This window comes from Rhipicephalus sanguineus, chromosome 10 (assembly GCF_013339695.2).
Source record: "Rhipicephalus sanguineus isolate Rsan-2018 chromosome 10, BIME_Rsan_1.4, whole genome shotgun sequence".
Taxonomy (NCBI): domain Eukaryota; kingdom Metazoa; phylum Arthropoda; class Arachnida; order Ixodida; family Ixodidae; genus Rhipicephalus; species Rhipicephalus sanguineus.
In genome coordinates this window covers 76772393-76916571 of record NC_051185.1, presented here as the reverse complement: position 1 = coordinate 76916571, position 144179 = coordinate 76772393, and the positions used below count along the sequence as shown (strand labels likewise).

Genomic DNA, 144179 nt, shown 5'->3' with positions numbered 1-144179 from the left:
CGTCGGCCATGACTATATATATATATATATATATATATACATATATATATATATATATATATATATATATATATATATATTGAAGAGAAAACAGACAACGCCCGTTCCTGGGCAGCTGTTCTGCGCTGCGCAGCGCTTATCGTCATTTCAATATATATATATATATATATATATTGAAATATAAATATATATATGTGTGTGTGTGTGTGTGTGTGTGTGTGTGTGTGTGTGTGTGTGTGTGTGTGTGTGTGTGTGTGTGTGTGTACCTTTGAGATATACTTGGTTTGTTTAATGTAGGTAACAATGACTGCACCTTTTACAGCGAAAGCTGTTATGAGATCATTTCAGCGGCCGTTTTTGGTGCCGTAGTTGTCCGCCGCCGCCGGTGTCCGTACCTAGTATCACTCGACATAAGATAAAAAAACGAAATAAGAAAAAAAATCCATGATGGAACGAAGTTCGAACCTGGGCCCTCTACGTGGGATCACAGTATTGAACCTCTGAACCGTGCCGGTGCATGAAGCTGCTTTGCAATAAGGTCCTATACAGGCTTCATGTCGGGAAGGAACCACATTGACATATGCAATGTTGCGTGGTAGAAGAGTAAAATAAGCACCAAGCGTCGCACAACGCGAATTCTGTAACCAGGCATTACACAATGCGAATTGCGCAACGCGTAGGTTGTTGAATGATTCCAACCCATTACAAAGGGCTCCGCCATAATTCTTCATTGTCATCAGGCACAGCATCAACAAAGTGCGCATACTGCTTTACATGCGTTTAGCAGGTACATGCGTTTAGCAGGCTCTCCACAGAATGAAGAAAAATGGCATAGTGCCTGCTTCCCTACTTCTCAAAAATTACAATAATTTATACCGGAGTGGGTTCCTTGCAAGTGCACTTGTATTAGTTGCCAAGGAAGCCCATAAGACCCCATGATCCATTTCCTCGGGGTCTCAGTAAAGTTCTTCGCCCCCCCTCTCTCCCACGTCAACGTATGTTACACAGCAAGGCGTAAGAGGGAAATAGCGACCGGGCGTCACCCAATGCAAATTACATAACTGGTGGGCCGTTTAAAGCTTCCACCCCATTACAAAGGGCTGAGCCATAATTCTTCATCGTCATCAGTCGTCGCATCAACAAAGTGAACATAATACCTTACAGACGTGTAGCTGGTACCTAGCTTCTCCACAGAATGACGAATCATGGCTTAGTAGGTGCTTCCCAACTTCACAAAAATTGTGATTTATGGCGTAGTGGGTACTTCGCTAGTGTACTTGTATTAGTAGCCCCAAGAGAGCTTACAACGTGGTCTAGAAACGCCGCTCTTTCAGCTTTCGCTGTGACTGTGCTGCGGTTTGAGCGCAGGCCTGGCGTTTTTTTTTATTTTTCGCAATAAGTACAACACTTTCTTGCACATGGTAGTAGCACGCAATGTTGCCACAATGTTCAAGCAACTTTCCCAGTGTGGCGGCAACATTGTGTCAATATTTCGTATTACCTGTGCAAAGTTGGCATATATCCTAATTTGCGTTGTTTGCTTCCACTTGAAATAGTGTTTATGGCGCGTTATTATTATTACTTTGATATCACTATTACTGTTGACTTGTTAACCACCCGGTCTCTTTAAAAATAAAGAATTTGTCGTATTAGAACCGCACTGCATTGTTTTGTACTCATCGTAATCCAGTTTGCAAGAACACTCAGGGGCCCTCCGGTACATCCAAGTAACGACGCCAATGCAAGCGGTGCAACCCCAAATTTTCTTTGAAAGAAAATGCGGGCGATTAAAACGTTAAGCTACCCCGCAATGTTTTTTTTTCGCATTGGTACGTTGTTAGCTCTTTATGATCGGTCGAAATTTCTTGCTCATGCAGACGACACCTGCTCGTAACGAGATGCAACAAATTACACGAAAACGATCCAACGTGTAGTGAGCACTTAAACATGACTACGTAAAAAACCATAAGAGAATAAGCTATTTCCAATACGGCATACTGTTGACCATTGGTTCTTCGGCGTTCTTGAAAAAGTTTCCTTATGCCATAAAATCTTCTACTTGTTGCGCGACGTCAAAGACCTCTGAAATATAGCGGCGTTAAAATGACGTATATACGCTAAACAGCTCATTACTATGCTGATTATTGCCGAAACTTTTTCGAATAGCCGGGCAGTGTATAATCCTGAGCGTAATACAAGAAAGCTGACCGCCGATCACCTTGGCAGCGGTTACTTATAGCTGCTGGCGAGATAGATTCATATTAGCATAATAACTATTTTCGATTGTAGTACAACGGTGTTGAGCTGTTTGTGCGTGCATACAACTCTGCGAACGCATCCTTGCTAAGAGAGAGGGAGAGAGAGAAATAAACGGCACTGCACGTGTGCGCTTCGTTGCCGTCCGAGTTCACGTTGTACAAGTAAATTCAAGATGAATCAAGGCTAACTTGCCGGGCTGTCAATTCAATCTCCTTAGTCCGGAAAACCGTGGTCCCTGACCATCTCCCTGGTTCGATAGATCATGTTGCGGGCCATGCTTGAAAACTGGGCTTCCCAATGTGCATGAGTACACTGCCTTAGTCGGTCGTCCCCTTGTGGCAAGCCGTCGCTATTGCTGCAAGCTACGATATGATGTAAGTAACGCAACAGACAGGTTATACGGACACTTAAGTGGAAACACTTTTTAGCTTTTCCGGTTCGGCCCCTCTAAAACACTCATTGCTCACAGCAGCTTGGATGCTATTTCTTTTCGATAAAAAAAATTAACTGAGCGGAACAGGAAGAGGTTTCATCGGCTTATCAAATGTTTACTGGTTTCCACCCGCATTTGCGTCGCCGATGACTCAATTTTCAGCTCATCCACCAAAAAATAAAGGTATAGAGCTCGGGCTCAGCGGTAGCCTTTTCTGTAATGACGCAACGCAAGGCGGGAAAGCGTCGCATAAGCAGCCTGCACCGCAGACAGCTTCACAGTGCGGAATCATGAGACATGGAGGACAACCTTCACTGCAGCAGCGTATGACAAATTTCATTATATATTTATGTTACTGGTGTGTTGAAGAAAGACTTCGCCTGAGTTGTTAGTTTCCCAGTGTGCAGCCGACTGTGACTACTGTCGTAAGTAGGGTGGCTCCGCCCCCTTAAATTTTCTCAGTAGGGGAGCTTGCGCTCCCTTGCCCCCCGGTAGTTACTCCTATGGACGTAGGAAGTGTGCGTGATACAGAGTTTGTGTTTTGCTTTACCTAAGGATCAATCTTCGAGCACGATTCCTTTTGAAGCACCGGTCAGGAAGAGCCGCCACGTATGAGCAGGTTGTTTCGAACCAGATGGAAAAAAATCAATGTTTTCTAAAGGTAGGGACCAACGCGCATGCAGTTCTACTAATTTTCAATAAAGTAATGTAGCGTGTTGTGCACAAAGGTCTACTTGCTTTATTAAAATTAAAAGTTATTAAATCTATCCTTCTCGTGAGGGCTGAAATTTTACTGCTCAGAAGCCCCGGTAACTTTGACGCTAGCAAGTTTAAATGCGTTGGAATTTCTGCGCTTAAAACGTGGCCCAACTGGAGGGAGCGCTTGACCAACGTGCGCGTGTCCCCTCTAGTCTGGTCATAGGCTACACAACGAGAATATTTATCCACCATTAGCGCAATGAGAATTAATATAAATAAATTAAGGTTTCTTTTTGCTGTACGTACTACCGTACCGTTTACATTACATTATTACAATTCCGTGTTTTTTGAAGCCACAAATCCGATCTCTATGCAAGGCACCACACAATGTGCACGTCGGCTAGGTTTCCTATTGGTGGCTACTTTGCGCCAAATTGGCTACATTATCATGTTGTCTGTCGGCAAAAAATTGAAGTTGGTTGCATGGCTACTTTTTGGAGACTTTTAAACTGATATTATGGCGCATTAAGCATCCGTTTTGTCTCATCATTTGCAGATAAAATGCACTGGTTCAGCCTTTTCCGTGGTGTCGGCCGATTCGCGCACGTGTCCTCCCGCCACCGACAGGCTGGTGTGCATCGAGGCACCCCGACGCGACGCGCGTCTAGCCTGCACATTCGGAGTAAGCAAATTTGTGTGGATGTTAGCAAACACGCGGTCACCATGCTGCTCACGTTGTCCGCCGTCTATGCTAGCTGATGCTACTCGCACGTTCCTAATTCTTATGTGCAGCTTGCGTTATGTGAACTTGACAGACACCTATACGCAACAAAATGGAGCTAGTCTGTTCGTACCTGGACTGTTATTATTACATTCTACAAATAAAATTCGATCAGCGCCTTCAAAGAAAAGCGCCTCGAAAGTTCAATTTTCCTACAGACAATGGTGGGCTGAAATCTTCCATAGTTACTCTGTATCTGGCAAGAACTCCATCTTGTAAATAAACTATACGCAGGCGCATTAGTTATATAGCAGACGAATTTATTATAGTTTGAAGGCAAAGGCGAAGCAAGTGGGGAAAACTAGTGCTCTTATTTTTATAGTTTTGCTTCTTCAAAATGGTATTATTTATTGTTCAATAGTTGACAGTTGGCGCTTGTCTATTGTGTTTCCCTCTGTTCCTGATGTTTTCTGGCGCGGCGTATTCATTATGTTCAATAGTAAGCGTTCTACCCAAAATATTGTTTCTGTTTAGTTTGGCTGCAAGTTTGGCGATAAAATTAAATGGCATGGCTACTTTGGCTACTTTTAGCTTTAGTTCTGGCTCCTTTTCAAAAACGCCCAACGGCAACCCTGGCGTCGGTGGCCGCGAAAAACACCTGAGGTGAGAGGGATGGACCGAGCTTGATTGCTGTTGCGCGTGACTGCGGAACACAAATCTCCGGAGGGATTGAGTGGGTTCGGCAGCAAAGAGAAAATAAACGCGGTACTGTTCTCGTTTCCGCGACTTCTTTCGTTTTCATTTTTATTATTTTTTTTTGCCGTCAGTCGTGACGTGTTAGCGCGTCTTTCAACTCATTTCAAAGGCAGTTCACAGTGTTTTGTACGAGTGAAATTCGTTATGCGAATGTTTCAGTGTCATTATTTTGGGTAGAAGCACACTGACATCTTAAATTCAAAATCTTAAAATATAACTCGGTGCTCATTTAGTAACGTGGCATCATGTTTTTCATAAAATGATGTATATACACAGTTTAGACTGCTCGTTCCAGGGTAGAGTTTGTCCCTTCTGTTGTTGAAACGAGATTGCTTTGCCGGGAAATCCTCGAGCTATCAGTTCCAGCTGCACGTAATCTGCGATATCGTTGGTTGTATCATGGACAACTAACCGGCTTCACGTAGTAGGGAACAGCGTGCTGGAAATCGTTTCATTGGCAAAGCACAACAGGGTTTTCTTCTGTAGTAGATTAGCCATATCTATCTAGCTATCTCCCTATCTAGCCACCTATATCTGTGAGCGCCCATGGTCGTTTCTTTAACACGGAATGTTCCAAAACAAGGCATACGTTGGTATGACTGTATGAAGAACGCAAGTGAGAAGTCATGACATTAGCAACATGACATGGCTCATGTACGAGATGAACGCCTCTCCCCAAATCACGTGTCGCACATATCCGCATACCACGGCCGGTGTACATGGGTATGCGTCACACGTGGCTGGAGAAGAGAGGCTTCCATGAAGTACAACGGGTGGCCAGTCGCGGGCGGTAGTCAGCGGCGGAGAAAACTGAAATGAAAAGGCACTGTCTGGCGCCAAGCCGAATGGGCAGTATGCCTGGGAAGCACGCTGCAACAGAGTAGGTTCGTGAAGCGAAAACCGGACAGCGTGCCAAGAGCCTGGAATGATGTGATGTTCACAGGAAATCTGCTCCCGAATGTAGAGCTCAACTTAATGTATCATTTTTTTTTATGAACTACCACGTGTGCTGCTGGCTTTCGGTTTCTAGTGTGAAGATATGTGCAACATACTGCCGAACATTTTTTATTGAACGATTGCGTTTAATGATAGCTTCAGGTGGCCTTCTCGTAAACTACGTAGCAATATCAAAATATTGTTGTTTTAGTCACTTGTAGAAATCACTACCCACTACCGAATGCATGGGTGCGTTGTGTCCCTTGATAAAAGAAGGAGTTTAGGCGGAAAAGCCGTCACCAGTTGCTTGTCCGTAGACGGTCGAGGACAAGGTTACACCAGTTGCTGTCAAAATACTCCCTAAGTGGAGGTTTTAGTTTTGTTCTTGCAATAACGCACACAGATACGTTCGCTGAAGAAAGAAATAGTACGCCCACAAATCACTCTGGGGCACTGGTCTATTTCGCGCCTGCGGCCTTCGAGCACAGTGAAATGCTCGGATGAGCTGTGTGTCTATGCGAAAGCTCGTATTCTCTCTTGCGAAGAGTCGTGATCACCTTGTCTTTGCATTCATCGTGCACTTGTGAAGTGCACGAATGATTATAGTATTGCACCTCAGCTCATTCTTTTTGCTTCACTCTGATAGTCTGATAGCTGCTGTACACTGTTTGCAGATTCGATAGTACATTCGATAGAACAAGACGCAATCTGGTGTGAACTTCTTTTGCCTAGCCTGTTCGAGCTCATAAGGCGCACTTGGATGAAGTGGCGCACAATACCTGGAGAGTCGCCAGAGCAGAAGTGCGCATCGCAAGAGGCACTCGAGCAGGTGATCACATCATGCGGAACGCAAGAAGTCGTAAATGCATCGTGCGATCGCCTACTGCGTCAGCTGTCAATCGACAATAAGACAAGACCATGTTATATCGAATGGCCTACTTTTTATGACGCCGCATCCGTTGCGTGGGTGCTGTTTCAGTTGGAAGACCGTAGTCGATGCAGCGACGCTTGTTTTGTCGACACCGTGGCTTCTCTCTGTCTGTACCGTGTTTGCGAGATAAAAGCTATTTGTATCGTCACATTTACCGAAGACAGCCAAGTCGAAGATCTCAGAATTGATAACTAACTACGCAGACTTGCGTGCACAACTTAAGAGTTCGTGTTCAACCGCCGCGATGATCTATAGTGGCTATGGTGCTCGACTGCTAACCCGAAAGAAGCGGGATCGACCCACGGCCGTGGCGGCTGCATTTCGATGGAGGCGGAATGCATAAGGCCCGTGTACTTAGATTTAGGTGCACGTTAAACAACATCAGATAGTAAAAATTTCCTGAGCTGAGAACTACAGCGTCCCCCTAAATAATATCGTGGTTTTAGGACGTAAAACCGCAACAGTCATTGTTAGTGTTCGTGTTCAATCCGACCACCGACAAGTGTATCTTGGAGCGGGGCGAGTTTTGTTGCGCCGGTGAAGAACTACCACAACGTGTCAGCAGGTCGTTTAGGACTAAATGTAGAAAAAAATCAATATTAAAACGAAAGTGTTTTATGGCGGGTTCTACAGAGATTTTCATGAAGCATTTCCGTCAGGGGAAATACGTCAGTAAAATGAACGTCATCAAATGGTGAAGAAAACAAACTAAGAAAAATTCCCGTCGACAGGAGTCGAACCCATGACCACTCGGTCAGCTACGATGGCTGGCGGGCGTTTAGCCCACTCAGCTACCGCGAAACACATAACGGAGGCTATACGTTAGCGCGCCTTTTATCTTTCACACTTTCCTCTCGCAGTGCTCTTGCATGGATGGATGGATGGATGCTATGAGCGTCCCATTTATAACGGAGTGGTGGTATGTGTGCCACCAGGCTCGAAAAAAAACAAAAAAAAAACGCGCCGTTGCTGCGACCGGCGCGTTTCCAATGGAAGTGTAATTTCGTTTAGCACACCGCGAGGTGGTGGCTTAAACCAACCCTCGCTCACAGCATCCATCCGTATCAAAAAATAGCTATGCGATGCTCGCCTGACTGTCGCACCACGTTGCCCGCTCACTCTGTGAGAATTAACTGCCAGGCCAGAGGGAAAACACAACGCGCGTAGCGTATCTCTTCCCATTTCACGACGCTTTGAAGTGCGTATCGAGTATCAGTCTTAGCATATGTGATTGTTGATGCCAATTTCTTGACAACTTCAGCTACCGCAGTCATTAAATCATGATCATGGGTGTTAGTTGTAGCTACGGGATGTGCCACTAGGCGTCACTGTGAGTGCGTCCACATCAGGCGGTGCTACATCTGCCAAACAACAATAGACATTATACAAGGTCTGATATACCAATACACTAAAGCGATCAACTACTTTTGTGACGACACGTTTCACTTTCGTGCTATACCGATTCCTAGACAGAGGGATCAACTATCTCTTTTTTTTAATATGCGTAAGCACAGGTAGCCGCAGTTCCATTATTGGCATTAAACGAACATAATATGTTATGTCAACATGTTTGTTCTTGTCCATAAAATCAGTGGTTCTCAGCAATGGCTGTTTTGGGGACCCCTTTTGGGCCGGTGGAAGTGGTGAGGGACCCCTCCCAGTCAGAGAAAAGGATGGGGAGGGGGTGGGGGTCACATCAAGCGTGAACCGGTGCCTTGTGTTTCTCTGTGGTCAAAATGAAGTGCCACGCCGTCTCGATCTCAACAGCTTGTCAGTAAGTTTTGTGGTGTGAAGCCACATTCAGGCAACTTCTGCCTCTTTGCTCTTCACATATGGAAACCTAGAAAATGTATGCTCGCGTGCATATGTCGTACAAAACTGCAACAAACCTTACGAAGAAGGGAAACATAAGTCAGCTCTGCCGCAATAGAACAACGATATGCGGCGAAGCATATCAAAAAATCAGATTGGGCCGCTGTCACGGGGCATAGTGTGCCTCCAAAAATGCGTTTTAGGGGCGAAGCACGTTAGGGCCGAGTCTTGTACTCCCGTCGTCTAACATAGTTCTGGTTTACACGGAGTCCGCTAGGGGCGCTGCGCAAGCAGTGCTCGCATCCGGCGCGTGCTCTGGTTTGAATAGAGACCGCTAGGGGCGCTGAGGTGCTCAAGGGCTATATAAGCGCGCGTTTTCAGCGCGCTCTCTCTTTCTCTGTTCAGCCATGGATGAAAACGGTCGCTTTAGACATGGATGAAAACGCGAGGGCAGCGGCTCAACTGCAAGCGAAGCCGAGGGCTCGCAAAGCTGCTGCAGCACGGCGACGCAGACAACAAGCGGACCCCGAGGTAAAGTCGCGGGAAGGAGAAGCAAAACGGCAACGCAGACAACAGGTTTGGGAAGCGGATCCAGAGCTGAGGGCTCGCAAAGCTGCAGCAAATGAAGAGGACACAAAGTCCACACCTCAACGCCATATACGCCTTATGACATCAATAAAACATTTTATATACTATACACACGTGTTTTTCATGCAATTGCTTGCTCCAGTTGGCAATGTACGGGGGATTCACGGTTAGCCGATTGATCCCCTGTGCTTCGCCCACTCATCACCATTCACTTCCTGGATATACATAAATTTTTTATTGCGATAGAAATTATATGGACAGTCTCGGCTGGTTTTTGTCGTCGCCGCCGTCATGCACCGTATATGTATAAGTATGTATATATTGTAAAGGCAGAGACAGAGACAGCACCCTTGCTGCAGTCCGGCTGTTCTCTTCTGCACATCGTTCTTCTCTTCATTCTTCCTTTTTGCTTCCAAGCCGTAGTGCCACTTTTTACTACACTCGGCCACGCTGCAACGGGTCTACTCCAGCAAGAAAAAAGCACATAAGCCAATGTCACGTTTGTCGACGGACTTCGTCCGTCGACAAACGTTTGTATTCCGTCCACGTTGTTATTCTTTCCATCCTATCAGTGTGAGTTGCCAGTTTTCTGTATCTGATTGGGGTGAAATACTCTACCACTGGAAGAACATGCCACAACATTGTGGTCAATCGCAGTGGGGATCACTGAAGAATTATTCGCCCAAGAATGAGCACCTTTGTTTTCATTGCCGAGGTGCTAGAGAAAACGTTGTGTGGTGGTGTCAATTGACACCACCTGGGCCGAAAGGGTTGAGCATTCCAGGGCTTTTTGACAGCGAATCTGTTCTTTGTGGACCCTTCACTGGCGCCTGTGGTGTAATGCAGCTCACATGGCCTTGCGCTGTGTCTAGAGTGAGGATCGGAAGGAAAGGGGGAGGGCTGCGCCGTGCTGAGAGTGGCATGGCGGAAAGGCGGTGCCTTGTCGAGAGGGGCGATATTGAAGCTTGGTGGAAAGGGGGAACGAATGGGAGGCGCGAATAAAAGGTACGGCGTTGATGCTCTGTGAAAAGGTCGTCAGAACCACCCTGTAAAGTATTGTCACGTGGTCGTGGCGGTGAAGGAGGAATCAGCTGGGGTAGTGAAACGAAACCCTGTACTGTGCAAACTTGTGCCCAGTAAATGAAAAGTGCATGTATAAAAATACACGCTGCACATTGATAGCGGCCATTAACAGTCATCGGCCGTCGGTAATCTCATCAGCCATAAGTCGCGTCGGCATTTATACAAGTGGCATCGAATATTCCGGCTTTGTCATTGACGACAACGTTACTTGCAGGATAAGGTCTACTGTCCGCGTTGCGCGTTCGAGCTTATTAGAACAAAACAAAATATTTGGGAATATGCAACATTACCGCGCGGCGCGCGCTAGTCAGCGGTTACACGTGTAACGGGTTGGTTACATAAAGATGAAAAAAAAAAGCGCGCGTGGCAATATATGCTTTTTAGGTGAGGACACTCCTGAGACGCGATCCACAGATAAAGTAACACCACGCGCCCGTTGGTCCGTAGTCGGCAGCGTATATCTTTGGGCGGGACTACGCAACATGAAGACAAAAATTGTAGGTGTGCACTGGCGTTTCGCTGGAGATCCTAATTTCTTAGTCAGTGAACGCGGCAACGACACGCTAGCGACTAATGCTGGAAACGGGTACCGCGTTTGCACGATGATATAACGCACAAACACTTTGAAAAGACTTGGAAAAAATAGACAGCCAATAGCCTGAGAAGAGGATAGGGGAGGGAAGGGGGGGGGGGAGCAGCCCCAAGTTCGATGTTTTGACGGCTTTCGCGGAGTAGTTCACTACGCAGTGTCGTAAATAACCCCCATTTGGATAACCCTTTGAAGAGACAAACGCCATCGGTAAAGAACTTAAAGGCTTTAATGCGGTAGAAAACTCATGCTTGACCTGCTGGTCAAACGGGCAAAGAAGAATCTCTCGAGGCTTGGAGCCGCGCGTGAATATGGCAACTTCTTCTTCTTCGGAAGTTGCAACAACCTGCCCCGCGCAAAGCAAAGTTCATGAAAGCCGGTGAACTTCCAAAGGGTAGAGCAACTTGGTAGGTCGTTGCAGATGCGTTCCGACTGCAAGTCTGATAGTACATGACCTTATTTTTTCATCGCGACCAGCGTGGACTTCGGTCACTCTGGCTAGCTTCCACAGTTGGCGTGGTTGTAAGCTGTCTTCAAGAAGTACGACGTCTCCAATGTTTACTTCCGCAGTTGGCTTGTGCTGACGGGATGTTCGTAATTCTTGAAGGTATTCTCTTGCCCATCGTTGCCAAAATCTTCTAGATTGCTCTGTCTGTGCTTCCATAATTGGTTCAGTTGCTATGTTGACACTGGGCGCAGCTCGGACGACTTCGGGCTTGGAATCGAAACCAGGCGTTTTCCTGTGATGAAGTGCGCCGGTGTGAGGGGTTCCGGATCTCGAACGTCACTGTAAACGTACGTGATTGGCCTAGAGTTCAGCACGGCCTCAACTTCCGTTAGAGTCGTGACAAGATCTTCTTTCGTGAGGCTATGTTGTCCGACGGTTTTCTTCAAGGCTAGCTTGACGGATCTGACTATACGTTCATAGAATCCTCCCCACCAAGGTGCTCGCTCGACAATAAACTTCCATTCAATCTTGCTGTTTGCAAAGGTATTCGCGACTTCTTCCGACCGTATGCTTTTCCAGAGGTTGAGCAGTTCTTTCTTGCTTCGCTTGAACGTGAGAGCGTTGTCGGAGTATAAGGTCGCAGGAAATCCTCTTCGGGACACGAAGCGGCGAAAGGCGTGCAGAAAGCTGGAAGCAGACATGTCTTCAACCAGTTCGAGATGAATAGCTCTGACGACCGCGCAGGTGAAGAGTGCTATGTACATCTTCTTGAACGATCGTGTGACCTTGACTAATAACGGTCCTGCGAAGTCAATCCCCACAACTTGAAATGGTTGGGCTGCATTTACTCTGTCGGGAGGTAAAGGAGGGGTTTGTTCCTGAAATGGTTTTGCCTGTTGACGACGACACACTACGCATTCATTGATGACATCCTTGACAAGCTGTCGTGCTTGCAGAATCCAAAACTGTTCCCGTAAGTGGACGAGCGCGTCTCGTACACCAGCGTGCAGGAGTTTGCGATGGTGCTGAGAAACTATGAGTTTCGAGTAACGATGTTTTTTCGGAAGGATGACCGGGTGTCGCTCGGAATAAGGTTTTTGACTGTAGTGAAGACGGCCTGTCATGCGTAAAATTCCGGTGTCGTCTAGGAAAGTCCCGGTATTGCGCAGAGGTGACGTCAAGGAGGGCTGCTCACCTCTTCGAATTGCCATTATCCCTTCCGAAAAGGCTTCTGCTTGGACTTGACGCGTCCAGTACATCTCAGCGTTCGCTATTTCGTGGGATGTGAGAAATCCTGTTGCACTGTTGTCATGCTTCCGTTTGTTGACGAATCGCAAGACCCAGGCAGTTGTCCGGTGTAAACGAGTGATGGAACTGTAATTAGTGACAGGAATAATCGGTTGCGCTAACTGTGATGTCGTAGCCAGTGTAGTCAGTGCTTCGTGCACTTCTATGTGGCATGGTTGTCTGTCCTCTTTGGTCGATAGGTCCGAAATTATTCCAACTTGCTGTGGCCAGTATTCGGTGCCTTTAAGTAACCACGAAGGTCCATGCCACCACAATTCTGACGATGCGAGCTGCTCAGCATTTGATCCTCTGGTGATCATATCTGCAGGCTTTTCCTTCCCTGGGCAATGGTTCCACCACTTTATGTTTGTAGCAGCTTGAATCTCATCCACTCGATGTCGTACGAATTGTTTCCAACGATGGCTGTCACCTCTTATCCAGTGAAGCGCTATCATAGAGTCTGTCCACAGGTACACGCTGTTGAAGGAGTTAGGGATAGACCGATTGACGTGCTCGTACAGTCTTGATGCGATTAAGCAAGCAAGAAGCTCTAATCTGGCCAGGGTTAATTCTTTGATTGGGGCTATGCGAGCCTTACAAAGGATGATTGTGGAATAAGACCCTTCTTGATAATCGAAGGTGCACAGGTAGGCGACTGCGCCGTAAGCGGATGGGCTTGCATCAGCAAACACGTGAAGCGTGCTGTTCTTAACCTGTGGTGCCAAATCGTGCAGATAGAAGCGAGGCAGCTCGATTCCGTAGAGAATAGGGAGCTCATCACACCACCCTTTCCATTCATTCAGGAGTGAAGGCGGAAGAGCAGCGTCCCACTCGACGTTGAGCTTCCAGATGCGCTGAAAGCATATCTTGGCTCTGATAGTGAACGGGGTTAGATATTCTAGTGGGTCGTACAGTCTTGCGGTTGCTTGCAGTATAAAGCGCTTGGTGTCAATTCTGGATTTCACAAAGTCGAGGACAGGTCCAGGGGAAAACGATAGGTTGTCGGTATCGGGATGCCAAACGAACCCAAGAACCTTGAAAACACGTAGTGGTTCGCTGACGGGAAGCTCTTCACAACCTTGCTTCAACTGCACGTGCTTGAGAACAGCTAGTTCGTTTGATGCCCATTTATGAAGTTTCATTGCAGCGGCAGCAAATATTTTCGTTGTTTCTGCGCAGAGCTTGATAGCTTCATCGACGTTGTCGGCTCCAGTGATTATATCATCAACATAGATGCAATCTTGCAGCTTTGCGACGGTAGCAGGGTACTCAGTGGACATCTTGTCTAAATGATGCCGAATAGCTGCCGCAAGAAGAAACGGACTTGAAGTCGTGCCGAAAGCTACCCGTGTCATCCGGAAAGTGATCACCCTTGAGAGCGACTCGTTAGGTACGACAAGTTTCTCATACCAAAGGTATCGCAATGCATCTCTGTCGTCTTCTTTGATCAAAATTTGCAGAAATGCCTTTTCAATGTCGGCTACGAGAGCGATGCGGTGGCGACGAAAGCTTAACAGTAGGCTAACTAGATCGGCGTTCAGGTTGGGCCCACTGTGGAGACTGTCGTTGAGCGAAATATGCTCCTTTGCATGTGAAGAAGCATCGAAGACGACACGTGTCTTCGTTGACCTGTCTTCTTTGATCACGGCGTGGTGAGGTATATAATATATTGGGCCTTTTGCGATTGCCGTGTCGTCGACCACTTCGGCCATATTATCATTGGCGTACTTGGAGATGGCCGCGTGGTACGCTGCCAATAACTCAGAGTTTCGAAGAAGCCTCCTTGTCATCTGACTTAGCCGCCTTTGTGCTGCGGCCTTGTTGTCATCGCGTAGAATATCCGTCTTCCACGGAAGTCTTACTCCATAGCGACCATTCACTTGGTTGACGGTCTCCTTAAAATATGTCAGAACAGGATCGTCCTCATTCTGTGGTGATTCCATTTCCACTGAGTCAACATTCCAAAACCTTTCGATTGCGTCGTGTATAGGGCCAGCTTGTACGTTCAGAACCATGGCTTCCGTGCACAGCTCTGTCAAGTTGGTTGTCGCTGGTCCGTGAACTGTCCAGCCAAAAACTGTTTCCACTGCCCTTAAACCTTGATTTAAGGACTGTGTTTGGCCTGTCACAAGTTCCCAGTAGTGGTCGGCTCCGATTAGAAGCTCTATTGACGTCTCGTTAACGTGACTGGCTGGCAAGTCGAAACCAGCAATTATAAGGCCGTGGTTTGACATTTCTTTCAGTTCGCCGCCTTGAAGTACTGGAACCGGTTGATTGCAAATCTTCTCAATGACAAGTGCATCTATGCTGTATCTTGAGACTTCATTTGTTCCCTGGAGGTGCAGCGTAACCTTTCGGAAGCTTCGCTTCTTGTTATGGCCGCCGAAGGATCCCACTGACAAATTTTCGTAGCCTGTCGTTTTGCACTTGAGTCGTTTCGCAAGTCGGCTTGTCACGAACGTTCTCTGACTTCCACCGTCAAAAAGAATGCGCGCGACAGCACTTGTCCGACCGGAGGACACATGTACGATCGCTGTTTGAAGGTAAATCAGTCGTTGTCCCGTGACCGCTGGCATCTGAAGGGGCGTGGCCGCACTCTCAGAATTGGAACTCACGATGCTTGGCTCGCACATGGTTGTCGCGTGTCGTCGATGGCATTTAAGGCAGCTGACCTTTCTGTGGCAATCCTTCGCCAGATGAGATTTCATTGTACATCTGAAGCAGCGCCCATTTTGCTGAAGCTTGGTCTTCTTGTCTGTGATGGTAAGCGCGGCTTTGCACTGTTCGGTAGCATGTTCTTCGCTGTTACAGAAGAAACAGACAGTTCGTGTGTGGTACTCTGAAGTCTGCGCTATTTGTTTCGACATGCTCGATTTGAATGGCTTCTGGTATGACCTGCTTGCTTCAGTTTGTTTAGCTCGCTTGTTTCGGTCCGTTTCAACGCTCCAGGACTCGCAGCGTTCTCGTGCTTCCACTTCTCTGTTGATGAAGTCAAGCAGTGATCGTAGGCTTCTATGCGATGCGGAAGACGTCTGCTCACCTACTGCATCGTTTCCGCTAGACGACGGGTGTTCGTAGGTTTGTTCGCCACGCCGGTAGTACTCTAAGACCAGCTCTCCTGGTAGACTTCGGAGGATGATCGGTTGTAGAACGGTTGAGAACGACTCCTCTGTAATCTTCAATGCCCGGAGACCACGAATATTAGCCTCGATGTCGTCATACAAGCGACGCAATCCGCGTACATCTGCTGTTGACCGAACGGGTTGTGAGTCGATGAGCTGCTCGACGTGGTCTTTGACAATGATGTCTTCCTTAGCGAATCGAGCAATGAGGATGGCCCGTGCATCTTGATAACACCTCGAACTTGCAGGCAGTCCGGCAATAGCAGCAGCTGCGGGGCCTGTCAGCGATGATCGCAAATAGGCAAACTTGTCTACATCCGTCAAAGCCGGGTTCTCGTGGACTACGGTTTGAAACTGCTCCCAAAATAGAGGCCATTTGCGAGGCGTTCCGTTAAACTTCAAAAGTTCTAGGCGAGGAAGCCTTATGCTGTGACTAGAAGTCGGTGTATCCGCCGCGGTAGAGTTTAGGTTTGGCGGTGCAGGTTCTGCCGATGGCTGCAACTGCAGAATCCGGTACTTCAGTTTGGACGAGTAAGTAACAGCTTTGTCTATGTACTCGGCAGCACGAAGGAATTCTTGTTCACTGCCAGTGCCCGTTAAATACGGCTCTATCTCCCGATCAACAGATTTCAGCTCGCCGGTGATACCTTCCAACCGGTCTGCGAGTACCTGAAGATCATGCAAGCTTGCTCCGTCATTTGAAACAGCCGCCTCGATTTCATTTACTAGCTTCGTTAAAAGGGTGCGATGAGCTTTGCGCATGCCTTTAAGCGAGTCCATGACGGTGGTCGGTTGAGTCGTGGCAGTCTGGACGATTGGCAGGTCGTGATAGATGCTTGTCTGCCCTCGGTTACTGTGGATGCCGTCGTTGGATGGCTCCCGGCGGCTTTCGGCACCACTTTGAAGAGACAAACGCCTTCGGTAAAGAACTTAAAGGCTTTAATGCGGTAGAAAACTCATGCTTGACCTGCTGGTCAAACGGGCAAAGCAGAATCTCTCGAGGCTTGGAGCCGCGCGTGAATATGACAACTTCTTCTTCTTCGGAAGTTGCAACACCCTTTACATGCTGAGACACAGAACAGCTTACCACCCAACAACAGCAATCTAACAAGCTATAGAAGTTCAATGAAGAGGATTGAATGCCTCAGAGGGGCTTGCCCACGTTTCCATCAGTGGACCTATCTTTATCGGGGCGCCTTGCAACCTTCATGTTTTAGTATTCAGGCAGGTTAGTTGTTGACGTCGTGTCGCTTTGCGTCGGTGTCAGTACTTGTGTGAAAAAAAATCACAGCATATCCACGGGGTGAATGATGATGAGTCGGGCGAAGCTCCGGAGCGAATCATCGGTAAACCGTGAAACTGTTCCGTGAAATTCGCCCAGTACATCATATAAAGAGTGTGAAACACCTCGGTGAGGTTATTATCGAACCAAAGTCGATCACAAACGTCGCAACTGTGGCCAAACGAATGAACGAGAAATTGCCGCTGGAACCGCGCGTCGGCTCCTTGAATGTGAGACCGCTACCGCCGCTTCCCGCGCACGAGCACCATCAAGGTCTGCCAGGCGCTGCACTCGCTTCGCTGCCGCTTCTCGGGCTCGCACAGCGGGATCCTGGCGATGAGCACGAGCCACCGCGGCCCTCCGCGCCCGCCGCTCCGCTTCGTCCATGCCCCACCAACGATCCGACACGTACGGCGACGATGCAGGAGACTGAGTGAGTCACTCGTTCCCCGCGCACCCAGGCACAGCCCGCCCAGCAGCCGATCGGAGAGTAGCGGCGCTTCCACCGCCATCAAGTGGCGATTCACACAAGCGCACTATTGCACACACTTCTATTGGACCAACACAGATTGTGTACAGCGCCATCTAGAATATCATCAGTCAACTGCAGTTTGTATGTACTTCTATGAGACAGCGCCACCTATTATACGGTTGGGGAGATACTGCCGGTTACGCCTGACATGAGACAAGGTTAGACTGAGAGGATGTACGCCCCTAAAACGAGAAAACAGACAAGAGATGAATGTGGCCCTTTCCCGCCTATCAGGATCATAGTAGGGAGCTCACGAATTGTGGGGATTAAGAAAGACAATTAGTCCGCAGGGCTGCTGCAGTCACCCGTAATACGAGTGACTGTTGACGTGCTCTGCGTTAAAGCAGCAGTAATAAAAGAATCACAGCATATCCAGGTGGTGAATGATGAGTGGGGCGAAGCGAACTCGCGCTGCAGCACGGCGATCGCATTGGCGCGAGCGTGGTCCTTCTTGATGGAAGATATTGTGACTAGATTGTTTGAGAACCACAATCTGTTGCACACACCGAAACTATGGCCGAAACTGTTATCAAGGAAGTCCCGCTGGAAGTGCGCGTCGGCGCCTTCGGGCAGAGCCCGCCTGATGCGTTTTGCAGCCACTTCACGTACTCGCACAGCCTCGGGCTCTGCCTGCCGGTACGCGCGCTTTCTCGCCGCTTCACGGTCCTTCACATTTTGAAGATCTGATTCGCGCTGCAGCCGTGCAGCTTCGGCCTCGCGGGCTCGAACGATGGGGTCTTCGCGCCGCAGCCGTGCAGCTTGTCGAGCAGCTTCGGCCTCGCGGGCTTGAACGGCGGGGTCTTCGCGCCGCAGCCGTGCAGCTTGTCGAGCAGCTTCGGCCTCGCGGGCTTGAACGGCGGGGTCTTCGCGCCGCAGCCGTGCAGCTTGTCGAGCAGCTTCGGCCTCGCGGGCTTGAACGGCGGGGTCTTCGCGCCGCAGCCGTGCAGCTTGTCGAGCAGCTTCGGCCTCGCGGGCTCGAACGATGGGGTCTTCGCGCCGCAGCCGTGCAGCTTGTCGAGCAGCTTCGGCCTCGCGGGCTTGAACGGCGGGGTCTTCGCGCCGCAGCCGTGCAGCTTGTCGAGCAGCTTCGGCCTCGCGGGCTTGAACGGCGGGGTCTTCGCGCCGCAGCCGTGCAGCTTGTCGAGCAGCTTCGGCCTCGCGGGCTTGAACGGCGGGGTCTTTGCGCCGCAGCCGCGCAGCTTGTCGAGCAGCTTCGGCCTCGCGGGCTTGAGCGGCGGGGTCTTCTCGCCGCAGCCCTGCAGCTTGTCGAGCAGCTTCGGCCCCGCGGGCTCGAACGGCGGGGTCTTCTCGCCGCAGCCGTGCAGCTTCGGCTACGCGGGCACAAACGGCGGAATCTGCTTCGAGGCGTCGACGTGCAGCTTCGGCCTCGCGGGCTCTCACCTCAGGACTCTGTCTGCGAGCGCGCACTGCCGCACCCTTCCGTGTCCTCCGTTCCGCAGCCTTGTCTTCCATCTGGCGACTCCGAGCTAAAGAGAAAGCGTGCCAAGAGTGTCACTCGTCAACATTGTCTTCTTCTTCTACTGCATACCAGAACGCGCGCAGTAAAGAAGAAGGAATGCCACACAGGCGAACACGCACGAGAGTCTCACTGTCATGAGTAAAAGGGCACGGGGCGCGCGCCGGACAGCGCAAGGCGTCGATGGTGTGCGGGGAATGGAAAAGTACCCGATGGTGTGCACCCCCCGCCACGTCGACGCAAGCCATTGGCCGGCGAAAGGCGCGTGCCACGCGACCCGAACTGAGGTGCGAAACCCCAGAGGAACAAGCAGGCATTGTTCGGTGGAGTCGTCGAGGAGCAAGGTGGTGCAGGCCAGCGTCGCGTCCGCGACGGGAACAGCAGGGCTGAGTTCTGGAGGCAGCGTTGTGCATGCCCCGGGAGGGTGGCTGTCGACCTCGGGGTCTACCGAGCGAGGCGTCCCGGGCTTGCGGCAGCCTCATCACGCAGTTCTCGAGGCACCTGCGGCACTACCACAGCTCGGCAAGATGACGGCGACCCACCGACAATCACTGGAGAGCCACGTCGACAGTTAGAGCCCGTGGTACTGAGGAGAGGCCGACAGTTAGGCCTAACTGGGAGAGACCGGTGTTCTCCGAAAGGAAGGAAACATCGGCGAGGAGAACGATCAGCGAGGCGTCTGATCGACGGCGACGGCCCGGAGACGTCGACAGGAGCTGCGACGACGGGGCCGAACGTCGACTTTGGACCATCAACCGAGTCAGCGGACACCGCGAACCGTAAGAACGCTCCATTGGTATCGTGAGTGACTGAGATGCCACAGTGGCCAGACTCTCGAGTTGATAGGAGATAGGCATGGCTTGAAAGTTTTGCGTTTGTCTGTTAGTGATTGCGCAATAGCGTCGCATTTCCTAATGGTACTTTTTGTTGTAAATTTTGAGTGTTCATTTTTGTTTGCCGTGGTGTGTTAGATAAAGTTTTGTTTGCAGTGCCACCACGGTCTCTCCCGAGTCTCTCTTCTCTCTCTCTCCCAACTCCATTCCAACATTGCAAGCGCTCCCGAGATACGTGACACTCACTCGTCAACGTCGTCTTCTTCTTCTACTGCATACCAGAACGCGCGCTTCTCACGAGCTAGAGGTGGCTACTACAACGCTACAAACGGAGGATGGACAGACCCACGGCATAAGGAGCTTCGCCTCTAAAGCTCCTAATGCATATACAAACCGAAGTGGATTAATAAGGAGAAAACGGTGGTTGTGATTAGTGTGCAACCAATACGAGCCCATGTCTAGAACCAAGTGTCTTATGCAATGCGTTAATGCACTGCGCTAATCTTATGCACTGCGCTAAACCACCTACATTACCCAAGGCCTCCCCACGCGTCCGTGACAACACGCATGCGATAAGGCCCCAAGATTGGCTCCATATGAGGCGTGAGTTGTCGCAAATTAAAATTAATTTAATTTCGCTCGCTCGTACTTGGCGTAGAAACTAAACTGAAATGCCACGTCTACAGTTATGCATGCAGTTAGGCGGGGAAAGTTGTCACAGTTTGTAGCCTTGTTAATGAAAACCAACAAATAATGAATCCAAGGAAGGTATATGGGACCCTAATTGCACTGTTTTTAGTGTAAAGCAGTAATTCGGATATTGACGACGAGAAAGTGAAGTGGACGAAACGGCAACTTGCCGCCGGCAGGGACCGAACCTTCAACCTTCGGTAACGCGCCCGATGCTCTACCAACTGAGCTACGGCGGCGGTCATCCCGCCGTCCACTTTATAAGGCATTTATGTGCATGCCAACCTGGGAGTGTTTGTCAGCGCCACTTGTAAACATGACGGCGATGTGGAAAACTTGTCATCAGGGTTTTCGTTGTAATAATGTGTTGGTTTTCATGACGTTGTTGGTTTTACTTAAAGTTGCATCAAAGAAAGAAACTAGCCCTCGAAATTTCCTTCTTTCATTCATTTGTAGCCTCGCGCCACATTGCGTATTCTTGAAATAAAAATGTTATCTGTATGAATTTAGCTTATGCTGTTTGCAATAATTGTGTTGGCTGCGATTTCAAGCAAATGAACCGCATTTAGAAGTACAAGGTGAAGAAAGTACTGAACATTTATTTCAGACCTAACTGAAAGAAAATTGAAAACACGTACACTGCCGTATTTCGGCAGCATGCTTTGTAATCGCGTTTGCTGTTGGAGAGGATTATGACACTGACGGAAGATCAAGCACGGATATTCTCCCTGTAGCACATGGCCTTTATGCTTGTCAAGTTCTCCGTGCTCCTTGTGGTCCAGCAGGGCCAGTTGAAGTGCCTTATGGAATTCCTTAGCTTCCAAGCGACCACCTTTTTGTGGACTTTCAAGTCCAGCCGCCTCCCGACGAGGGATGTACGCAGGGAAGTGTGGTAAAATGCCTGGTATGGTGCCATGCTTTACGCTTTTCGGCTTAAGGGTCACATGGATAACACCCCCCGAATTTCTCACAAACCTGAAAAGAAAATCACCCCAGTGTTTTATAGTGAGAGAAAATACACTGGAACAGCAAATTTATTAATGCACTGAGTTCGCTAATATCCAGAAAAAAAAAACACAGGGACCAAATAAACCTGAAAGAGTAAAATCAAGAATAATACGACAAACTGCAGCCGGCCAGCATTTTGGCTGGCGGAAGTGGGAGAAAATGGTCGAGCAAATATTTTCGCAAAAAAAAAAACGGAGTCATGCTTACAAACAATGCATTTTCAGGTAACATTGTGCGTGTGAGCACTCCGTTGACTATAATTATGCACCTACTGTTTTGCGATTTACGCCAGAACTAGGCTAGATAAGTGAAAGGGCTGTTAGGCTTCAGGCTATTCATGCAAAACAGTGCGCTTGCGTGTGGCTGAAAGATTGCGCGAAACATAAGTTAAAGCATCTTTCAAAATACTGCGCAGCCATACACTCATAAACAATAGTATGAAGTCGTCATTGCATTTTGAAATTTTATTTAATGACCCTATAAGTAGCTTCTTTACTGTTGCGAAAAAATTGCAAAGGTTTCGGGGGGGATTCTCATCACCAGCCCCGAAAATCGCCTTTCCCTCTCCGTGCAGCGTCCCTCGCCAAGATGGCATTCGGAGGCAAACATCCTGGTCGTTGCGGAGCCTGCTTCGCTTTCAGGAAACGCCGTAGTTCGAGACGACCGATAGACTAAACATCGAAGAGACGTCCAAAAACACCTCAGGAGCGACATATTTAAACAGAGCAAAATACGTATCGATGTGTTTTGCTGGCACGAAGTTCTCTTTTGAGACGGCTTTCGTCTATGCGGCCCTCTGAGCCGGATCTGAGGAAAACCTGAACACACGGCATGCACTAACTCTAGCGCCTTCGAGTGTGCAGGTAGGCGCTCAGCAGCATTTAGGCGTGTTGAACCGATCTTGCCGGCAAATTGCTAACTACTCAACCAGGGTTACACGATGGGGCCAAAGCACTTGATAGCAGTTCAGGCGCTTGCTCAGATCATACGTGCGCATCCAAAGCAACGCACATCTAACGCGAACTGATCCGCTTTTCTTCTACCACGTTCCGCACAACCACGCGGCGTCTCATCCCGCGTCGTCGCGCCTCAGGTGTCACTTCGACGACGTAGTTGGTAGGGAGAGAAGGGCACGCGCAGGCCTTTTTTTTTTCTAAATGGTGTAGGCTAATCTCTCACGCTTCCTGAAGGCGTAGTTCCTATTTACTTGTACCGGTGAAGCTAGCGCGATTTTCTCTCTCCATCAAGAATTACTCATCTCTCTGTACCGGCGCAACTGCAGCAACGCGCTGACGAACGCAACAAAGAAGAGGAGTGGCGCAGTGCGCATACAACGTGAGAGACACATTCTGTTGAAAGCCGCAACGCGAAGTAAGTGCGGGAAGTACAAGCGTGTTCTACTGGACGCCCACTGGAAAGAATAGTGCTCTACTCGGCTTTTCGTACTTTCATGCAGACCTAGCATTTAGGTGTTGCGACCGCGCTTCTATGTTTCTCGCAATTACATCAAACACAACAGCATGTGATGATGAAAGGACCAGTGATTAGTAGCAAATACTTGCGTATTACTTAAACTGATACCAGAGGAAATTTGTTCGGGGCAAGTATCTTAACCCTCTTTGCTTACTGCCGAGCACAATAAGACTTCCGATTTCAATCACAGAAGAGCATTCACGGATTTTCGCGCTGGTGTCATCATTCATTTCCAGATAACGCGGACCATGTCATATTTATGCTAAGCTCAGCATTCCTTTTCCTTCATTACGGCAGCGTTTAGTTGAGCTTTCGTTCCTCAGAGTGTCGCTGTTGCTGCTTCAATTTCCTCTTCCCCACTATCTGCCGCAAAAAAATGCGCGACGTTAGCGAGTCTTCCGTGTTGTTAGGAAGGGAGTTCATAAGCTTCTAGATGTCATCATTAGGATAAAAACAATATTTGGGATCTCATATTTTAATCGGTAATATATAGTTTAGTGCTTGTTTCACAAGTCTCTTAGTGTGGTTTTCTAAAATAGTGTTTACAAAAGGTCAAGACTTGTAGTTGGGAAATAAAGGATGCAGAAACTTGTTCCACCACTACTGGTAAAACGAATGAGGTTTACCTTAGAATACTCTTAAACTTGGCTCCATGTAAACCTTTCTGATGGTCTTTTTGGCTGTCGACCCTGCCACTTTAAAGGGCCCCTCACCAGGTTTGACAATTTTGCGCTAACGAGCACAATGCATACACTGGGCGTTCACGATCACATCTGCCAAAACTTGCAACCCTACGCGCCGTGGAAATGGGTCAAATTTCAAGGTGAACGCTGCTTGCCCTTCCTCTAACGGGCGCGCGCTTTAGAGAATGAGGGACGACGTACATGAGAAAGTGGCCCTACGTAGATGGTAGTGCTGTGACGTCGCTCCTCTACGTAGACGACTGTGCTCTGACGTCGACAACAGTAGCACGTGACACTGCAATAATTATTTGACACGACATGTGTAGACGCCCAGGCTGTGGTAAGGCAGGGATCTTGCGACGCTTCTTACGTACAAGTAGAATACACTTTTAAAGACGTTAGTCTTTCTTGGGGAACTTAAACGCAGAAATTTTGGTCTGGCTGTCTTTCTGTTTGTCTGTCAGTCACCCGATTCAGCCACCCGGCCAAACTTTATCCACTTGCTTACCGCCAAGCCATCTTGAACTGGTACGGATGTTCAAACTTGTGAACTCTGTCGATCAAAAAGTAAATATTACGCATATCTTAGGCGCCACATCAATACGTAAGTATTAGGTGGTGTGTTCCAGTAGCAGAACAAAAAATCGTAGCCCGTGTGAAATGAAACCGCCATTAGCGACGGTTGCGAACAGTACTCAATCGGAGCGCTTCTGTTCGCTGCAATCGCACCATCCGAAACAACCTTCCAGATGTCAGCAAAAATTATTATTAAATCGTTAACCTTCCCGTGTAAACATAAGCCGCTTTGCTTCCCAAGCTCACACTCAAGTGGTTGTTCGGCTTGCCGCAGTCCACACGTGCAATACATTGTACGCTGAAACTTTTACCATTTTACAGCGAAAGCTGTTATGAGATCACAGCAGTGCCGCAATTGTCCGCCGCCGCCACCACCGCCGGTGTCCATAAACGCTGTCGCTCAGTTCATGAGTTGGTTACGATAGAAAATTTATGCGTCAAGATTCGAAACGCCATCACAAGGCTAAAACGGATTTAATATTTCCTGTTCAAATTGTTCTCTCACAGTTTAGAGCTTGTATTACAAAGTTCTTCACAACGTTTCCTAAATTGCTGTATACATGAAGCTGAGCCCGCTAGTTTAAAAACAAATGGTAGGGAAACCTGTATCACTAATGTTGGTGAAACGAAAGATCTTTCCCTGGGATTTGCCGTAGAATTGGCTCCAATAGCAATGACCGATCCAGTGGCGCTGTCTAATGCTGCTCGCATTCATATCCGGGACAGTTTAGCGCTTTCGGTAACATAGGCACCGTGCAGACGAGTTTTCCCGCATGACTGCAGTGCCAGAACGCACAGCCTAGCGGATAAAAAAAGCAACTTTGAGACGGGGTAGGTCAAAATGTAACGCGATGTGCGCGCCTCTCTCCCTGCATTAATGGACGAACTGTGGCCGGGCTATACGGGGGACGCGTTCGCGCGTCTGTTTTCCCCGTGCCCCCAACATCCAATGTCAGCGAACTTGGGACGTGCCAGTGCGAGCAACGCAGCTCCCTCTGGTCAGTGGACTGTGCCTACAGCGAACCTATTATATTCTACAGCGTCAATATTTTTTAATAACTTTCTAAGTCACGACCATGGTGTGAGATACATAGCCTTTAGGTGGGGACACTCGCGAGAAGTTATCGACCAGATAAAGTAATCACGACGTGCGTCCGTCGGACCGTCGACGGCAGCGGATATCTGCCGGCGAGAAGACTCAACTTGAAGACAGAAAGAAGGAGTTGCTATAGCAACCGGCTCTTCGCGGGAGTCTGAGTTTAATGACAGATGGGCGTTCTTCTGCCAAGGAACGCAAAAAATTTGGAGGACGCTTGACCTTTGCCTTCAAGAGTAGAAGGCGACAGCGTAATCGGACCCTAATCGCATCGCCTTCTCAATCGCTAACGTGAATCCGCTTATCGGTGGACACCGGAAACCGTGCCGCAAGGAAAGTAACCTGCGTGCGCCAGTAAATTGGCCGTTTCAAGCTGTCCTAGAAAGCCTACTGCAAGTTCAGTTGCGAAGTGCCCAGTACGACATAATTCTTCGTTTTGCGATTTGGCGAGGTACCCACGACTGGTCCGTAAGGAGACATGCGCACCTGCGCAGCTGCACACGCTGTCTATGCTGTTATTGATATTCATAATTCATTATCCAGTGTGCTTTGTAATTGATGGGCCTTGAAACGAAGCGCATGTTGCGCAATTCGCATGTGTTGATGCCTGCTTTGATTCTACGCTTCTGCCGCGCAATGTTACACGTGTTAATGACACTTGTCCCACTACATAAACTTCATACAGTGTTTTTTTTTTGAAGCAATTATGAGCTCGGGGGAGACTCTGTGGTCGAACACCTGTTTTCCAAGTAGAAGTCCTGGGATCGATTCCCAATTTAGGCAAATGTTTTTTTTATTATTTCTTGATTTGGATCTATCTCGCATTTGCGCTCACGGGCAACGCTGATTTTTCGCTCACGACCAACAAAGCTGAGACCGACGCCGACGGCGGAATTTATGCGAAAAGGGCTCTTCAATGTCATCGCCTTAAAAAGCTCCCGAAGCGGAGATGATTACGTGAAAGGGAGGACGTTCTGGCGGTTCTTTCGAGGGTTAATAACATGTGGTTTATCGGAATGAACATATTTGTGAAGTATGCAGGGCAAAGCAACGTTGCGATACATGTCTAGTGGCTGTAAGGAAATGTCAAGCTTGATTTGACTTATACTGCAGATGGGATCATAATTCCGAGTCAAATACTGGGCAGCTCTATTCTGCAGGTGTTCAAGTACGTATATTAAATATTTTGGTATGGTGACAATACAGCGGACGCAAATTCTAATTGCGGGCGTGAAAACGTTACGTGTGCTAACTTGAGCACGTCAGCAGTTGTATTTCGTGAGTTGCGCTTCAGAAAGCCAGGCGTTATGGATGCAGTAGCTAAGGAAATTTGGGATTATGCGAAGACCAAGGCAGGCTAGCGTTGAGGTCCACGTGAAAGCTTTTCTAGGTAGTGGCAGTGGCAACATAGTGTAAGTTAACCTCTATGTGAATGTGGAATTAGTGCGCTTGCATGAGAACGGCACAGTTTTATTTTTGGAAGGGTTAAATAAAGTGTTACATATTTTGCACAATTCAGTTATAGTTTGAAGGTCATTCTGCAGGTTGGAGTGATCGTTAATGGAATAAATTTCTCGGTAAACAGCGCAATCGTCGGTAAATAAACGGTTAAAGAAAATTTTAGGCGACCATAGTGCCGACATAAGTGTCTTCAATGGCGCTAACCCGTAGTGCTTGCTACGCAGAAGAGTGTGAGGATGACGCGAAGCGAGCGCCGCCACACGGAGGAGACTATCGCTCCACCACTCGAGTGCCGCGCGATGGGTACGTTACGCATGACCCGGCACTGATGTCACAATGGAGTCGTCACGTGGCGTAGCGGAAACACCGAGTGCATGTGCGAGGCAAGGCGCACATTACAGGAGTGACGTCACACCTTCCCTCGGCCTTTACTAAGGTCTACACTATGAGTCAACTTTGCGTCAAACTCTTGGAGACGTGTCAACACTCCCAAACGCCATCCTCCTAAACTTATTGGGAGTCCGCATATGGACCTTGTACAGTCTAGTTCGACTCTTTAGTAACTATTGTTCGTCCGTTATGTAGCATTATGCATAAGTACAGTAAAACCTCGGTGATACGATCACGGCTCGTACGAATTTCGGGGTGATACGAATTTTTCTGTTGTCCCGGCCAGGGCCCATTAGCCTGCACTGTATTGGAGTACGGTTGTTGCGAACCGATTTTCACCCGGTGACGTTTGATACGAACGTACGCTAGCGCACAGGTACGAACAGGGGCTGCCCGCGCTGTCGCGAAAGGCGCGGCAGTCGCGGCTGGTGCGGGCATGCGCGCTGCGCGACCGTCAACGGTGCGTCGTTGCCTCAGAGATTGTGCGCGCGAACCTTGGAGGCCTTTATGCGCCTTCGCGTTTAGATTACAGGTTGCGTTGACGTCGCGTTTGTTTTCTTTTTTTTCCCCACAGCGTTGACGCGTGCTGCCGTGCTCGAGGCAGCAGCGTCTTTGTACTGTGTTAACGTCGATGCAAGCCATCTCCTCGCAATCAGGCGTTCTATGAAACAAGACTGAAACTTGGGTTGTGGTTTCATCATGAAGTCCCATGAAAGGTGGACGAAGACCCCAAGAGACGGAGCGGACGGTCTTGGCGAAGCAGCTAGGCCTCGCAGCGTACGCGCACACATGCCAACTCTCCTATTTGCACGGGAGACTCCCGGATTTTGAGCAAACCTCCCGATTGTGCGGGCACGGCTGTAAATCTTCCGAAAAGCACCCCCAACACCAACGCGATAAGAAGGTAACAGGAACAAAGGACAGCGATTCTAAAATTTTCTGGCCTTCATTTATCGCGTACAAAGCGCTTCTTAAGGTCACTTTCGCCGCAATACTTTAGTGTTATGCAGAAAAGCATAGTAAGGGGCTACTAGCGGTCACGGGTCCCAACACATCTGGTTCATTGATTACACACGCGCGCACGCACTGTATATTTACGAGTACAAGTACGATCGTTGACGTCTAAAAACTTTACTGGCAATCATTCAGAGCTGTTCATGACGTCGGTGCGGCCCTGGGAAACACTAAATCAAAACGTGTGCCAACTTTCTTTTGTCGCATACAATTTTTCCATGTTTTCTGGTGATACGAATTTCGGATGATACGAATATTTTTGGTAACCCCGCGAGATTCGTATCACCGGGGTTTTACTGTAATACGTTCCCACCAAACATCAATTTCGTATCTTCACTCTGGCCGAAACAATCCGTTCGTTTCTGTTGTTTCCGTGCGTCCTATCACCATTCTATTATATCAACTATCTGGGGGGTTATTTGGTCCTTTTCTGTAAAAAGCTTATCAATACCGTAGGATAAATATATTACACCGAGGAGAAAAAATTACACCATTTCCCACTCAAGCGAACCGTGAGGGGATGCGAAGCAGCATTGGGGGCGCACACCAAGTTTCCGTTAGTGTGTGAGGTTTGTAAATAGTGTTTGTGTTATCATTACGTTGTGTTTGTGCATTGCTTGCCGTTAGCGCCGAGTGAACGAGTGGCGCCGACGTTGACGTTACAGCCCATCTGAAAGGGAGCGATCATGAAAGGGGTTAATAAAAACGTTTGGTAAAGCATATGTTGCGTGCTTCGCGGCGTTCGGTAAGCATGAACGAACCATCCCGCATAGCGCGCACGCGCAGAAGTACTTGCGTGCACTCTATGCGAAACTTGGCGTTCTTAGGTATACGCAACCCTTCAAAGCCCCATTGACACTGAAACGGATATTTTTCCCGGCATCTCCTTAACTACATCTCACAAAACGGAATCACTGAAAGCGGTTCTCGAATATCTTCGACGACGCGCCTTGCGCCAGCTTGCATAAGCGTACCGTTTAGGCCTGCCAGTATATTGCGAAGCTTCACGTTCGTTTACAAAATGCTCATGGTACGATTGAATGGATATTTTCCTTGTGTTATTTAATTCAACTTTTTTTTTACCAACGTTAGCGAATCATTCGGAAGGCCAACCTCAATACAAAAGAGCAGTAAGTGTATCTGAGGCTTACTCACATAGCACGAATGCAAAGCACTGCAGTGCACTTCCTTTCAGGTCTGTTCCTGCGATAGGCACATGTACGCCTCCTCCTGACGTGAATATTTATAACACCTCGATTTTGTCACTTATATTCTGTATGTAACATTTGCTTTTAGATGCGAAGCAGCTTTCGATTGGGGCTGTGTCCGGCGGTGGCGTCCGAGCTACACTGCGCATGCGCCTACTCTTTCCCACTCTCCTCCTTTACGCAGGTGTTCTGTCGCCTTCTCTTCTTTCCTCCCCCGCGCTGCAGCCGCGGCGCAGCCTCTCCTCCCACGTGATGCAGCCGCGCCGCAGCCAAATACAGCCTGTAACCCACTCTCTCCTCTCCCTCGACCATTTCGCGTGTATATAAGCGCGTGCGCTCGGTCGGCTACCGTCATTCTCGCTTCGCTCTCGTTCAGATGAGTTGTAACGTCAACGTCGGCGGCAGCACTCCAACCTCTGCCGAGATCGAGATCGTCGCGGGGCAGCAGCGCAGGGATCGCGATGCCGAACGCAAACGGCTGCGCAGTCAAGGTGATCCCGAACTCCAGGCCAGGTAAGCGCAAGAGAAGCGGCAACGTCGAGCTGCAAGCCCCGAGGTCCGCAACGGCCACATGCAAGCCAAGCGTCAGCGTCGGAGAGCACTGACGGAAAGCAACGCAAAAACACAATGTAATGATAACACAAACACTGAATACAAACCTCACACACTAACGGAAACGCCTAGTGAACGTAACGGAAACTTGGTGTGCGCCCCTAATGCTGCTTCGCATCCCCTCATGGTTCCCTCGAGCGGGAGATGGTGTAATTTTTTATTGTTTCCCGCGTGACCGTCGTTGTTGCCGAGAGCAACAGAAGAGTTGCTCTAGGAAACACTTCTGATAGGGGAAGGGCACCAACTTTTTAGATGTGAAGCATCTTATAGCGGAGTTCAATCCGGTGGTGGTGGTGGTGTTGGTGGTGGTGGTGTGCGGCGTGACCACACTTACTGCGCATGCGCAAACCTTCACTTCCCCTCTCCGCTCCCCCTCCCCCTCCCCATCTACACTTCTCTTTCCCCCTTCCCTTTCCCCCTTCCATTTCCCTTTCCCATACCCCTCTCCTTTCACCCTCTCCACTTCCCCTCTCCACTCCTCCTCTACCCACCCCTCCCTCTTTCCTCCTCTTTCCCTCCTCTTTCGCCCTCTCCCGTCCCCTGCCCCTTTCCCCTCCCCCTCTCCACATCACATCTCCCTTTCCCCTCCCCCTCTCCCTCCCCTCTCCACTTCCCCTCTTCTGTTTCCCCCTCACCACTCCACCTCTAAAACGCGGGCTCTACATGCCGAAACACTCCTTCGCATCGCCTCATGGTCCCCTTTAGCGGGAGATGGTGTGATTTTTTACCCCCTCATGCCTTTATTAAGATCTCAGTTCTTTGATTTCAATGAGTGCAATGTTTCATCTTCAATTTATTACCGTATCATCTTTCTCTATAGATGCATGCGGGTCCACTCTCGCGCACCATTTTTGCCAATAACTTCCAACCGTAGCAACTCTGGCGTCTCATTGGAAGGCAACTCATAATCTTTTGTACAAGCGAAAGATACACTTGCGAAAATTTGAGCCATCATCAGTAGGCTTCAATTAGATATTGACGTCTGATAATAAAATTCCTATATTAAAGTTCAGTGCTTGGGTATTGATCTCGAGCCATGGCATCGTAAAATGATCTATATGAGAAGGTTAGAGTACTATGTTAACGCCAAGTGAAAGAGAAAATTTGTGCAGCTGGTACTACTGAAACGGAGGAGCTTAATCTGGAAATGCGGGTTTACTGGCTCCGTTTGGAACGATCGATACACATTGTCGCTCCTTTGAACGCAAACATATTTGGGACAGCCTTGACCTCTTTTATAGTAGAGTGTGTAATGCTCTGAATGGTTCCCAATTTGTCTAAAGATGCCAAAATTGTAAACCTATTTTTTGTGACAACGCCTCATTGCATGTTTTGATTTATGTCCATATAACTGAAGTCTCTTTTCTTATTATCGTAAACGTATGTCTACGAAGCATATATTGCATTTAATTGTTATTGTTGTAATAATATTTTTTGCTAAACACAAAATCTGAATCCTGTTCTTATATATTAGTTAGTAGTGTGAATCGTTCGCGAGTTTTAAATGCGAAGCATTTCTTAGCGAACTTCTGCGACATTGAGCGTATCTATCTATCTATCTATCTATCTATCTATCTATCTATCTATCTATCTATCTATCTATCTATCTATCTATCTATCTATCTATCTATCTATCTATCTAGCCGCCTACGACTTTGTGCTCTCCTGGCCGTTGCGTTACTCGGATGTATACCAAAATTGGTGGGTCATAACATGGCCTTATCACGACCATAAATGACAGGTGATATCATGAAAATCATGACACGCATACCATGAACAGCATGATTTACATTCCACGGCCTTTGGGCTCTTGCGGCCGTTCCGCTAATTTCATATATACCAAAATTGGTACGGCATGACAAGAGTTCATGACGAACATATTGACAGGTCCTAACATGCAAATCATGACGCGCATGTCATGTGCAGCATGATTTACATGACATGGTCTCGGGGCGCTCGCGGCCGTTTAAATGAAGGGATACATACGAAAACTGGTATGACGAGACATTTATGTATGACGAACATAACTGACACGTGGTAACATGAAAATCATGATATACATGTCATGTATGACATGATTTACATGCCACGCTCATGGCACACTCGCGGCCGTTTCGCTACATTGATATACACCAAAAGTGGTATTGTGCGATGTGACTTTATGAAGAACATGAATAACAGGTGGTAGCACGAAAACCATGACATCCATGACATGTATGTCATGATTTAGATGCCACGCTCATGGTGCATTCCCGTCCGTTTCGCTTGCGTGATATACACCAAAATTGGTGTTACGCGACACGACTGTATGACGAACGTAAGTGAGACGTGGTAACATCAAAATCATGACATGCAAGTCATGTACGACCTGATTTACATGCCACGCTCATGATGCGCTAGCGGCAGTTTCAGTAGATTGATATACACCAAAATTGGTATTGCGCGATGTGACTGTATGAAGAATATTAATGACAGTTGGTAAGATAAAAACCATGACATGCATGTCATGTATGTCATGCTTTACATGCCACGCTCATGGTGCATTCACGTCCGTTTCGCTTGCGTGATATACACCAAAATTGGTGTTACGCGACACGACTGTATGACGAACGTAAGTGAGACGTGGTAACATCAAAATCATGACATGCAAGTCATGTACGACCTGATTTACATGCCACGCTCATGATGCGCTAGCGGCAGTTTCAGTAGATTGATATACACCAAAATTGGTATTGCGCGATGTGACTGTATGAAGAATATTAATGACAGTTGGTAAGATAAAAACCATGACATGCATGTCATGTATGTCATGCTTTACATGCCACGCTCATGGTGCATTCGCGTCCGTTTCACTTGCGTGATATACACCAAAATTGGTGTTACGCGACACGACTGTATGACGAAAGTAAGTGAGACGTGGTACATGAAAATCGTGACATGCAAGTCATGTACAACCTGGTTTACATGCCACGCTCATGATGCGCTAGCGGCAGTTTCAGTAGATTGATATACACCAAAATTGGTATTGCGCGATGTGACTGTATGAACAACATGAATGACAGTTGGTAAGATGAAAACCATGACATGCATGTCATGTATGTCATGATTTATTTGCCACGCTCATGATGCATTCGCGGCCGCTTCGCTAGCTCGATGTACACCAAAATTGCTATTGCGCGAAGCAACTGTACGACGACGGTAAATGAGACGTGGTAACATGAAAATCATGACATGCATGACATGCACGACACGATTTACATGTCATGCTCATGACGCACTCGTGCCGTTTCGCTTGCTTGACACACCAACATTGGTATTGCGCGACGCGACTGCATGACGAACGTAAATGAGAGGTGGTAACATGGAAATCATGACATGCAGGTTATGTATGTCATGATTTACATGCCGCGCTCATTGTGCATTCCCGGCCGTTTCGCTAGCTTGGTATACACCAAAATTGGTATTGCGCGACGCCACTGTATGACCGACGTAAATGAAAGGTGGTAACATGATAATCATGACATGCATGAAATGTATGACATGATTTACATGCCATGCTCATGGCGCACTCGTGGCCGTTTCGCTAGATTGATATGCACCAAAATTGGTATTGCGCGATGTGACTGTATGAAGAACATGAATAACAGGAGGTAACATGAAAACTATGACATTCATGCCATGTATGTCATAACTTACATGCCACGCTCATGGTGCATTAGCGGCGGTTTCGATAGCTTGATATACACCAAAACTGGTATTGCGCGATGTGACTGTATGATGAACATTAGTGACAGGTGGTAACATGAAAAACCATAATATTCATGTCATGTATGGCATGATTTACATGCTCTACTCTGGGTGCACTCGCGGCCATTTCGCTGCTTTGATATACACCAAAATTGGTATTGCGCGATGTGACTGTATGACGAACATAAATGAGAGGTTTTAACATGTGAATCATGTTATGCATGTCATGTACGGTATGATTTACATGCCACTGTCATGGTGCACTTCCGGTCGTTTTGTTAACGTGATATATACCAAAATTGGTATGTCATGACACGAGTGCGTGATGAACATAAACGACAGGTCATGCATTTATATACCAGAATATGCGTTTCATTGGCATGGTGTACACTAGATTGTGCGTGCACGCGTGCATGGCAAACATGCGATATATGGTGGACTAGATGCCATGGCATGAATGATTTCATTTGGCTCAAAGACAAACAAGGCGATGTATGCAGCTCTTTGCTGGCTGCTTCGCATTACATCGATTCCCACAGTGCGTGGGATCTGCCGAATTTTTTTATGACCAAATTTGAGAGAATCGCTTAAAAATGCTCGGGCTTTTTGACAGCGAACCTGTTCATAGTCGACCCTTCGCTGGCGCGTGTGGTCAACGCTGCTCACATAGCCTTCCCTCTGTCTACGGCGAGGCTTTGAATAAAAGGGGGAGGGCTGCGCCGTGCTGAGAGAGGCCTGGTGGACGTGGGTGTAGGTAGTAATTTAAGAGAGGGGGCGACATTCAAGCTAGGTGGAAAGGGGGGACCAATACGAGGCGCGCCAAAAGGGGCGAGGTTGTTGCTCGGTGGAAAGCTCGTCAGAACCACGCTGTAAGGTATTGTCACGTGGTCGTGACGGCGAAGGAGGAATCAGCTGGGCTGAAAAAACGAAACCGTGTATTCCTCCAACTTGTGCGCAGGAAATAAAAAGTGAAAGATACACGCTGTACACTGATAGCGGCCGTTCACAGCAGTCGTCCGTCGGTAATCTCATCAGCGGTGAGGCGCGTCGGCATTTGTACAAGTGGCATCGCAGATTCCGGCCTTGTCATTGATGACCACGTTAGTTCTAGAATAAACTCTACTGTGCGCGTTGCGTGTTCGCGCTTATCTTATCAAACCAAAATTATCGGGAATGTGCGACATTTCTGCGCGGCGCGCGTAAGTGAGCGGTTGTACATGTGACGGGTTGGTCGCATGAAAATAGAACAAGAAGCGCGCGTGGTAATATATGCTCTACTGGTGGGGACACTCCTGAGGCGGGATCCACAGATGAAGTAACAACCCCACGCGCCCGTCGGTCCGTAGACGGCAGCGTTTATCTATGGTCGGGACGACGCAACATGAAGACAAAAAGGTGTCGGCGTAGCAACCGGCCTTTCGCGGGAGATCTTAATAATAGGCAGTTTGAGAATTGGGGATCCAAGACGCTGGGCCCCCAAGCTGCGTTGGGTAGGCCGCTCTTGCGCTCGGAGGATCAGCAGAGTTTGAGAACTCGGCCAAACGCAGGCTGCGTTGGGCGAAACACACAGAGCGCCACAAGTGGCAAAATTAAAATTAAGCGAGACGCGGGCCACACCAACGTTTTTAGAACCAGCGCAGTTTCGCACCTCCGCACGCGAGGCGGCACATGCGGCTGACGCGTGAACTTACGGCGCTGCTGTTCCATTTTGCATCACATGTTGTATTCCGCGGGATCGGATACGGCAGCGCACCGTTGCTCTGAATCCTCTGAATGGGGCGCTGCGGATGCTAGTCACGGAGGCGACGCACATGCCGCAGCGATCTAAGACGCGCGAGGAGTAGCCGCTTGCGACGCGTTGCACCTTTCTCCGGGCTGGCTTTCTCCGTACTCCGTACCTGATTTGCAAACGCATGAGGCATGATGCAAGATGGAACTGCAGCTGCGGTAGTTCTTGTGTTCTTGCGTCGGCCGCAGCGTCCACTTCGGAGAGCTAGCGACTATGGGGAGCTGCGAAAGTGACCTTGTTCTAGAAACGCTGGACCACACTGTGCCGTGACCCGCGAGCGTCTGCGTCTTCTCGCTGGCGACCGAAGACACCTTGGAAACCCATGCTACTTTTCGATTATTGGGCCTTGGGTCAACGCGAGCACGAGAGCCCAAGAGTGTCTTGGGTTCTGCGGATGCGCCCTGGCGGCACGCAAATTTCATGGGTCCCCAATTCTCAAACTCTAATTTATTAATCATCGAACGCGGCAACGACACGCTAGCGACTAATGCTGGAAGCACGTGCCGCGTTTGCGCAATGATATAACACACAAACGCTTTGAAAGGACTTGGAAAAGAGATTCAGCAGCTCCCACGTACCGTGGGAATCGATGTTATGCGAAGCATGCGCGGCATGGTGACTGTAGCGTAATCTTTCACATTGAGCGAAACGTTACGGAATGACGCTAGAGAAATGTCGAGTGGTATACGCACACTCATATGTTGAAGTGCTGCATATGTATTATATATCCAGTTGTTTACATTTGCGTAACGATGCCAACAGCAACATGGGTGTTACCGACACCAGACGCGGTAAGCTGATATGTAGTGCTTATATATTCTTCAGTACTGGATAGCGCGAATCCGAACAAGACAAAGAAGGAACACAGATGCGCAGGACAGGCGTTACTCGCAACTAAGCTTCATTGAGGAAAGTTTCCCAAGATATATGCACAGCCGAGTGGTACGCGCAGGTGCACTGCACGTACGTTACAGTCAAGTTGCAGTTGTTACAGTTGTTATGCTTATACTTATCCGTTGTGACGGAGAACACACGCACGCATGCAGAATGAACACACGCACGCACGCACGCACGAACCCGTGTGCATGTGTGGAAGGGGTTCTTGACAGTTCTTGAACAAGGTCATCACGACCGTGATAAGTGAGCCCCAGCAGCTGGACCAGACTTGTTTCGGATCCGTTCATGATCGTGGCTACGAGGGGTCTAAGTGCAGTGAAGAAAGAGGTATAGTACAGCTGGTGGAAATCCTGGATGCCTCTTTCGATGAAATTATCTATGATGCCTCCTGTCCTGGACGTGGAAGCGAGGTCTTTTGATGCCCTGTCCACATCCAAGTCATCTCTCACGCAGTATAATGACTGAACGTTGCTGGATCTTGATAAAGCAATGTTGAAGTCACCGGAAGTCACCGGTTTTGCGTAATCCACGTGGTCCACGTTGCGGACCCCGTGGACGAGTGGATGGTAGTTGAGAGTGGATGGTAGTGGATGGCTGTTCTGTCTTCGGCTTGCTCACTTTCCTTGTGCCCGCCGCGGTGGTGTAGCGGTTACGGTGTTCAGCTGCTTCCCGAAAGGTTGCGGGTTCGATCCCGGCCGCGGCGGTCGAATTTCTATGGAGGCAAAATGCTAGATGCCCGTGTACTGTGCGCTCTGGGTACACGTTAAAGGTACCAGATGGTCAAAATTTCCAAAGCCCTTCGCTACGGCGTCTCTCATAATCATATCGTGGTTTTGAGACATAAAAACCCAACAATTATTATTATCACTTTCAGTTGCGTGTCAATGTGTGCGTATTCGCGGTTACTGTGTTGGTTGAGACTCTGTATCACCTGTGACACATACCCGCAAAACATGAACTCTGGTATGCGGGTATGTGCCACACGTGACTGAGAGAAAGGGTTTCATGACGTACGCGACTGGTATTTTGCGTTATTTATGTCATGACCAGTGGATCGTGTTCGTCATACACTGATCCCCTGCTATGCCAATTTTCGTATACTACAAGTTATGGAGGCGACCTGGAGAGCGCCCAGACGTAGATAGATAGATAGATAGATAGATAGATAGATAGATAGATAGATAGATAGAAACGGCCAAAGTGCCTTAGGTTCGCTAAGAAATGCTGCGCATTTAAAAACACAATCGCCATTTGTGCATTTATGTGATGAATCTACAATATAGCACCCGTTCTGTCACACGGCTGCCTCACGGTTCAATTCGGTGCTTATAATCTTCTCCAGGCTGATGCGGCACTGCGCGGTATAAGAACGGTGCGTACCGACTTGTGAAATGACGTGGCTTTCTTTGCAACTTGGAAACGCAATCACCGGCAGCACGTGCTCCGCAGAAAACGTGCCCGAGGCAGCGCGTAGTCACTTCCGCAGAGGAGCCGACGACCTTCGAGTTTTCAGCGGCCTACCAACGGCCCACCTGGCGTCGCGCGCGCAAACTTTAGGTTGCCTCATCTACTAGCGTTCATTATGCTTTTCTTTTCACATTATCTTTATTCACGCATCAACTAGCGTCCACTCTCCCGTACCATCTCTCGCGAAAAGCGTCCAACGTTAGCAAGCCTTCCCTCTCAATAGGATGGCGGTTCATAGGCCTTCCATCAGGTAAGCATACATTCTAAGGATGATCTTTATGTTAAAACAGACTATATCTCTTATATTCAAATTCCTCATATACAGTTCAGTGCTTCTTTTACTGAGGCTCTCTCGTGGATTTCTTAAGCTGCGTACATGTGACGTTTAGGCTGCTAGTTTTAAAACATTTTGTCGCGAAACTTGAACCCTTGAGGTTAGTGAACCTATAGAGCACTAACTCTCCATAGGCGTACTACTGGCTCCAATTGCAGTACCCCTACCGGACACATCAGGGCTTCTCGCTCCTATGAGCTGGATATAGGTACTGGGACGGCATACTGCTGTCCCATACTAGACTACAAATAGTGCTGTAGATGGTTCACGTTTCACTGTAAACACAAAAAACGCTCCCTATTCGGGACGGCTTACCGATCTCCTATATTAGTGGACATTACACCCATATTGTCAGCGATCTTCTGAGCGCTTTCCGAGTCACGGGACACTTCATCTCTCTCACGGTAAAGTTCCTAGCGTTCTAAATCGTCCTCTCTTTTTCTCTAATCAGAAACGATGTGTGACTTAAGGCCCAACCGCATGCACGCGATTTTCGAGCGACGGCGACGAGCGACAGCGACAAACGGGCTCCGCCGCGCTGTCGCGTCGCGACGGGAGCACCGACATGTTCGCGAGAAAGTGTCACGGTTGCTCGATTGAAAACTATTCCGTGCACACAGGTAAATTGCGAAAAAGAATTACAAAGTAGATGAATGACAACATGTCAAATTTATTATTCTCTTGTGTGAGATAAGGAAGCCATAAAAGCGTTTCGTGACTGTTTTTTTCTTTTCGCAATCTTATGTTTAACCGCGACCGTAGTATCTGCTGTGATCTCGAGGGGGCGCCCGGAAACGTACGCTGCTAGAGTCGCTAGAAAAATTTCAGAGTATCGCATCTGTTTTCCGCGCGCCGCCGCCGACGCGATTGGCTTACTCGCATCACGTGACCTCTCGCCGCCATAGCCCTTCCAAGCGCTTTGGGTGCAGGCGCGTTGAATGCAGAGCGAAGCCGGATATTTAGCAGTACCACGGTCCCTAGAAGTATTTCGTCGCTTTTTTAAACGTGTCATGCAGATGCCAGAGAGTAGCTCACCAGTAAGCGAACGTTGCTGGTGAGCTACTCCGGGAATTTCGTATATTTTTGCATTCCGTCTGGGAAACATTAACGTCAAAGAGCGTCGTTGTACGTGGCTGCATATTCGGCCGCGGAATGAATTCGCCCCCTTCGAAGAACACTCCTTTCTGCAGTGAACTACACAAACTGCTGGAAAAGCTCTGATGCAACAGGATACTTGACCTTTTGGGTTCGCTATGTTCAGCGATATTGGAAACTACATACTACATACCTTTCTATTTGCTCGGCTGTTTATATCTCGATCTGTTGAACAGATTGTGCATCCATTTCGAGTTTTAAGCGTGTCACGCACGAGAGCGAAATCGAAGATTTATTAAAATAATAAATCTTTACTGTATACTTTGAAGGCAATTGCCGCATGATCATTTGCCACTGCGCAAAACTGAATCGTGGAACTCTGTTGATAAACTTGGTATAAGGCAATGTTATTAAGCGTATTTTATTTTTTTTTTCAAAAAATATTGTTGCTAATGCTGCATTGCGCCGAGCGTACCCTTACAATACTGTTGAGTGGGCTAGAAATTGTCACAGCAAAAAAAAAAAAAAACGGCCCATCTTCCCACGCATTGAGGGAGTCGATTTCATGCGAGCCCTAGATCTACATGCATACTGTGTTGCAGTAGCATGCGCGTTAAAAATTTTCGGCATGTGCTATTTCTGATCAAAATAACATAAAGCACTGCGCCGATGAAGTTTTAACAAGAGTGCATTACGAAAAAAAATAGTTGAAATTAAAAGCAGTGCAGAAACCGAACCCTAGCTGTTTACGCGCTGGCAACGCAAAAAAAAAAAACTTAAAATATTTGCAAATGCACTGTAACGTTGAGAATATTAAGGAGACAAAAAATAGGAAATGAAACAACTGAGTAGTGACGTCAATCATTTTGATGGCCTATTTTCTACGTATCTGTTAAGAAATGACAACGTATTCGCAAAATAAGATGCACCTTACCAACCGCACGCCGATTCGCCCGTGCGTTCGGCTGCTGGCGTTCCGAACCGAGACAAATACTTCACGCACAACTTCCACTTACCGTACACACACCACTTCTATTACAGATAACACCCAGCTGAACAGCAAGCATGGTGCGCAAGTGAGGTATGCATCAGCGATCAGTCGAAGGACGCATTGCTGAACGTTCTCGATGTTCGATAATGTTCTCGAATGCGCTATGAAGTGAACCTGAACACCGACTGCAAAGCTAGCGCAAACAGTCAACATTCACCAAGTGTCGAAGTAAAGGGCATCTCGTACGGTCATTATGCTAATGCAACTATACAGCTTCGGATCTTGCGAACACACTCGGCCGTGAAACGAAAAGAGACCGATGAAGCCACGAAGAGAGTTCGCGAGCACATGGCAACATTCGCCGCACGTTTCATTAGCTACACCGCTTACCGCGCAGTCGATTCATGACTGTCGATGACTCGAAATCACTTCTGATATCCTTTTGAAGAAACACACACACACATATTGCAATTACGCCGAGCGTAACACGGCATCGAGGCGAAAAGATCGGTCACTTCTCAACACACGTTACCAACGCGCCGGACGGTCCGGAAGGGATATGGCCGCCGCCCGCGTGCAGCCTACCTTTGCGGTACTCTGAAATTTTCCAGTGACTCTATACGCTGCCTACGCTACTACGTCGCACTTTGCAAACTGCTTTATGATAGGGTTAGTCCACGAGGCGGACCTCTACAACGTTTCCTCTTGCTGTCATAGAAAGTTTAAGAAAAGCCGCAGAGCCCCACATCGCTGCCTCGCAATAAGGGCTACCTCACTTGACGACGATGTCGACATTGCAGAAAGCTACCACCAGTGTAGCCAGCTACCACCAAACATCAAAACGAATTGTCGATCAAAATTAACGACAAAATACGGCCGCTGCTTCGCTCTCCGAGTGAGATGGGGCTGTAAAGAAGGTAGGCTATCACTTGCATTCCTTGAAGTACGCGCTGGTTAGAAGCATCAAGAGCAAATTGCAACCGAAGCGAGGATCAGCGATGCTGCCATGTTGCCGGATATCGTCACGCTCACTTCCGGGCGACAAGCGATTCTTTTTAGTTTCCCAGAAAGCTGCGACGCGACAAGCGTCGGCGATGGATAGCCCTCCGCGACAGCAAATCCTGTCGCTCGTCGCCGTCGCTCGAAAATCGCGTGCATGCGATTGGGCCTTTACATCTGCTACAGTTGGCTACAACTGAACAAGCAACATAATGTCCTGCCGCAAGAATGTCCTACGGCTGTCTTTCGCCTCTGCAAGATTGCAGTACCAGCTCGTTTCCGTTCGGTCGATAAATAAATAAATAAATAAATAAATAAATAAATAAATAAATAAATAAATAAATAAATAAATAAGAAATTTAAATCAAGAAATTGATTACCTGGCTGGGTTTTAGGGCACACGTGGTGATATTCGCGCTGTATTGGAGATGATGAGGCAAAGATTGGAGCACCAGTACATCCTTTCATTGCCATGTATATATGCACTTCTTATCGAAATAAAGACTAGTTGGAAGTCAGCGCTCTTTACCTCTCTTGCCTCGTCCCTTCCTAATCGTCCTATGTGTTGTTAACATTTGGAATGAATCCACACCAACTTGCCCAAGCGTCAACCCTTGCAAGTTAGATGCCTCGCCAAACGAGAAAATTGACCGTCGACGTGGGCGTCTCGCGGTGTCGGGGACGAGTGATCCAGGAAACTTATCATCACCATATGACGTCATAGACGGCCAGAATTTATGACGCGACTGTGACACCATCATGACATCACTGTGACGTAACGTCACATGAGGACATCATCACATGACATAAAAGCTTGGTCAAATGTGCGCCCATCACGGAGGCAGTGCAAGACCAGGTTAGGTGCCTCCTATCCTGGAGGCTGTGCAAAACCACGTTAGGTGCAGAAAGCTTTCGTAGGCTGGCGTGGTAGGGTCAGTACATCGACTGAGAGGAAAAAGAAGATGGCTTTCACTTTCGAGTCGTCTTTGGTGAATGCCTTAGAGACGCTGTCAGTTTTTTATTTCGCCTTGAGGGAACAGACCGCACGAAAACCGCTTCGTTCCCTGGAGCGGCCGTATTGCCTTAGAGCAATGTTTTTCTTTAGTTACACCATGTCGGATACTAAATAAGTTAGCTGCCAGCTTACTCCCTGTAGCATTCCATTTTTTTTTAATATCGCATTCATTGCTTCGCCCTGGGGCAATACTGATTTATTAAAACTTCTTTTCCAACCTCCGATGCCTCCGATGTCCAGCACACAACTGCAGTCGTGAACGCTTACGCTGATACAAATATTTCCAAGTTGGGTATAACAAGAAAGCATGGGCCAGGTGGCGCTGCTGCGCCTTTCTAAAAAGCGCCCCCTTTTTCAGAAATATGGTTATGCCGTAGCGCACGATGCTCAGCCGCCGGTTTGTTTACACTGCGGCTGCGTGCATTCTGTTTCGCTGCACGCTCGCCCGTGCTTTCCCTCTCTCCTCCTCTCGTTTTCTGCTCGCGCTATGCGTGCTCTCTTCAAGGCGCTCGTGCGCGCGCTCTCCTCTCGAGCTGTGCTGACCAGCAGTAGGCGTGCTCTTGCTCGCGATGCTCATGTGAGCGTGCTTGCGCGCTAACCTCGCGCAGCGCTTGCTGTAGCGTTATATTTAACCGCAGGTCGTGGTCTTGCGGGGTCGGTGGAGATGGTGTAGAGCACTTTCGTCAAGAGACTGGCCAAGAAAGCCCCCCCTTTGGTGACGCCGACATGGTCGAGATGGTCGAGAAAATTAAAGGTTGAAAATAAATTAGTGCGCCATGCTTTTAGAATGGGGAAAAGAATTGGCACCATGATCGCACAGAACATTTATGACGAGGACTTCGGCGACCTCGGCATGACAATAAACGCCAAAAAAAAGTTGAATTAATTATTTTGCTTCAAAACCTGTGTGTATATGAGAGAGGCGTCTATAAATGAGACAACCAGCATGGACTAATTCATGCCAACCCGAGTCTGGCGTGATAACCACCCGAAAACGGACGTGTCCCTCCGAAAACGGCCTTGAAGCTGGGCTTCTTGGCAAGCGATTTTCGGGGTGAACTGCACAAGGGCAGAGGAGGAAACACCACGACGAGAACAAGGACAACAAGGGAACGAAGACGATAGGACATGAGCTTCGTTACTTTGTTGTCGTTGTTCTCGTCGCGCTGTTTTATTTTTTGCTCTAATCATGAACCGCCTAGCCCGCATCAAGCTGGTACCAATGCACAAGGGCGAAACAAGAAAATTACACCATCTCCCGCTAAAGGGGACCATGAGGCGATGCGAAGCCGGAGCACTTGCACGATCGCGTTCCGTTGGCGTTCATTGGGCATGCTACCGACCTCGCGTCGTGGAACGCGAAGAGGAACGTTACGCGCGTCTTGTCTTCCCTCTAGCCTGGCCGTTAATTCTCACAGGGTGAGCGGGGAACGCGGTCGACAGGCGGGCGAGAGGGGGGCAGCGTAGGAGGGGAGAGAGAAGGGGAGGGGACGCGCATGCGCTCGAGCTCATCGCGGCGTTGCACAGGAGAGAATTTCGGCATGTCTAGCCCGCGTTTCAGAGGAAGAGTGGAAAGGGGGAACGTGGAGAGGGGAAGGGGAGAGGGAAAGTGGAGAGGGAAAGGGGAGAGGGGTAGGGCAGAGGTAAAGTGGAGAGGGGTAGGGGAGAGGGAGAGTGGAGAGGAGGTTTACTGTAGGGGAGAGGGTGAGTGGAGAGGAGCTTTACTGTTCCGGTGTTGCGCGTAAGTTCTCCCCAAGTACAGTGGCTAGAATAGGGAAGTGTGAAGACCGCGCCGCCTGCGCTGACGCTCTCCACCGATGCCTCGACCGGCGCTGTCTAGGTGGCGCTGGTTGTAGCTTACACGTCGCTCGCTCGGCTGGCTGCAGCGAAGCTGCCATGTCAAGGCTGATTTGTGGCTCATATGGTTTTGTTTGCGGCGTAAATTTTTATTAGTGTCTCTACTATAATGCAGGGCGTAAGTGCCTCATAAAGAAATGAAATTTGCGGCAGATATTATCAAGCATTATCACCGTATGGTATGACCGTACGCACAGTATCATAAGTGAAGCTTTACATCGTTCGCAAACATCGCGGCCAGCTAAGCTTGCCACTGCTTGCGATCGTTCCTTGATGCTGAGAAATGTAACTGATTAACATTTTGGGGGGATTGCCATTTCACAAGAAACAAGGTTATAAGCAACCTCAAGAAGCACGAAAAAAAAAATGCTACTATGACATTGATATCAATTTTCTTTTTTTGCATGAGTTAGTTTTCAAGAACTTAAGTATTCTTGCGTATTCACAGTGGAAATATTTTTCAATTAACAACTGCACAGAAAATCGGAGAGCATTTTACTCTTCTTACACATTTTATTTAAAGTTGGGCGAATCAAAGTAGGGAAGAAAGCTAGCACATTACAGGGTGATGCACATAACATCGCCCTTCGAAACTTGAAGTGCTTTGATCTTTCTCTTGCAGAACTTCTCTGTTTGTTTAGAGATTTCGTGAAGAAGTGAAGCCGTGTGAGAACAAAAAACTTGATTATGTTGCTCGTAAGATCTTGCTTGTGTGCGTCGGGCACTATACGGATGGTACGGTCTGCATTGAGTTAAGAAGGGGCGTAGCCAGGGGGGGGGGGTTCAACCCGACCCCCCCCCCCCGAAATTTTTCAGTTTTGCTTGCGTATATAGGCACGCACACATACAAACGCACGCACAAACATACATAAAGTATTGTTGAACCCCCCCCCCCCGAAAAAAATTTTTGGCTACGCCCCTGGTCCCTTTACACGATGTGAATGTGTCCTCCAGTGCCTCCACAAATGAAAATAGTTCAGGTGACAGGTACAAAAGCCCTCCAACATCACAGAATGCTGTGAATGACGCAAGATCCTTATCTGCGTTCTCGAGGGATTTGAGCACCTGCTCAAAACAGTCCTGGCATTTCGTTGCATAAGTTTCCTCCGTGCCACATAGCCGGCCAAATAGTACACCAGTCTTCCGCCACTGACTTGCACAGGATACACATGGTCAGAGAGGAGAGTCGATGCCTGTAGTACACTTGAATCTTCGTCCAGGTTTCCAGTGTCCAGTAAATTGTCAACATGGATGGCCACTTGATCAGTTCCAACTAATGACGTGTGTCACCTGCACAGTTGCACGTGTCTGGTGCTTTTACCAAATTGCAAAAGCTAAGGGAATTCACGGCAGTAAGGAACTGGGTCGATGTGGGATGATCATTGCACCCGGATAACTGACGAATCATCCCGAATAGCTTTTCGATTGGATCTCGGGGATTGGAACGGCAGCATTCTTTTCCAGAGGCTCGCCTGCTCTTGGTATATTACGCTGCCACTGCTGGAACAAATGGTCGTCTTCGGGACTCCAAACAATGAAAGCTTCTGCTTGCACGATTTGTACCCAGTTGAGCATCTGGGCACAAAACATGGCTCTGACGTCTGCTCATGGCACACACTCCGCAAAAGACATAACCTAAACACGACAAGGCTGTCCGACCAGCAAATGTAGCACGAAAGAACAGCGTAAACAGGCGAAAGAATCACGTCTAACCGGCGAGTTCCAGCATTGAACAACGTGCGCAGCCTGAGAGCCTGACGTGTATACGACAGCGCGCGCCACCTAGCGGAAACATCGCAAGGCGGCGTCACTAGCTCCCATTGCAGCCGCTTGGCGGTGATCACACTTCTAGTATTCTAGCCACTGTACCCCAAGTTTGAGGTGGGCTGTTTTCCTGGTCCTGCGGTTTCCAAAAGTAGAAGTGTGCGAAGAAAGAAACATACTGCTGTTCATTTCTTTCCAATGTCATTTCGGAGCAACGTAAAAGCCGCATTGCTAAAATTTGTGGAAACGAAGATGTACACACACACACACACACACACACACACACACACACACACACACACACACACACACACACACACACACACACACACACACACACACACACACACACACACACACACACACACACACACACACACACACACACACACACACACACACACACACACACACACACACACTGTTTAGGCTAGCAGCATTGGAGCGGACGGTAACATTTTGTGCTGTTTGCCTCAGAAACACGAGTGAGGTTTTTCGTATCCAAATACAACGGCTTTCTGCACAGTAGTCAATGTCTAGAAAGAACGGAATGTTGCAATATCTGTTGCACCAATATGTCCTCTGAAAAGGCAAAGAAAAGGCAATGAGAAGGCAAAGCTAAGTAGTTTGAACGCCCGCTTTTCGAAGGTACAAAAATTTTGTCATCATATAGGGGATGAATGACATATATCAAACGATCAGAAATGGTCTTTGTTTTGGTGAGCACTGCGTACAATAAATGACACAAGGACTTTCAAATGCTTATCAATATAAAATAATCGAGTTGGCATTGATAAAAAACACGGTCGCCATTTGTGCATTTATGTGATGAATCTACAATATAGAACCCCTTGTGCACGCGGCTGCCTCACGGGCTCGCAGACCGCAAGTAGGATTATCGGAGAGCACCAATGCAAATACGCAATCGCGATCGCTGTTTAGTATTTCGCGGTATGCGCAGTTCCACAACGGGTTTTCACATCAGCTGGTGTTAGTCTGTTCTTTCCTGAAGGAACCGAATGTCCGCGGCGATATGGGACGAGTCGACTAAATCTGATTGCTGTATGCGTACACACCACTCAGTCTGCAGTACGACAATGACCAAAATAAGGCGCCCAAAATAAATCACGACATGAATTTGCGTACAACCTGGCGCTTCTTTTGTCTGTGCATTTCCCTCGAATATGCTGTTTCACAGTTCAGTTGAGTGCTTATTATTTTCTCCAGGCTGATGCGGCACTGCGCGGCATAAGAACGGTGCGTACCGACTTGTGGAATGACGTGGCTTTCTTTGCAACTTGGAAACGCAATCACCGGCAGCACGTGCTCCACCGAAAACGCACCCGCGGCAGCGCGCAGTCGCTTCCACAGACGAACCGATGACCTTCGAGTTTTCAGCGGCCCGCCTGGCGTCCACGCGCAAACTTTAGGTTGCCTCGTCTATTAGCGTTCATTATGCTTTTATTATCACATTATCTTTATTGCCCCATCAACTAGCGTCCACTCTCCCGTACCATGTCTTGAGAAAAGCGTCCAACGTTAGCAAGATTCCTTCTCATAAGGATGGCGGTTCATAAGCCTTCCACCAGGTAAGAGTACATTCTGGGTATGGTGATTATGCTAAAAGAGACTATAATTGTTATATTCAAATTCATAATATACAGTTCAGTGCTTCTTTTTCTGAGCCTCTTTCATAGATTTCTTAAGCTGCGTACATATGACGCTTAGGCTGCTATTTTTAAAACATTTTGTCGCAAAACTTGCACCCTTGAGGATAGTGAACCTATAGAGCATTAACTCGCGATACTCGTGTTATTGGCTCCAGTTGCAGTCCCGCTCTGATTGGTGCGTGGACTTCCCGCTCTTGTAAGCTGCATTTAGGTATTGGGACGGCATACTGCTCTCCCATAGTAGACTACAAATGGTAGCCTATATGGTTCATGTTTTATTGTAAACCCAAAATACCCCCCCTATTCGGGACGGCTTATCAATCGCTAATAATAGTGCACAATACATCCTAAATTGCGAGCCAATTTCTGAGCGCTTTCCGAGTCACGGGACACCTCATCTCTCCCACAGTAAAGTTCCTAGCATTCTTAATCGTCCTCTCTTTTTCTCTAATCAGAAACGATGTGTGAGTTCCATGTGCTACAGTTTGCTGAAACCTAACAAGCAACCTAATGTCCTCCCGCAAAAATGCCCTACGGCTGTCTTTCGCCTCTGCAAGATTGTAGCACCAGCTCGTTTGCGTTCGGGTCGATAAATAATTAAATAAATAAATAAATTAGTTTCTAGTGTTTATGATTGGGCAAATACACTTCGTCGGGTGTCAACAAAGATTGCCAGGATATCTGACAAAAATTATTCCGACGTTTAAGTTTTCTACCTGAGATTGGTGAAACAAACGTATCTACGTAGCGAAATTCGACTCTCTCACAGCCGCGGAAGCGCTTTACAATAAGCAAATAATAGTATGTAGGATTTAACGTCCCAAAACCACGATATGATTATGAGAGACGCCGTAGTGGAGGGCTCGGGAAATTTCGACCACCTTGGGTTCTTTAACGTGCACCTAAAGCTAAGTACACGGGCCTCAAACATTTTCGCCTCCATCGAAAATGCAGCCGCCGCGTCCCGCGACCTGCGGGTCAGCAGTCGAGCGCCATAACCACTAGACCACCGTGACGGGGCACAATAAGCAAATAAGCAAACGAGAATGGACAGAGCACCAATACAAATTCTTTCTGCGTGAGAGGGCGATGGCTGTGGACGGAACTCAAATTTGTTCTTAAAGGGAAAATGAAGTGGTTTTACAATTCGGTAAAACTTTGTTGTTAACAAGGACCAACATTGTTGTCGACGATGGATGGATGGATGCAAAACTTTATTGTAAAGTCCTGAGGTGCACGACTCAACGCGCAGCGGGCCGCTCCCACGTTGGGACAGTCAGGCCAAGCCCAACCGCCGCATCGACGATGGCGTAATTTTTTTCGCTGTTGTGGCAGCAGGAGCTTTATTATACGCGAAAGAAAAGTTCTTGCTCCGCCCACGCGAACGCGCTGAAAGTGTGGGCGTGACCGGAACTACGTCATCGTCGGTAGTTTTGGCCACGGTGGTAGAATAACAGGTTGCCCGACGCGCCGCTCCGCCAATGCGCCGCGCGTGTCACGGAGGTGCTTGAGTTGCCGCCGCTTTCCCGCAAGGTGGCAGCAGGTATACTCTGGGCCACCTTGCTGCAGACTGGGAGAGGACGGACGTGTTTTTCGTGGGCTCCGGAATGACAGCGTCAGATAAGTTTTTTTTTTTTTGCATGATTCGAGCTTTTTTTTAGTTATATGAGTACATAAGCCACTAGATTGAAGCTTAATAGGGCTTACAATTTTGTACTGTTTCCTGTGTGACAGTCGCCTGGGTCCTTCTTTTTTTTTCGGTCACCACGTGGCTGAAAGGCACACATGTGCTTTGAAGTATAGCATACTTGCGGAGTTTTCTGATACCATTTGGCTTTAAATGTATTTAATCCGCCGTGTGAACGATCTAGCCATGGTCAAAAAGACCGTAAAGTGTTCAGGGTGCGGAATGGGATGGAAAATAGAGGTTTGTACGGATGAGAAGACAGTGGGAGCTGACGCCAAGTGTAAGCAATGCGAGTTAGAGGCGAAAATGGAAATAATGATGGCTGCCCAGAGTGAGCTCATGGTAAGAATCGCCGAGCTGTAGATTGCGTTGGCGACAGAGCGGGAAAAAACGATGGCTATGGGGGAAAGGCTTAAGTCAGCCGAGGAGGGGTTAGCAAAGGTAGTAATGGTGAACAAAGAAGCAAGCGACAGCGGGGCATCGACCCCCACAGTGGTAGACGCGAAGGGGGAAACAGGTTTGGAAAAGACAGGTGCAAGGATCACAGGACCGAGCTTCCGCGAAGTAGTTTTGGGAAGGGGAGGGGACAAAGCAGCAGTGACACGCGCTAATAACCGAGGCAGTGGCCAGGTGCGGGACGGTCCAGCAGAAGAGTCGGAGCGCGTGATATTCGCCGGGGACTCGAATTTAGTTAGATGCGAAGAAGCAGTCAAGGAAAGGGTGAGAGGCGACAAACGAGTTTTAATAGGGAAGTTCCCGGGACATAGGCTGGGATCAGTGATGAGACAAGCTAGCGCAAAACTCGCAACTAAGGCTAATGGACGTAACCTCGTGATAATCGCGGGAGGTCTAAACGACGTCTTGAATGAAGAATCAGCCGAACTAGCGCCCACATTGGCGAAAGGGGTCGATGACATGCGCGCCATTTCCCCTCAGGTGCAGATAGTGGTATGCACAATACCGGAAGTACCAGTGCGAAATATCAGCTTGCAAAGAGCGGTTGTCGACGCAAACAAAGAGATATGGCGAATTAGTCGAGAGAAGGGCTTCTAGGTAGTGGATATAAACAGGGAGGTGCACAGGAGGGGCGGTTTCCAAAGAGAATGAATTCACTTCGATAAGAGGCTTGGTCATGAGGTGGGTTGGCGACTTGCAGGTCGCGCAGTAGCTTTTTTGGGGGGCACGCGGGCCCTTCGGTGCCCAGGGTAGCTTGTAATGAGGAAAGCAACCAGGGGGACTCTTTGACAGGCAGTATAGCGAGAAACCAGAGAAAAGGTAAAAGAAGGGAGAAGGCGCGTGTTGCAATTAGTTACATAAACATGCAGGGTGGCAGAAAAAAGGCAAAATGGTTAGAGATTGAGGAGCAGTTAAGCAAGGAACAGATAGGTGCGGTTACAGAAACACACCTTAGAGACTTGGAAGAGCCACCACATATTGACAATTATATTTGGGAAGGATGTAACAGGATCACATCAGAAAGGAGAGGTGGGGGGGGGGTTGGAATGCTAATCCATAGCAGAACAAAATGGGATAGAGTGAAACAAACGTGTTCAGAGCACATATGGGTTTCGGGCACAGTAGGTGGAAAGAAAACGTGGCTAGGTGTAGCTTACTTGTGGACAGGCAATAACTGCAGAGAAAAGAATCTGGAGATAGTGAAATGCATAAGCACCGATATTAAAGAATTTGGTCCTGATGCCGAAATAATTCTTCTAGGGGACATGAACGCTCACATTCATGACCTCGACGGATATTCAGACACCAATGGCAAGTTATTGCTAGATCTCTGCAAGCAACATAGTCTTGAGATAGTTAACGTGGGGCCTAAGTGTGAGGGGCAGATCACGTGGGAAGTCGGAAACCGGCAATCGAGCATTGATTATTGTCTCATGACAGAAGGATATATGACAAACTTAGAGAGATGAGAATAGACGAGGAAGGCATTAACAGCTTGGGTAGTGATCATAAACGCATAATATTACAAATGGGATATAAAACTGATAATAAGAACATAGAATCAAAGTTTTGCAGCTTGTACCTAAATGACAAACAAATAACAAATATAGCCGGAAGAGTCGAGGAAAAAGTAGACGAACTACCAGGTAAAGACTGGAAGTATAGTGAGCTGCTACATATAATCACAAAAGAAATGGAAAAAGAGAAGAAAACTATTTGTTGGAAAGGAAAGAGAAAGCCAAAAAGTTGGTGGAACAAAGAAATCCGGGAGGTGATCGAGAAGCGACGTGAGGCATCACGGGAGCACAGACAAGCAAAAAAGGAGAAGCGGCCACAGGACGAAGTCAACCAAATATGGGAAATATACTTAAAGCAAAAATCCATTGTGCAGAAATTAGTCGAGGCAAAAATTAAAGGTGAAAGTGAACGCTGGATGACAGAGATTTGCGAAAAGAAGAAGGCCGCGCCTAGGATATTTTGGAGCCACCTAAAAGCGCTGGGTAGGAAGTCTGTCACAATGCAACAACATATGGTAGATGAAGGAGGAAATCAATTGGAAGGGTATGAAGCGCTAGGTTACATCCGAAAGATAACAGCCGATTCGTTTAAAAAGGTCGCCCAGGGGATTCCCCCGGTGAGTAAAAGTGCGCAAATGAGTGCAACCGACGAAGATTCGCTCGTATAGACCGCTAACCATTACATCGGTGCTATACAGGTTGGCGATGCAGGCAGTAAAATTAAAGATAGAAGCGTGGGTAGAAAAAAATGATATTTTGGGAGAACTTCAGAATGGATTTCGAATCGACAGGCGGTTAGACGATAATCTGTTTGTTCTTACCCAGTGTATAGAAATATCGAAAATAGAAAACAGGCCCTTATACGTAGCTTATCTAGATATTACCGGGGCGTATGACAACGTTAATCAGGAAATTTTGTGGGATATACTGAAAGAAGTGGGCATAGGTGACGACTGTATACAGCTTTTGAGGGAAATATACCGAGAAAATACAGTTTGTATAGAATGGGAAGGAATAAGTAGCAAGGTCAGCGTTGAAATCAGCAAGGGGCTGAGACAAGGATGTCCTTTGTCCCCGCTGTTATTCATGCTGTACATGGTGAGGATGGAAAAAGCGCTAGAAGGTAGCAACATTGGATTTAATTTGTCACACAAACAGGTCGGCACGATGGTTGAGCAGAAGCTTCCAGGTCTATTTTATGCTGATGATATTGTCTTATTTGCGGACAGTCAAGATGATATACAGCGACTGGCAGATATATGCGGAAGGGAATGTGAGGCTTTAGGACTAGGATTTAGTGCAACAAAATGTGGATTGATGGTATTCAATGATCACGAAGACCATGCGGTCTTTATACAGGGGCCAAAAAATACCGAGGGTAAGCGAGTACAAGTACCTCGGAGTATGGGTAAATGAGGGGGATAGATTATATGGAGGTACAAGAGAAAGCATCGGTAGCAAAGGGAAAGAGGAATGCTGCAATTATGAAGCACAGAGCTTTATGGGGGTACAATAGGTACGAGGTGCTTCGAGGGCTGTGGAAGGGTGTGATGGTCCCGGGGCTTACATTTGGGAACTCAGTGGTGTGCATGAAGTCAGAGGTACAATCAGGAATGGATGTAAATCAAAGGACGGTGGGCCGCTTCGCGTTGGGCGCTCACGGGAAGACGACAAATGAGGCTGTAAAGGGTGATATGGGATGGACAGGCTTTGAAGTGCGGGAAGCTCAGAGCAAAATGAGATTCGAAGAGAGGCTGAGGAAAATGAAGAAGAGTAGATGGGCAGAGAAGGTTTTCAGGTATTTGTATAGAAAAAGCGTTGACACGCAGTGGAGAAAAAGAACTAGGAGGCTCACCAGTAAATATACGGCTGGCAGTGCGGGCGATATGGCAACAAGGAGCATTAAGCGGAAGGTCAGAGAGGCGGAGAGGACTTATTGGTTGGCAGCGATGGAAAAGAAGCCGGCTCTGAGTAACTACCGAAAGGGAAAAAACGAAATAAGGAGGGAAAGGTTTTATGATAATTCAAGGGGAAGCGCTTTACTGTTTGAAGCAAGGTCGGGCTGCCTTAGAACGCGTAGTTATAAAGCGAGATTCAGTAACGAAGAATAACAATGTACATGCTGCGGGGGAACTAAGGAAACGATGGAACATGTACTGATTGAATGTGGCGATATTCACCCAGCTATACGTGTGGGCACGAGTCTAGCATGAAGCCTTGGGTTTTAGGGACAACAATGGAAAGCTGAACACGTCCGCGATAGAAATAAGTAAGAGACGGTTAGAGTATTGGTGGCAGAAAAGTAGAGATAAAGAACAAAAATAAATAATGGGGGGAAAAATAAGGTCATTCTGCCTTAAGAGGCAGAGAGATAGACCGTGAATTTATATTTTTTTTGGTATAATAACATAGATTTAATCAATGTAAATAAGGTATTGTGCCAACATAAAACAAGGAAGCTTTTTTTTTCTTCTTCTTCGAAGCCTGGTGGCAGACATGTCACCACCCCGTTACAAAGGGGACGCTCATAGCATCCATCCATCCATCCAGCCGATATCTCCGCTCCGGCGCATTTGAAAGCATGTGGCCAGTGTGCGTCGCGAGCATTTAAACTGCAATTTACATCTTTAACTTTTGAGAAAGAGATCCGCGGTGTATTTATTACACCAGAGAGGCCTAGGGCAACACTGAAGAGTTGCCGTCGCTTAGAACGGACGCGCCACTAATGAAAGCATGCAACGCAACCAGCGTTGCAGCCGCGTCTCTTCCTTTCTGCTCGGTCATCTTCGACAAATCCGGAGGCGTCCGTGGGTGCAAGCGTCCGAAGAGCAAGAGCGTCCCTATGTGACGCAACCAGCGTCGCAAAGTCGCAATCAGCCTTCGAGTCATGATCACGGCCTGATCACTGTGGTCGTGATTAGGTGATCCCACGGCTTGAGATCCGCTCTGATGCGTCGCGTTTGTTGCGCTCTGTCAAACCAACGTGCGCGACCGCATCGGTGTTTCCGCTCACTTTGTAAGCTGGAACCACGGCTGAAACCATGGTGGCTCGATCTAGTGCCGCTGATGCGGCGGCCACCATGGGACGAAAATGCTTCGCTCCAAATTGCAAATCTGGCTACAAAACGTGCAAAGAAAAGCTCTGTCTTTTCTCCGCGCCGAAAGACGAAAAGCGACTGCAGTTGTGGAGAAATGCAATTCCATGGAGAGACCGCCAGCTACAGTCCTCCGACATATACGATAACGTGAAAACCAAATGCTTTTCTTTTACTCTGTACACTCGCCGGTAGGAATTTTCACGCTTTCGAAAAAAAAAAAAAATACGCGCACGTCTCTTGCAATCGGCACCCTGTGACAGTCATATCGGGATTACCTGCGTCGATTAAAAAAAAATCACAGCATATCCACGGAGTGAATGATGATGAGTGGGCGAAGCTGCGGAGGTTCATCGGTAAACCGTGAATCTTCCGTGAATTCTGCCCAGTACATCATCACCGACGTGAGATCGGGCGCGTTTATACTAAAGGTTCGATGAGTTATGACGACTTGCAGCTCACTTTAATTTTACATGTACGCTGTGAATTTTCATTGTTTAGAAAACCATTGCTTTAGAAAACATCTGGCGTCTTTCGTTAAGCAGCTGGCGTCTTTTCGTTTTGCTTTAGAAACATCTGGCGTTCTTTCGTTTTGCTTTTACAAAACATCTGGCGTATTTCGTTGGTTTATTTCATCAATCAACGGCGTTTTGAACAAAATTTTTATTGTTTAATCACGCACAGGAGAAATCTCACCAGGCACTACCTTGGAGGTAAAGAATAGCTGCTAATGGGAATGAGAGACAGAAGAAGTCGGCTTTTAGCTACCGCTGCGAATTTTTTATTGTTCAACAACGCGCAGGAAAAATCTCCCACCGGCACCACCTTGGAGGTCAAAGCGTAAGACTGGTTACGCACTACGACTACGACTACGAGGGACGAACGGGTGCCGCCTTAAGGAGCTTCGCCCCTAAAATTTTAAGCTTCATCAAGCCTGGCGCTCTTACTGTTGCGGTCGAAGCTGGCAGACAGCCACTACAAGCTAGTAAAAGCACAAACAACCGTTTAAAGCCACAAAATTAGCTAGAGAAACCGGTTTTTACAGTACAGCGAGAGCTTGCGGTGCGCGTCTTTCAGCCCAAAAAATCACAGCATATCCACGGAGTGAATGATGATGAGTGGGCGAAGCTGCGGAGGTTCATCGGTAAACCGTGAATCTTCCGTGAATTCTGCCCAGTACATCATCACCGACGTGAGATCGGGCGCGTTTATACTAAAGGTTCGATGAGTTATGACGGCTTGCAGCGCACTTTAATTTTACATGTACGCTGTGAATTTTCATTGTTTAGAAAACCATTGCTTAGAAAACATCTGGCGTCTTTCGTTAAGCAGCTGGCGTCTTTTCGTTTTGGTTTAGAAACATCTGGCGTTCTTTTGTTTTGCTTTTACAAAACATCTGGCGTCTTTTGTTGGTTTATTTCATCAATCAACGGCGTTTTGAACAAAATTTTTATTGTTTAATCACGCACAGGAGAAATCTCACCAGGCACTACCTTGGAGGTAAAGAATGGCTGCTAATGGGAATGAGAGACAGAAGAAGTCGGCTTTTAGCTAACGCTGCGAATTTTTTATTGTTCAACAACGCACAGGAAAAATCTCCCACCGGCACCACCTTGTAGGTCAAAGCGTAAGACTGGTTACATACTACGCTACGAGGGACGAACGGGTGCCGCTATAAAGAGCTTCGCCCCTAAAACTCGTCGCGAACCTAGCGGCGGCCGCGAGCAACTCGAGTAGACGGCGACGCGCTCGCGGCGCTCGATGGGCCACCTGTTTTATACTACCACCGTAGTTTTGGCGGAGCCGTGGCCTCCGTGACTACTTCTGGCTGCGCGCGTTGGTGGAACTGATCGCGAAGGCCATGCTTTTACAGAGCTGATGTCGCCGATGACGCGACATACCGAAGTTGACGTCACCGCCTTCGCTCAGCAGTTCAAGAAGCCCTGAGGCTGCAGCCGCTGTTTTTTGCCAAGAAATGCCATTTGCGTTCACTTCTGTGAACTCTTACATTGGCTTTCGTATTCAGCAAGGATCAAACTATGATTGCACATTCCCAAGTCATCTTTTTTTTAAAAAGTGCTTCAGCTTCCCTTTAAGTTGTAACCTACCACAGGGAGATATTTTTTCCATGCCACAAAGCAGATTGCTTACCACTCTCTCATGCAGTAGAACACAAATAATTACTCGAAACCGCTTCCCTTTTTTTTGAACGTAGCACACTTACTCTCGGCGACGAATGCATCCCGAAACGTGTAACAACTGTGAAACGTGTAACACCGGTGATATTTTTTTATCACTCATAGCAAGAATTTCCGCGAGTACTTGAACAAGCATCGTAAAATTCAAGTAGCTGTGGTGGTCGCATGTCGATGGAGGCGAAATTCTGGAGGCCCATGTACAGTGCGGTGTCAGTGCGCCCTAAACCACACCTGATTGCCTAAATTTTCGTAGATCTCCATTGCGACATGTCTAATAATCATATCGTGGTTTTGGTACTTAAAGGCCCAAATATATAGTGTATTGTAATAAAATTCTAACATGACTTTCAGAGCCAAAACTCTACTACGCCGTGTCCCGCAAGGTCATTCATCGCGACGCAATGATCTTGAGCCAACGGAGAGCAAGTGACGTCACGCCACGTGATACCCTGCGGATTGGCGGCGGAGCTGCGCTTACTCAATTCCTTGCCGTATCGGTGCCACGTCACTAGGCGAACGATTAACAGCTGCTTCGCGGTCACTTGGCCGCTCAGTCTCGTCATAGATGGCGAGCCCGCTGGACTCTCTGCGCATGCGCATTAGCTCAGGCCATAGGCTGAATGCAAGCAACCGATAGATATAGCTACACGGCTGGCTGTGAAATCTCAAGCAAGGTTCCCTCCCGAAGCACTGGAGCCAAGGGAGGCCAGGTTAGCACGTTGTAGAGAACATTACCAAGCGCGGAAGCGTGCTAAGATCGCAGCTACTGCAGCCGCTATCTGTTTGCGTAGTCTCTGAGAGTCGTAGTGTGAAACAACTTTATTAGGAAAGCTGTCGGTTTCCTAAGCGGAGATGGCTGTCTGTCCGGGCCTGGTAACCAAGCGATACATACACACACTTACACCTGTGAGCCCTTCTAACTTGGTTTGCTAGAGTTAAACCTCAGCCAATTTTAACGGCAAAGTTGTTTAAGCTGTCGGTAACCTGTGCTCCGTCAAAAAAATAAACTCATGATGAATCGACGCGCGCGCTCTCTTTATTCTCTTTACAGTGAAGTTGTTTAAGCTCTTGCTAATTTGTGCTCCGTCGTGCGAAACTCCTCAGGTTGGTATGCGACACAGGGAGTGTCGGCAAGCCCACTACCGTGTACAGCAGGTGCGAGTGTCAAATGAAAACGAACACGAGAAAAAAGAGAGAGAGAAAGAGGTAGAAAAAGAGAGGAAGATAAAAATAGGTAAATGTAAATGGAATAAAGACATCAAAAGGTAGACCGGAGAAAGACATAGAAAGAGATAGGAACGGCAGAGAGCACGACAGAAAGACAAAGAAAGAAAGATGAACATAATGAGAAACAAAGAAAGAGAGCGAAAGAAAGGGACGGTACCGCAGCGAAAACGGCGCACTTACCTATGCTGCTCTTCCAGGCGATGCTCCCTGTGTCCTGCCCTGCTTCAACTTGGCTTCGACTTCAAATGCTTGGATTAATAGCCGAATGGATCTACTGACGCCTGCAGCATCGTATCTACACGTGCAGCCAAGTTCATTCGACATCACGAGACTCGCCAAGCAACCCTGGTCGTACAATGACGCGTCCATTGGGATGTGCACCGCAGCGAACACATATATACGCCCACCGAGACCAACATTCCTTGGGCACGGCACCGCAGAGAAAACGGCGCACTTACCTATGCTCCTCTTCCAGGCGATGCTCTCTTGTGTCCTGCCCTGCTTCAACGTGGCTTTGAATTCAAATGCTTGCATTAATAGCCGAATGGATCTACTGACGCCTGCAGCATCGTATCTACACGTGCAGCCAAGTTCATTCGACATCACGAGCCTCGCCAAGCAACCCTGGTCGTACAGTGACGCGCTTCATTGGGATGTGCACCGCAGCGAACACATATATACGCCCACCGAGACCAACCTTTCTTGGGCACGGCACCGCAGAGAAAACGGCGCACTTACCTATGCTCCTCTTCCAGGCGATGCTCTCTTGTGTCCTGCCCTGCTTCAACGTGGCTTTGACTTCAAATGCTTGCATTAATAGCCGAATGGATCTACTGACGCCTGCAGCATCGGATCTACCCGTGCAGCCAAGTTCATTCGACATCACGAGCCTCGCCAAGCAACCCTGGTCGTACAGTGACGCGCTCATTGGGATGTGCACCGCAGCGAACACATATATACGCCCACCGAGACCAACCTTTCTTGGGCACGGCACCGCAGAGAAAACGGCGCACTTACCTATGCTCCTCTTCCAGGCGATGCTCTCTTGTGTCCTGCCCTGCTTCAACGTGGCTTTGACTTCAAATGCTTGCATTAATAGCCGAATGGATCTACTGACGCCTGCAGCATCGGATCTACACGTGCAGCCAAGTTCATTCGACATCACGAGCCTCGCCAAGCAACCCTGGTCGTACAGTGACGCGTTCATTGGGATGTGCACCGCAGCGAACACATATATACGCCCACCGAGACCAACATTCCTTGGGCACGGCACCACAGAGAAAACGGCGCACTTACCTATGCTCCTCTTCCAGGCGATGCTCTCTTGTGTCCTGCCCTGCTTCAACTTGGCTTTGACTTCAAATGCTTGCATTAATAGCCGAATGGATCTACTGACGCCTGCAGCATCGTATCTACACGTGCAGCCAAGTTCATTCGACATCATGAGCCTCGCCAAGCAACCCTGGTCGTACAGTGACGCGTCCATTGGGATTTCCACCGCAGCGAACACATATATACGCCCACCGAGACCAACCTTCCTTGGGCACGGCACCGCAGAGAAAACGGCGCACTTACCTATGCTGCTCTTCCAGGTTAGATATTTCGCAAATGCTTCATATTGTAAAAGCAATGACTACTGTCTTGTTGCGTTGTGGTGCCCACCAGAACTTTGCAGTGCTTTAAAACGAGTGTTATCTTGGCTGTAAATTTGCACTCAGCGTACTTAGGGTTGTTGCTTGTGTTGTCGGGTGACGTCGAGTTAAATCCCGGGCCTGGAGCCAAAATGGAAAGTATGTTGAGTAGGGTTTTGTCGACTGTGCAGCGCATAGAAGCTGATTTGAGAAGCATATCGGATAGAGTGTCAGTACTCGAAGGTAATACCGGTTCTCCTACATTTGAGCCCAAGTTGGATAGCGCGGTACTCGATAGAGTGCGTCGAATTGAAGCTGCTCAAACTGCTTTACTTGAGGAGGTCAGGGGCATAAAACAAGGCCATATATAACACAAACGCTGAGGTGAAGCTTCTTTCAGAGAGGGTGTCGAAGCTGGAGGGCAGTCTACACTCCTCATGTACCACAGATGCCACTTCGAGTTCCGCTATGTCCTCCATCTCTGAGAAACTCGTGGAAATCACGCCCAGATGTGATGACACGGAAAAGACTCAGGCGCTGTAACTTGCTATTTTTTGGAATAGAAGATGATGAAAACGAGGACTGGGAATGCATCTGAGCAGAAGGTGATTAAATTTTGCTCGGAGAAACTACAGAAGAATACAAGTTCCGCACAATTTGAACGAGTTCACAGACTTGGTCGGTTTGCAGTTGGCAAACTCCGGCCTATAATAGCAAAATTTGCTTTTTTTTAAAGGTAAGCCGAGTGTTCCTGCTTCAGCTTATAAACTAAAGGGATCCACATTTTCAGTACGCGAAGATTTCTCTTTACCCACGCTACAAGCCGGAAGAAATCTAATCGAATTTGCCAAAAATGAAAACACGCCTTACAAGCTAGTCGTTGATCGTCTGCGCATGGGCGATAAAACGTACATATATGATAGTGTTACTCGCGCAGTCCAGCTGTCTCCTAGATAGCTGAGGCAAAGGCGTGCGCATGTCTCTAAAGAAATTCGGAGTAAATCTTCACCGGCTGTATGTGTTTCCTTTCCTAACATTCGCAGTTTACTGCGCAAGCGTGATCTCACTTGTTCGTTCTTAGAAGACAGCCTAACTGATGTCCTTCTGCTGACTGGAACATGGGTTACTCAGGATGTTGATGACAGTGAAATTCTTCACGGGAATGCCAATTATAATGTCTTCCGGCGTGATCGTCAAAGTGAACGTGGGGAAGGTGTCCTTATTGCTATAAAAAATCGATACCTACTTTTGTCATCGATACAAACTCAAACTTAGAAATTGCCTGGGTAGCGTGCACGAATTCTGCCACTAAAATACTAGTAGGCGTATGTTACCGTCCTCCCGATTCTGAACCATCATTTAGAGATCACCTTCGCAGCATCACCACGTTAGCTATTGAGAAATGCCGCACTAATAATGTCTGTCTCTTTGGTGATTTCAATTTACCACAAACTGACTGGAGCAACTGTTCATCCACCTCAAAAATGTCTCTTGATTTTGTGAATTTTGCCCTTGATTTTAATTTCGCTCAAGTAATCAACCAGCCAACACGGGGCAATAATATTTTGGATTTATTACTTATCACAGATCCTGAAAATGTAGGTGAAATCTCTTGCCTAGAAGGGTTTAGTGACCATAAGCTCGTTCAATTATGAATAAACATTCATCTCAAAGTCGCGGATAAAACTAAAAAAAGTGATTAGAGACTACAGTAAGGCAAATTATAGTTGTATGATTTCTGACTTGGAAGAATTCTATCACAGCACATTCTTGCCCTCATTGTCAAGTCGTATCGTCGATGAAAATTGGTCATTGTTTAGAGATGAGATTGCTTTATTAGTCGACAAATACGTCCCTGAAATTTCCATATCTAATGATAAGAGAAACCCGTGGTTTAACAAACATTTGCGAACTTTGAGGAATCGAAAAAAAAGGCTGTATAGGACCGCGGTGCACGCTTCTAGTGCCTCTGCTTGGAATGCATATAAGCAATGTCTTAAAAGTTATGCTTCTGCGTTATTCACTGCTATAGACAAGTATTTTAAACATGACCTACCTTCATTATTAAAATGCAATCTCAGAAACTTTTGGCAACAATTATCACCAGCTGGGTGATTCCACGAGAGATCGAACATGGCTGTCCGGTCGATATTTTTGTTTTGCCTGGGTTTTTTATATGTTATGTAGGCACATTCAAAGTGCACGGAACAGAAAATTTTATTTCCAAGTAACGCTCCCAGCGCGCCAAAAAATATTTGAAGGTGGCGGCGCAGGCCTCCTGTTTTTGCACGCTGCAATGTTTTCGGATTTCACGGCCGAATTTAACGCGAACTATAGGTGATGTGTTAAAAGTCTTTTTTTGCTGACCTTAATACGCATTACTGTGAATTACACCCATGATTTTTTATGCCGTCCTCAAAAAGAAGAAAATGTGAAAAAATGGCAAACACGGCCGAAATCAAAAAAGGGTCCCAAGTTTGAGATGCCTTGGCGCCTTTGCTGTTTCAACCAGAAACTTGAAAACAATGTCAACTATAGAAAAGAGCCTTTGCAACATTTATACCGAAGATCGTTTTCCTACGGGCAGCGCAAAAAAGAAAAAAAAAGTTAAAAAAGCGAGTTTTTTCAAAAAAGCACATTTTCAAAAATAAAATAAAATAAACTCCGGCCTCAATTTTGACGACAATTTTTTATCCAAGAGCGCTTATGTCAGTGAATACACGGTTTTAATATCATATGTCCTCATTTGCTTTGTTTACGAGATATAAGTGGCCAAATTGACCCTTGCTGTCTGTGCTCACTTCAGTGCGACTGATGGTTGTTATCAGCTTGCATTTTGTGTAAACCTGAGTTTTAATTATTCTGCTGCAACAAAACCTTGCTCTGGTGGCTTTTCGTCAAGAAAAATGTGTTCTCAGATTTTATTTGTGTCTAGCGTGTGCAAAAGTGGGCTCCTGCCGCCCTCTAAATGTCTAACGTGTAAACAGTTTGCAGCCTACAACCTCGCCTACAATCATCAGAGGAAAGATGGGCGCGCCTGTTCAAGATATAATGTAGACAGGTTTTCTTTGAGGAGCGTAAAGCAATGCAAGCAGACTTCGCAGGTGTCGCGAAGATCCTCAGCCTATGACCTTCTGGAGGTAGGCAACAACAAAAAGCAAAGAAAAAAAATTTGCGCAACGAAAATGGTTTCCTCAGCAATATTCTTTTTGTGAACGCGTAAATAATCGGCACAACATAATCGGACGTAGCCATGGGCTGCGCGCATCGCGTGTAGTGAACAGCTAGACCTAGAGCAAGACGACACGTTTATACTGAACGGCGCCGCACAAATTATATCACATCTGCATAGCTGTCATGTCTGCGTTTCCGGAACTGCTCACGGTTTAACATTTTATGACTAAGGGTGTCTAGGCGCTTTGGGCTGTAATAATTTGTAGGCCACACTCATTGTCAAAACTAAGGGTAATGTCCGTCTGGCGTCACCAATGACCTCTGCTGTCCTCGACGTGGGAAAGCACTTTAGTAAAGTGGCAACAAAACATCATCAATTGGGCAGTTTCGGCCACTAATGGCTTAATCATGCCGCACCGCACGTTTCCGGCTGTTGAAACGCTGAGGTAAAGGTCGAGATGATACAGGAAGATGTTATCTGCGACGCCGAAAACATGTGATAGCGGGAAGTGAAATAAATGGCTCGGAAATGATTGAGATAACTCTTTACAAATGTTGTTTAGGAACAGTGTGCGTCAAATGGGGAAGATGGTTAGAGCGTACAATGCACGTAATGGAAGAGAAGCAAGCAGGCAGTGAGAAAACAACTGCATAACAGCGCGCGCAGCTGCTGATTGTGGCATTTAGTTACAGATTAAGTCGGCCTTCGCTGCATACAGATGCTTTATTCTGTGTGCAAGGAGAGTTTTGAGAAAGTGACCTAAACCATGTGTTCGCGGTGTCTCTCGTGCTTCTGATTAGCGAATACTGGCGGGGTAAGTTGTGGTAATAAGCTGCAAAGTGCGTACGCGTTAGGCCTTTAAAGAGCGGCAGCAGCCCACCCCCGCACACGATAGACACAATTAAAGTTTGAGCATACATTTTTCTTGACGACAAGACACCAGAGCAAAGTTTTACTGCAGGAAAATAATTAAAACTAGATTTACGTGCAATGCAAGCTGATGACAACTATCAATCGCACTGAAGTGAGTACACACAGCAAGGGTAATTTTGGCCCATTAAATCTCGTGAACAAAGCAAATGAGGACATACATATTAACATGGTGTCTTCATTGACATAAGCGTTCCTCGATAAAAAATATCGTCAAAATTGAGGCCTGAGTTCTTTTTTTTTTTTTGAAAATGTACTTTTTTGAAAAGAAAGCTCGCTGATTTAACTATTTTCTTCTTATTTTGCGCTGCCGGTAGGAAAACGATCTTCTGCATAAATGTTTCAAAGGCTCCTTGAAATACTTGACACTGTTTTGAAGTTTCTGTGTAAAATAGGAAAGGCGCCCAGGCGCATCAAGCTTAGCAAACTTTGTTGATTTGGACCGGGTTTGCCATTTTTTTCACATTTTTTTTCCTTTTGAGGACGGCATAAAATGCATGGATGTAATTCACAGTAATGCGTATTAAAACCAACAAAAAACTTTGGACACATCATTTATAGTTCGCGTTAAACTCGGCCGTGAAATCCGAAAACATTGCAGTGAACAAAAACAGAAGGTCCGCGCCGCCGCCTTCAAATATTTTTTTGGCACGCTGGGAGCGTTTCTTGGAAATAAAATTTTCGGTTTCGTGCACTTTGAATGTTAAAACAAAAATGATAAAGAGCTTGGGCGAAGCTCCTGAAGCAATCATGGTTACACCGTGGTTACACCGTTCAGTGGTTTCGCCCAGCAGTAATCAAAGCGATACGCCGCTTTGATTACTGCTGCGCTCGCTTGGCGGCAGCCTCTCGAGCTCGCACCTCGGGATCCTGCCGACGAGTACGAGACGCAGCGGCTTTCCGCATCCGGCGCTCCTCGTCATCCATGGTCCGCCAAGCAGCACGATCCGGCAAGCGCACTCCTCCACGTACGGCGACGATCAAAGAGAATGAGAGAAAATTACACCATTTCCCGCTAAAGGGGACCATGCGGCGATGCGAAGCCGGAGCACTTGCACGATCGCGTTCCTTTGGTCTTCGTTGGGCATGCTACCGACCTCGCGTCGTCGAACGCGAAGAGGAACGCTACGCGCGTCTTGTCTTCCCTCTAGCCTGGCCGTTAATTCTCACAGGGCGAGCGGGGAACGCAGTCGACAGGTGTGCGACAGGGGGGCAGCGTAGGAGAGGAGAGAGTGGGGGAGGGGACGCGCATGCGCTCGTGGTCATCGCGGCGTTGCGCAGGAGAGAATTTCGGCATGTCTAGCCCGCGTTTCAGAGGAAAAGAGGAAAGGTGGAGGGGAGAGGGGGAAAGGGGAGCGGGGAACTGGTGAGGGTGAATGTAGAGGGGAATGGGAGAGGGAAGGAGGACAGGAGGAATGGTGAGGGGGAGTGGAGAGGAGGAGTGTGGAGAGGGTATGCGAATTCGCAGCAAGGGTGGTCACGCCGCACACCTCCACCGGATTGAACTCCGCCATAAGATACTTCGCATCTAATAACGGGCGCAGCAGCCAATCTGAGAGCAGCGGCACCTATAACGCCATCTAGCGTGCATTCACCCAACCGCCATATTTCACACATCTCTATGGGACAGCGCCATCTAGTATATCGTCACCCAACTGCAGTTTGCACGCATCTCTATGGGACAGCGCCATCTATTGAATGATACGGGAGACGCGACGGCGGGGGAACGCCGGATGGAGCGACGACCTACCAGGTGATGCTATAAGGAGCTTCGCCCCTAATATCGACCGGACAGGCATGTTCGATCTCTCGTGGAATCACCCTTTACAGGGCGGCAGCAGCCCACATACGCACACGCTAGAACCAAATAAAATCTGAGAACACATTTTTCTTGACGAAAAGCAACCAGAGCAGGTCTTGCTGCAGCAGCATAATTAAAACAGATTTACGCACAATCCAAGCTGACAACAACCATCAGTCGCGCTGAAGTGAGCACACACAGCAAGGGTCATTTTGGCCAGTTATATCTCGTAAACAAAGCAAATGAGGACATATGATACTAAAACCGTGTGTTCACCGACATAAGCGCTTTTCGATAAAAAATTGTCGTCAAAATTGAGACCGGAGTTTTTTTTTTCTTTTGAAAATGTACTTTTTTGAAAAAACTCCCTTCTCTATCTATTTTTTTCTTTTTTTTTGCGCTGCTCGTAGGAAAATGATGTTCCGTGTAAGTGTTGGAAAGGCTGTTTTCTATATTGGACATCGTTTTCAAGTTTCTGTTTGTAATAGCAAAGGCGCCAAGGCACCTCAAACTTAGCACACTTTTTTTTATTTCGGCCGTGTTTGCCATTTTTTTTTCACATTTTATTCTTTTTGAGGACGGCATAAAAAAGCGTGGATGTAATTCGCAGTAATGCGTATTAAAACCAGCAAAAAAAATTTCGAAACATCATTTATAGTTCGCGCTAAATTTGGCCGTGAAATCCGAAAACATTGTAGTGAGCAAAAACAGAAGGTCCGCGCCGCCGCCTTCAAATATTTCTTTGGCACGCTGGGAGTGTTTCTTGGAAATAAAATTGTCGGTTCCGTGCACTTTGAATGTGCCCACATGTCATATAAAAAAACCCAGGCAAAACAAAAATATCGACCGGACAGGCATGCTCGATCTCTCGTGGAATCACCCAGCTTGTACTGTGACAGATATTACTTTGAAGGGCAAAAATCAATTACCTCTCCCAAGAGACCAGTGTGCAAGTGCATTTAACACGTTTTTTTCTTGTTTTCACAACGGGAAGATCATTCTAGCATTCATGAGTTTCCGGAACTTGATTACCCTTTCATGGCACCCATAGATAACACTGAGGGCATCACAAAACTAATCAACAACCTCAAAGTTTCTACTTCTAGTGGTCTAGATAATATCAATTCAAAGATACTAAAAAATACAATTTCCACGTCCTCTCAAATATTATTTCACATTTTCAGACAGTCTTTGTCTACCGGTCAGCTTCGTAGGGACTGAAAAGTCGCAGAAGTTATTCCCGTATTTAAAGCAGGATGTAAAGATCAGGTTGAAAATTATCGCCCCATCTCGTTAACCTCTATCAGCTGTAAATTACTTGAACATATCATTGCTTCCCACATTTGTAGTCATCTTGAATCAAACGATTTTATAGTTCCACCCAACATGGTTTTAGGAAAGGTTTCTCTTGCGGTACACAACTCTGGAATTCGCGACAGATCTACAGACTAACTTGGACATGAACACACAGACGGATTGCGCTTGTGGGGTCTGAGGCGATATAACCGCCGCCGCCCTCGGAACACACGCAGACAGTTCACGCGGTCGGGCAACAAAACGAGGAGGTTTATTAAACTGTTCTTTACATATATGGCGAGCTCGCCGGCCGAATTAGTAAACACGTTACACGCTAAAACTTATACGCTAACATTGAATACTGGGGAACAACACGCACACACGAGAGAATGTAAGACATACAATACAATATAACATGAGACATAGATAAGACATAAAATAAGACAACATAATACAATACAAATGCGAAGGCGGCGCCGCAGATGCACGACTCACCACGAGGGCCCGAGGGAAGCCCTCGGGCCCGAGGGAAGCCCTCGGGCCCCCACGGACCCCGGGGCCATCGTCCATCCACGCGCGCTGCCACACCCCAAAAAAAGAGACTCACTGCCGTTTCTATGTGCCGGCCTAAATTCGCGGTGGCGATGCCGGCGCCACCGCGCTAAACTCGGGTTACAGCAAAGCGCATCACTGATCTTGGACGAACGCCTCGGCTTACGCCAAGCACGTGCGTTCCAAACACAGCGGCCGCGCCCAAGTTACGGCAGGCGCCTTTACAGAGGGTGATATAGCACCCACACACGCTTTCCACGATTTTTCGAAAGCCTTTGACCGTGTCGCCCATTGTCGTCTGATTTTCAAACTGTCTTCTCTTAAATTGGACTCCTTAACGGTATCATGGTTCCGAAGTTTTCTTTCATTTCGTGAAAAGCTCACATTTGCAAATGATTCTCATTCAGATATCGCAGAAGTCGCTTCAGGAGTGCCCCAGAGTAGCGTCCCTGGCCCTCTACTCTTCCTAATCTTCATCAACGATCTGCCGAATAACATTTCATCCCGTATACGTCTTTTCGCAGAAGACTGTGTCATTTATCAAACCATAACATCTTCCTCTGATCATGAGGCCCTTCAAGGTGACCTAGACCTCGTTTGCAGTTGGTGTAATAAGTGGTTAATGAGCTTGAACACTTCAAAATGTAAAATAATGTCGGTTTCCCGAAAAAACTCGATTTCCACTTTTTCATACAAAATTAACAATAGCGAAGTATCTCGAACCACCTCATACAAATATGTAGGGGTTATTATTAACTCTAAACTTTCATGGTCTTCCCACATAACTTCCATTTGTTCCAAGGCATCCAAAACACTAGGTTATTTGCGTCAAATTTCCATTACTCCACATTTAGCGTCCGCTAAATAGCCTATTTAACATTCGTACGTCCACGGATAGAATATGCCTCACCAGTTAGGTCACCTTATCAACTCTATTCATTACAGATGATCGAAGCCATTCAAAACAGAGCAGCCCGCCTCATCACTCAGAACTACCAACGTCACAGCAGTGTATCACAAATTAAACGCGAGATCGGTTTACAACCATTGGATATCCGCCGCAAGATAGCCCTCCTTGTGTTGTTTCACAAGTACATTCATAGCAGAAATTCATCCACTTTCCCTCTACACACACCGGATCGCATGTCTGCACGCATGCGAAATCAGCGCAGCTTTGGGCGTATTTTTGGCAGAACACGCGCATTCAACTTATCTGCTTTGCCACAGGCAATCTCACTGTGGAATGATCTTCCCGACGTGATAGTTTCAGTCACTAACAACAACGCGTTCCGCGAGAAACTACTCTCTCACTACACCTAGCATCATTTCATAGACATTTGTATGGGTGTGCATATACTTGGCGACTGTATTTTCCTTGTAATCAATGTTATATTACTGTTATTAGTGTCGCTGTTATCTTGCATTTATTTGTATATTTGAACTGTATACGTCCTCATTTTTCTTTCTTTTTTTCTGTAAGCCCCCCTTATCTTATGCTCTAAGGAGAGCCTGTAAGGTATGGTAAATAAATAAAAAAGATAATGGAAAGAACTAGAAAGAGAAAGAAATACAGAGAGAAAGAAAAATAGAAAGGAACAGATAGAAAATATAGTTAGAAGAAACCGACAGAAAGAGAAAAAGATGGCTGATCCCTCTGTCATAGGAATCGGTATAGCACGAAAGTGAAGCGTGTCGTCACAGAAGTAGTTGATTGTTTATAATGCATTGGTATATGAGAGCTCGTACAATGTGTACTGTTGTTTCGCAGATATAGCACCGCTTTATGTGGACGCAATAACATTAACGCCTAGTGGCACATCTCCGTACCCACCACTAACGCCCATGCTCATGATCTAATCTTCGCGGTAGCTAAGCTCTTAACATATACGTGGACACCGCATACGATGAATCCCGCGCAAATGTGGCATCCAGAAGCACATAATAAGCACTGATACGCGGTATGCACTCCTCCAAAGCGAAATGCAGCTGTTGAAATGTCGTAACAGCGGCAGTTGTCCGGTCGAGCCCGTCGGATATCATTATTATTACTTATGATTGCACACAGAGTGCATCAGAAGGGTCCGTCGCTGTATAGTAGACTACCGTCGCATCTGCTGTTGCCTGCAAGTTGTCCCAATGGACTGACTGTGGTGCGTTGTGGACGAGAAAGGCAGAGTTTTCAGAGAAGTCCATCATTCCTATAGCTTCCGCAGGCGTAAGAGCCGTCTTCAAATTGCGAAGCTGTTGAGTTTGGACTTAGCTGACAAAGTGATGAGATTTCACATCGTTTAACATCTCAAGGAGACGGTCCACGAAGTCATCAGTGGTGAAAAGCATCTTTTCTAACCGGCCACAAACTCCACTTGCCCATTGACTGACGCAAATAGTGGTAGCCAAATCCGGGCCCAGTGCAGGAGAACTTATTATCAATGATTTTAGTGCCGCATCTCCAGGGCAACTGTTACATTTACCGGTCATGCAGCTCTCATTATGAATGTCGCACACAGTCATCCCGAAAAGACATTTAAGTCGATTATGGGATGCCCAACGGCTGTCGAGAAGCCGTACTTAAGCCTTGAGTAAGTTTTTTTTTATTCTTCGTGGCCTACTTGAGATAGGCAAGTAATAATCTCTTTTGCTTGCCTCGGAAAACGTCTTTCTTTACGGATAGACAGATGGATATATAAGTTCATCTTCGTAGAACCTTGTTATGCTCTGTTTGGTCTTCTCGTCCAGCGGTCTGTTCATCTTTTCTGGCCGAATAATCTTCCCAGCAATTTGGACTTGGTGTTCTGAGCCACCAAATAATTTGGCAATTTTTTTCTTGACTAGAGGACAGTTTGAGAAGAGACATTTTTTTCAGCCGTTTGTCCTTTCGTGTGAACTGTTCTCAGCATTTTCAAGAAGCTCTAAATATTTTTGCGCAAGCGTGACTGAAGTTGTCGTTCTGTCAGGTACACCACAAGCTTTAGCATTCGTGCTATCGTTTTTGCGCCTGGTAGCTTCCGCGAAAGCTTAATCGTTGTGTCTTGTGCGTTTTCTGTTTGAAACCCTTCCACGCACTTCTGGAGGGGCAGCATATTGTGTGACGGGAGAAATTGTCCCTTCATCACTACCTGTCATGTTGTTATTACCTGTATCTGGTTGCGCCCGCATTTTATAACATCAAATCTTGCAACTTGGACATAGCCTTTGTCCAGTCACCATCCCCAATGCGGGTATTGCAGCGGCGAGTTGAAGGGTTATCACAGACGTTCCTCGGCGATATGGTCGGTGGTCGAAAATGGGTCTGAACACATCCTCGATGCGCACAGTGTCACGAACTTCTTAATGAAGATGTGGTAGTGATGGGCGCTAATAGTTATTAATTTGTCCTTGTCAATTCTCGAACGCAACACCAGAAGACGTCGTTCGTGCTCGGTCAGGGCTTCTTTTCTTCATATGAATGAGTCTTTTGTTAGTCCTAGCTTGCCACATATATGATTTGGTTGAAAGAGGCACGGGAACTCACTGTAGAACAATATACTCTCACCGGAGGGTCGTGGGACCCAATGTAAAGTTAGACCTGTCTCTTCAAAGAGAGCCACGTGAGGATGCAGAAAAAATATAACAAATAGTCTAGTGCAGCCTAATGGTTTTCTTTTTATAGAACCACTTATATTACACATTAGCGCAATGAGATTACGCGAGCCACCCCGTTGTCTCAAAGATCGGTGTAAAAGGTTGGCATTATTCATTATCATGAACACGTATTCACGTGTCAACTGTTTGAACAAATTGCGCTCAGAACAACGGCGTTTTCCTCAAGTTGCTTATTGAGGTGTATACTTACATATTTACAGTGAATCTATGAAGAGCAAGCTTCACGGAGTACACGTAGTGGTTGCAATAACTCCGACAGAACAGCCATGTCGTCTCGGAGCACGCAGACAAGCGCTATGGCCGTCGCCTTGGACGTCTGCCATGGACATCTCTGATCGTTTTATTTCTGAAGTTTCACGGGCGTGTCAATCCTCATTTTTGCACGTCGCCTTAACGAGAGGCGGCGTCCGCGTCAACTACTTCGGTTGAATATGACGCTCACATGACAAAGGGTCTCACGAGCCTGCTCCTGGGGAGGCGACGCTGACTTCGAGGTACCTTGATTTAGACTAGAGCCACTAGAACGAGAAAAGTACCCCGTTCCATTTCTCTTCGACGCGAGCTCTCGGCGGCTTCCCCACATAAATGGTCCACCTCGCTCGCCGCGCTAGTGACCCCCGTCTGCCGACGCACGACGCTTTGGAGGGCTATTGTTTTTATAGGCTGAGAAAAGCGTACAGCAACTTTACGACATCCGGTATCGTTTTAACGCTTATTCGCACACCTCTAGAGACATCGAATAATGCCTGGGGGCGGCGCTTTTGGATGAGGCAACCGGCGGGAATCTGGCAAAGCGCACTTTGCTATTCCAAGCCGCAATTAAAAGCGAACTTCTGTGACATTAGGCGTATCTATCTATCTATCTATCTATCTATCTATCTATCTATCTATCTATCTATCTATCTATCTATCTATCTATCTATCTATCTATCTATCTATCTATCTATCTATCTATCTATCTATCTATCTATCTATCCGCCTACGGCTTTCTGCACTCCTGACCGTTTCGTTAATGGGATGTATATCAAAATTGGTGTGGCATAACATGGTGTGGCATAACATGCACGCGGACTGACGATCAACAATGTCATTGCGAATCTTCAGAGATTCGGCGCAGCTCTTTTGAATAAACAAAGCTTGAGTGCGAAAACTCGCATTAGGATTTACACTTTCCGTCTATTTTTGTTGCATGCTTGTTTAATTAAGAGGAAATAGCTTTCTCTGGCTCTTTTACGTTGACCGATCAGCTGGTGGACTTGTGATGCGAAGGTAGGTATGCAACACGTGCGTTCCCAACCGAGTCGTAGGGTGCGTTCATCGTTTAGGAACTTCACGCATACGTGCCATTTTGCGCCTATGTTTACGTGCTATTTCGTGTGAAGGTTTATATGCGCTAGTGGAGGTCTCGCGAAGGATACGTTTACGTTGATACGCTAGTTTTACATTCGCTTTCTCGCTCATTCAGCAATATATTTCGTATATCAGATACATCTACAAGGCGCACTTGCGCAATACGGTTGGTGTGTTTCCTCACTAACGAAACAACCAACGCCATCCAAACATATCAACGATAATTCATGTACGCCTTCTGGCGCAGTATTAATACGAACGCTTTAGCTGCCTCATCGAACGCTATAACTGACCGCCGACATCTCGCGTCGGCGGCGTCAACACGAGTGATACAAAACATCATCCCGTGAAGACGTCACCAAATGACGTCATCATGACGTCACACATCGCCAAAAATAGTGACGTCATCGTGACGGCAATATGGCGTCATCATGGCGTCCTATTACTTTCCCGTCATACGATAACATCAGATGACATCGTCGCTTTGCATTGCCTCTGTTATCACTGGGCCGATCTCGGAGGCAATGCAGAACCAGGTGAGGTGCATAAAGCTTTCGGGGGTGGTGCGGGGTTGGATGAACACGTCAACTGAAGTAGGGCAAGAAGGTGGCTTTCGCCTTCGAGCCATCTTAGGCGATGGCATAAGGGACCCTGTGAGTTTTGATTAAGTGCCTGATGTCCAGGACTAGTTGATCTTGCGCATGCGGTGACTTCAGGGGCTGCAGTGCATCTCGTGAGTTGAAATTTACCAGTTAAAAAACTACCTTACTAATGAAAAATTACACATCATCTCCTCCTACGGGCAACGATAGTTGGATGCGAAAACGTCGGGAGGAGGGGGGGGGGAGCATCGAGTTTCCGTTTCTCTTATGTGACATATGAGACGGTGGTTGTCGAGGCGTTTGAATTACCGCTTGCTGACGTTTACGTTCGGCTTCCCGAGCGCCGACGTTAACGTTGTTCATGGCGTTTCGCACACCGTTGCACAGAGAGAGAATGACGGAAGCACAGCGAACGCGCGCTTTCTCAGCCTCGTAGCTTCGAGATTCGCTTGCCGGCGTTGCCGTTTACGTTCAGCTTCGCGAGTGTCCATAGCGCCGTTGCGAAGGAGAGTGGAACGGGAGCGAGCGCGCGCCGCATTATATACGAGAGAAACGGGCGATGATTAACATAGCGGAGGCAGCGCTCACGTCACCTCCTCCACCCCATCTCCTCCCACCTCCTCGCATGAGCGCGAGGAGAGGGCGAGAGTTGGCGCATGCTCAGTATGGGTGCGGACGCCGCAGAACGAACACTGCCCCGAGCCCCCCCGCCCCATAAGATGCTTTCGAATCTAAAAAACTACTAAATTTACCAATGAAAGGCAAGCACATGCTATTTGCACATGATGTATACCCTATGCGGCACTATACATAGAGCTGTCATGGGCCACCGTTACGCTCGTTTAGGTAATGTTAGAATAAGTTATCGAGCAGCAAAAGGTGCAGTTAATAAATGTGCATAAGCCACCGGAGAGAAATATTGTGCTATAGAAGAAGACACACGAACTCTCGATTGGTGCTCTTTTATGCAATATTTCTTATTGCCGTGATATTTTCGAATTCTATTTGCGAAATAGAGTAGCCGGTGCTATATAAAAGCGCTAACATCTCCCAACCAAAGAATAATTCAAAGAAAAAGCTTCGCCGCAAGGGCGAAGCAATGAATGCGATAGCAAGAAGAGCGGCCCGTGATGGACGCGCTGCAACTACCGTGCGTCCATCACTACCCGTCAGCTACTTGACAGTTTTAATTTCACGTACGTAGGGACTTCTCATACGTAAACGTGAAAAGTACACGTACGTTACGTGCACGACATCTGTAACGCTTTTAGCTACACGTACGCGACGCGCGGTGAGAGCTAGAGTGCCTCTATGCGCGCGCCCCCGCTTAGAGTGGTGTCAGCTTTTGAAAGGGCAGGTGCCGCCTCCTCGGCCTTGGCGGCAGCGTGGCCGCCATTTTGAATCCCTCACCCGGTCACTTGTGCGTGGCGCGCGTGCTGTTTTTAGGTTGTTGCTCGTTTCCCTCCAGTTTTATGCGCTCGCTACCGTCACCATGGCCGGGTGTTGCGTGCCGCAGTGCACCAATCATTCCAGAAACGCTGGGAGCTGTATCGTTTTAGAAGATACGTGGTTTCTTTGGACAGTAAAAATCAAACGTGACAAGCGGCACCCGAAGAAAACATTATGCACCTGCAGCGTAAGCTTCCGGCCGGTATTTCGAATGCACATGCAAGGATAACTTCTGCCGGTGTTAACCTTGCGTAATAAATGGACACACTGATATCAGCTACATGCTTAAAATGCTTTGGTTCACGTGTGCATGAATCCTGCATTTTTCTTCGCAAACATTCTTTACTGCACTTGGTTGGTCCTGTATCCGCCTTTGATTTTTGCTTTCGCTATTTTTGTGAATTTAAATGTATCATGGAATATATTATGCGTGTTTGTCTGCAGATCAGATGCTTCTTTTTCCCTAATAATTATTTGTGAGAATTTACGTCCCAAGAACCCCGATATGATTATGAGAGGCGCCATATATAGTGGAAGGCTCCCGAAATTTTGACCATCTGTTGTTCTTTAACGTACACCTAAATCTAAGTATGCGGGCCTCTTTCATTTCACCTCCATCGAAATGGGGCCGCTGCGGCCGGCATTCCATCCCGCAACCTTCGGATCACCAGTCAAGCACCATAACTAAAACTACTACGGGTTCTTGTTTTTCGTATTCCTTTCCGTGTTTCAAGTGCGCGCTCTGTGCTGGTCTGATGCCCATGTATGTATGTGTGCAGATAAATGTTTTTTATCCTTCCCTGTTTCTGTGTTTCAAGGTTACATTTTCGTCCTGTCTTAAATAATTACGTAGCTCCTGTTTTTTTAATCATTTACGATCACTGTGAATTGACTAGTGGCAGTTATGTTTTATTGTGTAATTTGCGCTTTATTTGAGTAATTGCTTCTGTCAGCGCAGCATTATTGCGCACAAATAAATGGCCTGTACACTGGATATTAACGCGCACGCACGCACGCACGCACGCACGCACACACACACACACACACACACATTCAGTATTTTGTTTTTTTGAGCAAGGATAATTTATTTATTAATAATGTAAGCCCTGAAGGCTCATACAGGAATGCGCATACAAATTGAACAGTTCTCGCGAAGCGTCTATACAAAGAAGACGCATGAAAACAAGAAGAAGACGGAGAAGCATTGTGTACAGTAGACACGCTATGTCAGTAAAAATACAAGAAACAAAGTCAAGTTGTACAATGAGTACGTCATGGAAAACCAGTTAATGAAATAAAAACTCACAGGCTTATGCGTTCGCTTAAGACGGCTCGAAAGCGAAAGCCATCTTCTCAGTTTTTTGCGCACGAAGCGCGGTTTTGCATTGCCTCCAAAATCGGAGGCACCTCACCTGGTTTTGCACTGCCTCCGTGATCTGCCCACTTATGACCAAGTTACGATGTCACGTGATAACGGCATCATATGACGTCACGCCAAAATTTGTGAAGCCCTGATGACGTCATATATGGTGACGTCATCACGTGACGATGATTTTTTGCATCCCTCGTCCCCAACGTCGTGGTACGCTGACGCCGTAGACGCGGGACGCCGACGGTCAAATTTCGCGTTTGATGAGGCATTTAAGACTTTCGCCTTAAAAAATACGTCCGCCACGGTGGTATAGTGGTGACGGAGCTCGGCTGTCGCTTCCGGCGTAAGGAAGAGGATTCGTTTTCAACATAACAGAGTCTACGCCTACCTCTAGCGCATAACACATGCACAGGCCGTCAGCTTACATGAATTACATGCTTCCTTGATAAACATTTAGGCAACAACAGCAATAAAAGTTGCCCAATCTTCAAAAAAGAAAAGAAAAAGAAAGCTCACTAGCGTGCACTTATTTCCGGACGTATCCGCGCACCGCAAGCGCTTTGTGTAGCGCGTTTCGCATGCTGCCGAGATGCGGCGGGATTCGCAATGCCGACCGTCGTAGCAGACGACGCGCCTGTCCTCACCCTCAGCGGAGCGCGCGGGCATCAAGGCACCCTAGTGAGAGCTACCACGTAGCTCCATCTGCTGAGACTCATGAATACTGCGGTAGCTTGTTCGAGCGCCCGCGCGAGCAGACAGCGGAAGGGCAAGGTTCTCCCTGCGCTACCCCCGTATTCAGAAACGCCCGTCGACTTGAACTAGACTTGCCACCGCCTTGGGCAGCGCGTTCAAAACGCGTTTCTGCTGCCTTGGCACAGCCTAAAGGCAGCGCGTTCGAAACGCGTTGAAGGCGGTGGGTGGTGGTGGTAAAAACATTTATTAGAAAAAAAAAGAAAACAAGGGAAGTATGCAGGCACTACCCCTTAAGGGGAGGGCACCTACAAACAGTAGGTGGGGCTCCCTAGTACGGGACCCCATTGGCGTCGGCTGCTGCCTGGGCTCGTCGGACCAAGGCCTTTTGGGCCTGAAGGTCAGAACAGCCAAGCAGGGTCGCCTCCCACTCCTCCCGGGTTGGGTTGGGGATAGGGGGTATAGCAGGATTGGAGGGGCAGGCCCACACCATGTGGTAGATGTCCGAAGACTTCTCCCCACAGTGCGAGCAACTGCCAGAAAATGCGGGGTCGAAGTGTTTTAGTGCTGCCGGGAACAGCATAGTGTTTGTGTACAGATGGAGTAATTGCTGCTCCTCCGCTTTACTTAAGCCTTTACATGGGCGTGGATAAAGGCTGTGGTCAGATTGGTAATACTGCACAATTTCGCGGAAAGAATAGACAGGATTAAATTCGAGGTCTTCCTGATCGAGGGAGGCGAGTGGGAATGCCCGGTAAGAGAGCGCGCGGGCGGCGGCGTCGGCTGCCTCATTCCCTTCTAATCCCATGTGAGCAGGAGCCCAGACTATACGGCGGGGTGCGGGGATTCCCTGATAGTCACAACGTTTCAATAGTCGATAGGCTAGGTCCGCGACACAGCCGTTTTCGATGATCCGACAGGCCCCTCGCGAGTCGGAGATGATGGTTTGCGATGCGGGGTGACAAGCTGCCAATGCAATGGCGACTTCCTCCGCGTGTATTATGTCCCGGGCTCTGAAAGTGAGCCCGTTAACTGTTCGGTTCTCGTGGACGACAGCGGCCGTATACCATCCCCCATGGTGCGGGCCGGAGGCGTCCACGTAGAACACGCCGGATTTCGATCCATAATGGCGGGCCAGGGCTTCCGCCCGCGCCAGGCGCCGGCCATTGTGGTCTTCTTTTGTCATGTTGCTTGGAAGAGGGCGCACGTGGAGGGCGCATCTCCACTCGAATGGGAGTTGAACGCGATTTTCCGTGATGTTGGTGTGTTGGATATGTAAGCGGGCTAATAGGCGGCGACCCGCTACCGTCTTTGAGAGTCGAGTGTACTGATTTGTGAGCTGGGCCTCTCGAAGCTCCCGAAACGTGTTCGCCATGCCCAGGCCTAGAAGGCGCTGGTTCGAGGCATTCACGGGGAGGTCGAGGGCCCGCTTAACTATTTTGCGAAGGATGACTTCAAGTGCATCCTCGTCTTGCTTCCGCAGGTGGAGGTATGGGGTAGAATATAAAATTCTACTGGTTACAAATGTATGTGCCAGCCGCAAGGCATCTCTGCACCGTAGCCCCCCGCGTTTGTTAGAGACCCGGTGGACCATGCGGCCCACCTGGTCTCCCACCTTACGGAGTTTGGCCAATGTGCTGTCTGACCGTCTGTTTTGATTAATAAAGAGCCCCAGTACCCGGACTTCTTTTGTTCAGGGATTGGACCTGTCTCCAGCGAGAGTTCAATTTTGGCCGTGCACTTTGGCGAGGGGCGTATGTGCACGAATTCTGATTTGGAGGGTGAGCATTGAAGGCCACACTGGCGGGCATAGCGGTCGACTATGCTCGCGGCTTGTTGCAGGTTCGCCTCAATGTCTCCGAGTGAGCCCTGAGTGGCCCAGATGGTGATGTCATCAGCATCAACGCATGTTGTATACCAGGGACATCAGCCAGCTGAGCCGGCAGATGCATCATGGCCAGATTGAATAATAGAGGAGACAGCACTGCGCCTTGTGGTGTACCTCTAGTTCCTAAGGGGAAAGGGCCATATTCCTTGTCTTGTATGCGGATGTAAGATTGTCTATCGGTTAAGAACTGCCGAATGTATTCGAACGCTCTCAAGCCACAGCCGGTTTGTGAAAGGTGCGATAAAATTGACTCATGGGTTACATTGTCAAATGCTCCCTTCAAGTCCAAGGCGAGTACGACCTTGTCGTTGCGAGGGCATTCGACGGGGTCTAGAATGTCCCGATTAAGTTGAAGCAGAATGCCCTGCGCGGATCTGTACGGGCGAAACCCGTGCATTGATTCTGCGAAAATACATTGGTTCTCCATGAAACCAGACAACCGATCCCGCACCATCGTCTCCATCAGTTTGCCCGTACATGATGTGAGCGAAATGGGGCGAAGGTTAGCCGTGTTCACGGCCTTGCCAGGTTTTGGGATAAATGTGACCAGGGCGGTCTTCCATTCTATGGGGAGTGGCACTTCCCCTGACCAAACTGAGTTGATGTAATTGAAAGTCAAGTTCAAGTGAAGGAGCGTTTCTGAATACGGGGGTAAGAAGCGAGAGAGCTGGCCGACGCCTTTAAGTGCGCCCGACGCGCTCCTAGCGCCATCTCGCTGGTAATGAAGAAACGCTTATAAGCGCCTCCATCTCGGAGGACTGCAAACGGTAAAGGGTGTGTATATAACGCTCGCCGTTAGCTGCCTGAGGGATGTACGCTTTGTGGAGTAGTGCTTAGCGCACCGCGCTGCGAACTCAGAGGTCGCTGGTTCGATTCCGCGCTTTGGAAGCATTTTTCATATTTATTTTTCTTTGGGATATTGATGTATATATACATACGTATACATATACGTAGCATGACGGCGGCGACGGCGACGGCAAAAATCAGCCGAGACTGTCCATATAATTGCTATCGCAATAAAATGTTAAGAGCTAGACGGCTGGTGCAAATGCTTACAGCGCGCTCCCTGGCAAGCAAGCGTTATCTCCGCGAAAGGCCGTCTGCTACGCAGGAGCAAAGTAGGTGGCGATAGGTTCGAAAAGAGAGTGCGAAGGAGAGAAGACCAAGAAGAAACGACAGTGGAAGAGGAGAGGGTCGGTATACTTTACGAAGTTTAAGGGGTTTAACTTGCACTTAACCTCCCGCACCATCTGCCGCGAAAAGCGTACAACGTTAGCGAGTCTTTCGTCTTATTTAGAAGAGAGTTCGTAAGCTTTTAGGCGTCGTCATGAAGATCAAAACACTCTTTATGACTTCATATTCTAATTTGTAATATATAGTTCAGTGCATGTTTTACTCATCTCATCTCACGGTTTGCTGAAATGGTATGTATTTAAAGATTAGACTGGGAGTCGGTAAAGACGTAATAGAGAGGCTTCTGCCACCACTGTTGGTAAAAGGAATGAGCCATACCTCAGAATCATCGTAAAGCTGGCGCCATGCACAGTACAACATGAACAGGACGCCTCCGCATTTATCGAAGATGACCAAGCAGAAAGGAAGAGACGCCGCTGCAACGCTGGTTGCGTTGCATGCTTTCATTAGTGGCGCGTTCGTTCTAAGCGACGGCAACTCTTCAGTATTGTTCAAGGCCTCTCTGGTGTAATAAATACACCGCGGAATCTCTTTCTCAAAACTTAAAGATGTAAATTGCAGTTTAAATGCTCGCGACGCACACTGGCCACATGCTTTCAAATGCGCCGGAGCGGAGATCATCGGCCCAGAGTATACCTGCTGCCACTTTGCGGAAAAGCGGCGGCAACTCGAGCACCTCCGTGACACGCGCGGCGCATTGGCGGAGCGGCGCGTCGGGCCACCTGTCAAGGCTCTGTTATACTCCGACGTCCGACGCGAGCGCCCGCGAGGACGTTGCGTTTCGTCACGCCGAGCTACGCCAAGCGCAAATCGGTCTCCGCTACAGTCGAGCCGGCTCCAACGCGCCGGTGCGATCGCATCTAGACGAGCGCATGCGCAGTAAAGCGAAGAACGCCCGCGCCACCTGTCAGGAACCGACGAAACAGCCCACGAAGCAGGTTCCTCTACATGCGAGTCTGGCGCGTCTGGCGCGAAATGCAGCAGGATCTATTCGGCGCCGAGCGACGCCCGAGCGTGCCAGCAGCCGTCGGCCGCGTCGGCGGTCCGCCGACGCCGGACTATAGAGTTCTGTTTTAGGGGCGAAGCTCCTTAAAGCGGCACCCGTTCGTCCCTCGTAGTGCGTAACCAGTCGTAACGCTAGTACCACATCTTGACCTCCAAGGTGGTGCCGGTGGGAGATTTCTCCTGTGCGTTGTTGAACAATAAAAAATTCGCAGCGTGCGCGTTAACTAAAAGCCGAATTCTACTGTCTCTCATTCCCCATTAGCAGCCATTGGCATGTTCCAGTAGGAAACGTTAGTAGACGTAGAAGTGTAAGTGTTAGCTAAAAGCCGACTTCTTCTGTCTCTGATTCCCATTAGCAGCCATTGTTTACCTCCAAGGTAGTGCCTGGTGAGATTTCTCCTGTGCGTGATTAAACAATAAAAATTTCGTTCAAAACGCCGTTGATTGATGAAATAAACCAACGAAAGACGCCAGATGTTTTCTAAAAGCGAAACGAAAAGACTCCAGATGTTTCTAAAGCAAAACGAAAAGACGCCAGCTGCTTAACGAAAGACGCCAGATGTTTTCTAAAGCAATGGTTTTCTAAACAATGAAAATTCACAGCGTACATGTAAAATTAAATTGAGCTGCAAGTCGTCATAACTCATCGAACCTTTATATAAACGCGCCCGATCTCACGTCGGTGATGATGTACTGTGCAGAATTCACGGAAGATTCACGGTTTACCGATGAACCTCCGCAGCTTCACCCACTCATCATCATTCACTCCGTGGATATGCTGTGATTTTTCTTCCTCCTTTCGTTCTCACTCTTTTTCTCTTTCGCTTTCTTTCTATGGTATCTTTTAATCTCTCCTTTCCTCCTTTTCCTCCTTCTCACCCTCACATCTGTCCTCCTCTTCCTCACTATTCTTACCCTCCCATGCTATACTCTAATATGCAAGGCTATGCTGGGCTATGCTAGCCGCTCGCTTTCAGATGGGGTGTACATGTTTTCAAACCTGGCCTCGCGAAGAAATTTTTCGCCCAGAATTTCTGTTTCACTCTCTTTATTTCTCTTTCTTTCTCTCTCTCTCTCTCTCTCTCTCTCTCTCTCTGTACTCGTCGACTCACCCTTCAGGGTTATTGAATCCCATGACGGAGAAGTCGACGCTTGTATTTTGGGAGCGAAGCAGAAAATGAAGACGACGACGATGAAGAAGAGGACGAAAGGAGCGCGTGCCGGTTCATGATGTTTTTACTGGTGACACCGCACAAACTACGCGAGCTACAGTAACTTCGCTGTTAGAATGCGGGGAGCCTGCACTAAGTCGCGCACAGCTTGGCACAGCGAAAATGGTCGATTCTCAAGCATAACGTACTTAAAACACAGGAAAACCTACTTACGAGATACCAAAACTAGTTATAACATAGCAAAACCTACTTGCATAATATCAAGACCTAGCAACAGCCAGTTCACCGACTACTTCGCATGAAACTGATTCCCACAAGGCTTGGATTCTGCCGAATTTATTTAACGTTAATGTTCTTTTCATTTCACTAACACAGCGTTTACTGCCTCTTTAAGTTCATAGTGTCTTTGTTGACGCTTCCGTTTATTCTCCCGTATCATCGGTCACGGCAAAGTCCAACGCTAGCGCGTGTTTCGGCTTATTTGGAGGACAGTTCGTAAGCTTCTAGGCGTCGTCATTAGGCGAAAAAGAGACTTCAAACTCTGGTATTCAAATTCGCATTATATAGTTTTCAGTGCTTGTTTTACTGATACCGTCTTATGGTTTCTCAGAACAGTGTTCATATTAAGCTTAGACTCCTATAATTTATGGACAAATGATAAAGAAACTTGGGACACTCCTGCTAATACAGCGAATTTCGCTTACTAGAGAATCCTCTTAGAGCTGGCTCCATGCTCATACGCGGTCGCACGTATCTCGATGAAAATATATTCATGCACATGTCTTCCGACTGTAACCAGCTGGGCAATTCTTTTTCCACGGCTATACTCGTGTGCGTAGATTTCACTGCGGGTTAGAGAGTCCCATGAGTATAGGGAAACCGAGCTCAAGTTTGCGGCGCGACGACAGCGCCGCGCCAGCCACGCTGCGGCTTTGTCGGAAAGCTCTGAACCTTCTGCGCAGCCGACTCAGCCCCTTTCACGGTTGCGGTAGCGCACGTGCGCACGCGTTCTTCTCTCGGTGCGTGTAACTGGGAGGCCGTCAGCTGGGTACGTTGAACCGAGAGGCTTGCTGTGCGAAGCTGCGCATTTCCACGATGGCAGAAGCGATCCCGCGGAAGCACAAGCGTGGTCCGAAGTATTGCGGTTTAGTGGCTAGCCACAACAGTGCAGACAAGGCACACCATTCACGTGTTAAACTGTATCGGTTCCCGGGCGTGTCGCACGAGAAATAAAGGCGGCAAGCGTGGATAGCTGACAGCTCTGTCTCGCCTTCTATTTGGGCTGTCTGAGTTCATCGCTTTCGTTCGTTCCGACTACCTGAATCGGTAAGTAACGCGGCGCATGCACGCAGCGACTACAGTAATGATTACTCGCTGTCTTCTCGCATTCTTAAAGTCCAGTTACGGTTGTAGGTGAAGCAACTTTGTGTTTTGATTCCCCGTGCTCGTGAGACCTACCCGTCGCTGTTGAACGTTCACAATCGCGTTATACCGTTACGTTGCGCGGTTGGTAGAATTCGACTGAACTCCGCACGTTGTCAGAAGTTCGGCGCCTGCATTTCACGCGTCGGGAAGGCTGCTTTATCACGCCGGAATGGACGTCTGTGCATTTTCAGCAAGCTTTGACATCGTTCTGCAGGTTTGCTTTGTTTTTGTCACTTTATTGGGGTTATATATATTTAAGCCGCTAAATATAACTGGCACTTAATACATGCTTTGCAAGTGCAACCTTGAAGTAACCACCTTCTGACTTTGTGCGATTTTCTAGCCGCGTTCACGCAACAGGTTTTATACGCCTGTCAAGTCGATATCATAAAAAGAGACTGCAAGCATGACGAGAGAGCCGAAAAAACGAGGCGAGCAGTTCATCTTGCTTCACCGTGGTTGAAGCTCAGCTAGCTGCCTCGCGTCTTAGTCGGCGGGTGATTCTCCAGCGGCACGGAGGACTTGACTCTAACCTTCTCAGGAAGCAGTGCCATGGCCGTATAATCTTTTTTTCGCACGCCGCAAACATTTGTTCACGAAAGTACACGGCTGCTACTGTAAGCATGCCATATCAAAACAACATTCATATGATTCGTAGTCCACGCCGCAGAACATCGATAGCGTATACGGCTTCATTTCAGAGTACATGTGGACCATTATTCATATTTAACATGGCAGAATGAGACTTACCTCGAGGTATACGTCCTACACGGTGTAATCGCGACTTGGGAAATGCATTTCGCTTTGAGTCGGGCGTGGTTGACGTCGATCGTCTGCTCTTCACCGTTAAAGTGATTGACGAGCCTTTCTCATTTTATCAAGTTCGCTTTTCGGAAGTGCCAGTCAAGCTTGAAAATCCTTTTGAAGCCGCACTGCAAGCGGTACATTGCGAGGCGCCGAAAGTGCACCGCTAGAGCTCTGCACGTGCACAGAAGCGAGCAGCAACGCGGTGGAGAGAAGGGAAAACGCGCGCTGCTAACACCCCAGTTTCTCTTTTTCTACCAGAGATGGCGCTGCCTGTCAAGAGCAGCAGCGCCGCTAAGCGTTGCTTGGGAAGCCTATGGTTGATGCAGCACTGAAATACCTAGACGTAGAACTAGAAATCACAGGACGAGCGCTGGTTGGCTTTCTGTTTCTGCGTCTTCCTCTTTCAGCGTTGCATCAACCATCTAAGTATCCCAAGCAGGCCAAGTTTCCATTCTACAACCCCTAGGTGGCTGAAACTAATCCATAGTGGCTTACCTCCACCTGACTCATAATCACGTCGTGATTTTGGCAAGCAAGACACAAGCAATTATTACCATTGAATCGATTACCATTCCCTCTAAGCACACGACGTAACGTTTCTCGAGCAAAAACCATAGTTTAGACAGCTCGCCGCTGCCCCCCAGTACAGTACACCGTACGCTGAATCGGCAACCATTTTTCTAAAAACTTTCTGGCCGACAGCGCAGCTTCTCGCTGTCCCACAGCAGAAGTCATACAATTCAAGGTGCCCCCCTCCCCCCATGTGTCTTTACAAAGAGCAACTATTTGCGAGAAACCTGTGCTAAAGTAGGGTGCGCATTTGCGCTGGTTGGTCGATGATCAGGAGTAGAGTAAACAGTGCTAAAAGGCAGGCCGAAGAAAGAACCCCGACCACAGCGCCATGGTCTCTGTTCATTCTTCGTCCCTTCGTTTAGCGCGTTTTTCTTTTCACTTCGCACGCCTGTACTAGGTCTAATTTCTCCACGAAAAAATGGACGCTGCTTCCCGTTCTGTGTTGCAGTTGAGCGTAATAAAGTAGCCAGGACTGTTTACTTTCTCTATATAAACACAGCACATATCCTCTCGGCGACGAATCATCCCGAGACATGCACAGGCTTCTTACACGATTACATGGTTTTTGTCACTCATCAGGGGCGTAGCCAGAAATTTCTTTCGAGGGGGGCACCTGTATCATCTGAGGTGGGAGTTGGGCAGGCAGATGCGGTCGAGTGTCATTTCGTGCTCTGAATGCCAGGTAAAAAATCATTTCGGGGGGTGGGTGGGAGCACGGGCGCGGTGTGCCAACCCCTGGCTACGCCACTGTTACTCATACTAAGAATTTCTGCAAATACTTGTACAGATATCGTACCATCGGACAATGGCAATTATTTCTCCTTCTTTGCCACAATGCATTTCTTAAGTTATTTATTACAAGATTACAATATTTACAGTATTGCGCGCTTACATACTTTTATTTCCTTCGTTTGCGTGTCAGTCGCTGAATCCTCCTTTAAAAGCAGTGGGGTGAAAGTCCATGCTTTTCTGCAATCTTTTCTGACCTACACGATACAGGACAGCCAAGCCTCTCTCCTGCATTGTCTATAGGTATAGAAAGCATAGGGATAGAAACTTAACAAACTGCTGAACTATTCGCCCAGCGTAAAATGCGGTAATTCTAAATGGTGCAAATAGTCGAAAGTAGCGTGGAAGATGGCAGCACTGTACAATAAAGAATTCCTGAGAATCGCAGCCAATCAAAACCACATTGTCATAGCTCTTGAAAATTCTTGGAAGGGTTTCGCTTACGCCGTGAGCATATAGAATGGGTGCAGTCTGTCATCTTCTGCATTTCTGTCTTAGTAACGCTTACTTTGTGTTTAATGGGAACTATTACAGACAAGTTTTTGGAACAGCCATGGGCGCTTCCGTTTCTGTGACATGTGCAAATCTGGCCTTCGAATTCATCCAGAGCAAAGCTTCGGCTACTTCCGAGCACCCTCCAAACACTTTCCTTCGGTACGTAGACGACTGCTTCTGCGTAATCCAGAACTCAGAAGTACGACCGTTTCTGGACCACCTGAACTCTATTGAATGGTCTATGGAATTCACGGTAGACGAAGAGGGCAATGGACGAATTGCCTTCCTGGACGTCCTTGTTCAGCGCTCTTCCGGCGGTTGTTCTACAACGGTGCATAGAAAGCCCACACATTCGGGCAGGTACCTCAGCTCTGCCTCACCGCGTCCCATAGGCCACAAACGCTCTGTGGCGGCATCCCTCTTCAAGCGTGCGCTCCGTCTTTGCTCAGAAGATTCAGCGCGAAGACGGGAATACGCTAAAGTAAAACATGACCTCACAGGCAACGGCTACCCTCGCCAATTACTGCGTCAGCAGGAACTCCGCTCCAGAGAACCTCCTGGAAACAAACCAAGCGATCGGAAGAAAACTGCACCCATTCCATATGCTCCCGGCGTAAGCGAAACCTTGCAAGAATTTTCAAGAGCTATGACGTGCAAGTCGCACATGTGCCCTCGCACAAATTAGGAAGCCAGCTGGTCCGCGTTAAAAATCCATTGGAACGTGAACGCTGCCCTGGAGTGGTATATAAAATACCATATCAAGACTGCCGCCCATCGCACATAGGAGAATCAGGCAACTTCAAGCGGCGTATCAAGCAGCACCAGAATGACGTAGCTAAGGGACATGCTGTCGCCAGCGCACTAGCTGAATATCATCTTAACGCGGGTCACAACATTGATTTGGATTCAGTGACTGTCATCGGCACCGAGAAATTACTGTCATCCCGCCTTCTTTTGGAATCATTATTAATCCAGTCGACGCCTCATACACTTATTCGGGCACGTGGAAATCTACCCCATACTTACACCAGATCATTGCACCATTTACTACGCATATGAAGGCAGGGCCCAACTTCTTAAACTTGTATGTGAACAAGAGACCCGTAGTGGTCTCGAAACGCCATAAGTTCTTTTTCGTTGCAAATTTGGCGAGTGTTTGCTTATTCGCAAGAAATGTATGTCCCTCGCTAGACGGTGTTCCGTCGAACCCTGGACTAGAGAACATGTATTTGTGTCCCAGCCGCCTGTTTCTTGTCAGACACATTGGTAATAGCAATTCTTCCAGCCCACGATTACAGAGCGAAATAGATTACCCGAATCCATAGCTAGTTGTAACGAGTTGAATAAATTTCTAAGCTTACTTCATGACCAGATGCGCAGATACTTCCAATGTGTAGGTTGGCTTTCCTGCATTGACTTTTCAGCGCCCACGGACGAATCAGTGACACATAGGAAGATTCGCGTTTAAAACAGGAAAGACGCCGTAGCGATACCGGCCGGCAACAACATTCTAGGGAAGGTCTGAACGCAGAACATGCGCGGATATTACAAGAGCGTGATGCAAGACGTCGTCCAGAACAAAGAGCGCAACGCCTGACTGTCGTTTAATGCTCACCTAACATTCTGCTAACGCGACAGTGATGCTGCATTTCGTGGCTATTTGGCAGCGTTCCTTGTGATTATTCGAAGCGACGATCAAACATCATGTCATTTGCAAAAACGCTTCTGAGTCATGTAGCCGAATTCCGAAGGAGGTTCTGCATGAAATTTTCTTACACCTCCCTGCTAACTTTCGAAACCGGCAAGACTCGCGAGAGCTTGCGCTTGTAGACTGTGAGACTCTGGAGTTTCCAAGACGCGTGGCACCACCTGTCGGAGAAGTATTGGGCAGTACAATGACCGACTCCCTCGCACAGTTTGCTGTGGGACCAGGTGCCACTAGCAAATGCGAAACAACACTTGAGCTTAATATCGCGTGTGTTTGCGCATTGAACACTCAGAACGAGAGCTGTGAATTTCTCTCCGTCAGTCGGACGTGCCACCGAACCGTCATGAAGTGCTTGCTTAATCACTCGCCAGAACGACGGCGAAAACAACAGCAGACGAGACCGCTCCGCACGCTACGAAGAAACGCCACAATCCGACGCTACGGTTGCGCTGTGCATAGCCACGGACATAAAAGACTGAATAACAACGTTCAGTTTTACTGATTTCCATAGTTGTGGCACGAAGAAAAAAGGCGAGAGCGCTGGATACGGGCCGTTGCGAGCGTGTTGGGTAAGCGACGAGGCCCCGTTCTCCACAGCCGGTCGCATGAGAAAGTGTGATAATGTAGATCTGCTGTTGTTTTGCGTAGCCCTGACGGAGAACCAGGGTGACCTTGACTATGAAGCTCAGCAGAGGCTCTGACCGCGATGCGTGACATGTAACGCGGAGTGAGCCACTAGAGGTAGACTGAACGCCGTGACACGCACGCCACGATCTCCTATAATGAGAGTTGGTCGTCACCACACAACATCGCGCACGTACGTTTTGAAGGCTCTGAGTTCCGGTTCTAACTAGCTAACACGTGCGTCATACAAGTAATTCGCAAAGTGTTGGTCGTGACCTCCTTCAGGTTTGTTTTGCTAGTAGTCTCCGCGGTTGTCGTAGCTATCTCGGAGGCCATGGTTTTGCCTTTGGTTGTATTCCGCGTAAGTGGACACGCAGGTGTCCCCATTTGCAGTATATACAAACGAAAGACGACCATCAAGAGACCATTTCAGGATGCGTAATGAAGCAGTCCAATGCACAGGAAGCGAGAGATGAATTAAGGGAGAATGCCACTGAAAAGGCAAAAATCGCCGGGGCCATTCGTCCCTGATAAAGCTAGTTTTGTACCACTGACCGTAAGATACATAGCTAAGTAAATTGATTGTGTATGTACTTCATCGCTTTGGCATTAGGTATATAACCGATTTTAACGCATTTAGGCGCTAGAGAACGGATGTCGGAGGGCTTGCCTCGAACTCGATGTCGTGCGATGCTGGCTTGTACTTGCGAGTTGCAGCGCGCCGGAATAACTAAAACTTCTTTTGCATTGTACTCGCAGTTCGCTTTGATCAGCTTCCTTTGTTTCTGAAGCGTGGATTGGCGGAAGCTTTCCAGGTCCTTGATTTTCAGGAAGCCGTGTCTCGACACCAAACGAAAGAGGGGGGGGGGGTTATATTGTGGCCTATGCACATTCACTTGCGGCTCTCTTTGCACTACCCAGTTAGCGCCAGGGCTGCGATATGAGGGCGCTGATGGCGGTGTTTTTCGCAGCGCCACCTGGGCAGAGTCCGACGTCTATACCGTTATTTTTATTTACAAATCCCATCCGTCACACCACGTTAACTACGACTCGTTTTTCTTTGCATTTCGTTACTGCAGCGTTCATTCTAAATTCGGCCTCATAGTATCTTTGTTGATGCTCAAATAGGCGTCCGCTCTGCTGCACCACCTGTCGCGAAAAGTGTCCGTTAGCAAGCATATCACATGGCCTGCGCGATCAGCTACAGCAGTATCCCGGCGCGCTACCGGAGCTAATCGCGGAGGCCACCTATTCCGTCTCATTTAGAGGGTAGTTCATGAGTTGTCTACGACAGAATATTTAGGTGGCATGCTTGTAAGCGTCGTCATCAGGCTAGGAGGACATATTTAACCATTTTTATTCAAAGTATCTTTTATAAAGTTTAGTGCTTATATTACATATGTCTTCACAGCCTTTCCTAAAATGTTGTATATTTGTAGCGGAGCCCGCTAGTTTAAGAACAAGGAGTAGAGAAACCTGTGTCGTTGGTGTTGATAAAACGCATGAGGTTTCCCAGGGAATTTTCGCAGCATCGGCTCCAACGGCAGTACACGGGTGCGTGAGGGCGGTGCATGTCTCCTGTTTCATAGTTTGTAGGATTGCGTCTAGCGTTTGTGTATGTTATACTGACGCAATTTGTAAGTATTCAATGTAAAAGCGCTTCTAGTGCTTGCGTATACTGGTTCAATAAACGTCCCTTTCTGATGCTACTCACGATCACATTCGGGACTGCTTAGCGCTCTCCCATATTATGGCGTATCTCGACACTGTCAATTAATATTCCCAAGCTCTCCCACAGTAGAGTTCACAGTACTCCAAATTGTGCCTCGTGTAAGAGCGCAGCTATCCGGCGCCCATTCCCGCTTTGAGCGGCGTTGCCGTCGGCGTAACCGATAGATCGAACAAGGACGAAAGAGAATGAACACGGAGTCTGTCGATGTCACGAGGCGCTGGCCTCTATCCTTGATTTCTGCCTCAGTGACGAGCGATGGCCCCTCTGTCGGAGCTCGTGCGCATGCAGGCCAGGCAGGTGCAATGCGGCTGGCTTCGCTTGTCGCAACGGGGCTGTTGGGGTTTCGCTTGGTTCGCGACGACTGCATTGCACAGAATGGTGTACGTCGCACTCGGGCGCTGGCAGTTTCTGTGGCAATATGTAACGAATGTTACATTGCTACAACTTCGGATAGCCAAAACTTTAAACACAGTCGGCGTTGCCCCAACATAAAACGTGTAATTGTTCTTTTAGAGCGTAGCTCTTAGGTACCCGTTCTTGCATTGAATGGCGTTGGCGTCGTCGTAGCCGGCACAGCGAACAGACGAAAGAGAGCGCTCGCGGAGCGCAGCAGAGGATGAAAGACGGTGATAGTGAGGAGAGCGCGAGGAGGAGGGAACGACAGTGGCGAGACTACCGGACTTTTGGAATTGGTGTTTATTCAGAAGATGGGCGACACTATCAACCGGACAGATGGTAATCTACCTGGCAGCTACATCTGCTCATCACGTGATATTTTAGGATAAAAGCGACTTACGGCTCTTGCTCGCTTTGGGTGATCAAGGAACACGTACGGGTCCCGAAACATCGCTGTGTTTTCACCTTGACTTGGTCAAAAACACGTTGGCGGCCTTGTTGGTTTTCATGCCTGATAGAGTGAGTAAGCGCGACTTTTAAAAATGTAGAAAGAAAACAGACAAGAATGCAGCGCTACTTTCACCTCATATTTTGTTTTCGCACGATCCGATAAGTACATACCGCGCGAGCGGAAGCAACAGAAACAACAAATGAACATTCAGTTCAGTAGAGATATGCCACATTGGATGTTCGTTTATTGTCTCTGTCTTCGCCGCTCGCTCGGTATATATTGATCAGTTCGTTACTAAAATAAAATATGAGTTCAAAGGAGCGCTCTGTGCTTGCCTGTTTTCTTTGTACGTCCTTGTGTAGTGGCCCTTTCTCACTGCATTATTGACTTGGTCAGTGACCGTACCTTCCTCCTCATCATGTTACCTGTTCATACGAACGTTAATTGAACTCTTGAACACATTACTACTTATTTGCATCACATCTTATGTCCTGGATAGTATTCTCGAGGTTTGAAGACCAGCTCGTGCGATTTGGGCCGCACTGTTAGCCCAGGGACTTCGTCGTTCGGGTGTACGCCACTGGTTGAAATTTCAATGGTGAATTGATGCAGAATGTTTGTAAAGTAGACAAACACCACCATGCTTGCAACGGATTCAGCAGGACAGGAGCGTTTCCCTGCACAAAAATTGCAGTAGAAAGCGACGTGCCTTTAATACTGCGAATGTGGAAAATACTTGAATAAAGGCATTGTTTTTAATTGCGAAGCATTTCTTGACAAAACAAAAGAACTTTGACAGTATCTATCTATCTATCTATCTATCTATCTATCTATCTATCTATCTATCTATCTATCTATCTATCTATCTATCTATCTATCTATCTATCTATCTATCTATCTATCTCTACATTGCTATACAGCTGCAAGAAAGCATTAATGGTGACTCTTGGACATGAGCACAGTCAGCTGAATTAACGTTTTTCACAGATATTCAATCATATCTTCTTGTGCAAACATCGCACGCAAGGAGCGCTTTCATTGGGCATTCATTTATTTACTAAAATTTTATTATGGCATAAACTTATATTACTAGACATGTATGCCTGCGAAATGAAGAATTGCTAACGCAGACTTATAATATGGCTATCTCATTTGTACCTGTGTCAATGTAATTTTCTGAAGCGTGTTGTTACACATTACCGGAAGAGAATGGAATAAACCACTTCGGCTTTGTAACCAGATGGCCACTGTCAGTAAGGAAGCGTTCCGGGCAGAACAATTCCGGGTCTTTCCAGAGAGAAGGGTCGTTGAATAATGACCAGAACGCAGGGATGACGATGCTTCCACGTGGGATAAAGTAGCCGCCCAAGTTGATATGATCGCTTGCACTGCGTGCAACGCAACAGCATTACTGGAAATTTCGGTAACAGAGAATTGGGCAAAGCGACAACCACTTTGAAAGTACCGCGGCCGTGTCTTGCTTCATTATGCTGACTGGCCTTTAAAACTACAGCTTGTCTATTACTACTTAACCGTTCATAAGCATGTACATTCTTAATTCCTTTTTGAAGGCTTCAGTCCATAGGTGAGATAAATGATATATCAGTGCCCAACGCTCTCGGTACGCCATACAGCTTCCGCGGTGTACCTGTACATGACAGGTAAGGCGATACCAAGACCGAAAAAATATTGCATTCTCGTATCACCAACTTATAATGCCGCAGCATGAGTGCTATTATATTTCATGCCCCGACCACGCCCGCATTCAACGCATTCTGTCTGAGGCATTGATATAACGCCTTTTGTCTTAATGTTGCGAAGCGCTGTGTTCGATTGCTTAGTAAACACAATTATTCAGCGGACAGAAGGGCTACATCTTCAACTCGAAGTAATGATGGCAAAGTCTTGTCGTAGTTATAACATATGTGAGCATACACTCCAGTTTAGCTCATAATTCAATAATCACAGCATCGATTATTGCCATCTCTTGAATTTCATTAGCATTCTTTCGAAATACCATGCAGCTTTACGTGTCATGTTCTAACTTCGTTCCCACGAAGTTAGGCCTCAGTACTTAACATCGTCGTTTAGCGCTAAAGAAAGACAGACACATGTGTCTGTCTTTCTTTAGCGCTAAACCACGATGTTAAGTACTCACCAACTCGCCCAACAACAAGTTCTTATTAGGCCTCAGTGTTTTGAGATTTTATGCGAACATACAAATTCGGAATACACAGCTTGTTGAGTGGATGCGTGCAACTGAGCATCTTATCAACCATCGATGCCGTGCCCCCAAAGCCATCGTTGAATATATTTTCGTACCGTCTCTTCTTATTTCGCAATAAGTGTAGCATGAACTGAAGTGAAATGTGGATTGCGACTGGAGCTTACCATCGCATAGGGCTAAGCGGGTTCACAGGTTTGCACCGCAGCGTCTCCCATATAAACGCCTGTGCGTAGGGCATCTTCAGACGATCACTCCACGTAATCCTTGATCCGGGTTCCTTCTCTTTCATAACGGCGTCCGTCTCGGCTGTCACGAGACTCTGCTGACTTGGATGCGCGGCAGACATCACCATCAGCCACTCCAGGGCAGTGCGCGTCGTGCCAGTGCCACCGCCGATGAGGGACCCTACATCGCCAATGAGCATATCGCCTGCAGCGTCGGAAAAGAAAGAAAAGCGCTAGTGTTCAGTACTGATAAACGTCTACCGTAAGTAACGTCATAAAATAAGGTTTAGTGATACGCTCGTAGGATATCATAAGGCTTTTCGGTGGACATAATTTGTGAAAGGCAGAAACGCGGGACGAGCACATATCTGTCGAGCAGTTGTATTAAGGACTGAGGCAGCGGCTGCAGCAGAAAAGATACTACTGTGGCTGGTTTTCGAGGCAGCTCCCAAAAGGTTATTTGTGGAAACAACAGCACTCGCATTTTCACTATTCGCTACAAACCCTATTCGCCGCGAGATGGGGCTACAGGTGGCAGCACCGTCGCAGCGCTAGTGTGGATAGGCGGTTGTCGGTGCGTATACAAACGCGCACAACAGCACTTCGTTGTGAGCGATTTGACCCGATTTCCGGCAAGCAAAATTCGTTGACTGCCGCTTTAAATTCTGGTAATGTGTGCGCTCTTCGTACCCGAATTCGTTCGGCGCACGATGTGCGCCGAACGTTACTATTACTTGTGAGAGAAGCGCATTCTGCCAACGAACGGGTTGCTCGCCTTCGGCAACAGTCGGCGTTTTCGCAATGGATGACGTTTTCTTTCTTTTTTTCATGCTTAGCTTGTGTTCCACCTACTACTCACTGCTGTAGTGCGACTGAATTAACTGTTTACTTGTTGTTCATCTGGATACCCCCCAACAAAAAGAAAGCCCATATTCCTGCACGATGAGTTCAAATAGAAATATGTGCACTGCGTGCTCAAATATTCATCCGCATTCCTTATTCAGTTCTCCATGAAATGCAGGACAATTGATGGGTTTACTGAGGAAAGCCGGACAGCGCTTTAGCGCTACGGAGACTAACATGCACACGCTTGTTTTTATTCCATTAACAGTACCAAACAAAAATGTACAGCACGGAACTTTCTTCGATTGATTACTTGCACGACAGTAATGGAACAACGGCCCGGTTGTTTCACGGGACCAAAGTACGTTTTTTCATGCGAATAATGTCCGCTGCCTTCGGTCAATCTACTATAACAACGCACCACAAGCGCTCAAGATAATGTAAAGAGAAAAAGATGTGGCTTCGCGTGAAATTACTGGGACATAAATGTAAAGTGCGTCGTTTGGATTTATTTTGACCATTAAGGCTCTTTAACGCGTATCTTAATCTAGGGTAAGTACACGGTTGTCTTTGCATATATTTCGCCACAAGTTATAATTGCGCAAGGGTACTCAGTTTTGCGATTTCTGTCATTCCATTTTCTGTTCTGTTTAGGGGACAATTTACGTACCGAAGTGTCAGACGTGACTTGACAGAAATATTTCTCTGCAGAGGGACCAGGACCCTACACAACTAAAACTCGCCGTATAACCTCTAAACGACAGTCTAACGCGCATGTGCATGAGAGCCATTTTTCTTTTTACCACCGAGCCGCTAAAAGGCTATATTAACATGACATTTATTACTTCTCATCTTTAGGACAACGCCAAGTGCACTTTGCAATGCGCTTGGACCACACAGCGACACCTACACTGATATGACTCTCGTGAACGGGGTGGGGTGTACGAGGACCACACACAGCACTGTCGACAAGTGCACTCAACGATCTTATTACAGTACATATACAGCCGATCAAGGCCAAATGCTTCTTTACATCGTGTTAGGCACACGTACGAGCGGTTTAAGTTCCACTAACGCAACGGAACAAACAGCTTTTTGAGGACCTGCATGGCTACGCGCACATGTAAACGCAACGTGGTTAGCAGACGACGCATGGAGCAATCCACACTAGGAGCGGTATTTTTCAGTGCCTGGGCGAACGCTATCCTCGGGCCGTCGACCGCGCGCTCCGCGTCCGCTCGCCGCTGCCGCGTGGTGGTGCTGTGTAAGTAGACTACGGGAAGCTGGCGCTGAATGGCCGCGCGTATCACTAAACTCACGAATTCGTGTATGAATCCGAGTTTAATTGCATTTGTGCTTCTTGCAGGCTTTCACAGGCACAGGGGGATGGAAAGAAACGCGAACATAGCGGCGCGCTGTTTTCATCACGCTCTAGCCGTGGTGGCAATAAAAAGATGCTAGATGGTCTTTTATTGTGTCATAGATGACGTCGTGTTCTCATCAACCATCGAGGCTATAACCGCTTAAAAATAGATGCGAAACAGCAATGAATGCAGATGCCGCATGTTCGCGTGTCTTTCTATCCCCGCTGTAAGTATTTCGCAGGCAGACTGTCAGGCCGTGCTGCCGGTTCGATAATTGCACTCGAGTTTGATAGTATTCGTGTTTTATTTTCTATTTCAGTCTATTGCAACCGCCCCAATGCCTTAGTATGTCATACTGTTGTGTTCCACTCTGCAAATGGAACTGAAAGAAATCACGATTGTCTTTTTTTTTATTTCCCTTTATTGATAACGAAAAAAAATATCACAGGGTCCCTTATGCATTCATCTAAGACGACGGAAAGGCGAAAACCATCTTCTTTTTCTTCCAGTCATGTATTCAACATTACCTGCCTCCCTCCGAGATATTTCTGTGCCGAACGTGGCTTTCTTACAGCCTCAAGGATCGGAGGCACTGCAAGCTTTCTGCACATCAGCGGAAGCATGCACTGCCTCCGTGATCGGCCCATTTTGGCCAAGCGAAGATGCAATATGACGACGTCACGATGATGTCACAAAATTTTGTAATCTGTGACGTCATATGATGACGTCATCACGTAATTATTTTTTGCCTCACTCGTGCTGACGCCGCCGACGGTCAATTTTCGCGTTTCATGAGGCATCTAAGGCTTTCGCCTTAACTGTTCGGCTGTCGTTCCATGAAATTCCAGCTGCCGCTGGTGTTCGGTAGACGTGGCTTCCAGTAACTAGGCGGGATAATTGGTCTCATAATACATCTTCAAACTACACTAGAATATGCAGCCGTCGTTTACGACGCGAATTTCATACAATATAAGAAGCGGCGGCTTACGAAGGACGCAGTAGCGTCACTCTTTGCAGACTACCCTTCACGTTTGTAGCCCAAGATAACAACTGAATCAAGCATGACAAGTATCCCTAAACGTGACCGTGTTGCGTCCGAATAGTCAACGAATGCATGTAGTACCAGTAGCAACGCTGCCTCGCGATCACCGACATGTGCATACAGCGCTGACATTAGGTCCCAAAGTTGAAGAATCGGAGCCCATGGACACTACATGCGCTACCGGCGAAACAACCGACAATCATTATGTACTACATTGTCACTGGAAGCAGCTTAGTGACATTTCATGCTATTTAGCGCATGAACTCATGGCTTGCGTATAGTGTGCTAAACCAGTAGACGGTAGCACGCATCGGGGAACTTTAAGCGCCCAAGCTTTCAGTATTAGCTCTTGGCAAATGCTGCTTTCGAAAATCAACTTCCAGACAGTCAATAACCGACTCTCATTCAAGCGAACGTAACGGTGACAAAACAATTTTCCGCGCATCACTGGCATGCGCTCTCTGGAATCGGGCTAGCAGACGACGCGCGAGCGTCTCAATCAAATAGCCGCGAAAGACACATACCTTCGAAATGGGATGGTTGCCCAGAACGACAAGTGCTTCATGATTCCAGTTTACAAGTTTTCATTATACTTTAAACAACGCGAATACAGCCGAAAACTGAACCATATATCAGCTTCGAATGCAGCCACGGCATTCGTTTCCGCGAGCGACGACGCGGCGGCTGGTCTACTACGGTGGCGGCGCCCGGCGGCTAAAAGCCGCACTAACGCCGACGGTCGGTTCCCATTGCGCTCCGCTCCTTCGCCCAAGCACGGTTTAGCCAGAAGCCGCCAGGCGGCGACTCCGCTCGATCTCGCGGCCAATACACCAGAGTCGTCTGCCGCGGTGGTGTAGCGGACGGTGCCCGTCTGCTCACCCGAGGGGCGTGGGTTCAATCCCGGCTGCGACAATCGCATTTCGATGGAGGCGAAATGCCAGAGGCCCGTGTTCTTTGCGATGTCAGCGCGCGTCAGAGAACAACACATTGTCGAAATTTCCGGAGCCCTCCACTACGGCGTGCCTCATAATGACATCGTATTTTGGGGGCGTAAAACAACATGTATTATTAGTATTAGAGACCTGATTATTTTTCTCCTGCACCTGCGTTTAGAGGGACATTCATGACTGTTATTACAGTTATCCTCTACGGGCATGGCCAGCACACGGAGCGCTCGTTCTCTTACAACTGATAGCCGCCGAACACTCGTGGCAAGCATCCGATAAGGACTGGTATGATACTGTCGCGGTTGTTTGTTGCACCCGATCTGCAAGAGCCGATCAGTGATGGCGAGCCGCTTTAAGAGTTGACAATTATGTTTTGCAAATAAGCGTTTTTTTTTTTTTTGCAAAACATAGGGCAATGTCTATAAGCGTGTAAGTGAAAGCAACACTCACCAGGTAGAGCCCTGGAGAGGTTTAAGGGAATTGGTATCAAGTGCCTCAGCCAGGCTGGCCGATGTTTGAGGGGAACTTGTCTTACTGAAAGGTGGGTTCACATGCTTGGCGGGTAAGTTTTTACAACGGTTAGACACTAACGTCTGGGCACATGACGTCCACGGCTGAAATGAATAAATTCCCAAACAACGCCACGTAATGTGTATCATAGGCAAACTCCTTCGTATGGGAGCAGTCTTCAGTGAGGCGCCATGTTCCCTTGTCCGCTAATTCAGACGTCGAGAACAGCATCCTGTAGACACCTAGCGGCTCATTGCAGGGACTGCCCATGCGAGGCGTATCTTGAGCAAGTCTTCGTTTTAGGAAAAGGTGGACACCCAGATCGAGAAGGAGAGAAGCACGTACATCAGTGCTGTATCAGTGGTTATTATAAGAAAAGAACTCTCATATATATCTGGCAAGCAAACATTTGTTGGTGGAAACGACACGAGGCCCCAATCACTGCTGTGTATCTGGTGATGTCTGCGCCTTTTTGGCTATTTATTTCGCCGCGCAGAGCAATAAAATTCAGACCCTAGTACGGTGACTTCATTGTGTGCCGTCACTTTCTCCCTCGTTCTCAGATCCGCTCATCGAACAAGTGTTCGCCACTAGTACTTACGCTAAATGTTCGGTAACTAGAGTAGTCGTTACATGTGGTCGCACAATAAATCATACCTACATATACTGGTCTCACGCGATGCACCCATCAGCATCTTTGAAAAGTTTTAACATGATCACCAGTTCTTTCGGAATCCTTGACATATCGTAGGACTTAGTTGCCTCAGTTATGTTAAATGACACCGCTGTTGCTTCGAAATGGGTCAGACTTGCGGTATTATATGGCGATTCCTTGCTTTGTTTCTAATTTTAATTGCCGAATGATCTGAACACTATGTGTGGGCAACTTAAGGCTATGTACACCGTTGACATCATGTGGTTGATGCAAAAATAGCAAGTGTTCGTTTGCAGCGTTCGTGCATAGGGACTCATGTCAGGTATGCAACCGATAGCTTTCTTAGGACTTACCATCACACTCTGCTAGGTCAACTCTCACTTCCTGAACTAAACACGCTTAAACACTTAAGTACGCTTAAGCACTTACGTGTAAACGTTTCATTTCCTTCTTGTCCATTTTTCATCTCAGAAATGAAACCATCCGAAAAGTTTCGCACTGTGCCCTCCTGGTAGGTTCTCGCGTTCTCGCTCATCAGCTGCCTGTGACGAAGTGGAAAAAAAACATTACATGAGGTTGATGAGTTGCCCACGTAAAAGTTGCCCACCGAACAGTCGAAGTAAAAATTCGAAGCCCTTCCTTTACTCTGAAGATGGAGACCGACCCAAGCCAGTCCAATAATTTATCTTCGAGAAGACAAAAAACGAGAGCACGTTGTAAATGCGCATCTGCCTTACAACCGCCGCTTATCCAAGACAACGCAGCGGTTCAAGCCGCCGGCTCCGGTGCTTTGCGCGAGACGATAAGGGCCGTAGTCTGCGAGAACTTCGTCGAATGTTCCTGTCGTGCCAGCCTCAAGTAGCCTCGATCGCAGACATCGTCTGAGAGGAAATCCAGCCGTCCCTGGCTATCTCCGAGTCAACGCAGCCGCAACTGCAAGCCATGAGCTACGCTGCTGCAGCCCGACGCAACGCTCCCCCTCCGCATGCACCTCAAGACGCCACTCCACCGCAGTTCCGCTGCCAGACACCACCGCCGCCACCACCGACGTCATACCGTCCACCAGCCAGCCAGCGATACACGCCGAGGAAGACCGACGTTTGGTTTGCCCCCGACCACCGCCCACTATGCTGCCACTGTGCAGAAAGCCGGCCACACTTACCGCCGCTTCCAATACCGTGAGATGGTACTGGGTGTCTTCGCCATCAACGCGCCACGTCCAGAACGAGGTGAACGGCCACGTCACATCGCCGACTATCTCGCAGGAGCGCAATGGACCCCTCGTGGACCTTCCGGATCGCCCGCTACATCTCTCCCCAACGCCGAGGATACACTGGCCGAACCCGGTTCCAGTCACCTGGCCCATATCCGGAGAACTAAGGTTGCTGTACGACGAAATACCGATCTTCCGCCGACGACGACTGGGGAATCATTCGACGTCAGCTCGCCGTCTAGCAGACAGAGCTTTCGTGAGAGCACTTCTCCGCTGAAACAAGAGCAGACGACACGATGCTGCAGCATCGCAGCAGCTGGACGTAGCCGTGATCCGACGCCATGACTTAACCGTAACGCAAGACGACGAACCACCGACCTTGATGTGCTTACTGATGGCCACAACGTCACCGCACTGGTTGACAACGGAGCAGACTACTGCGTCTACGGTGGCCCGTTCGCCCTCAAGCTGAAAAAAGTGAAGACAGCTTGGGAAGGACCCAAAATTCAGACAGCTGGAGGCCACTTAATAAAACCAAATAGAATATGCAAGGCAAGAATCACGACTGATGGCCATGTTTATCCGGTGAGCTTTGTGGTCCTGCAGTTGTTCTAGGGACGTCATTCTAGGCATGGATTCCCTAAATCAGCACGGTGCAGACATTGATCGACGATCCTAAACGATAACACTTTACACGAAAAATGCCATCCCGCCGGATCGGATAGGAAAAACGGTCACCATGCCTAATTGTGATATAGGAGCAGGTCACCGTTCCGCCTCTCTCCAGCGTCATCATTTCCGTCGCCACCGAAGAAACGGCACACTTAGAAGGTGTCATCGAGGGCGAATAGCAGCTGCTTCTGAGCCGTCAGATCTTCGTTGCAAGAGGCATAGCCGTGCTGTGGGATGGAAAAGCAAGGGTAATGCTGGCGAACTTCAGCCACGAGTGCCAGCACCTCCTGATTGATAGGACGGTGGCCTACACAGATGAATTCGTGGACGCCAGTGATGCTTCGCCCTCTTTGATGTTACCGAACCTGCTTCGACGAATCGAGTTCCCCAGCCAGATTTCGACGTCAATCCGAGCCATGCGAAGCGCAAGCAAGACCAGCTAAAAGCCCTGCTTCTGCATTTCAGGGACTGCTTCTCGTCGTCGTCAAGGATCCGAAGGACTCCAGTCGCTAAACATAGCATTATAACAGGAAAAAGTGCCCGACCGATCCGTCAAAGCCCGTATAGAGTTTCAATACGTGAACGCTAGGCCGTAAAGAAGGAAGTCGAAGAAATGCTACGCGACGACATCATCGAGCCATCCAAGAGTCCGTGTGCGTCTCCTGCTGTGCTAGTGAAGAAGAAGGATGGCACTCTATGTGTTTGCGTTGATTGTCGCCGCTTGACCAAAGTAACGAAGAAGGATGTGCATCCTCTTGCCCGGGCAGACGACGCCCTGAATCGATTACACAACGCGAAGTACCTTTCGTCGATGGACCTCAAGACATCTATTGGCAAATCGAAGTCGACGAGAGCGACCGATAAAAGACAGCCTTCATAACACCAGACGGCCTGTTCCAGTTCGAGGTCATGCCTTTTGGTCCTTGCTCGGCAGCTGCGACTTTTCGTGTAATGTATACTGTACTGGCCGGCTTGAAGTAGCGGACTGCTACGTGTACTTAGACGACGTCGTTGTGTTTGCCTCAAACTTCGCCGAAAACCTGAGGCGCCATGAAGCTGTACTTCAAGCAATCAAGAACTGCGGACTCACCCTGAAGCAACAAACGTGTCGCTTTGCATACGAGGAGCTTTTGTTCTCAGGCTACGTGATAAGCAATTTCGGAGTACGCCCCGACCCGCAGAAGAAAGCCGCCATCGCTACATTTCCCCCGCCCGCAGACCAATGGTCTCACGGAGCGGCTAAACAAGACCATCACCGACATTCTAGCCATGCAAGTTCGACGTCGAATACGATTTATACTTGTGACGCGCTGTCTGAACACGAAGGAAGGCGCACAAAAACACACATGTAGTGCACAACACAAGCGCCAACTAACAACATCTAGCACAACCAACTAGCCCCCACTCTGGTCCTTCTACTTATCGAACACGAGACGTGGGATGCCATCCTTCTGTACAGTGACCTTCACATAGCAACACGGCCATGCAAGAAACGGCGCAAAGGATGCCGTACAATTTGGTCTACGGAAGCAGCCCGGCAACGACGCTCGACCCCATGTTGCCAAACGTCTCTGACAAAGAAAAGTGCGACGTCATCGTCTACCTGGAGCGTGCCCAAGAAGCCCCACAACTCGCCCGTCTGCGCATTCAGAGCCAGCAAAACACCAACAGCCATCGTTAGAACCTTCGACGAGGCCACGTAGAATACCAGCCTGGCGACCGTGTCTGGGTCTGGTCGCCAATACGCCGACGATGACTTGGCGAGAAGCTTCTTCGACGATACTTAACGGACCGTACAGGGTACTTAGACGTCCCGGCTAACACAACTACAGAGTTATCCCCGTCGGCATGGCGAACTCTCAGCAGCGCCGGCACGCCCAGAGGTCGTGCATGTGGTGCGCCTGAAGTCTTTCTATACGGGTTATGGAACCTGTGGACACCATTTTTTGCTTGCTTTCGTAATTTCCATTGGTAATGTATGCATGTTTTCAATTTCAAGTTCACCTTTAAGCATCGGGGCGATGCTTTCTCAGAAGGGGCATTGACACGCGTGTTATTTTGATGTAATCGGGCTTCACCCGCAAAGACTGTTTGCAACGCTCCGCGCAAACCGTCGCGCGATGTTTCAGAAGCTTCACGATTGCTTTAGATCATTCCGCTAAGATTGCACGCCGGACGCGATAGTCTACGTTCATCGAGAGATTACGCGGCCACCAGCGATACGCTGGAATCTTCCACAACACACGTATAAAAGCCGACATGCTTTACCGCTTGTGAGACAATCGATGGCCGGCGCTCTGTTCGCTGCTATCAGTGCACAGTGTGTATTGCTTGTAGTTTGACTTTCCGTTTCCCGGCCACAAGTTCGGCCACTTGTGCTTCATCTTGAACGTGCCGACTGCTTCCGTCGTCAACATCACGACCCCGTGACATCAACCTGCCTTATGTTTACCGCCATTTCAATTAGCGAATTCCAATTATACATTTGCACTCTAATCGTTTTGGCCAAAGCAGTTTTAGCGATGCTGGTGCACAAGTCCGTAAGATGCACTTACGCACACACAAACATAGCAGGGGCACATATGCAGGAACGCCGACGAAGAAGTTCGGCGCCCCGTCGGTGCCGTCTTTTTGCCGACAGCGTCTCTACGCATTTACGAGGTGCACGGCTATATGTTAAATGACCGCTTATGGCGATCACAATATGATTCTCCTGTGCAATTTTCGTCGTTTACGCAAAGATGAAAATTTACACGCAAGATTTACTCCCCAATGAAAAATAGGTGTCCGCTCTCCGCGGTACTGACGGAGTGATGCAGATATAGGTAAACTTAGAATGACGACAGTGTTCGCAGACACGGTTCTTCCCCCATGCTCGCATAGACAATTTTACGCAAGACACAGGGGCGCCGCCATGTTGGGCTCTTAAACGAATGTTTTCTTACGTTTGTATCTCGTGGCGTCAATGGATAAGTTCATGAAACGTCGAATGCACGAGCCCAACCGTTTTCATATGTATAGATCCACCGTAGCACTGTTCATTTAATTGTTCAAGACACAAGACGGTAAGGTTAACAGCCCAATATGGCGGCACTGAAAGCCATCCGTAATATAGTCTGTAGTATCTCGCTGTGCGCCACCGGCCGCACGTTGGTTCCGTCTGCCTCCTATCGGCGCTCGCCTTCACGCAAGATGTCTGACAACAGATGTCGCATGGAAAAAAAGCAGAGTTTGAACTGTACTTTATTCCAGAAGGCATTACTTTATGCGAAAAAAATTGCATGCGACGTTTCTTTCGCCTGCGCCAGTGACGCTCTCACACCAGGCGCCGGTCGGCTTGGTGCCGACGACGTAGCATGGCGTGTTTCTTACCGCTTCGAAGTTGTAGCCGGTGACTCGACGGGCAGCGACCGCTGACGAACAGCTTACTTTTCTCACCGCTGGCAATGTTCCTCACAGTTCTTCCTAATTCGGCACATTGGAGCGAGTTATCCGCGGTGTCCGGGCTCAGACGCGTGCGCTTGTTTGGGCACGGCAGCTCGACAGGGGAAGAAGCACGGGCGAGCTCGCGAGCTCGCGAGCTCGCTGTGTGCCGTCGGCGCGAGTCGAACTTGCCTCTCATAACTTCTATTCGTTGTAACAGAGCTTCTCTTTCACGCTGGAAATGGCATTGAAACATTGACATCACTCGCTTTCATGCTAGTCGAGAAGAGTGCAGCGTTGCAGCAGGTGATCGGCGCCCGGTTACCCTCCCCTTTGGTCCCTTTCTTGCCGCGCCTTTGCGCAGGACACGCACTGTCACGCATTTACTCCCTGTCGGACGAACGGTTTATCCGTTGGTGTAACAGCTGCAGTTAGTCCAACTGAGCCCAATTTCGGCTTAGAGCGTTAGGTAAGGGTAAGATGCAGCTTTTTATATACTTTTCACAGCGAAGCTTTTCTAGCTTGGCGTATAGTGTACGGCCGTGCCCAAGAACTATCATCATTGTGAACTGGTATGTGCCACAGAAACTGGGCTAATAACGCTACTCATCGCTACGGCATAGCCTGTAATAACCTTGATGGATGAGAGAAAGAGTACAGAGAGAGAGAGAAAGAAAGAGAGAGCGAGAGAAATAAAAATATGAAGAGACATGAAGAGAAATTTTTTGCTAAAAAGAATTATTCACAAGGCGGGATTCAAACACGCGTATCCTCGATGCGAAGGCAAGCGTCCTAACCACTCGGCTATCCAGGCACGCAAACAGAGCATAGCATAGCCTTCTATAGTATAGTGTAGCAAGGGAGTGGGAAGGGGAAGTTAGCGTGAGGAGGAGAGAAGTGATGGTGAGTTGCTAAAGGAGGAGGGGAGAGAGTTAAGCGTAGCACAGGAAGAAAAAAAAAGAGGGGAATATTGAAAAAGAAATGCAGAAAGGAAAAGAAATAAAACAGCCAGATAGAACATTAACGAAACAGAGAGGAAGAAGCAGCGAGCAGAAAGCGACGCATTTCTTCATATTGGCGACGAAACTACAGCTTCACAAAACGGCTATCCGCCATACAGATATAACTTTCCCCACAATATTACATAGAAAATGCAAGGCTACAACGTATTGTCAAAAACGTATTGTCCTTACGAACATGGTCAGGAAGTACGTCTCCCATCAACCCAAGTCGGAAAACAAGCACTGGCAATGTTTTGTTGCAATGTGGATTTCCGGATGGTTACGCATGATTGTGCAGGTTTGCAGACGAAATCACAACCAGTGATAGAATTGAAGTTTTAAGCGGAATGTACATTTCCCTGAACAAGTTGGAACTACCAGCTATCGAAGCGAGCACTGTGGCAGACTAGCGCACAAATAGACTTGCCGCCACGCCGTAGCGCACTATTATTGATACATTTCCCACAGATAAGTTGTTTCAAGTTGTGGCTAGAACAGTGTCGCCAAAGAATTTTACGGAACGTTTATGTTGTTACCATCAAACCTGTTAAGAGAAGGCGTGAAGCCACTTTTACACTGGTGTATATTAAGTTGTCACATTGTTTTTATCATATGCTTTGCAAATTAGTCTAATACATGAATAAATGAAACACGCGCAAAGAAACATAAGCAGGGGAGTTACGAATTAAATGGTAAGTAAAGAAGTGTGCAATCAATATTAATACTAAGACAATAAGGAGTGGACGTTAGAGAACGAATTGATGTGCCTATTCTGTGTAATAGCATCGCCTTATCCTGAAACCTGTCGTGGGTTACGACGAAAAGCTTTTAACGCAGATGTGACAATAAGAGTGCAATTCGTTGTAATTAGGATAAAGTGTGAAGAAAGTAAAGTGGACGAAAAGATAACTTGCCACCGGCAGGGACCGAACCTGCGACCTTCGAATAACGCGTCCGATGCTCTACCACTGAGCTACGGCGGCGGTCATCCTCCCGTCCACTTTGTGGGGTATATATGTGCAATTAAACCTAGGAGTGTGAGCCAGCGCCAGTCGCAGCCATGGCGTCGAGTGTGGAACACTCTTTTTCTCCCTGTTGGCGTCACGTAGCACGTGATCTTTTTACGAGCTGGCAGCTGACCAATATTACCTCGCATACTACCTGAAGGCATCAAGACTGCCAGAACGAGGCAAGTTATCTTTTCGTCCACTTTACTTTCTTCGCACTTTATCCTAATTACAACGAATAACATCCCCTATACTTTCTTTTGCATTATTGTCTGTTAGTTCTCATTATTATTGTGTCTAACTAAGAAACGAGCCCTTAAAAGTCATATTCTTTCCTTCATGAGAGTGTCTGACGCTCGTCTTAACAAACTCTCAAATATCAGTAGTCCCGTGTTTGCTTGCATATCACTCCAGCCTTGAACTTTCACTTCTGCTATTCGAACAAAATATCCCATTTTACTTACGTAATGATGCGAGTTCTCCGAAGGAATGCTTTCCGGAGTCTGCCGCATGAGCCCAGCCCAAGGCAGGAGAACACCGATCGCAGCGAAGGGAAAAAATTTATGGCCAGAACCTGACTGGAGTGCACCGCTACTACATCGATGAAGTCGTTTATGCGTGCCCGCTGCGGATGGTCTTGCCCAAACCGTCGGCTCGCCAGCACCATTGTCATGATATTCGACACGCTGCCGGTGAGGACGGCATGCGGAGCCAAGGGGTCACCGTTACGAGCATTCAACTCCCTGAGAAGGTGGGAGAGTTCCTTCTGCGCATAAAATCAGACCTCTTGTTAGTAGTAACTACGTGAAAAAAAAAGCATGGATGACGCTTAAGCTTTGCCTTGAAGTGCCGAACGCAATAGAGCTATCGGATGTAGTTCTCATCGTCTTCTCATTGGTTGGCCAAGGTTCGCTTCTCGGTGGGCACGTGAACCGTGCTGTGAGGGATGGAACGTGTGTGCTCGTGACACTGGTCGTTGCGAAACTCTCCTAAGGTGCCTACTACATACGCACTCATGATGCAGCCGCCTCGCGTGAGTATACTTATTCATTTTTGGATGATTCCCTCAGAGCACTTCCAGTAAATTACAGAAGACAGAGTAATGGTATTCAAATCAAAGAGTATTAATACACAAAAAAAATAATTCATAAGTATGTAATAACAATTTAAATAATACATTAGCAACGCGCATTAATGAAAAAGAAAGGTACGAGCACTAACAGAAGATGTATGAGCATTACAACACTAAGTCGCACTAAGGCACTGCACCGAAATCTCTAGGTCGACAGTAGGAACGCAAAAATCACACCATCACTCGCTAAAGGGGACCATGAGGCGATGCGAAGCAGCGTTTCAGCATGTAGAGCCCGCGTTTCAGAGGGGGAGTGGAGAGGGGGAGGAGAAAGGGGAAATGGGAGATGGGAAGTAGAGAGGGCGTGTAGAGGAAGAGGATGTGTGTGAAGAGGGCTTGCGCAGTAAGCGTGGTCACGCCGCACACCACCACCACCACCACCACCACCACCACCACCACCGGTTGAACTCCGCTATAAGATGCTTCACATCAAATATAGACAGCGAAAGCGGGATCCTGCAGAAAAGGAGAATGCGTCGAAAGACCACGAGTCCGGGTGTCTGCATTTAGAGACTGCAGTATCGTAATTCGTAAACAGGGGGTGTGTGCTGGAGCCGACGTTTCCACTAGCGGGCTTGTCTTCAAGGCTGCAACTGATTTCTTTAGCACGAGTTTGTATATGCTGCGTACCCTTTCCTCCAACCCAAACAAATGGGGAGGTGAAGGAAACTGCGAAATCGCAGGGGGGGAGGGAGTAGGATGGGCGTTCTAATTTGGGTGATTCAAAAGGAGAGAGAATAGTCCGTGAAAAAAAACAATGCTGGAGCCAGGTAGTGAGGAGGGGGGGTAGACGTTTCGCTGTATCATGCTTGTGAGAAGGAAGCACTGCTAGACAAAGCTAATTTCACGAGGATAAGTACGGCTAGAAATTCCACCGTAATGGCGTCAGGCAAAGATACATGGCCCTCTCGACAACAGGCGCCACGCCGGCAGACAGCGCGTACATGTTATTCAGCACGAGCTCTCGTGGTTCCTATACTTTTGCGCACGGGTGTACATGAGTGTAGCGCAAATGGAGCTCACGGAAATGCGCAGATAACTTCGATAGTTATCACAGGATAAATGTCACCTGTATGTGGGCCTCCATAACTGGCGTGCCTGCCCCAAGCTTCTTTAACATCTTCACGAAGAAATGGCGGTGTCTTTGCCATATTGGTCCGTTGAGCGTAATCACACCTGAATAGATAACAACAATGCACAATAAACAGAACTTTCAGTGGTAAGATACAAGAATCACTTTGGGAGAACTTTTAGAACTTCATTATTTTAGGCTGGGTGTACTGTATCAGGCACAGCGTCAATCAGCAATAGAGTGTATTCGAATGCTTAAGTATCGGCTCTATCAAGCGTGCTCATGTACGCAGTGTAGTGGTAACATTTTCACGGGGATCCATCAATACTAATACCTACGTAGCAAGATACTTGGATGGCTGTAATCAGAGTGCTTTTTTCGGTACTTGTGTGTGAGCTAATAAACCTAGCTGATGGGTCGTTGACCAACGCAGTCACCTAGAAAGGACAGGCGTGGTCGACCCTTTAAAGGACCCCTGACACCAAAATTGAAACCTAAAGATGTTTGTGTTGTTTGAGTATCCTGTGTACCAGAGCACTGCAGACCGATTATTAGTGGCGAACGTTGCCTTTAAGATATTTCACTTGGTCCTAAAGTAAGCGTGAGTGCTCACCTCAATTGGCAGCACCTCATGACATCGCCACGGGTGTGACGTAGGTCGGGCGTTCCACGAGTGAAGCCAGTATTGTCGACGTCAAAGAAGATTTGCGGGGCGCACACAATACTATGACTGGCACCCGGAGGTCGGCATTGTTCCTCACCCCTATCGCTCTTATATCGGACTGCACTGAAGATGATTCTGGCCGCTTATACCAGGAATGCTTTCCTTTATCTGAGGGGACACGCTCTTGTGTATCTAAAGAATTCTTATTAGCAGGCTTAACTAATCCCCCGCGGTGGGGCGCTAGCTTGCTTACGCTTTTAGGCTAGCGTTAGCAAGTGACGCTAAAAATGGTCCAAATTAACGATGGTAGTAATCATTAAAGGATGCGTCAAAGCATTTACGCTCGAGTTTAGGGATTACCAGACACAAAGCTACAAATTGCAGTAAAAAACTCACAAACGAAAATTTCGTTGTCAGGGATCCTTTAAAATCCTAGGCAGAACGTATCACTTTCACATAGCGCAGAACGGCCAGTAAATCATCACGCGCTGTGCCAAGGCATCACTACTCTTAGAGGCGAGAGCATTGCTGCGCAAAAAGGTGCCTGCGTATGACGAAGGCAACGTTTTTATTCTCAGCATTCTTGCGAAATAAGCGGCAATGAGAATGGAATAATGTAAGGGGTAACCCTATCGAAGCTCTGCCACTCATCCGTTGTCATAATTCTCCATAATGATCCACTGCCTAACAACATAATGGTGGAAATTGTAGTGCGCATGGTGGAGTCATAATTGTTGTGTCCTCCGGCCGCGGCAATTGCCTGCTTATATCGCAAGGCAAGACGCACCGGCAGCTTACAACGTCCTTCCCCTCCTTGTGTCCTTCTCCCGTCATGTGAGAAACCTTCGCTTCTGCGTCCTGGTGGCTACCAAAAACTCGGAATGAAAGACAGCTGTTAAACACATCATAGACGCGCATAGTAGGCGTCTCCTCCTGCCCAGCGAACAACCGTGTTCGTTTGTTGCTTTGAATTTAGCCTCCTTCTGTTTTTCGCTGAAAATGACAAATTAGTGGGTGGCTGTGTCATGGCCCCTTAAAGACACATTTGTGATTTCTTTGTAGCTTATCACATGTACGCATACGATTCGCTTCAATGTCAGGGCATCGTAGACAAAGCGCAGGGTGGTGGCCACAGCCTGCGTTTCAAAATAGTTTCATTTAAATTGCTCGTGTAAAACTACTTCATCTTCCGCAAGGACAAATACTTTACGAGCAGTGTTCTGTATTTCCAGGGATGGCTTCAAGTGTACGCTTGAATGGCTAAGTAAAGGAGTGAAGACACGCCGTTATTTAATTACACAGTGATGGATTTTCAGGGCAACCGACGCGTTCATATTTTTCTTGCCACAATTGACACTAAACTAACAGCACTTACTTTCTTCGGGATTCAAACTGAGTGGGAATTCCACAGGTCTTAACAGCAACGCATTATGAGAGAAGGCTTCCGCCATGGAGTCACGGTCGCACAAGAACACCACGTAACGTGATCCAAGGTGGAGCCTGCGCAGATGCGGGAGCTTCAAAACATGTACTGTGAGTTAGTAAGTTCGCAAATGATTACACCATAGGATAGAGAAACAGCATTTTTTTTATTTGTCCGTACCGTGCACGTACACCCATGGCTTGAGATCTGGAACATCCAAGATATCAGCGACACCAGTCAATTTCAAGGAAGCCCGTAGACTTTTTCAAGCATCGGATGACTTCAATAATGAAGTTTATTGCCTCACGAATAGAGTACCGCAAGATTGTGAGAATTTGTCAAGTACGACATTGGAGGTAGAAGGATTTGTCGCCCGCTTCTAAGTTGAAATTTGTACTTAGATCTCGGTGCTCGATTAAGAAAACCAGATTGTCAACATTTTCGCGGCCCTGTAATACGGCGCCTCTAATAATTATGTCGTTCTTCTGGGACTTATAACCCAAACAGTTATTACAACTTTTACTGAGAATCTACGTAGTGATGATGTCCACAGTGAAGTAGAGTTTTACGCAGCGCGTGTAATGCCGCGCGGTCAGAATGCACTAGAACAGCGGAGTGCTCGGAACGGCCGCAGCACCAATGTACAGAAAGTGAAGCCCAAACAGGGTCAATCTGCTTGTCGCGCTGCGATCGGTAGTCTGCAGTGTGTCGTCGTTTTAGAGTTGCGGGCGGTTCCACCAAAGTGGTGCAGGGGTACAATGCCCGCTTCCCACTCAGAAGGCCCGGGTTCGAATCTCAGCTGTAGATGGTGGGTATTTATTCTTAATGCCACCCTTTATAGCTGTATTGGTCTTCCTTTGATCCTTAAAACCAGCTTCTGTTGCTACGTATTGCTACGAAAAAGTAACGTAAACTGTGAAATCTCGTTTCGAGTCTCGCATTCGCACAAATCTCGGAGGCCGTACATCACGTTTTTGTTGAGTCCAGGGCAGTGGCGCTGCAAATAACTACATGCTAAATGTGAATTTTTTTCTGTTTTACTTCACATTTTGCGTTACTTTTTGAAGCAACACGTAGTAACTGAAGGTAGTTTTAAGAAAGAATACAGCTATAAAAGGTGGCACTAAGAATAAAAAGCCACCATCTACAGCTGCGATTCGAACCCCGGCCTTTTGAGTGGGAAACGGGCATTCTGCCCCTGCACCACTTCGGCGGAGCCGCGCGCTACTCCTAAGCGACAACACATTGCTGACTACCGATCGTAGCGCGAGAAGCGGATAGACCCTGTTTGGGCTTCACTTTTCGAAGCTCGTTCCGAGCACTCCCCTGTTCTAGTACACTCTAGCGCGGTTGAGTGTAGTCTGCAACTTACGTAAAACATGGCGTGTAAAGCGCCATTACGTTTGCTATTTGCCTGAGAAATGCATGATTTTTGTTTTTGCAGCTCGCGAATGTCACTGGTGATCTCTGGCGTATGTGGGGGGGGGGGGGGGGGCTGCAATTAATCGGGTGGGTGGGGTGGAGTTGAAAGCCTCTGGAACTTTTCAATTTCTGAGATGTGTATACAAACGAACTCATCCATACAAACGCACGAACATGCATGAAGGACAGAGAAATTTACAGCGCAGAAACGACGCTGACAAAAATGAAGACACGACAGACGAGTCGCTGTCTAACAACTGATATTTATTCAAGGATACCGGCATATGTGTGATTGAATGACTGCGCGATCATAACAATAACGTTCACCAGACAAACACTGGCCAATTAGGCATTACTGCTGCACGAGGGACATTCCTGAATGCAACCCTCTTTTGGAGCAGTGCCCAGTGGTGGGACGACGAAGCTCCCAGCTAACGCGAGATATAATGGAAGGCAAAGAGATTGCCTAATTGCGTCCACATTTGTTGCTTTGACTGAAAATTAACTTGCACTCTTGAGTCGCGCATGATGTAGTTAATTATTTTATGTTGTTATTTTGATGTGCATTCACCGTTATAATGTGCTGTTTCCTTCAAGAAATTTTAGTTGTTAGTCAGAGGGTCGTCTGTCGTGTGTTTACTTCTGTCCGCGATTTTTTCAGCGCTGCAAACTTCTCGACATCAACAACCAACTTGCCTAAAGATGAGCACTTCTGAACGCATGAAAAATAGTTGAACCTCTCAACCGCCCCTTCCTCCCCCGAAAAAAATTTCGGGCTATGCTCCTGTTGGTGATGACAGCTATAGAGCCATGCAAAGAAATGTGGTCAAAGTGTCAGATAAAGATGAGCACTCATCTTTTATTTCCATGTTGCCCGACGTGTATAGCCGAGCGCTAAATCGTTCACCATTGTGACGGCGCATTGAAATGATTCAGAGTACTGCCGCAAGTTTGTACTTAATGTGTTCGCAAGCGTCCCAGGAAATAATATTACATTACTGAAGTTGTCTTTACATCATACTCATCCATTCGTTTTTGTATAACTCTGACACATAGTATATACAGGGTGTTCTCTTTAGATAATACCAATTTTTAATAAATATCCTACGAGAGTCAGGCCCCTATAGCTCCCGCACACTAACTATATTTCGAGGTGTAATACCTTGTTGCAGCTAGAATGCCATTGAAGTGAATAACTCATTAATTAATTTTTTAATTATCGCCTTTAGAGCAATTGTTTATATTGGGCAGCTGTAGTCTGTGACAATTTAAGGCGCACACATTTGTTAGAAAATCGTTAAAATTTAGTCACGTCACACCGAAAGTACCCGTGACGAGGGAGTGACGAACTTGAATGAATGTGCACCATGGCAGTGTGGCAACTGCAATGTCCACGTTTTCATTCATTTTCTGTACAACAGGGGTCTCAAACACTCGACCCGCGGGCCGCAGGCGGCCCGCCGACCTTCCGTTAGCGGCCCGCACATAGCATTCTTCGTCCCATATTTCTTTTATAACTTGTCACTTTTCGTGACATCGCTAAATGGTACTCGCATTATTTTCCTGCCTATCGTGATTGATAACGCTTTGTTAGGGTAAGCTGAACAGACGCCACTGGTCTTAAAGGGAAACTCCGGTGACTTTTCGATATTCAGCGATTTCAATTTAACTTTCAACATGTGTACTCTTCGGTAACCTGACGATATGTGCCAAATTATATAACCGTCGGTCATTTAGTCTTTTAGAAAACGCATTTTAAAACTGGTAGCCAATTCCGGCATCACGCTTGTTAACGCGGGCCGCCCTGTGTATGTGACGTAACGTGCATACTCTGTTCCACCCGCGCCTCGGCCAGCAGACGGTTGCAACGCGCGCTTTTTTCTACGAGGCGACGACGACGCGAGCAAAGTGGTTCGGTTTTGTTAGCTGCATAGCGTGTTAATTGTCGTTGACATCGGGTCTTACAGTGAGCACGCGCAATAATGAGCAACGAGGAGATCGATGCGGGGCACGTAAGCTATTAATTAAAAGGCGATGCTTCCGCACTCAAATAGGAGCTGCAACTATGGCAAAATGACGTCCGCCTTCGCGGTCATTAAATTGTGGAATAACCTGCCTTATACACTAAAATCATCATCATCTTTTCATGCATTCAAACATGAACTTAAAAACTTCATCTTGCATAACTAGGTTCACAGCGATAATTATTTGTTATGTCAACGTGCATGCAATTGGAATGTTTTTGCAAATTTAGGTTTTTCTCTTATGGTGTGATTATGGTTACTTGTATATCTTATTACTATGTTCTTGTGTCGCATTCAGGATGCTTTTTTTGTTTCTTTGTTGTTCTTTTTTGTAAGTTCACTGTTTATTTTCACTTGTGTTGCGTATTTTACATGCTGTTATAATAAATCCTTTTAATGTTATTGTTAACCGAGGGTCCCACTGCAGTCGCTTGACTTTGGGACCCTCGTCTGCATACTACTAACTACGAAATCTGTATTTTGAACGAATAAACTGAAACTGAAACTGAAACTGAATCATCGCTGAACTCGTCATTGGTAAGTTAAGACAGGCTGGCACAGCTTGATTCCGCGTCGGGTCGGCTGCTTTTCGCGAGATAGAAGAAGCACGTGGGCTATGTTTACACCCTGGCCAGCCGTTGCGGCGTGTAGTGTATTTTGTGACGTCATCTCATACCCAGCACGGAGCAACTCCCTGTTTCGATTTCGGTTTCGCCTCACCGTTTACTGCTTATTTAAAATTATTGACGAGCCTCTCAGCAAAATGAACCATATAGCTGTTACAGGACTGTTAATACTATTTGAAAACAGCATTATCTCACTACGGTCGAAATGCGCCGGAGTTCACCTCTAAGCATTTTTCTCGCAAGGCACCGCATGCGATCGCCTTGTGCTGAAACATAACCGCGGAACAAAAACTGTATGCTTCAGGGTTTAGTCAGATTTTATTCAGGTGTGGAAATCGGTATCGATTGGTCACGTTATAATTGGGAGTCAACCCGTATTAAGAGTATTTCTATTAATTACGTTCTTCTGTGGTGTGCATCTTCGAAACGGGCGGCGACTACACACCACAGAGCGCCTTCTCACAACTAACTTTATTAGAAAGAACATGCACTATTTAAACCTTCGCCAAGTATCACGTGCTCTTACATCGCTGATAGCCGACAGGATACATAAACATGTGTTGCTGTAAAGATTAGAAACGGTTACGAAACGATGATCATAAAACAATGAGCGGAATGGATGTGGAACGCCGCACGACCTACTCTTCCGGAAGCTCGGAAGACAAAGGCAGCCGAGGCAAAAGTGTTAGTTCTAGGAGAAGGAACCATCCCGGACGGGCATAGGAGAACGCTTGGTCTGGGACCGACGTTTTCCCACGAGCCTAGCCTCAGCCCACCGGAGAAGTTAACCATGGCTAGAACCATCACCCGCAGACGCACCGAAGAGGACAGACCACGTTTCATAGCTGAGTGCGTCGAAGTGATAGAACGATCAGGAAAAAGACTCAGTGAATAGGACTGTTAGGGATGTGGTGCAGTACGCTGTGAGTAACGATCTTCATGTTTTGACATCAGATAAGGCAGGGTTTTTTGTTTTAGCGCCAGACAGTGTTTTTTGTGAAAAGGCAATGGCTGCAATAAACAAGAATTTTAATATAGTAAATCGAAAGCCAGCTAAGATCAAGGAGCAAGCGCTGACGTTGCTTCATAGCCATAATCTTGAACGATTAGCCACAACGGTAAAGAAGGCAAAAAGACTTAACTTGGATATCTTTTTTGCTGCCAAAACACACGAAATTAACATTCCGTTCCGAGCGATAGTCACTGAAAGGGACAGTTGGCAGCAGTGCGTGTCGACCTATTTACAGAAACATTTGCAGGCATTAGAAATTATAGATCCGTTCTCGATACAGAATTCAAACGACCTTGTTCACTTCCTTGTCGACTCGAATGCAGGTGACTAATATTTTTAGCGTCGACGTTGAAGACCTCTATTATAGCATACCTCATGATGCTTTGATGGAAAGTGTAAAGCACTGTTTACTAGTAGGAGTGGTGTATCTGTGTGCGCTTTTCTCGAGATACTCTCCTTTTATTTAGTTTCAACCTGTGTAGAATGGTAGGGCAATTTGTATCGACAGAGGTCCGGTATTTGTATTGGATCTAGAGTTGCCCCGGTGCTCAGTAATATTTTTCTAGGTAGGGTAGACAGACGCATTGAAAGTAATCTCGGTGACAACATAATCAAAGTGCTAAGATACGTGGACAATTTTCTTGTAATTGTTCATAGTTCCAACTTTGAACGGACGGTTACTAACACTGTCGACGTGTTTCACAAATGTGGTTCCGGGTTAAACTTCACTCCTGAAGTACCGCAGAATAAAGAATTACAGTTCCTAGAAGTGAAGCTTCCAAACATATTTGCTAGAATTACCAGTCCAAGGTCCAAAAAACCAGTTCTTAACTTCAAATAAGCTCATTCAAAAGTCGTAAAAAATGGCATAGCGTTTTCATTACTATTTTCATCCCTGTTCAAATCATGTTTCTACAAGACCGCCGAAAGCTGTGTGAAACAAATGGAGCGTCTAGGAGTGGCAGCCTTTCCAGGAAGTGCTATCAGGGCGAATGAGCAGAAGCTCCTAAAATGTGACAAAGTATAGGAACGCTCACAAACGATTAGTCCGTAGAAAAAGAAAAAATCACTGTAATTCCGTATGTACATAAGCTGTCGCATGCGCTGAAAAATGTAGCTGGTCGGTATAAGATAAATGTTGCTTTTTCCGTCCTCCAAAAAATGAATAGCATTTGTGGCATAGTTGAAAGGAAACTGGCAGAAAAAACTTCACGTGTGACAAAAAAAAGCTGCACTGTAAGGCACACGTCACCGTTTGTGCCTTGCACAACGGGAGTTGTATACCAGCTTCCTTTTTCCTGCGGTCACGATTACATTGGGCAAACTGGCCGCTGCGTCAATGTAAGGCTGTCCGAACACAGGCGTTCATTGGACGGCAATGCGTACTCGCCCGTTGCTCGACACTGTGCACAACACGGATGCAACCCCAAACTATCATGACACTATTGGCCTCGAGGCCCACCACTGGAAACGCCGGCGCCACCGTCGGCGTGACGTACTTGGCAGGATCACGTGGTCTCCGCGGCCGCGTCGGCTGCTTGTGGCGCACTGCCGCGTGCTTTGAAAACGAGTTTCAAGTCCCACATGCGCTGCGGTCTGTTCAAATTCGGAAGTTTTCTCTCATTTTCTACTCAATTGAAACCATTGTAATAGAGTGGCTGCCTCCGAAGGCGACGAACATGGGGCTCTACCGCTCGGTGCCGCAGCGCCGCGCTTATGCAAAGGAGCCCAGTGTCAGCCTGCACTGGTAACCGTGGGACAAGAAACATCGTGAAGTATGGGTTGTAAAGCTAAGAACCAGCAAGTAGCCATCCGCTACGAGTCTTGTGTGCAACAAGCACTTCCGCGACGAAGACTTTTGTTACTGCGTCGGGCCTGCGATGTTCGGTGAGTAGCAGACAGCGCGCACTGAGACGATGGCTCGCGCGCGCTTCCCGCCGGCAAATGATGCTTATCTGCCACAGGATGGTAAAAGCGCTACATTTTACCACGTGCGATGCCATCTCAGAACCCTCCAATGCGACCTCTTGATCGTCGGCCCCGTGCTCAGCGTCCACAAAATCGGCTGCAGATGCGCAAGTCATTGTTCAGAGATACGTTGAATTTAAAAACGCACAGGGTTCCTTATGCATTCGTTAAAGATGACTAGAAGGCGAAAGCCATCTTCTCCTTGTCAGTCGATGTACTGATTCTTCCGCGTTACTGTATTACCTTTCTTTTCCTAGGCGTCGCATGCTACTACATGCTCGGTCTCGTAGATTGGTTCTCCTTCCACCAGCAATCTCGAAGTGGTGAAGCTTTGGTCTATGAATTTGTTGATCACAGAGAGCGGCAAGTTCACTGGAATGCAAACGGAACGATAATAAGGAGCTTTAAAAAAGGCGTCGCATTTGTTCACGTTTTGTGTGAGCACCAAACGAAACGAATGCGCTGAATAAAGAAACAGAAGCAGCGGCATTTGCCCCCTGAGAAGACCGATCAATACGCAGTGCGAGACAACTTGTCAAATGACATTGAAACGTACCCGAATTTAGACCAAAAAAGAAAAAAAAAACACTGAATCGTCGGGACGGCAGGTCACAAAGTTGTCATGCGCACCGAAGCCGCAGTTGTAAGGAAATTGTTTTTGAACTGCTCTGATAGCGTCCGCGCAGCAGTAGTTGTTTGTTTACTCACAAATTCTCATGTTTTGCGGCCTAAAGTTCACAGCGCGGTGCCAAAACGCGCTCGTAGCAAAAGCGAAACCATCAGTACGAACATACATGCAGAGGCACCGTCAGTCGTCGCGAACCCGTGCGATCGCTGGCTTGAGGCTTCTTTCTGTTATGCTCCGTTTGGTTATACAGGCAGTCTACTCTAACGAAATATTTCACGGTTTGCACTCAGCAAGTGACTACCTTTCACGCAAGAAGCCGGTTCAGGGGTCTCACGCGGTGACAGCGTGAAGCGGGTGCTCGGTTTTCTGCAAAGGGACAGCGACTGTAGACTGTCTTGTGCTTTCAGTTCGTCGAAAATGATTATCTTGACAGTAAACAACACAGTTCATTTCGAAAGTACTTACAGAAATGCCCTGGAGGGCTTCCGTGAGGTGTTTTTGTAGAGCGCCGACAGCAAAACCTATGGGGAGCGCGCCGGCGGCATCCTGCCTAGCACGCAATCGAGGCGCGTCCGATAGAGGGCGACTCCGTAACTCCTCGAGGCCAATATGTATTTTCAGGCATAACAATCAAGCTACTACAGAAATTGTTGAGGCTCATCACATTAACAAAAAAAATTGTAGATCCCTCCGTCATAGGAATCGGAATAACACGAAAGTAAAGCGTGCCCTTACAGATGTAACTGAATGTTTACTGTACATCGGTATAAGAGAGTTTGTACAATGTACATTGATGTCTCGCAGCTGTGTTTAACGTGGATGCACTCACTTTGATTACTGGTGGTGCATCTCCATCCCGACTGGAGCTGTGCACAGGCCGTATTTCCGAGCCCGAGCCCGGGCCGGGCCCACTGACTTTGTCGAAGGCCCGCCCGTGTCCGACGGCAAAGGGCTGCGAGCCCGCCCGGCCCGGCCCGACGTACGAAAACACAATCCCGGGCCCGGCCCGGCCCGGCTTTTTGAAGGTTCGCTGTGAAAACAAAACATCGTTTTCCGGTAATTTGGCATTTTATTGAACATATCAAATGCGATCAAACGACACACGACGAACCGTCTCTATTACACAGATTACAAATTACAAGTAGACGGCCTCGTGCCAGCAACAATGGAGTTCGCTCGCCAAAGCCGCCACGTGTATGGGGTATGCCCATGCAAGCGTCAGCTTGCACGAAGGCGATCTACGTCGGGTCGCAGTCGCGTGCATTTTCACTCATATGGGATTTGGCCTTAAATCTAGCGCGAACAGTCGCGTGGCGCCGTCACTAGCTCAGGTGGTGTTACTGCTCCGTTTGTCGGAGTGCAACAGAGGCAGTGCTTTACCTGCTCCCTTTTTGTTTAAAGTAGCGAATGGAAAGGAAAAGCGGTAAAAGGCGGTCGCGGAAAAGGCGCTGCATGCGTACCGGAAAACAGTTCCCGCTGATTCTCTATATTTCGGGCTTGAGTCGGGCTTTGCGCCGGGCCCGAGCCCGGCCCGATAAAACTACAAGTAGCCCGAGCCCGGCCCGGGCCCGAGGTAAAAATACGTCGGCCCGCCCGAGCCCGGCCCGCGGGCCGGGTCGGGCTCGGGCTTTCGGGCTACCCGGAGCCCGTGCACACCTCTAATCACGACGACTAACGTCTATGTCAAATGATTAAAAAACCCTTGTGGTAGCTGTAGTAGCTAACGGTAAAAGCGTAATCAGAGAACGAGCTGTGATAGCCAAAAGAGCGTCGCATATTGGACGCAGAACTTGGTCGCCATCCCGCGGCATGTTAAAATGTGATTGAATACCACGGCTGGACTAGAGGGAAACGCAAAGCGAGTCGTGCCGCCCCGGTAGCCCGGCCGCGATTTTTCCCGGGGCGAGTGCATGAGCGGGGAACGCGGTGTTACAGCCAGGTGAGGCAGGCGCGCGTCGCAGATCTATTTTTGGTTTGGATTAGCGTGCTGCTATGAGAGAGGCCGACGCTTTTACGACGCTTGGGCAAAGATCGCTACCTCCCGGTGTGTTAAGGCATTGACAAAATCTAACTTTTATTGAAAACGCGCCGAATGGGACGGACGTGTAACGCGTTGCAGGTGCTAATCGCGGAGGCTACAGTAATGACGAATTACTTTACTGTACCGCTTTCAGAGGGCAACACCACCCCGCCGAACGGGAGAGTGGTAGATATAAACGGCACGGTTGTAAAGCCTCTAGAGTGTGTGTGTTTTTTTTTAGTATGTAAATAGTCTTGATTTGCAAGGCAATAAAGAAAAAAAAAGTGACCGTGGCGCAGTGGATAGCGTGCCCGCCATCTGTTGTTGCGGACAGAGCGGTCGTGGGTGCGATCCCCGTTGACGGAAATTTTTGCTTTGCCACCTGATCGTGTAAATTTTTTCGACGTCATTTCCGTGACGAAAATACGTCACTGAAATGTTGGTGGACCCCGGAATAAAACACTTTCGTGTTAAAAAGGCAATCTATGTGTAAGCATGCCATCAATAGCACTGCATGATGATGAAATTTGTTTCCTCAATGGTTTCATCACAGACTAAAAAAGCGTACATGTGATCATCGTTTTGTAACCGTTTCTAATCTTTACAGCAACACATGTTTATGTATCCTGTCGCCTATCAATGATGTAAGAGCACGTGATACTTGGTGAAGGTTTAAATAGTGTATGTTTTTTCTAATAAAGTTAGTTGTGAGAAGGCGCTCTGTGGTGTGTAGTCTTTCCATTGTCCTTGTTTTTGCGCCGCCCGTTTCGAAGATGCATAACCAATTCCAACTTGCCCAGAGATCAATTCTTCTTTTGTGGTGCCATAATGTGAACGTGAAGATTAGTATACGGTATATTGTGCACTTCCGTTCCTTTTAATTGCGGCAATCATGAATGACAGTCGATCCTACGCGATCATGCTTACCAACTCAATAGCATAGCTTTATCAACTGGATGGCGCTCAAAGGTCGGGCGATTTCTGGTCGGGTGACCGTCTGCGAAATTGCCCTCAAGGATATAATATTCGTTTGGCATGCACAAGACAACCTCAATCATACGGCGCGGCTACACCGGCATTGGTTACGGCGCCGTAGCGGCGAACTGTTTAGACTGTGTATCTCACAAGCACTTTGCCTTAATTCGTAGCGTCGCCGCGTGTTTAGAAGAATAACGTAGCCTTCTTGACACTATTTACAAGGCATTATTAAGCCGACTCGAAAAAGACTCACGGGGTTCCTTACGCATTCGCAAAGGATGACTCGAAGGCGAAAGCAGTCTTCTTCTTCTCAGTGGGTGTATTGATTCTCCCCCGACCCCTCTCCGATAGCTTTCTGGCCCTCACCGGTTTTTGCACTGCCTCCGTGATCGAGTCACGTTTTACCAAGCGGCAATGTCATGTGACGATGCCGTGTAAGCATCAGGTTATGTGCCGTCGTAGTGACGTCATGATGACGTTGAAATTTCGGCAATTTGTGACGTAATGATGTTGTCTATGGTGGCGCCTTCGCGTGATGTTTTTAAATTCGTGTCGCATGTTTAAGGCTTTCACTTTCAAATATGTGACAATAGGGGTATTCAGCGATTAAGTGCAGTGAAGAAGCACGACAGCCAATTAGGTGTAAGATGTACTCAGCAACAGGAACAGGATATACCTGAACAACGTGAAATAGGGTATTGTACGTGTTTTGTGGTACGTTATATGAGAGTGCTCAGCGATCTTAGAAGCAATGAGATCCATGGTGATCAGCAGTAACCAAACCCTCAGTAGATGCGCTCGACGCGCCGACTCGTGATTAATGGTTTTTTTCTCCTTTTTGCTGTAAGCACGGTTGTGAGAGTAAAAGAATCTGGCCTGTGGCGGAAGGAAATAGTAGTAATTGGACCATTTTAACACGAAAGTGTTTTATGCCGGGGTCCACCACGACTCCACTGACGTATTTCCGTCACGGTTATGACGTTGAAAAATATAAGGACTAACAGTTGGCAAAGACAAAAACCAGCAGGAAAAGTTCCGCCACCGGGAGTCCAACTTTCGACCCCTCGCTCCGCAGCGCGGAGCGAGGGGTCGAAACGATTCGGTCACAGACGGCACGTTCCTTGACATGCTAACGGCGAGCTACTTATACACACCATTTGTTGGTGGCGGTACTCAGAGATCGGTGGTGCATCAGCGTGTTTTCGTTATTACTAGCAAGATGGCGCGAAGGGGTCGAAGAGCACATTTTAATGGTCGTCTTCCCACGCGGATGAGCGCGCGCCTCTACAGGGCGTAGTCGTGTTCGGCTTATCTCGTTGGCGGTGGTGTGTCCGTCTTGCACTCTCACCGCAAGTTTGCGTTGATAGCACGAAGGTCACTTCGCTTACTGCAGCGGCCTCTTTTGCGAAAGGAGCGCGCTGCTTACAAAGAAGTAAGTTGCAACTGTGAGAGTTAAGCCGTGTTCAGACTACGTGCGCAACGTACGAACCGTCGGTAAGGATCATGACCGTAAACGTGAGCAACGTAATGAGCTTGTTCAACCGTTGTTGTGTTTAGCGTAAAATACGTAACGTTTGGGGCGTAAATGTTGGCGGGCCCGCGATATTTACGACAACTACTGATGCGACCGTTACGTGCGACCAATGGGCAAAGCAGTTTTGGTTTTCATTTTCCGTTCATGGGTCTTCCGTCCTCCCAGATACCGCGTCTTCATGCGCGTCTTGAAAGTCATGCAGTAGCGTGTCTGTGCAGTTGGTTTGCCGGTTTTTATTGCGTTGTGTGCCCGTGGCCAGTAACCATGACCCTTACGGAAGCGTCTTCGCTGTGCAGTGATGAAACACTCGTAGAGGTGCGGCAGGGGCTTGGCAGAGGCCCGCACTTTACGACCAGCGTCTTAAATTGCGCCGGCACAAGCAGCTGCAGAACGACGCCTGGCTGGAATGTTGAGAAAGGTTTGAATTTTGCAGCTGAACGATCGTTGACAATGCACGAGCTGCAAAACCTTCAAGCCAAATACTTGCTGCAGCATCTGCCACGAGTCGCGTATTGGTTGCTAAAGACACCGGCATAACTTAGTAGGATACCTTTGTAGCGTTTACTGGTTGTCGCTAAATTTAGAATTTATTTTTTTGCGCATCCCCTTTTGTCCAGCCAGCCCAGCCAAGGCAAAATACGCGAACCTTGCTAGGCTGCAACAATTGTAGCGAGGGCGCAACGCACTTTCAAAACGGTTATTGACCCGTCGTAAAAAATGTACCTTACCGAAAAGCTCAATGTGAGCGTTCTAGGTCGTTAGCAACGCAAACGGACGGTGCAGCTGTTACGCGATACGACACTTGCGACAGATGTGACTGTAGTCTGAACCCGGCTTTAGTTCCCCCTCACCCTGTGTATGTTCGTTCCGTGCAGTGCTGGGCAGTATCGAAGATACACGTATCTTAGATACTATCTTAGATACGCTATGAGTATCTTGTATCTGTATCGCGATACGTCTCGAAAGATGAGTATCTGTATCTGTATTTCCGATACACTCGATAATGTATCGTGTATCTTAAGATACAAGATACTTCTATCGCAACACAACCGTGCGAAACAATAATCACTGGCCAAGTTCCACTTCTCAAGCTGGTACTGGTGCCACTAAGTCATCTGAACAAGTCTAAGGGCTGTGATGCAATTTTTTTTTCCGCCAGAGTCCTCCAGTGAGGGCAGATGATTACGAAGACAAGCACGTGGACGTCTACTCCCGGCCCGCGTACCTTTTCTTTTCTCGGCTTTTTTTTGCCTTTTAGTTGCGCCAGTGCCGCGACACTTGCTCTTAGCTACTGCCTGCGCCGCATACTCCACTGCGTGCAGCGTCTATCGCGCAAATTCTGACGTTGCTACAGTGTCGTTATTGAAGATTCTCTTGCGTCTTGCTCCGTAACGAAATGTGATGCGTGCAAGAGTGGGGTTGCTTTGTGTCTCGTGGATTTTACATATCAGCGATTTGAAGGATCTCGTGGATGTAAAGCTTGACTTGCATGCAATGAATTAACTTATATGCAAATAAGATACGCCAACAACTATAGCACCACTGGTACTGATGCTAGATCTGAAGAGCAAGCGTTTACCTAACAGAAAATATCTTGGCGTACCGTATTTTTCGCTTCCTGCTACATTTATTCAAATAATTTATGAAATCATAACTTGATTATTAGCGCAAATGCTTTTTTTGCTGTCATTTTGCATCCCATACATTACCTAGGTCTCTGTACTGTTTTTCTGGTCTGGTCACTGCAGTATGACATTTGTAACGCCTTCCAAGAAGAAGTTCTCTGCTTTATTCTTCTGTCTGCTTCATATTTCTACTACTGTTTACCAATTTACACGTTGCCAAGACGATTTTGAAAACAAATATATAATTACCTAGGCGTCCCTTGAGTTACAGTACAAAGCATTGTGCTTATCGCTTAGGAAAACAGCGAAACTGAGTTTACATTATACTAATGGAAATCATTAGGAGCCACCTTAAAGGACCCCTGACAGCGAAATTTTTGTTGGTGACTTTTTTGCTGTAATTTGTAGCTTTGTGTCTGGTAATCTCTAAATTAAATCGTAAATGCTCTAGCGTATCGTACAACTAATTCTAGCGTAGTTAATTGTGACCATTTTAGCATCACTTCAAAACGCCCGCCTAAAAACCACAGGAAACAGGCGCCCCATGCGGGGGAGCGTCAAAGACCACGTGCACTCAAGCTGTGGTGACGTTGACAGCGCGGTTTTCAAATCGGGACCCCGCGCGCGGTAGAGATTGAAAGTATGTGGGTGCCTCGGTATGGGTTAAACCTGTTAAGCGCGTGTCCCCTCACGAAAACTACCTCGAGAGCAGCCCGACAACAGAGCCAGAGGGGTGAGGAACAATAGGCCTCTCCGGGTGCCAGTCGTCGTATTGTGCACGTGCGCCCAGCAAACCTTCTGTGACGTCCACAATACTTGCTTTACTCGTGGAACGTCACACGGGGCCTCTATCTACGTCATACCAGGATGTCGCAAGGTGCAGCCAACTCAAGTGAGCACTCACGCTTACTTTAAAACCAAATTAAGATATCTTAAAGGCAACGTTCGTCACTAATAATCGGTCACATGTGCCCCCGTATACAGGAAAGTCAAATAACACAAAGATCTCGAGGTTTCAATTTTGGTGTCAGGGGTCCTTTAAAGATGTTAGGAAGGGGATTCGAGAAACGTTGTTTTACTGAATGCTCCGTTTTACTCGTGAGCGCCCCCACAAGCCGTTTCAGGCAATTTCCCATAGGCACTGAATTTTCTATTGTCTTAATAGGTAAGTTGACGATACTTCATGCTCATAGCTATTAAGGGCGCCGTCTGTATTGTGTTCCTGTACTCATTCAATGTGAATGTTTGATACAGAACCACCTCTCTACTTTACTTATACTAGTTTTCCTGTTTTAGGCCTCCTTAAATATTTTTCGTATTACTAATCGCCACCTAATGGGAGCTATAAGCGGCGATAGCGCGAATAACGGCGGTGTCCTCCGACGCTTTGTGCAACTACAGTACGTCTGAGACGTCTCTGTGTTGCACATGTTTTCTCGTTGAAGAAAAATTGCTAAAAGATTACACGTTAGTGAGTATATCAACAAAGAATCCTTTACGCCAGCAGATAAGTAGAATATGAAAATGCTTTGCTGTTTTACGTCATCTACGTATACACCAGGGGTCTCAAACTCAGCTTACAGCCAGCGGGCCACAGTCGCGAAATTTAATTCGAAGCGCCGGGACAGTGAAGATGGTGGGAGAGAGTTTGAACATGACGTTGCCATTCGAAAGGAAGCCTTTCCCATGTCTTATATATAGGTAATTTCTGAAGGGGATTCGGAGTCAGGATTCGAGAAACATCGATACCGATGTGCACAACGAGTGAATTCTGGACGCGGATTCTGAGATATAGAGTTTTTGTTCCACGGTTATGTTTCAGCACATAGTGACCACATGTTCCTCACGAAAGGAAAGCTTGAGACCTGTCATGTCTGTGTAGCTTACGAACATACTTATCTAGAAAATAAAAACAAATGGGACGAAGACGGTCATGTGTGCGGGCGGGGCCGCTAGTGAAAAGTCTCAAATGCCTAGTATGTATACACCATGCGTCCCCCCCCCCCAAACAAAAAAAAATGTCGCTACCAGCGTTGTTGCTGCTGTACACCTGCCCGGATATACGGTATTGTACACACTGTCTTTTACGGACAAGGTAAAAGTCTACACCGGTATTTGAGCCGTCGTGCGAAGGTTTCTTATAAAAGTTATTGTGATTATATGGCAACCCGCTAGCTGGTCGGCAAGCTGAGCAGCGACACCCAATAATTGCAAAAATGACAAGCAAAGAACCGCTGAGAGCGAACTGTATAAAGAGTTGTCCTGTGAAGAAGCGAAAACAAACCGCAATAAGTTGTTTTGGAAGGAAACTAATGTTCTTTGAGCAAGAAGGGCAAAACTTTTAGATACTAACAGACATTTCATTAAAGTGAAACAAAATAGGTCGCAGTTAGGAAATTTTCAAGAAGACATTTTCGTGCATAGGCGTTCGCTGCTACCTTATATGCATCTATAATAACATATTAGAGAATGTATCGAAGTATCTTAAGATACAATTGCCAAGTATCGTATCGGATACAATTATTGCGGTAGTATCTTGTATCTGTATCTCCAATACTTCTTGCCTGAGTATCTTGTATCGTATCGCGATACAATTTCAAAGTATCTTTGCCCAGCCCTGGTTCCGTGCAACCTTTCTGCTTGAGCAGCGCGTTGCACGTTTCTAGCTGCTTGCCGTTCATCGCGTGACATTAGAATTTGTTGCTGTAGCATTCATTCCTTCGCGCTTCGGACAAAAGAGTGCACAACAAATGCTCAACTACGTCTGTGAAGGCATGTTTCACTTTCGTGTTATACCGATTCCTATGATAGAGTAATCAGACACCAGTTTTTTGTTCGTGCGGCGGTGAAGCAGCATTGACAATTTCCCTAGTTTCTGGTTACTGCCTACCTCTAACGTCCGCCTACATCCTTCAAGCGTTCTCCACTGTTGTGGTCGAACGCAACTATATAACGTCTTAGAATCACTTCGTGCATCTTATTCAAATGTGTTTGCAAAACTCACCCGAATATATTGCCGTATTTCTTCCTAAGCGAGTCAACCTCCAAGTGCCCAGCCTTGAACATGAAAGGCAGATAACCCAGTAATGGAAAGCCACGAGGGCCTGGTGGTAAGTCGCGCCGCAATACCCTTTTCAGCACTTGCCATGCATCTTGCATTAGAACTGCGGCCAGTCCAGCGATGAGACTCACGAAAACGTAAATCCAAACTGCGCCAAGCATTTCTATATTGTTGGCTGCAAGCTACAGAAGCGCTGCTCCCTTATGTCTTTGTGGTCCACTCGCGTTGTCCAGCTGCACTGAAAAAAAGAAAAGAAACCCTGCCACTTTAGCACACAGGAGGGTCAAAGCGAGATCGTTAGTACGTGGCATCAACATCAAGTTCATTCTACACACTTTTTCTTTAGAAAAATCTCAGGGCAGCTACGCATTGGTATTGCGAAGATAAATAAAACGGGGGAGCTAGTGGTCTTCCTTTCATTCTTCTTCTCCTCCTCACCCTAACTTCTCCTTCCCCTTTGCTATAATACTCTGACTATGCTCTGATTTACTCTCTTCTCATTCCCTCCTCCCAGCCCTCACTTGCATCTGCCATCAGTTGCTATACTATGCAATACATGGCTAGGCTATGTTTCACAATCTGCCCTCCTCTTTTCCCTCCCCCTTGCCCTCATATCAGTTGTCACCCTCGCTTTCCGTTCCCAGCCCCTCTACATACTCACCATACATGGCTATGCTATGATTTAACCTCTCCCCTCCTCCCTGCTCTCTTCGTCACCCTCACTCACTCCTCCTCACGTTCACTTCCCTTTCCCACCTCATGCTATACTATACAAGACTATGCTATGCTATAGAAGGCTAGCTATGCGCTATACCAAGTATTGGTATATATCACGCTACTGAAGCGGTCGTGAGTGCACCAAAACAGTGTCGCGTAATTCGTGCCATTCATGACATAGATATCATTATTTGTGCGTTACTACCTGCCATTTATGTTTGTCTACAGTCTTGTCAGGTAGTAAAAATTTTGGTATATATCCACTTTATGGCACGGCTTCGAGAGTCCCAAGACCATGTCATTTAAATCATGCCGTACGTGTTAATAATATCACGATTTGCCTGTTGCGAGCTCTCATGTACGTTCGCCATACACTGATGTGACACCATACCAATTTTGATGCGTATCATTTGAACGAAACACCGCGAGAGCACCAAGATCATGGCATGTAAACCATGCCGTTCATGACATGCATGTCATTGTTTTCATATTTCAACCTGCCATTTTTTGTTCATTATGTCATCTAACACCGCACCAGTTTGCTCAACGAAACGGCCACGAGAGCACAAAGTCGTTGGTGGCTAGATAGATACGCTCAAAGTGTCAGATGTTCGCTAAGAAATGATTTGCATTTAACAAAAGGGTATGAGACTGAGCATGTAGGCATGCCTTCATGATCAAAATGATGACACAGAAAGAACAGTCAAGACCAAGCGCTGTCTTTGCGCTTGGTCCTTTCTGTTATTTCTTTGTCGTCATTTTTCGCGCTGTTTTGCAGTCTAGCGAAAAACGTGCTTATATATGGTGAAGTTGAAACTGCGGTGCCTATTTGCACTGTTAAATATATTCTTTACAAAAGCGCTTAAATTTACGAATAGGTTAAACTCAGTAAATTTTATATGTTTGTTTTAATACTATTGTAATTTAGTTCTATAAAAAAAGATATTTAGGAAGATAATGATCAAGATGAGGACTCCTTAGTTTAGCTTAGCTGTCATGGTTTAGTTATTTTTCCTTGCCAGTTTTTTTCGATTGCTTTCTTATAAAAGTAACACTCATACAGCTCCACACACGAATAATCCGGGTTCTCTAACAATCACTTTCATTCACGTTCGTCACCTTTCGATTGCGGTGGTCGCTTTGAACCACACCGGAACTTTCCTAGGATGATTGCTGCCTTACATGATTGTGCAGTTGGAAAAAGAAACTCATCGCACACGTTTGCAAGAATCATTTGTGGCGTTTTATAGATGCCATTGTACAACTATTCGTGAGTACGTATCTTAACCTTCGGAGAGCAGACCTCTTTAATCACACTTTCGCTACGTTGCCATTCACACACTCTGTTATACTTTAGGGCGAACAAACAGGCTGAAAACTAATGCTCTGAACCTGAACGACTCTGCACAGGTACATACCACAGGGTTTAGGCTGTCGCGTGCGGGCGTACTGAGGCACCCACGACGATGAGGTCAGCGGAGGTGCGTGCAGGGCGAGCGCTTGGGCATCTAAATAAATCAGTTGGTTTTCGTACGTCAGTGTAGCAGCATCGTTCTTCTTTTACCTATCCGCTACAGTGGTGACTACGGACCATGGAACACAACGTTCCTGAAGTTTCCACCGGGTTGCTACGGAACACCGACTCCGCCGAGTCCACGCTACCGTCGATGGGCCACTACGCAGTGCGACTGCCTCAGTTCTGGCCGGAGCATCCATACATTTGGTTTGCGCAAGTAGAGGCCCGATTTCAAGTATCTAATGTTGCCTCACAGCAAGCAAAGTATGGCCACTTACTTGGCGCTTTGCCCCACGATCTTGCACACGAGTTGTGCGACGCCCTATCGGCGCCACTAAGACGCCCTATGACACGTTGAAGAAGGCAATCCTTGAGCGCACGGCAATTTCAGAGCGAAGGCGGTCGCAAGTGCTCCTGTCACCAACTGAGCTCGGAGATCGCCGTCCTTCACGCTTCTCAGGCAGATGCAAGCCCTTCTCTGCGTTCGAGCCTCATCTTTTGACGAAGTGCTACTAAAGGAACTGTTCATTCAGCGTTTGCCACCCATGATTCAGATGGTTTGGACAACAGCGTCGGAGCTGTATCTCTCTTCTTTGGCCACCCTCGCCGACGAGGTATATGAAATAGCCCTTTCTCAGCTACCCGTACCTGATACAAGTTCCGAGAGTCGCACATCTACCACGCTTGCAGCGACGTTGCCGGCCAGTCGGTCGTCAACCCCGAATACTTCCTCGTCAAGGCAAGATGACATTACTGACCTTCGCGCCGACATTCAGTGGCTCACAGATCTCATAGCGAGCAACCTCACCACAACGGCTGACGACGCTTCAGTGCGACACTTCAGACAGGAACAACGCTTCAGCCGATCTCGACCTAATTCGCCAGCGCGTTTCCGCCCTCCGTCTCCTGCGAACCATTCTTCGGAGTCCCCGCCGCCCTGCTGGTACCACCGACGTTTTGGAGAATCTGCGCGTCGTTGCACACGACCATGTGGCTGGACGGGAAACGGCATCGGGAGCCACTAACGGCGACGAGTGACTCCCGCCTGTCTCCCAGCCGCCTGTTTTTTGTTCAAGACTCCATCTGCGGACTTCGGTTTCTGGTAGACACAGGAGCAGAGGTGAGCGTACTACCCGCTCGTAGCATAGACAAAAACTGTGGGCCAATCATGCAATTACAAGCTGTGAACGGCAGCAAAATAGACGTATACTTCCGCAGGTCCGCCACACCTAATATTGGACTTAGAACATTCACGTGGATTTTTCTAGTCTCTTCTGTCAGTCATGCAATACTCGGTGCCGATTTTCTTGCGCACTACTGCCTCCTAATCCACATGGCAAAGAAACGGATACTAGATTCCACTACTGGATCAAAAGTTTCTGGCGTGGGTTCCTCCATCGAGTCATTCGCTTTCACGATACGGCACGTTGTTCCATAGCCCTACGCCGCATTACTGGACGAGATTCCATCCCTTACCATTGCACCTGACTGGACTAAACCTGTATGCCATAACGTCGAACATAACATCATCACTCGAAGCCCACCATGCCATGCATCACCTCCTTCGCCTAGCACCAGAGAAATTAACCATAGCCACAAACAAATTCGAACATATGCTGGAGATTGGTATCGCTCGTCCTTCATGCAGTGTATGGTCGTCACCTCTACATATGGTACCCAAGAAAAGCGGTGATTGGCGTCCATGTGGACACTATCGTGCTCTGAACGCAGCCACAATTCCCGATAGATACCGCCTGCCAAACATTCAGGATTTTACGGCCAGTCTTCAAGGAGCGAAAATATTTTCCAAGATTCATCTGGCAAAAGCATATCATCAGATTTCCCAAGGCTTCGGAAGATATTCCCAAAACCGCCATCACAACTCCCTTTGGATTGTTTGAATTTCTCCGAATGCCATTTGGCCTCAAGAATGCTGCGCAGAGATTCCAACGATTTATTGTCGTAGTCTTCCGTGGGTTACCATTTATGTTCGCTTACATTGATGACATCCTGGTAGCTAGCTCCTCAAAAGAAATTCGTCACGAACACCTCCGTTTGTTTTTTTATTCGACTTCAGGAGCATGGTCTAGTGATTAATTCGGAGAAGTGCCCCTTCGGTGTGACATCCCTGGAGTTTCTTGGACATATTGTAAACGCTGATGGCACTTCTCCTGTCGCGTGCTGACGTACCGAGGCACCGACGACGACGAGGCAGCGGAGGCGCGTGCAGGGCGAGCGCTTGGGCATCTAAATAAATCAATTGGTTGTTGTTGTTTTTGACCTCTCATCATGGCACATACCCAATGGAGGGGATCGGCCGAGTAGATGGTGAATTCGTCCTATATTTTCTGTAGGTTGTGACTCCTTGTTACGCTATTTGTTTTGAATTAAAGTGCCAATTATGAGTAATGAAAAATGTTAATGCTCATGGAATTTAGCAAGATATTCTTTTAGTCGCAATGATGTATTCCTGAACAGCGAAGAAAACATCCCTGTGGCTGTACCCCAGGGTAACGGCCCCAAAAGAAAGAAGAATGGATTCCGATAATTCCAGGCCCAGTTTTCGAAGAGGTGGTACAAGTATTCGTTTCCTGAATGTGTTGAACCGGCGACATGATATTAAAAAATGACTATCGTTTCTTCCTGATTACAGAAGAGGCACAGAGATGAGTTCACAAAACCTGATCGATGGAAGTAAAAATTCAGGGAAGTAACGCGGCAACGAATTTTTGTTAGGGCAACTTCCATCAACCTTGAATTAGCTAAATCGCTGTGCCAAGGGAATAGAAGGTGCTTGTACTCTGGAGAAGCTGTCAATGCCGAGTCTAATAAGCTTTTTCTAATTGTAAGTGTCCGGAAACGCGCCGTCGTGATTTGAGCTGTTGGCGGGAAAACAGGAATTATCGGTGCAGTCAGCGACGCCTTTACAAGACTGTCCGCCATTTCATTGCAAAAAACACCCTTGTGGCCAGCTACCCAAATTAAATTAATACATTGTAGATGTGCGGGGACCAATATTTTAAAGAGCTTTCTTATAGGTGTGTCACCGGATGTGGAAAGCGAAGAGCACACAGACAATAAATCAGTCATTACTTCCGCTACTGGAATTGAAGTACTTAACTTGCGTAAAGCAAGAATTACTGCCATAAATTCAGCAAGGAATACGGGAATAAAATCCGGCAATCGCAATGAAAAAGACCAATCAAGTTCAGGGCAAAATATTCCGATACCAGATCTTTCCTCAGACTGCGATGCATCCGTTGCAATAAAAACAATCGTACGTCAGTGTAGCAGCATCGTTCTTCTTCTACCTCTCCGCTAAAGGCGAAGGCTGACGAGAGGAGGAACTTAAGCATATCGGGGGCTCCAAGTTAAGCTTTATGTTTTTTTTTTTATTTGAACACTGGGAAGAACGTGGCGTGTTCATTTCCAGATAAGTTATTTATTCAGGGCAACACAGTGGCTTTTCAAGTCACTTTATATTGGCCTAACACTTATTTGTACATTAATGAAACTTCAATCGTCCTTGTATACTCTTCGTTTTTGCTATTGTGCCGTTTATGGCCACTTGCGCCAAGCAGCAGTTACATCTTCCGTAGAAAAACAGCTTGCCTTGTAAATCTGGCTGGTGTTGTCGCTTATGTGCTCCTGGGTGCTTGCGAATTGTGCATTATGTCTTAACGTTGCAAGCAAATTACCCGCGCCCTGTACACGAATCGTTTGTCTTCAGGAAGGTCACGACCAGAAAATGACTTTATTTCGCTAAATACTAAAATACCATGTGCATAATCAGCAACGCTTCAGTAATTATCTTCATTGTGCATACCGATATAAAAATACGGAATGTAGCCTGCGAATACGGACGTTGAATACGCTTGAAATGCTGGGGACACTATATCGATATATCTGTTCTCAAAAGCTGTGAAAGGGTCCACTGGCGTCAGTGGCGTAGGCAGAAATATTTTTGCGGGGGGGGGGGGGGGGCACGCCCTTGACCTGACGTGGGATCCGGGCAGGTAGGTGTGGTCGAGTGTCATCTCGTGCTCTGTAACACAAGGCAGAAAAATATTGGGAGGTACGGGCCCGGTGTGCCCCCCCCCCCCCCGGCTACGCCACTAATAGGCGTTCTACGTATGCATGTGCTTTATGTAGGTAAAACTTCTTTTGTTAACAAGAAACTGGAACAGCAAATCGCTCCAAATTTAACGTAAGTTTTAACATTTGTTCTAAGCTGATATGCCTTGTGAAGCCAGTAGCGCCATTTCTGTGCGTTGAAATATTTGCGCCAGAGCAATCAGCATATATGGTTAGCAAAATCCTGGTATTTCTCAATTATATATTGTAATTTTTGTAAGAAATATCCGCCTCCTCATGTAATTTGTCTAAACGAGTGAATGTGTGTTATAAGCCACATGTCGCTGTAGAAATTTCTTATTGTAAAACACACACAGGCATGAACGCTATACTTCAATCTGGAAAAGTTTGAATTCTGAAGCGTAAAGCGTACTCGTTATCGAAGTTCAATGTATTACTTGCAAATTGCAAAAAAGCGATATTATTGCTCCGAGGTACTGATCGCTGCAAAAAAGCGTTTACACTGGGAAGTTTTGCCTAGGCGATATAGAGGTACACTCTATCGAACCAACACTTGAAACACTCACCACTCTGCCTTTTCCGGCCAACACAATAACACACCACAGTGGGCCTGGCATTCACGATGTGAATGCCGACTGATGTCAGAAATTGGAGCTATTCTCATGTGTTAAGAGAGAAAGAAAGCTACACATATGGAGGCACATGCTGGTTCTATTTATATTTCATGTTTACACCGTTTTGTTTTATTTTTGTGGAAACACTACACAGATGTGGCGCCAGGACAGACCATTCAAACGAGCAGGTGGCCTCCTGCGAACGTCGAGCGTACGGCGTAGCTCACACGCTTGCTTTAAACAAACTTTCGTGTTGGTTAAAGGTATATATACCTTTACATATTTTTTTCCACGGCAGACACATGTATGTTGCTAGGCGGAGCCAGTTAAGCACGGTATATATCGACCTCTGAAAGGCATTTCACATTGTTTCTCATGAGCTTCTTATCAAGAAACTGTCTACTTACGGTGTCGATTCCCACGTGTATACATCCATAAAAGTCTATATATCTTATTTTGTTTATATCACGTACGCATTGGGCCTAAGCACCTTTCGGCTTATAAATCCAGATCTCGTGTTTTGCAGGGTACAACCTTAGGCGTATTATTTTCATCATGTTTCTTAATAATAATGTTGAAGACGATATAAAATTTACCTTGAAGTAAAGTAGCACCTCATTGCGAATAATCAGGGGAAGATGCGAATTCAATCGCAGAATGGTGGGCTATATTGGTGACGAAATAAAACTATTCCCTTCAGCGCCCCAATCAAAAAAGCCCGGCCTGCGCACAACGCGCAGTACAGTTAGAGCGAAAGCTCGAAGAGCGGCTTTCCTAGAGCCCGTTACACACACTCTTGGGGCATGTTTAATAAAAGAACTAATGCAAGGTATCCACTACGCCATAAATCATAATTTTTGCGAAATAGGGAAGCTCCCGTTATGCCACTCTTACGTCTTTCAGCGAATAAGCGAGGCACCCGCTACACATGTTTGAGGCATTGCGTGCACTTTGTTGATGCTGCATGTGGCCGGTGATAATGAGGACTTATGGCTGAGTAGGTTTTAGTGGGTGGTAAGCTGTAAACCGCACACTCGTTGCTCAGTTATCATTGTGTGACCCCTGGTCGTTATCTTACTCTTCTTTCACGCTATATTACATATTTTAACGCAATTTCTTGCCCGATATGACTCTTGTATAGGGTCTTTTTGCAAAGGAGTTTCAAGCACCATCGTGGTTCTGCAGTGGAACACTCGACTGCCACGCAGAGTGCCCGGGTTCACATCCCATCCGATCCTGGATATTTTTTATTAATTTCTTCTGTTCTTATTTCGAGCGATAGCGGTTACGGACACCGGCGGCGGACAACTAGGGCGCTGTTCTTGCGATAATATCTTTCGCTGTAAAAAAGTGCGCAGCTTGCACTGAGTGGCGCAACGCTGGAACCATGCCCGGAGCTAGTGTTGGACCTAGCTAAATTTGGCTAGTAATGCCGAACTTTTGCTAGAAATGCGAAGTTTTTTCCAATAGTACTAAGTATGGCTAGACTTGGCTAGACATGTCACGTGAGTGCCTGTTATGTGATGTTGGAATTTTAGTCGCGTGACTAGCTGTTACGTGATTTTTGGCGGGAATATGTCACGTGTCTAGATGTTATGTGGTTTATAGTGGGAACATTTCCCGTGACAAGCTAAACGCGATGTTGCGTGATTTTAGCCACGTGACTAAATGTTACGTAATTTTCGTCACGTCCCTAGATATTGCGTGGTGCGTGATTTTAGTCACGCTAGTAGTTACGTGATGTTACATGCTTCTCGTCACCTCACTAGTTACGTGATGAAGAATTATGGCTGAGCCCTTTGTAATGGGTTGGAAGCTTTAAACGACCATCATCGTTATGCACTTCGCTTTTTGTGAAGCCTGGTTGTTATTTAGCTCTTCTAACATGCTGTATTACATATGTTAACGTGATTCTTTCCTGTATAGGCTCTTTTTCCAAAGGCATTTGAAACACCGGCCTGGTTCTGTGGTAGAACCCTCAACTGCCACGCGTATGGCTCGTGTTCAAATCGCATCCTATACAGGGTCTTTTTTTTTCTCATTTCGTTTTTTAAATGGGAAGCATCTCTTAGCACACCTAAGGTGCTTTGGCCGTTTCCATCTACCTATCTATGTATGTAGCCGCCTACGCCTGGGCGCTCCCCTTGTCGTCTTGGTATAGCAGGGGATTAGCGTATGACGAACACGATGGTCATGACATGAGCAACGCAAAATGAATGCTGCGTACGTCTTCGAACCGTTTACCTCAGTCACGTGTGGCATATACCCGCATACCACCGCTCTTATTGCCACACACGCTCCTTTCCTTCTATGTTTTATGTTACCGGCCCATTGCACGTGTAGCATCTGCCTTGCGCTAAGCGCATCAGAATGTCTGGAAAGATTCGAGATTGTAGTAGATCATTTTTAGATGCGAAGTATCTTAAGGCGGAGCTCAATCCCATGGTGGTGTGCGGCGTGACCACCCTTACTGCGCATGCGCATACCGTCTACACACACCTCCTCTCCACCCCCCCCCACCATTCCCCCTGTCATCTACCCTCTCCCATGTCCCCTCTCCACTTTCCCTCTCCCCTCCCCTCTCCACTCCCCCTTTCCACTCTTCCTCTGAAACGCGGGCTAGACATGCCGAAATTCTCTCCTGCGCAACGCCGCGATGAGCTCGAGCGCATGCGCGTCCCCTCCCCTTCTCTGTCCTCTCCTACGGTACCCCCTCTCGCCCGCCTGTCGAACGCGTTCCCCGCTCGCCCTGTGAGAATTAACGGCCAGGCTAGATGGAAGATACGACGCGCGTAGCGTCGCTCTTCACGTTCCACGACGCGAGCTCGGTAGCATGCCCAACGAACGCCAACGGAACGCGATCGTGCAAGTGCTCCGGCTTCGCATCTACTCATGGTCCCCTTTAGGGGGAGATGGTGTAATTTTTTAAAGATTGCGCACATGACGCGAATAGTCAAGATTATTCCAGAGCTTGCGCGACCACCAGTGTGAAGGCTGGAAAGTTCGATGCGTGATTTATACAAGACGGCGCATCCCAGCGATGTTCACTTTATCGACGGCCAATGCTCTGTTCACCGCTATTAGAGTACACTGTTTATTGCTGTTGTTTGACTTTTTCGGTTCCCGTCAACAAGTTCGGCCAAATAAAAAAGTTTCATCTTGGACACGCCGACTGCGAGCCAGCCGCAGACAGCAAGGTCTCCCACCAGAATACGGACTCCTACCGGACAAGCCAAGACCCACGGCAACGAAGCAACAGGAACGATGACTGCCGCAGTGTCCCCTACAGTGATCGTGATGCCGCCCAGGGAGCCGCCGACCTTCCGGGGTTTGCCATGTGAAGACCCCGAAACTTGGCTCGAGAGCTTCGAAAGTCTCAACATTTAATAACAGGAACTCGTCGCCAGGCCGCTATGTTTGACCGCAGCGCCGCCATTATCCTGGCCCAACCCGGGGCCGGTCGCCTAGCCCGTATCCGGAAAACTAAGGGCAGCAACCGATGTATGTGCGCTTGCTGTACGACGAAATACCGAAGATCATCCAGCGACAACGCCGCGACGAAATCGTAAGAAGACGACGCAAACCAGACTGAGCACTGACGACGAAACCTCGGGGCCTGAAGGCCTGTCGACGCGACGTAGAAGCAGCGGGACAACCGACCTAACCGTGCCCCAACGCCGCGACCTAACCGCAACGCAAGACGACGGACAAGCGGCCTCGACGTACTATTCGATGGCCATAACGTCACCGCCCTCTGTCGACACCGGAGCCGACTATTGCGTCGTCAGTGGAGCGTTCGCCACAAGCTTGAAAAACGTTAGAACTGCTTGGCAAGGCCCTGAAATCCGGACCGCTGGAGGCCATCTAATAACGCCGGCTGGAGTAGGCACCGCAAGAGTAACCATCGATAACCGAACTTATCCTGCGAGCTTTGTAATCTTATAACATTGCTCCAGGGATGTGATACTCGGGATGGACTTCCTAAGCCACCGCGGCGCCGTGATCAATCTGAGGTCTGAGTCCCTAACACTAACCTCAGATAAAGCACTGCCATCCCACACGACTTCAGGGAACCGCGCATAAAATGTGATAGAAGAGCACGTCACAGTTCCACCTCTCTCCAGCGTCTTCATTTTTGTCGGCACCTAAGAACCCGCAGACATTCAAGGCGTCATCGAGGGTGATCAGCACCTGTTCCTGAACCATGAGACTTGCGTCGCAAGGGGCATAGCCGAGCTGCGTAACGGCAAAGCAAAGGTAGTGCTGACAAACTTCAGCGACGAATATCGGCACCTCAACATCGGTACGACAGTCGCCTACATCGACGAATTCGTGTACGCCAGCAATGCTTTCGCCCTCTTCGACGCTGCCGAACGTGCTTCAACGGTTCGATGTCCCCAACCAGGTTTCGGCATAAACCGGAGCCTCCCGAAGCACAAGCAAGACCAGCTCAAAGCCCCGCTCTTGCAATTCAAGGACTGCTTCTCGTCGTCGACAACAATTCCACAGACCCCAGTGGCAAAGCATTGCATCATAACAGAAGAAAGTGCACTACCAATTCGTCAGAGCCCGTACCGAGTTTCGACGCGAGACCGCGAGGCCGTTAAAAATCGGGTCGACGAAATGCTATGGGACGACATCATCCAGCCGTCCAAGAGTCCGTGGGCGTCACCTGTGGCGCTAGTGAGGAAGAAGGATGGCACCCTTCGTTTCTGCGTCGACTATCGTCGCCTGAACAAAGTAAAGAAGAAGGACATGTACCCTCTCCCACGAATAGACGACTCCCTAGATCGACTCCACAATTCGAAGTACTTTTCGTCGATGGACCTTGAGACCGGCTACTGGCAAATAATGTCGGCGAGTGGTCCCTGCCGGCGGCAAGTTATCTTTTTTTCCACTTTACTTGCTTCACATTTTTATCCTATTTACAACAAATAACACTGGCTATACTTTCCTTGGCATTAGTGTCTGTTAGTTCTCATTAATGTGTCTAACAAAGAAAACCGAGCCCTTTAAAGTAATCTTCTTTCCTTCATTCATAGCGAGGGTCTTGTTCTGGCAGGCTTGATGCCTTCAGGTAGTGTGCGAGGCATTATTTGTCAGCTGCCAGCTCGTAAAATGATCACCTGTTAAGTGACGCCAACAGGCAGAAATAAGAGTGTTCCACACTGGCCGCCATGGCTGCGATCGGCGCTTACCAACACTCTTACGTTTGAATGCACATATATGCCCCATAAAGTGGATGGGAGGATGACCGCCGCCGTAGCTCAGTGGTGGATCATCGGACGCGGTATTCGAAGGTCGCACGATCGGTCCCTGCCGGCGGCAAGTTTTCTCTTCGTCCACTTTACTTTCTTCACATATATATCCTATTTACAACAAATAACACCCGCTATGCTTTTCTTGGCATTATTGTATGTTAGTTCTCATTAATGTTCTCCTAAAGAAGGCCTTCTCGCCCTTTCGAGCCAGTTGCCTGCTCGTGGTGCCTTCAGCATTAAGACCAGAAGTCCTCCAGGCCCTACACGACGAGTCGACGGCTGGACACCTCGGTGTTTCCCGCACGCTCGCAAGAATACATGAAAAGTACTACTGGCCACGTCTTGACGCCGAGGTCGCTCGCTACGTAAGAACATGCCGAGACTGTCAGCGACGCAAGACACAACCGACAAGACCAGCAGGCTTTCTTCAACCTATCGAACCACCTCGCCCACCGTTCCAGCGGATCGGTATGGACCTACTGGGTCCGTTCCCTACGTCGACTTGCGGAAATAAATGGACTGTCGTAGCTACCGACTACTTTACCCGCTACGCCGAAACAAGGGCCCTACCTAGAGGCAGTGCCGCCGAGGTAGCGAAGTTTTTCTTTGAAGACATCGTCTTGCGTCATGGCGCCCCAGAGGTGCTCATTACCTTACCTACAGAGGCACGGCCTTTACTGCGGAGCTAACTCCGACGATATTCAGGTACAGACTTCTGGTCTCAATGCTGAAGACACACGAGCAGGCAGTTGGCTCGATGGGGCAAGAACTTGTTTAGGAGAACGCCGTTTAGAGAAAAAAATCACAGCATATCCACGGGGTGAATGATGATGAGTGGTGCGAAGCTCCGGAGGAAATCATCGTTAAACCGCGAAACTCTTCCGTGAAATTCGCCCAGTACATCATATAAGGAGTGTGAAACACCGTGTATATGTTAAACGTCAAACTTTTGTTGTATGGTTGGTTTACGTGGTCCCTTCATAGTCACCGCTTTGTGATCGGTGAAATGCAGGGAAAGTGTCCGCTTCCGAGCGACAGAGAAAGCGCGCCAAGAGCGAGCGCGACTCCGAGCGAAACAGAAAGCGCGCCAAGAGCGACCGCGCGCTCGCCCTGTGAGAATCAGCAGCAAGGCTAGAGGGAAGACACGACGCGCGTAGCGTTCCTCTTCGTGTTCCACGAAGCGAGGTCACTAGCACGCCCAACGAAAGCCAACGGAACGCGATACTGCAAGTGCTTCGGCTTCGCGAACAATGCACGGTGTTTACTGCACATAAAGCGTGTACATATTCCTCTTGCCGCCGTTCTCGTGCCGCCTCGGCCTCGCGCTCTCGTACGACAGGGTCCTCGCGCCGTTGCCGTGCCGCCTGGGCCTCTCGTTCTCGAACGCTGGGATCTTGGCGGCGGCGTCGCGCAGCCAGACGACACGCTTCGGCCTCCCGCTCTCGTACGGCAGGATCTTGGCGGCGGCGTCGCGTAGCTTCACGACGCGCTTCTGACAGCGCCATCTCGCATCTTTCATCATCAACTACAAGAAAACCATACCGCCATCTAGTGTTGTTATATGCAATTTTACTTGTATACTCACTGCGCCATCTATTGTAACATTCATAAACTACTATACTCACAGCGCCATCTATTTAGCAATTCATAAAGTAGAGGTGGCTACATACTACTACTGCTACTACAGAGGAGGGAACTACCCACGCCCTAAGGAGCTTCGCCCCTAAATACGACGTCAGACCTCGCTTGAATACCTCCGGAACAACGGCAGTCCTGCCCTCGAAGTATTCCACAAGGCCCCTGAGATCCGGATCAGCTCTCTGTTGTTCGGCGAAGTCGTCGGCACTTATGCTTCCCAAGAAGCAGTCATCATCCTGGTCGTCCAGCGGCGTTGGGTCGACAGGAGGCACGAGACAGGCAGTCAACGTCGCAGTGTTTTCTTCCGGACTTGTAAACGACGGTAGTGTCGAATTCTTGAAGTCTTAAGCTCCACCGTGCGAGGCGACCTGAAGGGTCCTTCAAGTTAGCTAGCCAAGATAAGGCGTGATGGTCGCTCACAACTTTAATAATTGATGGGGTTTAACGTCCCGAAACCACGATATGATTATGAGGGATGCCGTAGTGGAGGGCTCCGAAAATTTCGGCCACCTGGAGTTCTTTAACGTGCACCTAAATATAAGTACACGGGCCTCAACCATTTTTGCCTTCATCGAAAATGCAGCCGCCGCGGCCGGGATTTGATTCCGCGACCTTCGGGTCAGTAGTTGAGCGCCATAACCACTAGACCACCGTGGCGGGGCACTCACAACTTTGAAGGGCTTGCCGTAGAGGTAGGGTCGAAACTTGGATGTAGCCCAGATGATGGCCAAGCACTCCTTTTCTGTTGTGATTTGTTTGGTTTCTGCCTTTGATAGCGACCGGCTAGTATAACTTATGACCTGTTCCAGCCCGTAAGTCTTCTGCACAAGGACGGCGCTGAGACCTACGCTGCTTACATCGGTGTGCATTCCCGTAGCAGCGTATTCGTCGAAATGCGCTAATATCGGAGGCATCTGAAGGTGGCGTTTCAGTTCTAAAAATGTTGAGATTTCCGCCGTTTCCCACTTGAATGGCACGTCGGTCTTCGGGAGGTGTGTTAGCGGCTCGGCGATTCGTGAAAATTCCTTAACGAAGCGTCTGTAGCAGGCGCACAAGCCGAGAAATCGGCGTGCGCCCTTCTCGCCGGCGGTTGGCGGGAAAGCAGCGATGGCAGCTGTTTTCCCGGGTCTGGGCGAACACCGTCCTTGCTGATCACGTGACCCAAAAACAAAAGTTCCTCGTACGCGACGCGGCACTTTTCAGGATTCAAGGTCAGTGCGGAGGTCTTGATTGCTTGAAGTCCAGCTTCAAGGCGCCGAAGGTGTTCGTCGAAGCCGGAGGCAAACACTACGACGTCGTCCAAGTACACGACGCACGTCTGCCACTTCAAGCCAGCCAGCACTGTATCCATAATGCGTTGAGAAGTTGCAGGTGCCGAGAAAAGACTTAAGGGAATTGCCTTGAACTCGAACAGGCCGCCTTGTGTTATAAAGGCAGTCTTTTCTCGGTCCCTCTCGCCGACTTCTATTTGCCCGTAGCCGGTCTTGAGGTCCATCGACGAAAAGTACTTCGCATTGTGGAGTCGATCTAGGGCGTCGTCTACTTGTGGGAGAGGGTACACGTCCTTCTTCCTTACTTTGTTCAGGCGACGATAGTCGACGCAGCAACGTACGGTTCCAACCTTCTTCCTCACTATCACAACAAGTGACGCCCACGGACTCTTGGACGGCTGGATGATGTCGTCCCGTAGCATTTCGTCGACCCATTTCCTAACGGCCTCGCGTTTTCGCGACTCGGTACGGGCTCTGACGGATTGGTAGTGCACTTTCTTTTACGCTGTGATGCTTCGCCACTGGGGTCTGTGGAATTGTTAGCGACGACGAGCAGCAGTCCTTGAACTGCAGGAGCAGGGCTTTGAGCTGGTCTTGCTTGTGCTTCGGGAGGCTCAGGTTGATGTCGAAATCTGGTTGGGGGTATCGATGCGTTGAAGCAGGGTCGGTAGCATCGAAGAGGGCGAAACCATTGCTGGTGTCCACGAATTTGTCGATGTAGGCGACCGTCATATCGACGTTGAGGTGCCTATATTCGTGGCTTAAGTTTGTCAGCAATACCTTTGCTCTGCCGTTACGCAGCTCGGCTATGCCTCTTGCGACGCAAATCTGACGGTTCAGGAGCAGGTGCTGATCGCCCTCGATGACGCCTTGAAGGTCTGCGGGTTCTTCGGTGGCGACGAAAATGAAGACGCTGGAGAGAGGTGGAACGGGGACCTGCTCTTCTATCACATTCAATGCGCGGTTCCCTGCAGTCGTGTGGGGTGGCAGTGCTTTATCTGAGGTTAGTGTTAGGGACTCAGACCTCAGATTGATAACGGCGCCGTGGTGACTTAGGAGGCCCATCCCTAGTATCACATTCCTGGAGCAATGTTGTAAGATTACAAAGCTCGCAGGATAAGTCCGGTTATTGATGGTTACTCTTGCGGGGCATACTTCAGCCGGCGTTATTAGATGGCCTCCAGCGGTCCGGATTTCAGGGCTTTGCGAAGCCGTCCCAACTTCAACTTTGTGGCGAACGCTCCACTTACGAGGGAATAGTCGGCTCCGGCGTCGACGAGAGCGGTGACGTTATGGCCATCGAATAGTACGTCGAGGTCGCTTGTCAGTCATAATGAGTTGCGGTGACATGCCCAGACAAAATAGATATACCAGCGCAAAAAAGACAGGACAATGCCCAGACAGTCATGTTTTTCATAACCTTATACCCTAGACAGGACGATGCCCAGACAGTCATGTTTTTCATAACCTTATACCCTCCTATGCTAATTTTGGTCATTGCCAGGTTAAGGAGGCCACCAGTGGAACGCCGAGACGTAGGTGGCTAGATAGATAGATACGTAGATAGAAACGCTCAAAACCCGTTTTGTTCGCTAGGAAAGGCGTCGCGTTTTTTAGCACAAGATGCGCGCGTGGCAATATAAAGAAGCTTGAGCAGCAAGTTCAACGCAGTATATAGTTCATCTTGAAAAGAAAGTGTGTTGCTTACTCGAAGGTCTCGGGATCGAATCCTCGCCGCGGCTGCCGCATTTTCATTGAAGGAAAGTTGGTGTACTCACATTTAGGTGCACGTTAAGCAACCCCAGGCGGTCATAATTTCCGGAGCCCTCAACTATGGCATCTCTCATAATCATATCGTGGTTCTGGGACGTTAAACTACAACCATTACAATGAAAGAATGTATGTGCATTGCACAAAGGGTATTCTTGCGCAATACTTCGGGAAAGTGCTTCGATAACGCTACTTGAAAGACTTGACTAAACAATGCCGATTGCCAGACTTCCTCACATGACTCTAATGGCTTTACTTTACGCGATTGCCAAGGATACGAGGGCTCCATCCACAGTGCTACCGTGTAGGCACCTCAGCAGCTTTACCTGAATATATTCGTCGGGACGGCTTGCACTCCTCTATAGTAGAGTACATAGTGATTGAAGCGACTAACATTTTAAGGCGAAAGCGTTAAATGCTTATGTTG

General features: G+C 47.7%; 1 protein-coding gene across 1 annotated transcript; it reads right to left on the bottom strand.

Moving 5' to 3' along the window:
• Positions 1 to 90296: 90296 nt before the first annotated feature.
• Positions 90297 to 134003, bottom strand: LOC119406751 (cytochrome P450 2J6-like). The gene is made up of 9 exons (XM_037673483.2): positions 133765 to 134003; positions 126814 to 127108; positions 109925 to 110049; positions 107883 to 107989; positions 106146 to 106447; positions 98795 to 98907; positions 92945 to 93209; positions 91754 to 91941; positions 90297 to 91230 (listed from the first exon to the last, which is right to left on the bottom strand). The coding sequence occupies exons 2-9, from the start codon at positions 127029 to 127031 to the stop codon at positions 91031 to 91033; spliced, it is 1518 nt and encodes a 505-aa protein (XP_037529411.1). The 5' UTR covers positions 127032 to 127108; positions 133765 to 134003; the 3' UTR covers positions 90297 to 91030.
• Positions 134004 to 144179: the final 10176 nt, after the last annotated feature.

What these genes read in the sequence shown, in the direction of transcription:
- LOC119406751 (XM_037673483.2), bottom strand. Translation starts at nt 127,031, where the DNA reads ATGCTTGGCGCAGTTTGGATTTACGTTTTCGTGAGTCTCATCGCTGGA. An exon ending in TTATGGAGGCCCACATACAG is followed by an intron (nt 106,448 to 107,882) that starts GTGACATTTATC and finishes TTTTATGCGCAG; the next exon opens with AAGGAACTCTCCCACCTTCT. An exon ending in AGGAAATGAAACGTTTACAC is followed by an intron (nt 93,210 to 98,794) that starts GTAAGTGCTTAA and finishes CCGACGCTGCAG; the next exon opens with GCGATATGCTCATTGGCGAT.